Here is a 144,179-nt window from a genome sequence, read left to right as displayed (position 1 = left end):
AGGCTCTTAGAAGGTGGGATATATCTACTCAAAATAAAACATAGCTTGCTTAAAAGTAAAATGTTCACCAATGTGAAATGTTACAAATTTTTAAAAAGAATTTGTTAAGTAAGCCCCTATGTAGCCTTAGCAATGTGCTATTTGAGTATTGCAAGAAATGCCAAAGAAGTATCAGACATTGTCCTAAAGGATTTTATAATTTTACTGGTGAAACCAAATAATAATAATCATTGATACAATGCTTTAAGGTGTGCAAAGTGCTATATATCTTTTATCTCATTTTGCCTTCACAACAAACCCTTGGAAGCAGGTGTTATTATTCTCTCCATTTAACATATGAAGAAAGTAAGACAATGGTTAAGTGGCTTGTGTAGGAGGCTGGATTTGAATTCAGGTCTTTCTGACTCCATTTCCAGGGCTCTATCCACTGTACCAGCTAGTTGCCATGTAGATGCAGAGTGTATATGCACATTAAAGTGTTGGTCCTATTATTGTTGTCTAAGTCCCAGCTAAATAGAATAAACAGTTTGGTTGTATCCTTCCTTGATTCTTCTTCCTTTTCTCTAAATTTGGGTGTCCCCCTAATGCTCAGTGCTAAGATTTATGCTCTTCTCACTCTATACTTTCTCCCTCAGAGATGTCACTCACCCTTATAGCTTCACCTACCAAAGTGGAAAACACAAGCACATATGCACACACACAATCTATCTATATACACACATATACATATGTACACATACATATGACATACGTATATATATATATACACATACACATGTGTATATATATACACGCACATCTACATATGTATGTATATTGTTCCACTCCTGATCTCTCCTAAGCTACAACCTCTGTATACCATCAACTGCCTCTTAGGCATGCCCTTAGAATCATAGATACTGAGTTGGAAGAGATCTTAGAAACCATCTAGTCTGACCCTCCTCCATCCCCATTTCACAGACACCGAAACTGAGACAAATAGATGTTGAGACTTGCTTAATGGTCATACAGTGGCAGAACTAGGATTCAAACATAAGTCATATGATTCCAAACTCAACATGTGTCCTGTATACTACACCTGCCTCTGATCTCCAAATGGATTCCTTGTGATCATCTCAAATTTACTATGTTCGAAAGTTAGCTTATCGTCTTCCCCAGACCTTCCCTGCCCCTGACTTTCCTGTTCTTGTCAAAGTTATCAAGATTCCTCCAGTCATCCAATGTAGGGACTCCACACTCATTGTTTAGTTCCTCTTGCATCCATCTAACCCATTAGAGAGACTATATGTGATATACCTTGAAATGGTACTCATTTAGGAGTCAGAAAAACTCTTTTGCATAGTGCCTATTAAGCCCTGAGCATCGTTACTTCTCCTCTCTAGGTCTCAATTTCCTCATCTGTAAAAAAGAGGGATTTGAACTGAACGATCTTTATGGTTCTTTCCAAGTCTTGAATCCTAGGGCCTTCTAGGAGATTCTTCCTTTCCTTCCTCACGACCACCATTTATACTTGAATCATCCCAGACATAAATTATTGCAACAAGTGGCTTCCTTGCTTCACTCCTTATCCTTCTAACTCTAGTCACATTGAGATGGGACAGCTCTGGAACTATGATTTCAACTCCCCACAAAGAAACTCCTTTTACCAATGCAGATGGATAGTTTCTCTGAAATTTATATTTTAAGAGAGTTGCCTGGGGCACGGAGAAGACTTGTTCAGGATCACATAGACAGGGCTTGTCAGAGAAGGAACTTCTCTATCCAATATGTCATGCCGTCTCCCGGACAGATTAATCTTATTAAAATACCATCTTATCCAATTGTTTCACTGTTCAAAAATCATCAGAGCCTCCAAGCAAAGACTTGACATTTTAAAGCTTTTGCAATCTATTGTTCTATATTTCTCAACGCTCATCTGCACAAACCTTTCTCTCCAGTCAAATTCACCAATTCACTGCCCCCCAAATTGGCCTGGAATATATTTATTTCCATGCCTCTGCTCACAAGGTTTACCCTAAGTGAGACGCTTTCTCCTCTCTTCTCTGCCAATCTGAATCCTCCCCATTCTTTAAGACCCAAGTTAAGCCCCAAGTTCACTCTCAATCTTTTCATGCCTCCTACAGCTTACAGTGATCTGGCCCTCTTCTAAATTTTTATAGCACTCGCTGCCAATAAAATTTTTTTGGTCTTGTATTTGGAGTTATCCTTTCAGGTCTATGGCTTGTCTTCCCAACTAGACTATGTAAGTTCTTTATGGGCAAATGCCGAAGTTCATAGTTTTAATTTTTTTCCATAGTATTTTGCACTTAGCAAATGCATGTTCAATAAAGAGCTGGTGTTCATTTACATTATTGGGGAAAGTATTTGATAGGATAGTAGATTTAAAACTGAAAGAGACCTTTGAGGTCACTTAGTCCAATCTCCTCATTTCCCAGACCAGTAAAGCGATTTGCTCAAGGTTACACAGTAAGTGATAGATCCAGGATTTGAAGCCAGGTTCTCTGACTCCAAATCCAGCACTTATTTACCCCATCCCACGATACCCCCATTTCATTTATCTCTGTAGTTTACTTCTTCCAGTGGCTCATTCACTAAATCATCTCTTCCTGCTACTGGATATCAGTTTTTAACTTCTAAAAGCAGTTGGTATATTTTATACATCTTAGAAAATGGGGTCTGGTAAGATTACTAAGATTATCACTCCCCTGTTCAATTACTTCCCCCACTCCTCCAGCCCCACCCCCAATAAAAGCCCTCAAAAACACATTCAAGGGGTAGGTAGGTGGCACAGTGGGCAGAGTATTGGACCTGGAGTCAGGAGGACCTGAGTTCAAATCCAGCCTCAGACACGTACTGGCTTGTGTGACCCTGGGCAAGTCACTTAACCGATTTCCTTCTCCCAAAAAAACCCAAAACCAAAACCCAAAAAGCACATCTACTCAATGAAGCAGACTACCACACAAAACGCACAGAACTCAGAGTCAGGAATCCTGTCTATGCCATTAGGTAGTGGTATGATACCAGGCAAGAGCCAAAATCCTTATTACCTCTGTGGTTGGTGTAACTCATTTGTAAAATGAAGGGGTTCATTCATTTAAAGTTGGAAAGAACCTTAAAGATCACAACCTAAAGCCCTTACTTTACAGAGAAGAGAATGGAGGCCCAAAGAGTTTACATGATGCCTAAAGTCACCCAGCCTCATGAGTAAGAAGCAGAGCTGAGACTGCAGCCCAGGTCCTTTGACTCTCTGGATGGCTATTCTCTTTCTACTGTGCCCTCATGACTACCTCAACCTGTGGAAGGGTGAGCAGATGAACTCTCATGCTTTCGACATGCTGTTCTTTCTAAACGTAGGCTCCCTCTTGGAGGGGTTGCCACAGTCAACCAGGAGTTTGAATGTGATTCAGGGAGAGTTACAATTCCAATGTAGAATTTGTAACAGTGGGGCCCCAAATGCAATACTTGATGTTTGGAAACAAGTTTGCTTTTCATTCCTGAAGTACAGTTTCTGGTCAACATAAACATTTCCACCATTTATTATTGTTTCACAAAGCCAGCTGAGAGCTAAGGAAAATACTCTGGTTATTTTGATACCTCGTATGGACTTAAACAAGCCTTTGAACATGCAACATAAAATCCACCTCATCAGATAATATTGTTCCAGTTGTTGAATTCGTTTTGAATTAGATTCGTATCTTCAATTGTTTCATTTACTCAACTGTGTTATTTTTAAATCTTATTATGTCTTCAATGTTTACATAAAGATACATTTAAGGTATTGCACTCAATTTTACAGGGCTTTTTGCCCCAGAAAGCCTTTACTATAAAATGCCACTTTTCCGGTGCCTTGACTCAGGCTGCTTTTGTATAAAGCTCTCCTTCCTCAGCAAAAGCAGTGGGATTCTCTTTGATGCTCAGCCCTTAAACCTTATAGCTAGGCCTTTCTGGAGGTGAGAAATACCCAGCAAAACCCAACATGGCTAGCCAGGCTAGAAAACAGGTGGGTTTTCAAGGACAGCTAAGAACCCAGGGAATTGACGCATCCACCTAGCATTTGTATAGTGATTGGAATTCCATTATAAGAGACCCCTCGGGTGGAGTCCATGACCAACAACCTTGTAGTTGTATCTCAGCCATCCCACACACCCAATCCATTGCCAAATTTTGTTGCTTCTGTCTTCACAATATCCCTCATGTGTACCCTTTTTTCAATTCACGTGGAAAAAATTCACTGTCGTTCAGGTCCTCATCAGCTTGCCTAGACTATGACAGTCGCCTTATGCAGGACTCTGTGCCTCAAATCTCTTCCTACTCTAATCTAAGGTCCATTCATTTGCCAAAATGATTTCCCTAAACCTAGGCCTGATTGCATCATCCGCCTACTCCAGAAACTCCAGTGGCTCCCTATGACCTCTACAATCAAACAGAAAGTCCTCTGTTCACTATTTCAAGATCTTTAGAGCCTTCATAAACTGGCCACATTCTACCTTTCTAATATTCTTATACTTTATTTCCTTCCATGTACGCTATGACCTATGATCTAGTAATACTGGACTTCTTGCTATTTCATGTATACAATATTTCATTTCCCAACTTCTGCATTGGCTGTCTTCCATGTCTGAAATGTGCTCTCTCCTCACTTTTACTTAGGTTTTGTTTTTTTTTACCTCCTCCAAGATTCAGCTCAAAGACCACCTTCTGCAGGAGGCAGTCCCCTCAGTTGCTAGTGCCTTTACCTTGGAAATTATCTTCCATCTAGAGTTTCTCTCTCTCTTTCTCTCTCTCTCTCCATACATATACATATATATGCATATATATATACATATATATGCATATACACACGTATATATATATATATATGTGCATATTATATAGGTACCTAGTTACACACGTCTCCCCATTAGAGCGTGAGCTCCTTAAGGACAGAGATTATTTTTATCCTTTTTAGTAATAATGATAATTAGTAGTGGTAGTAGTATTACTATATCTAGTATTTACATAGTGTTTTAAAGTTTGAAAAGTGCTGTATGTGTTACGTCATTTGATCCTTACAACCATCCTATAAGCTATTGTTATGCTCATATTACGGATGAGGAAATTGAGGCTGAAAGAGGTTAAGTGACTTGCCCAGAGTCACATAGCTGGTAAGAGTCTGAAATGGGAATCAACCTTGAGTCTTTCTGACTCCAAGTCTAGTGCTCTTACTCATCACACCATGCAGCAATGATTTTTATGTCCCAAGCTCTTAACACAATACCTGGCTCACAGGGAGTGCTTAGTAAATGTTTCTTAACTTGCTGCTTCCACTCTGTACTGAAGAGTGTTCCATTTTATTCATTTGTTCTTTTACTAGTTCCTAATGCCCGCTCTGCGTTGTGGAGAATGCAAAGACCAGTAACAGAATCACAGAGTCCCCACATCAGAAGGGGCCTTGATGGCCACTGGGTCAAACCCAAACCCAAAGAGTCTTCTACAACATACACAAGTGGTTGTCCAGCCTTCACTCCAAGGGCTCCAGGAGACAGGAAATTCACTGACTCCAAAGGCACTTATTGGAGGCTCTAGCTCTTGGGAAGTTTTTCTTCACATCAAGCCAAAGTTGGTCTCTTTTCAATTTCTCCCCATTGCTTCCAAATCTGCCTTTCAAGACCAAACAGAACAAACCAGACCCTTCTTCTAGATGATAGCCTTTTAAACACTTAAAAGACAGCCAGAACGTTCTAACCCTACACCTCCACTGAGGTGTCTCTTCTCTAGGCTAGACACCTTCTATTCTACATGAAGTAATTCATATGGCCGGAACTTGAGGCCCGTCACCATCTCAGCTGCCCTGTTCTCAAGGCTCCCCAGCTCACCGGCATCTTTTGTAAAATGTATTCCCTACACCTTGATCCACAGGATTTGATGCATGGTACAGAAAACTCTTCAAGACCATAAATTGTCTAACAGTTGCTAATCTCCATTAGTTGACAAAGTTTCCTTAGCAAGAATTCAGAACCAGTGAAATCACAGGTCCACACCAGAGGCAGGAAAAAAAAGGAACTCATTCTAGTGTGATTTGTAGGAGATGTACACAAATAAATATTGTGAAAATTGCAGAGCAGATTGTGGTCTTCATAAAGCATGTACTCCTTCCTGAGGTGTCTAATAATTTTTTGTTGTTCACTCATTTCAGCCATATTTGAGTCTCTGTGACCCCATCTGGGGTTTTCTTGGCAAAGATACTGGAGTGGTTTGCCATTTCCTTCTCCAGCTCATTTTACGGATGAGGAAACTGAGGCAAACAGGGTAAAGTGACTTGCCCAGGGTCACACAGCTAGTAAGTGTCTGAGGCCAGATTTGAACTTATAGACATGAGTCTTCTTGACTTCAGGCCTGGCACTTTATCCACTGGACCACCTAGCTACCCATGTCTAATAATAGCTGGTATTCACATAATGCTTACATAAGTTGTCTCATGCAATCCTCACTATAACCCTGTGAGGTAGGTGTTTATATTATCTCCATTTTATAGATGAAACTGAGACCAAGAGAGGTTAAACAATCTAGTCAGCATCTGTGGCAAATTTGAACTCAGGTCTTCCTGACCCCAAGTCTAACTTGCTATCCACTAGACCACCTAATTGCCTCAAGAAGGGTACAAAGTGTTAGAAAATAGAGGTCCATGGTAGGGGCAGGAGAGGTGTCTAGGGAAGGCATGATTATAGGAGTTGGGAGCAAAGGCATGAAAGATGGGACAAATTCCAGAGAATGGTAATTAACCCAGCCTTGATGGAACATGGGGTATATGAAGGGACACTATGTAAAAAATGTAGGAAAAGTGCATTTACTAGATTATAAGGAACACCAAATTTTGTTAGTAAGGATATATTTCTGTGTGTATGTCAAGTAACCTTAGTACTTGAGCTCCCAGAAGGCAAACCTGAAGCCAGCTTTCTATACACTGCACCACATTTCCTCTCCTGTATGTGTGTGTATCTCAATACCTAGCACTTAAAGTAAGCTATTAAAGATATATGTGTATGTATTTTTAGATAAAGTACAAAATTCAAGTAATCTGAAATAAATTCTTCTTTATTTTCACCCTTCTGCAACTCCACATACAATGTCCTGACCTCATCCACCCCCATTTCTAATGTTTTACACTTTGAAACAGATCAAGCAATTCCCCTTCCACCCCTGGGATCCCCATCCCTATCCCACCACTGTAAGAAATAGAAGCCCTTTTATACATGAATCGTTCAACCCTGAATTTAGGGATGAACAGAATGAAGGCTAGCTGATTCAGCCAGAGCAGCTGACCAAACTACCAGCTTCTTCAGTTTTCTCTTTCTCAGAGAGTCTTGAAATGGTCTCGATATTCCTGGGTCAGATGCTAATTAATACACTGGAGGCTAAATGTCTGTCTCTTTATAACATCTACTGCTTCCCACCTCTGAAGCAGAGCTGAGGACACAGTCAGCCTGGATAGGGCCCCCATGTCCCTTTGTAATATGTCACTGTGGCCACATCTTGGAGCTTTCCAAATTCAGATGCCTTCAGAACCCCGACAAAAATTCAGTGCTGATGCTAAAACCTTATGGACGTACTCTCCTCAAGTTATCATCTTGAGCTATGTATGAGGGAAGAGTAGTTGTGCAAGACAAAAGCAGAGCATAGAGCAGCCACTTGATACATATCTGCTGACTTACTGATTAAAAGGTCCCATACACTTTACCCAAAGGATTGCTTACAGCAATGACAGCAGCAGTTTAGAGACTTAAGATTCTGCTTGGGATCCTCCTCCCACTAAAGGAGGGAGGACACCTGGACAGGAGAGAGTGTGGGTACAGAAGTTTTTCCCGAAAAAATCAAGGTGCCCTATGAGACAATGGGGGGTGGGGTGAAGATTAGGGAGTGGTGGAGGGGATGGCAGCTATACAGTGTTGGTATTGTTCAGTCATGTCTGACTCTTTGTGACCCCATTTGGGGTTTTCTTGGCAAAGATACTAGAGTACTTTGCCGTTTCCTTCTCCAGTTTATTTTATAGATGAGGAAACTGAGGCAAATAGGGTTAAGTGACTTGCCTAGGGTCACACAGCTAGTAAAGGTCTGAGGCCAGATTTGAACTCAGGTCTTCTGAGAGGACAGAACTAGAAAACTCAGTGGAACTTGTAAAAATAAATAAATAAAATTAAGCTTGGTGTCAAGAAAATCTGAGAATTAGGGGGCAGCACAGTGAGTAGAGTTCCAGACCTGGAGTCATTGACCTTCCTTCCCTGAATGTCAATAACAGAATCTCTGACTTAACTCGTCCAAAGGTAATTTCATACAAGAGAGTTTAAGGAGCTGGTCTGGATTCAATGAAGGCTATGTAAGCAAAGATGCAGGAAGACATAAATTGAAAAAAAAAACCAAAAAACAAAACCTGAGCTAAATCAGAGTCACAGAATTTCAAGATTCAAATGGACCTCAGAGGCCATGTATAGCCTTTTATATACCTGAGCAAGAATCTCTTCACATCCATCTTAAAATGTGGAACTCAGAACTGAATACAGAACCATAAAATATCAGAAGGGACTTCAGTAGCCATGCAGTCCTATCCACACATGCACAGCAATCTATGACAAAAATCTCAGGCATATGAGGACAGAAAGGCTCCTGTGGGAGAAAAATACTGATTTGGACTAAAAGCCTTTATTTCATACTGAGGGATAAAGCATAATTTGGAATTCATTTTATCTCATGGGCAAAAAAGTGAGAAAAGCATTGCCAATATCCTTTGATGTTCCATGTGCCTAATAGAGATTGTATTTTTATGGTTTGTTTTTTTTTAATGTGTTGTTCGTTTGAAAACCAGGCCTAAAAGAGAAATATCCATTTTCTCAGAACACTGTTCAGAAGAAGTTTAATGGGTATGCAATGTTGATCCCACGTCTCAGAAAAAGGAACAGATTCTACCCAGGGAAAACAACATGGATTATTTAGAAGAGTGTTCTCTGTAATAAAGAACTTAATCTTCTATTTCCACATATTTAGTAACTGATATAGCTCCAGGAAGTGAGTTACACCCACTATATTTCCTAATTGAAAGATACCATGAGCATGCTGGGAGTGGTTTCTTCTTATCGGTATTGCTTTTGGTGAACACAATGGCTTCTAGGTAATGCCAACTAAGGGGAGATCAACAGAATTTCCCCCACATTTCTCTCAGTGAAAATGGGTTAATCCATTGAAGGGGTCCTGGTATCTTTGCCAAGAAAACCCCAGATGGAATCACAAAGAGTCAGACACAATTGAAAATGACTGAACAACAATTTTACAGATGAGGCAACTGACACTCAGAAAGGCTACTTCTGGAGCTTCTGGAGATCATGTAGATAGTGAATGCCCAAGAGATTTGACTTTCTGATTATCCACCCAGTCTTGTCCCTCCTTGGCCTGGTTGAGAAGCAGAATTTAGGAATTTGCAATTTAACCTGAGGGGAAATTGAGTAACAGTATTCAGGTTCTTAGGAACCTGAGGAAGGGTTCTTAGATAGCAGTTCTCCAACTCCTAAGAGGTCAAGAAGAGTTGGATAGGACTAAAAAAAGATTGAACAACAACAAACCTCCAAAGAGAACAAAACAATAGAAAGGGGGCTTAAAATCAGTCCGGAGGAAGTTAGGTAAGCTATCAGGAAGACATATCAGAGCCTAAATTGGTCCCTATTATATTGCGTTACTAAAAAAGAGTTAAGGAATTCCTGAACATGCTTAAGAAAGTAAATTCCAATGATGTACATGGGATACTTTAGATGCAGCCCTACCCAGACCCGATGACCTCAGAGGTCTCTTCCAGACCCAAGATTCCACAATAATTTAACACACAAGGTTATAGAAGTGAATAATCTACCCGGTCTTTAGCAATGTTGGCAAATTCCAGATGCAAGTAGGGTTAACAGTGAGAGCAGATTTTACAAGCGCGATTTACAACCAATCAGTACCTACTGGAATGGAATGAATATCGACTTATTCTTCATATGGAACATGACTGGACATGATTTAAAAGAGAGCCAAAGGTCAGTACAATTAAAAGAAAAGGGGAGGAAAGTGACCAAATGGCCAAAGAGAGGAACAATAAGAATATGGATTGGTGTGAGAGTACCCAACTCACGAAGGAGAATTCCACCTAACTTGTTCAGCCAGAGGCACACCCAATACTAGGGAACTGTGCGGGTAAGCCACTTCCTGAAGGGAAATAAGTATGACTGCATCTGCAGGGCCAACTTCAATATTTATGAGGCCCAAGGGAAGATTGCCCCAGACATCTCATACAGGGAGAGAGGCATGGGCTATGAGAGAGCGATTTAGACCACCTCTACTGCCGTCACTAAGGACGGGAACAACGGTCAATGGAATGGGACGAGAATGGAAAGATTGAGTGGGCAGGCAAAGAAAGATCCATTTTCTCTTTTCCTGGATCCTTCAATGTCTACCGCCATTTTGAGTGGATCCTTATGGAGTTATCCCATCTTGGTATTGAAAGAGATTTTAGAATTCATCTTTAACCACATTAGATAATCATGGCTAAGAGAGGAGGAGGAGGAAGTTCTTTCAAGAGCCGGTGAGGAGTGGGCCCAGGAGCCTGGAGAGTAACCTCATTCTCAAGAGCTCCAGAAATTGGGTAGACAATCTAGCTGAAGGGCAGCCTGATCTGTAGGGCCTGAGCCATTTGTCTCAATTTAACCTTCCCCAAAGCCAGGCTCTGATTGCGTAGTTCACGGTAGCAAAACCTCCTACTATCTCTCCAGGTGAGTGCTCCCCGTAGGGATAACAACACCAGTTCATTTAGAAAAAGATCAGAGCGATCCGCCTTAACTGCAGGCCTTCCAAACAGCTTTTGACGTTTCAAGCAATGACGTTTTTAAAAAACCCACACTCATTTTGAGTTCTGAGCCATGAAACTTTTTAAGACAGTTAATCAGAAAACTGTGGCCCTATCACCCTGCCAGGTAAGTGCCAGTCAACACCTGGAACACCCTAGAGTTGTTCCTATACGAGTCCACTGTCTAGTCTCCTCTCTTCTACTATATTACCTTCTTGTTTCTATTGCCCCTTTTTCCTATCTCAGGGAGCACCAGAAGAAAAGCTCACTATGGTGCCCCTCCATATTTATAGCCATATATAGCAACACAGTTGGCAGAGAAGCCAAAGCTATCCAATGATGAAATTAGGAAAGAGGCCATTTATTATCTGTATAGTCTTAAGAAAGTCATTTAATTTCTCTGAACTGTAAAAGATCAATAGCACCAGAGGTTTCTGGTAAGGCCCCAATCAAGAAGCTAAAGTAAGTAAAGCCCTTTGCAAAAGAGATAGGGAATGATGTCACCATTATTGTAATCACCATCAGATCCAGACCTGTGCTTTCATCCCTGTGGGCATCTCCCGGTGTGGAAATTCCCTCTACTGAGGCCAGCAGCTGGACAATTCATCTGTAACTCATAATCTCAGAAAGTTGCCTCGGGCAACAAGAGGTTAAGTGACTTGCCTTTGGCTATATGGGTTAGTGTCCATCAAGAGCAGGACTTAAGTACCAGCCTTACTGATTCTAGAGATGGTCTTCTAGCTACTATATCATACTGCCTATTGGTACCTTTTCTCTTTATTGCTGCTGTTGTTAATGGATAACAATAAAACTCATGTTTTGTGAAAGAAAAAACAATGCTAGCTAATGACCCGCACAAAGCAAACAGAAGTCTTTCCATTCCAGATTGGCAAGAGAGGTGTGGTCGAAGTTCTGCAGAGCAATTGAAAAACCTAAGAACCTTAGACCCAGGAATTCATTCTATCTTTAATTCAACTTGTCACAGAATGGGAGCTATATCCTCACCCCGTGTTATACTTTAATCTAGAGCACCACGAAGCAAGTTAACTGCAGGACTCAAACTCATCTTGTTCCTTGAAATGCAACCCCACTACTATTGCCATGTGTCAATTATGCTTCCAGGAAACTCAACTTATATAATATTGACATTTGGACAACATTTTACCAGCACCTGAATGGAGCAACAGAACCCCAGATCTGGGTAAAAACAAACAAAAAAGGAGAGAATATTTGGGTGTGAATGTGTATAATCTAAAAATCTCACAAAATTGGAAACACCGGGAGTCAATAAAATTGCTTTCAAACCACCTTTCCTTAACCCTGGAAAGCATTTTATGAGACAATGAAAACCTCCAACATTGAGTGATTAAGAAATAAAGAGCCAGATTTTTTTTTCTTCCTATGTAACTCCATGGGGTGCTTCCCACAGAGCCAGAGAGGTATTTTTAAAGAATTAAATGCTTGATGGTGTAATACCAGATTACAGGTGTTCATTAAAGGAGGTCCCACTGAGATTTTCCCCACAGAAAACAACAGAGAACTTTCCTTACTTACACTCTAATGGGCTGGTAGTAAGCCTTACCCCCTCTGAAGGCTGCCATCCATTTAGAACCTGAATGGATTGTCTCAATCCCAAGTGCCCTGGAAAAACCAGCTGCCACACTTGAATCGTGATTTGCAAATTAATATCTTGGTGAAGGAGCATTCATGAAGAGCCCAAAACTCTTACTCAAAATGTTTTCACTTCATAAATGGATTGTAAAAGTTGAGTGTAATCTCTACAGTGGCTCAGCCCAAGACAGATGCATTGGTGACCCGAATTCTCTGAGGAAGTAGACCTTGAAATAGAACAATTGTGTTTCTTCTGAGGTTTAATCTTATCAATGCCTTTCCATCTGGAGGAATGGTTTTAGCACACATTGGATTGACATTGGCTTTTACACTGCAGGTTCCTTTAATAAGTAGGTTAATCCATTCAATAAATCAAAAGATCATACCAGGACTTCATCACTTTACACCAAGGGCTCATGGAGCTTTTAGTTATCTGATATTTCTTTAATGGGATTACCCTTATGGGCATAGAACTTCTGGAGACTGTCATTTTAAAAGGTCTGTTCCCGATAGCCTTTATTTATGGGAAGAAGCTTTCTTGGATGTTTCCTACTCCAGCACAGTCCATTCCTAACATTCAAAGACAGATCTTGCATTCTTCCGAATGAATTACATTCTCCTCCCTGAAAACCTCCACATCAATAACCAGACGAGAAACCAAAAACATGTGCTTTTTACTTGTCACCTTTGCAACTGCTGTACTTGGGGAAAACTACCTCAGGAGTGGGAGGGAAAAGGAGCTTTTGATTGCAGTTGAACAAACAACTCCACAGCCTCAAATTCCTTTTCAGATTGACTGTTTTCTGAAGAGCAGGTGATGGGGGTGGGGGAGTGGGGAATCCATACATTATAAACAGGCCAAATCCGCCAAAACTTGTTTGCCTTTCATCTGTGTTTCTCCAAAACAGGAATGAGTCCTGCACCCAGAGGTGAAAGCCAAAATTTGAAATCACTATACCATCTTCCTCTGCTCTGATTTAATATCAGCATTTTTATTCTGGTTACATGCAGTTACTGGTCCGGAGCATTTCCTTCCTTTTGTTTAAATTGCCTCTAGAATAAACATCTATAAACCTAGGATGGCAGCCAAGAGAAGATAATATCTCATGGGGGAAACATCAGAATTGTCTCTATTCCCGTCACTGAGTAGGGGAGCAAAATGACAACTTGCCATTCACTTCCAAGGAAATTAAGCTTTACAGACAAGGTTCTCCATTTTAGGAATGCAGTTATTCCATGAATTCTGTAAGATGAGAAGCAGAATCCAGTGGACCAATGTGGACATGTCTCCCATTAGCGTTAAGTTTGTTTTCTTAAGTTCTCCTGAAATATGAGTATCTCAAATTCTGAAATTAAACAAGACAGAGAAAATTCCATACCTGCTTCCCTGTTGTAAGGGAATGTGTTTATTATCGTTCATGATAAACATGTACACACAGACAGAACCTATCTATAGCTATAGATAGATAGATTGATACATACATATATATGTACATATATATTCACATAACATGTATCTTCTCTTTGTAAGAAAATCTCCAGAGAACTAATATGTTAATTGTCAAGAGATTAATTTAATATTTCACATGAAACTGGAGAAAGTACAAATGACCAGTTGGTGGAATCTACAATTTGCCCTCTCTGGAGTAAAACTTGTTTACTAAAAATACACATCTTTCCTTGGGGATGGATGGCAAATATGAAATTTTTCCACAAGAGTTTTCTACTTCCTCAGGGGATACATTCTCTTCTTAAGGTATGAAGGAAAGAAAGAAAGGAAGGATGGAAGGAAGGAAGGAAGGAAGGAAGGAAGGAAGGAAGGAAGGAAGGAAGGGGGAGCTTTCTTTTCAAGAGAAAGAAAAGGCAGATAATCTATTTCTCCTACAAGACCCAAGTGCAAATTCTACAGAAATAGGCTTTGTTCTGACTCACTTCTAGGACATTTACACATCATGCTGCCTCCACTCTGGCCATAATCCCCATCTCCTCCTCATAGTTACTTTGGATTCTGTCCCTGGACATACACCAGATTCTGATAGGTGAGTTTTTGCCTTATCCTGCACATAACCAGAACTCCACAGCACTTCCTGGCCACCTCCATATCACGCTGCCATGTGCTCCTTGAGGGCAGGGACTGTCTTACTCATTTCTATTTGGATCCCCAATACTTGATACAGTGCCTGGCATATAGTAAATATGTAATAAATGTTGTATCTACCTATCACTATCCAACAATAAATATTGAATGCAAAATATTCAGGAGAAATTATAGATTACAGACAACAATAAAGCAAAATCTTCTTTTATTGGTAATTAGCATCTACTAAAGTAGCTGTGTCTTATCCTGCAAAAATGTGTTAATATTCTTTCTGAATTATCATGTCTCATATAATAGCATCTCATTGAAAAGTACAGCAGTGAAAGCCATTAAAATCATATATAATATCTGGTACTCTGAAACATGGTCCCAGGGAGCATGGGATAGGGGTTTCAGATCAGTCTCCCTTACAGAATTCAGCCTAAGTTGAATCTGAATTATCAAATCATTACAGATTCTTCTAGTGAAGACCAGGAATCAAGGACAACCTTAGTACTCATGGTATGCCTTGGGATGGGGGAAGAAAATGGGGGTATAGGCATGCCATAATAAGTCCCCTCAAAGCCTTTCCAGTGGAGCAACATGTAATCATCCTCCCTGTACCATATCACCCAGGCATAACTGGGAGTATGCCTTAGCTGTGCATATTCACTGAGGAAGCAGTGGCACGGAATGAGAAGGGTGTTTACCCATGGTCATGATCTCACCATCTTGGGAACTGCTTGGAGTTTTGAAGGTAAAAAGGGAGTATAGACATCATCATCATCATCATCATCATCATCATCATCATCATCATCATCGTCACTTATATGGTGCTTGAAGGCTTGCAAAAAACTTTACCTATGTTAATTCATTTGATCCTCAAAACAGCCCTGGGAAGTGCTATTACTATCTTCATTTTACAGAAGGAAACTGAGGCATGGAGAGGTTAAGTGACTTGGCCAGGGTCACACAGCTAATGTGTCTGTGGCAGGATTTGAATTCACTTCTTCTTGACCCTAAGTCTCTTATTCTAGCCACTGTACTGCCTAGCTGCCTCAATGGTGACAAAACCACAGAAATCCTATCTCTTCCCTCCCCCAGAATTAAGTTTATGAATGTCAAATTGTCACCTTGCAGGCAAACCCTGGAGCTAATTACTTACACCTGAAATATTATAGAATCAAATTGAAGCTGAATGGAATTTCAGATTCTTTAGTGAGCCATGTGAACTGAAGGCAGTTGAAGCAGGCTGAAGAGAAGGCATGATATGGCATTGAGATGTCTAACCACAGGCGCTATAACCAAGTAACATCTGAACACCTAGGCTTGCATTTTTCCCCAAGCTTGGAGATGAGAGGGGGAAAAAAGTGCAGATTTTTAGACCCAAAAGGTTCGGGAAAAGACTGGGTCTGGAGAGCAAATACAAGTATGGTATATGCCTACGCCACAGCTGGAGAATGCTTCTTTTGTTACTTTTGATTTAATCCTATTAAACGCTTGTTACTGTATGTCAGTTAGAAAACAGCAAGATCAAGGATGAAGGGAGTTTTCCTGGTGGGAAGAGGGACTTCATAATCTAATTGGCAATCCTCACTAACCTCAAAATCAATGGAAGAAAAGCATTCTCAGCCAAGAAGTCAAGGCTGAAGGAAGGGAGAGGCAGTTCATCCTCTGACTTAGCCTGGAGAGACCTCTCTTTTTGGTGGTGTGAATGACAGCCCAGCTGCTGCATAGGACTGATCATTGCTCTATAGTACCCTTCCTCCTTCTCCATGTTACAAACAAATAGGTAAAAAATACACATAAACATAAGGGAAGATTTCCCAGCATCCAGACACACAGTGCCATTGCACCCTTCCCTGCCACCCCTCCCCCATACCCTTACTTGAGTCACCTCCTCTCTTCAAGAATAATCCAGTTCAGGTCAAAGATAAGACGGTTTTGGCCAGCAAAAGTCATTGCTCTACCATTCCTGAAATACCTACACAAAATACTGTATCAATATACTACCCCCAAAATAGCACAGGTCCTTATCATGCAATTTACCTGAGTTTCATGATCATTGGATTCTTTTATTTACTATGCTGAAATCATGACTAATAACAGAATTTTTTATTAGCTAGAAAGAAGTATAAAGCTCATTTTGTCCAACCCCTTTATTTTACAGTTGTGGTTTGTCCTTCATTCTCAAAGAGGACCATGACATCAGGAAGATGATGCTATGACTTGCAAGTCAATTGAATTTAAGTGAGGGAGAGCTGTACAAAGTCACCAGCCTCACTCTCTCCTCTAGAGCCATCTGGGTCCAGTGGCTAGATATAGATCAGGACAACTGGAGATGGCCCAGCTATTTTACAGTGAGCTATAGCAGAAACAGTGGTATGTGGAGTCAAGAGAACTTAGTTTGAATCCTTTATCATGCTAATTGTATAATGGGTAAGTAAATTGACTTCTCATAGGCTAGGTTTCCTCCTCTGTAAGATGAGGATAATAATGTTTGTACCATCTACTTGGCTATGTTGTAAATCTTAATGCGCCATCTGAACATAAGAATCTATTACTGTTGGAGGGAATACACCTGTTTATTTATGGTCCTGTAGTTTCTAGGTGGTACTTTCCCGGCAACTTCCATTATGGATATAACATCATTACCAAAATAGCCTAGATTGGAAAGATGGATGAAGGATAGAGGAAGTGACAAAAAAAGGCAAGAGCATAGAGCCAAAGTTAAGTTGGGAGATCTGAGAAGGAAGTCATGATGGAGAGGTCAATGGTTATGTGAGGCTAGAATACTCCTCCTGACCATGCCTCTTTTGGCCTTGGCTTAAAGACATTGAGGTTCCTCTTTTCCTTTCTACTCTACATTCTAACAGCACTATGAGGCTTTGCCCTTCCATTTCAAACTGGGAGTGCACCAAGGTGAACTGGAATTTTGAGGACAACAGAATATCAGCCAATAAGACTTCATAAGAGACCCAGTAAACCTTCTGCAATGCATCCCAGTCCCCATACAGTCAACGTGCCATGATCAACTAAGGTATTTTCCTCTTCTGCAATGGTGGAAGACAAAGGGTTTGAGGAAGGCATCAAACATCCCGATTTCCTCCCCTACAGTTCGAGCTACTAGAGAACGAGCAGGAAGATGTAACTCCAAGCTAAGTGGAAGAGATTGCAATTTGCTTCTGTCTGCTGTTACTTGATGTTACCATGCTTTTCCAGATAAAACTGTTTTGATTCGCTATGATAAGAGTTCTAAGTGATTAGTTAACATATGGGTCTAAAATGAGAACCATTTCAGAGGGATGGGACCTAAGCCAAGAGCTGACTAAACTATGAAATAATCAGAAGGAATGGAGGGGAGACTGTAACCCACAAAATTCTGTCACCATCCCTCTTACATTACTACGGATGAGGAAATCAAGGTCTAATCATTCAAATATTCACTATGTCTTCTACAATGCTAAGTGCTAGGGGAGGTATAAAGAGGAACAAGATGTGGTCCCTACCAGGAAGGACAGGCCCAAGGAACAATCCAAACACAACAGTAGCTTTCTTCTGTACAAAGCAGGACATGATAATTATCTTGTGTGCTAAAAGCATTGAGGAGGTCATTAAATCTGGCTGTAATGGTCAGGAAAAGATTCATGAAGGAAGGGACATTTCTATCGTGAAAGATAGTCAGGACTTCAACAGATAGAAGTAAAGATAATTCTAGGTTGAGAGACTAAAAAGATATGTTTGAGGTAAAAAAAACAATCCAATTCGGTTTGAGTACAGACCATGTCAGAAGGGTGGGGGGAGATATGACTAGATTGGCAGTTTTGTGCATGACAGATTTGAGGAGAGAGGATTGGCAGTAAGCAAACCAATTAAAGAACTTGCTAACAGTTACATAATCAATCAATAAACATTTATTAAGTACCTACTATGTGTCAGACTACATGCAGATAATCTAGACCAGAAAACAGGGCTTCTGACTCCCATCCCAGTGCTCTTCCTGATTTACCCTTCTAGCTCACCACTACTTGCTAAGGTTACATTTCCAAGTGCCTTTATCCTTTCATAGGTTCAGTTCCTGCAAGCTTCAAATCTCCTCTTGCCCCCAAAATAGCTGCATATTATGGTAGATTGTCTTAGCGAATGTTTCAAATGTGATTATTGTTACTATCAAATCCAAAAACACTGCAGAGTCTCCTCAGCAAAATATACAAAACCAAAGAGACTGGTCTAACAATCTACATGGAACAACAAAGTGTCTAAGAAATTAATGTTGTCCAGACTATGACTAGAATGGATAAGCAGCTGTTGAATTAGTCCATCAATATGTATCTCTTGGGCAGAAGCTACAGGTGGACAATGAGCTGGGCTTAGAATATAGTAGGAGGACAATATGAGGCTGAATCCCATTTGTACACTATTTTCGGTGATAGAAAATTGCTCAAAATTTTCACAAAATTTTGCCCCAAAGCCCGTCTTTTAACCTCAAAGTTTTCCTATTGGTATTATGTGACTTCAAAGTATGATACACTATTATCCTGGGCAAGGCAAGCATGCATGGGAGGGAGTATAAATATATTCCCACATATTGTTGATGAGGATGGGGATATTAAAAACTGTCTTCAAAACATATATGAATGGAAAAAAGGTAAGCGGGTTATGTAATGAAAACAAGAGAAAATACTGATTCAAATTGGAGTAGTACATTGGTACCTATGAAATACTAAAAGAAAAAGAGAAAGGCCTTTAAGAGAAAGACTTCATAAGAACTTGGATAAATCTTCGGATAAGAAACACACAGAAAAAAGAAGCATGGTTGGGTTGCAATATGCTTCATTGGAGAGCAGGGATGAAATTGGATCTATCAAAGCATCAAAGGTAAATATCTCCTAAAGTCTTCTTTGATGTGAAGAAACAGTACTAAAGATACAGTCCTCAACACTCACAAAATGAGCCCCAGCTTGGGCAGGATCTAAACGCTTTTCTTATAAGGACTTGCAGGCTCAAAAATGGCCAGGCAATACCAGAGAGGTGGGAGATTTTCTCTGGCTCTGAGCAAGACTGTAACCTATCTGCATCTCAGCCTCCCTGCTCTGGAAAGTGAATTTTAGAAATCAGTACTTGTCTTTTCTGTATCACTGAATTAGTGATATAGAAAATGATGGATGTAAGATTGTATGGTACTTTTCAGTCTTTGAAAAAAAACAGAAGCTTGATCTTAAAAGGAAGAAAGACAAAATGCTCATCGTTAGGAGTTATATGAATTTTTCAGGCTACATAGAAACTCAATTTGTAGTTTAGTGATGTCAATTATCTAGGGGCACCCAGAGCCTGAAAGAGTTTATTTGTTACATATTAATGGTATCACCATAAATGTGATTTTGGAGAAAGCAGAAAATGTGTGAGAGAAATCATCTGGTAAGGCAAGTTACTGAACTCTCCAAGTTGCATTTTTAATATACAATCTCAGAGTCTTATTTTCCACGTATAGAAAAATAATCTCTCATAGAAGTCCATATATTTCAATGTGGAAGTTGACTCTAGGGGTTTGTAATAGATTATAGTGACTGTCACCCGTGGGTCACTGGTCTCAATGTGAGTCTGTTCAGAACTGAAGGCAAAGTTGTTACCATCTGTCATCTGTTCAGCAGACTTTGTGAGCAAGACAAAAGTTCCTGCACAGAAAGAAAATAGGTTTACTATTTCGGCAGGGGAACTTCTGGTAAGGCTTTTAGTATTCAATTTCATTGAATTGATCATGGTCACATAACTCTCACCATCTTGGCAAGCTAAAGTGCCATCAGTCGATGCCAGTAAAGACAATGCCAGTCAAAAAGTATAATTCTATATCTAGGCAAGTCTCAGAGTTAACAAGTAAAATGATGAAAATGACAGTACCTTAAGAGGAATTGAATGTAAGGATACAGATGAAAAATATGCTTCGAAACAAAAAGAAAGAAAAGGGAACCAAAAATGGTTATTGTCATAGTTATCTATAAAACATGAGAGGAGTTTAAAAGATATAGGGTTTGGCCTCACTCATGAGAAAGGAAATAAATATAATTCAGTATTTTTTTTGTTTCCACTAAGACATCCATGCATCTATTACACTGCTCAATTAAATATCTTTAAAGTTTTGAGATCATATCATAAAAGAGTCCTTTAAAATGCAAAGTTGGTCAAGATTTCCCTAAAAGTTTGAATACATTCTCAGCAAATCATCTCAAAGCCAAATTATTGTAAGCTGTTTCAAGATTACACAGGTTGAAAGGACTAGTTCTGTGGTCAGTTGTCATAAGAGAAACATGTCTTTAGACATTTAGAATATTCATAGCTTTGGCACCAGTTGCCCTGAAGCATTACTCTCTACTTGTAAAGAAATGTCCATAGTGTGGGAAATCTGCCTGGGCTTCGAGGCCATAGAATAAAGCACCATATGTTCAGCAGTTCATATGCACAATGGTGTTAAGTCAAGGGTGATGCTTTGATTAAGGATCTCTTTACAAACTCTGCATTACAAGAATGTAATGGTTATACTACAATCCCCATCCAAAAGAGTGACCTCTCCTTTGTTTGACAGATAATTATTTTACTAACACAAGAGAAAGACAACAAAGCCGATGAAAATCATAGAGTTGGCTTATCAACTGACAATCTGGAAATAAGAAGGAGAAAGGAAGCTAAAAAATCTCCAGCACTGGGTGCAGCCTTTGTGGTACGCTTTTGGTACCATATTTGCCAGCATGTCTCACCTTGAAGTCAATCAAATCCATGTAGTCAAATTGACCAAGAATTACATATCTCAGAACCAGTAATTCAAAGTATCACCATAATGTCATATATATGACACATATACATACATATACATATATATGTGTGTGTGTATGTGTGTGTGTATGTGTGTGTGTGTGTGTATATATATATGTGTGTGTGTGTATATATATGTGTGTGTGTGTGTGTGTGTGTGTGTGTGTGTGTATGTGTGTGTGTGTGTGTATGTGTGTGTGTGTATATGTATACTTTTTTTTTAACAGAAACATAAGAGGCAGAGCCAGGAAGAATATGCAAGAATATGCCTTCCTGGGTGATTGATTGCCTTCACCATGAGGGGCAAGTTTTCTCCCAGGCAATAAGTATAACGTAACCATAATGGTAATTAAACAAGAAAGAAAGAATGAGGTAGGAGAGACCTGTAACAGGGTAAAATATAAGCTTTTTGAGGTCAGGGACCGCTTCATTTTGGTCTTCCTATCTTCATCACAGAGGCACTGTGGTATAATGAGTAAAGAGCTGACCTCAAAGCCAAGGACATTCGGGTTCAAGTCCTGCTTGGGATACAAACATGCTGTGTGACTTGGCAAATCATTAAACCTCTCAGGGCTCTGACTATAAATTGCAAAGAAGGTGCTGTGAAATATCAGTGAAATCAAATAGGTCTAATCCTTATTTGTCTTGCTATCACCAACACCAGCACACAGTAGGTACTTAAGTACTTATTGAATTCCCTCTCCCTCTCTCTCTCCCTCCCTTCCTCTCTCTCTCTCTCTCTCTCTCTCACTTCCTCCAACTCATCCTCCCCACTACCACCTTCCCTTTCTCTCTCTTTATCTTTGTTTGTCTGCCTGTCCCACTCTCTCTCACTGTCTTTCTATCTGTCACACACACACACACACACACTGGTAAAACTTATCAGCTCCAACATCCATAGAAAGTGGAGAGACTTAACTTCTCAATGATCAGTGAAAAATTTCAATAGATAATCAATTCCTAAGGGTTTCAGCTTCTATGGAGAGATTGTGCATTGTTTCCACCTTGCAGAGAAACCCACTGACTACTGGCTGAAGTCTGCCAAAGTTCTAAGAGTGCCCTCTTGCTTGTGAATAGTCAACGATGATTAACTGAAAAATATTTCTAAGTTAAACATTGATTTGCCTTTGCCTCCTTTTATGCCAGGCTTGGGCGACCTTTCAAACCATTTTCTTTTTTAAACAAAAGAAAGCAGGCACCAGTGGCTTTGCATTTCTCAGTAAAAAGCAAAATTCTTCATTTGCTGGCTCTTGTGGTTTTATCATATAAAAAACTGAGCAGACAATATATTGGGGCAGTCCAAGACTGAATGTTTACTTTTGTCTGGACATGCATGCACATGCATACATGCACACATACACAGATATATATATACACACACAAATACACAGACAAGATATATACGTACACACCTATATATACACACACATGTATGAAGATACACACATCTATAAGTCACACATACATGATACAAACAATGCCCATACGCACATATATGTACTGCCATGTGATAGTCACATATACACATAAACACACATATACATATACTTGCACATATACACACACATACATATATGCACAAAAAATACTTATGGTATGAATTGACTTGTTTTTGCCATGTTAGTTATTTCACTCTAACATTATTTAGAACCTAATTATTTAGAACTCCAATATTATTTAGAACTTCAGAACCACATCCATGAGCTCATTGCCTTTCTCCTCTTCTACACAACTTTTATAAAAGTATCTACATATATTCAGCATGCTGACAAAGAATGGTCTATTGGAAAGAACAGTGCCCTAGGAATCAGAGTACCTCCTGGATTCCAGGCCCAGCTCCATCACTTGGTAGTTGTATGGTTTGGGGTAAATCATAGCCTCTTTGATCTTTGGTTTCTTCATTTATTGAATGGAGATGATAATATCTGTCCTGCTTACCTACATAAGTACTTTATAAACTGTAAAGTATTACATGAATATAAGGTATTTTAATCTTGCCCCTTCCTCTAGATTAGCTCTCTCCTACCAAATACCGCATTCCCATTCACCCCCCCCATATCTAATGTGTTTTCTTATTTCTCCATATAAACATAAACTCTTCTCCATATAAACAAAGGTTTTATTATTTCTCCCTTTGAAATGACTGTAAGATTCACCCTTTCCTCTCTAAAATCACTGTTGCTATCTCAATTGAAGTTAAGGAACTGCTTCCTAATTTCCTCTACCCCTCCATACTTTAGGCAGCTTTTTGTTATTCAGTTGTTTTGGGTCATGTCCAATTCTTCATGACCCCATTTGGGGTTTTCCTGGCAAAGATACTGGAGTGGTTTGCCATTTTCTTCTCCAGCTCATTTTGCAGATGAGGAAACAAAGACAAACAGGGTTAAGTGACTTACCCAGGGTCATGTAGCTAGTAAGTGTCTGAGGCCAGATTTGAGCTCAGGAAGATGAGTCTTCTGGACTCCAGACCTGGCACTCTACCACTGTGCCACCTAGCTGCCCTGTGGGGTGCTTAACTTTCCCCAGTGATTACTTTTTGCTTCCCAAGTCCAAATTCCTCTGCCCAGCTTAGCTTCTAAAGCCCTCCATGACCTTAGCTGGCCCATTCTGTTTATCCAGTCTTATTTCCCACTACCCCTACTATACAGAATTATTGTTACTAAACTCCTCGATGTCATTCCCACATCCTATGTTCATTCTTAACTTTCTGCTTTTGTTATGAGAGATCTCCTTGCCTGGGATATTCTCCCACATATCTAGTTTAAGATTCACTTCCTCCATTCAGGAACAGAGATCTGGGGTAGGAAAGAGCTCAGAGGCTACTTACTCCAACAACCCCCTCATTTTACAGTTGGGCAAACTGAGGCTCAAGAAGGTTGTGATTTGATCAGATTTACACCCACATAAAGTAGCAGAGCAATGATTTCTTTCTTCTTTGAATTTCTACTGAAACCCCACAAGATATCTTGTGGTTTACAGACTAGATTTCTTTCTTAAGGACCAGGCCTTAAACCCAAATCACTCTGACTCTCATTGATTGGCCAATAATAGGTCCCAGGCCAAACCCCACTTGGTCACTGTTTGGGCCCTTATTGGCTCAGAGTGAATGTAAGTAGCTATTGTTTCTGTTTGCGCTGGAAACTCTGAGAGTCTTCCTCTCCCAGAATGATTTTTTTTTGACTAAGTAAAAAAGACCATTCTCTGCCTCATTTCTTACCTAGCCTTAATCACTGAAAAGGTATTGCCTCAGTCAAACTGAGACCTGTTAAAGACCTTAGCTTAAAAAGGCCAAGGTCTCTCACTGTATCCAGGACCATCTCCAGTCATACTAATCTATATCTTGCCACTGGACACAGATGGCTCTGGAGGAGAAAGTGAGGCTGGTGACTTTGCACAGCCCTCCCTCACTCCAATCAAAGTCAACTGAAAGTCATGTTATCATTTCCCTGATGTCACGGTCCTCTTGGAGAACCAAGGACAAATAACTGTGGGACTCTAAATTCATCAATCAATATATGTCCTTCTAGTGACTACTGTTTACAAAACACCATATAATCTGTAGTAGGGAAAGGATAGTCTCTGACCTCAGGGAGATTCCAATCTAGTTGATGAGAGATTCATGGGATGCTTCATAAATAATGAAGTAAGGATTGAATAACAAAGCAAATGATGCCGCAAGACAATACATAATTGATTAGTAAATGACTGCCACAATAAATATGCTCTGTGGGGTCAGATAAAGAAAAAGCCACTATGGTTGGAGAATTTTTTTATGGAGGAAGGACGTGAAGTAAGTCTTGAAAGGTAGCTAAGAGTTACATTGTAGGGAGATCGCCAGTGAGGTAGAGAGGTATAGAAATTCCTCTGTGTGTCAGTGTAATAACTATGTATATCTCTGCTTTCCCATATATTTGTGTGTATATGTGTCTATATGTATATATATATACATATATACACGCATCTATAAGTACATAATATTATATACTTTCTTCAATTTAAAAGGTGCTTTTGATATTATCACCAAGAGGACTTTCTCCACTGATTTCATTTGCAATCCTGCTATGGAGATTGTCTTCAAGGATTGCTTGGCCAAAATATTCATCACCCTTAATGATGAACATTTATGAAATTAGCTGGGCTGGTTCTCAGATCACAGACATAGTCTGCCACCAGGTCAGACTCCTACTCAAAGGCTTTCCTGATTAGTGGGATGGGCCAAAACTGCCGATCCTGCCTGACATAGCCTTTAAGAACTCAGAAGGAGGGAGAGGGGGAGGGGAGGAGAAAGGGAGAGAGAGAGACAGAAAGAAAGACACAAAAGAAACGGGGAGGGAGAAGGAGAGGGAGAGGGAGAGGGAGAGAGAAGAAATGGAAGACAGAGAAACAGACAGAAACAGAGAAAGAGAGGGGAAAGAAGGGAGAAGGAATAAGAGAGAGAGAGAGACAGGGAGAGAGCTGGAGAAAGGAGAGGAAGAAGGGAGAGAAAGGGAGAAAAGAAAAAGAGAGATGAAGAGAGGTGTTTCCTTTAAAGTATTTGCAGATATCAAAAGAATAAGATTCATCCAGTAAGAATCCTCAAATGTAGAACACTGATTATTGTTTGTGTGTGTGTATATTAAACCAGTCATACTATTCCCTCTGAAGGTGACAATGGAACGACGTGTTTGTTTCCAGTCTCCATCTGTGGCTCCTGATACAAGTTAGCAAGCTTTGACAGCCACACGTTCAGTTTGTTCAATTTCATCCATATCCTGTAGCGTGTGTCTCTTCTTAATTCAAATCCATTTCATCTGGTACAAGCCATTGTCTCACAATATTTTTTTCTGAGGAGTAGAATGTGGAGTAAGTCTTGTGTTGATTTTGCACAGCCTGCATTCCTGAAATGTTACTGCTGAGCACAGAATTTGACCTGTAACACAGTGAAGAAAAAGTTCAAATGCATACTCCAAAGATATCTATCCTACAGTATAAATGCCAATAAGCAATTTCCTTTTCCCAGTCTACCATAGATTTTCATCAGATAGGCCATAAGAGACAGAACCCTTGCCAATATTTTATAACCCATAAAATTTCTTCAAGCAAATTGTACAGATTTCAAGCCTTCCTTTGATCAGTCTTTGCAACACTGACCGTAGACCTTTACCTAAGTATGATTCCTAGATCTCGATATATACAATGGAAACGATCTAGCCCACAGAAAGCCCTCTCATTAAAGCCCTAATCTGTTCCACTACATTCTTCCAAGACAGCGATCCAGCCTCAGAGCAGGCCTCACTCAATAGGGAGCCATAATAAGACTGATAGAAACAGCTTAGGTAATTGGATTGCTATATGGTATTGAATGTCTGACAACAAAAGATATCCATCTCTATTCGACCACCAAATCTTTGTTCCAGCAATGAATTCATTTAGTAATGCACTTGGAGGCTCCCAATCCCTGCTGAAGAAATGATAGACTTGGGATACAAAAGCAGGGCCATCTGATGAGCGCAGAATAAGCAGCTCTGCCACTCCAAGAAGTTAATTACAGTGAACAAAAGCAGCAGACTATGACTTGTTGATCATTACCATAATCACATTACTGCACTCTTCTCCTATTCCTGACCATGGACGGCTTCTCCTACTTCTCATTCTGCTCGTGTGTGCCCCGTTCATTTTGCCACCTGCAATCTTCTCTATGCAATGTCTGCCTGCCACTCAGAAAGCCTCGGCAGGGAAGAGCACACCTTCCAAGGTGGGAGGTCTGGGGTCTTAGATCTGCCTTCATGTATTTCCCTAGGAATACAAGGTTTGAAAAATAACAATGCCCCCCATTAAAAACTAGAGTCAATGCGACGTTGAAATAATGTAACATTCCCTTATGACTTCATGTAAGTTTATAGAGGTCGAATCTAGATGAGAATATGAACTTAAGTTTTCCTTTTAGGGTTATTGGCACTATCATCACTATTATTTATTTTGATGAAGATCAATCAATAAACATTTACTAATCTCCTGCTATCTGCCTGGCACTATGCTAGTCATTGGGAATACAAAGACAAAAAAATGAAATAGTCTCTGTCCTCAAGAAGCTTATATTCCAGAGGGAGCACCAAGAAGCAAGATAAATAAGCATATATATGCGTGTATATACATGTATATATATACATACACATATATGTATACACAGAAACATACAAGGTAATTTTCAGGGAGAAAACCTATGATTTCATCAAAGTCTAAAATTCCCTATTCTGGAAGTTTCTTCCACTGATTCAGATAGGCAATTCAAATCAGTCTCATAGCATTATTTTATTTATTTATTTTTTTCCTTCTGAAAAGGAAACTTGACAAGATAAAGTGTGGGCAGAGATGATCTTGTTAGATGAAATAGATTTCCTTTAACCTCTGACATGACTCTGTTCTCTGCAGAGTCTCGATGGGCTAACTCTGTGAGGATCCAGGGAGATTGTCCTCTTAGGAAAGAAGATGATTTCCCTGTTAGTCACTGACAGGGTTGGTATTTACCATTCAAAGACAAAGGCTAAGTAAAATATGCATTGAGCTTTTGCAGTTAATGACTAGATGCACCTTATGTGTTTATCCCACCAACACTGTATTGATACACTGTTCACACTTGTGGGGATTTGGAAGGCCCTCCCAAAAAAATCTTGGCAGGAAATCTACTGCTTTTTCCTTTCCATGTGAAACAAGGGTGACATTTTCACTACATTATTAAGATCACCTGTGTAGTCAGAGCAACTTCTGGTTTTCCACTGTTTTAATTCTCATACTAATGAATTGGTCAGCCATCTTTGCTGAGTATCTACTATGTGCCAGGTATGGTACTAGACACTGTGTGATAGAAGACATGGTCCTTGACCTTAGGAAGCTTATAATTTAATTAGAGCGGTGAGACATAGAGACAGGAAAGGGAACTAATGAATGAGATAGCTGCACGAGTGTTGTGTAGTGGAAAGAATGATGAATTTGGAATCAGAGGACCTGGTTCAGATCCTGACACTGCCACTTACTACTTGTATAATCTTAGATAAGTCATTAATCTCTCTGCGATTCAGTTTCCTTATTTGGAAAATGAGCATTTCGGACTACAGGGCAGCCCTGAAGCTATGAACCTTTGACTAGGTAGCACATACAAGAGTTGGATGAGTGGTACAGACAATAAGTTCTAAATGAACTCACAGAAGAGAGAAAGCATTGCAGGCCGGGAGTGGCCAGAGAGGACTTCATGGACCATTTGGGAATTAACTCTTATTAGAATAATATGACTAAGAATATAACCAGTAAGATAGCCCCAGATTCACTAACACACCAACTGGGAGTTTTCTTAGCCCTTTCTGAGCTAAGAAAGTAGTACAAGCTGTTACTTGGATAGATTTATTGGATTTTGTTCCTATGATGTCATGGTGACTTCTGTCTGGAAGCAGCTGGGAGGACTTACAGAAGGTGGAATTTAAGCTTAAGGAAACCAGTGCAACTAAGAGGTAGAGGTGGGAAGGGAGGAGGGAGATGTTTCTAGGCGAAGGGCACAGCCAGTGTGAAGACACAGAGAGGAGAGATGGAATACTGTTTGTGGAATAGCAAGTAGGCCAAGGTATCTGCATCATAGATTGAATGGAGGGAAATTAAACCTAAGAAGATTGGAAAGGTAGAAATGGGCCAGTTTTTGCAGACTTTTAAATACCAAACAGAGGATTTGCTTTCTCCTAGACATAATAGAGAGTCATTGGAGTTCACTGTGGAGGGGAGTGAAATGGTTATACCTGTCTTTTCAAGATTTGTATCTATTATACTAGCATCTAGCACAATTGTCTGCAAAAAGTAGGTATTTAGTAAATATGTGTTTGCACACCTCTCTATTGAGAGTTTTCGTTTTGGATAAGTCATTTAAACAATGTGGGTCTCAATCTCGCTATCCTGAAGATAAAGTTAGAAAATACTTGCTTATAGGATATACTTACACATCAGGCACTGGGGTAAGTGTTGGGGATATCAAGAAAGGCAAAAAACAGTCCCTGCCCTCTAGGAACTGACAATCTCATGGTAGAAGACAACACATAAAAGAAACTGAAGGGGTGTGTGTGATAAATTAGAATGCCCATGAAAGGGCATAGAGCTTGGAATCTAAGGAAGGCTTGTTATAATGATTATTGCTTATCATTATTACTGTATCTATGGTTACACCATCATTGGGCATATTAGTGTGACAAATATTCTGCTTATTATAAAATTAGATGCCTCTCCTGCTCAGTGACTAGTAATGCCTCCATGCAGATGAAAACGGCCTGGGAAAGCTCAGGGAAGTTAAATGTAAAACTTATTAATACCCTCCTGTGGAGAAAAAAAACCAAGAATCTAGTAGTCAGAGCACCAACGTCCTAGCTATTAGGAAATGCTAACTGGAAACATTTATTTAGATACCCTGAACATAATGGCATTTTCCTCTTTTTTCTGTTATTCTCCCTAAAGAAAGGTAGTGTGCTGTCATGAAGACCTGGGTTTGAATTCCACCTGTGTCGCATAATGGCTGTGAGATCTTGATTAAGTCACGTAACTCCTTGTTGTTGTTGTTCAGCTATTTCAGTATTCGTGACTCTTCATGACCCCTTGTGGGGTTTTCTTGGCAAAGATCCTGGAGTAGTTTGCCATTTCCTTCTCCAGCTCATTTTACAGATGAGGAAACTGAGGCAAACAAGGTTAAGTGACTTGCCTAGACTCACATAGCTAGTGTCAGATGCCAGATTTGAACTCACGAAGATGGGTCTTCCTGACTCCAGCCCTGGCACTCTATACACTGAGCCACCTACCTGCCCTTAGATAGAGATAAAGATAAACTACAGAGATACCTGTGAGTCATCTGCATAGAGGTGATCATTAAATTCATCTGAGATGATGAGGTTACCAAGAGAGTGTAGGGGGAGAAGAGAAAAAGGCCTAGGACAATATTTTGGGGAATACCTACAGTGAGGGGGCATCATGTGAATGATGAGCCAGCAAAGAAGGTGGAGTTATCAGAAAGGTTGCAAGAGAACCAGGAGACAGTAGTGTCATAAAAAGCCAGAGAGGAGACTATGCAGGAAGAGAGGATAGTCAACAGTGTCAAATGCAGAATATAGGTCAAAAAGGAGGAGGAATGAGCAAATATCATCATATTTGGCAATTAGGAGATCACTGGTAACTTCAGAGAGAAAAGGTTCAGTTGAGTAATGAAGTTTGAAAGCCAGATGGCAAAGAGGAGCCAAAGAAAGAAGAAGTGGAACGAGTATAAAGAGCTTTTTTCATGGAGTTTGGCTGAAAAGGGAAGGACAGCTATAGAACTAAAGTTTGAGGGATGATGGAGTCCAGTAAAGATTTTATAAATACGGAGTTAACTTGGTCATGTTTGATAGTAGTAGGGAAAGAACCAATAGATAGGAAGAGATTAAAGATGGGGGGTGGTGATTGGGGATACAATCTTCTGGAAAGGATGGGTAGAATTGTGATCAAATGAACATGTAGTCTTAGCAAAAAGAAATCCCATCTTTGTCAGAGATTGAGGGAAAGGAGGAGAGAGTGAGAGATAATTAGAAGGAGTTGTGAGATAAAGAATCAGAGAAGAGGATGCTCACATAGAATGACCTCAATTTTTAATGTAAAATAAAAGGCAAGGACCTCAAATGAGGTGGGGGAGGAAAGAAGAGAGGTGGGAAGATCAAGGAAAGAAGGGAAGGTTTAGACTAGGTTCTGTGGGGATGAGCCAGACAGTCATTTAGAGGGGAATACAAGGAATGCTGTGCTTCAGTGAGGACCCCAATGAAGCTGGAAAATGTGAATTTGCAATATTCCCAATCAGCACAATTGTAAGACTTCCTCTGGCTGTGGTTTGTGGTTTGTGTGTAGGAGCAGAAGAGGCTGATGATGGGAATGATGCAGGGTTTGAGATCTGGCAAGAGATGAATGACAATAGGACAAAGTGTCAAGGGATTCAAGAACAGAGAACAAGGTAGAGTTCAAATGTGTAAATATTGGGGTTGAAATGAGAGAGAACAGAAAGTGAAGTCAGAGCTGGGTGAATGGCCTGAGAAAGTACTAAGGACTGGAGGCATTTGAGGTTTCAGTGAGGGTGAAGAAAAGGTTTAGGAGGAGTAAGGTAATAGAGAGGAGTAGAATGGTAGGTGAAATGATAAAATAAAGTCAGAGTTTCTACATGGGGAAGAAGAGCACTTGTGGGTGATGGTGAGATCACAATGTGATCATTCCTATGTCACTTAACTCTTATGGGCCTTAATTTTTTCAACTGTAAAATGAGGGAGTTGGGCTAAATGGCCTCTGAGGTCACTTCGAGCTCTGAGTCTATGATCCTATGATCCTATGATGTCTGCCTGATTCCTGCAACCTGACCCATATTTCTATCATCATGAATTTTAAGACTCCTTTATAAATGAGTAGAGTCTGAACTGGTAACTAACATCATGTTCTGCTTTGCTAATTTGGCTCTGCAGAAGCAGGTCTTGGAGGCTGTCAGGACAGCATAACTACACGGAAGGGCCAGACTCTGACTGATCAAAGCTACTGTGTCAGTCATCAATAGGATTAGGACCACTGAACTTCCAGCTTGGGGAAGATAGGAAGACACCATAATTATTATTATTATTATTATTTGTGCCTTTTGTTTTTATAGCAAAGTTCTTTCCCTTCCTCCCCTAATTCAACCTTCCTGTGCCAAAGAAAAACAATTAAACAAAACATACCCTACAATCATCACATGTGATAATAGAAACAATATTTGGATCCCAGAATCTCCTGGCTTTTTGCTGAGTGGGAGACATGTTTCATTATATATTCTCTGGGACTTTCATTGATTTTTCAATTACTCTTACTTTGCTTTTATTGATATTTTTACTTATATTATTGTCTTTATTGTATATATGGTATTCTTATTCCATTTCACTCTGCCATGAGTTCATATAAGTCTTCCCATGTTTCTCTGGATATTTGCCATTACTTGCTATACAATCATTATATTACATTCATATACTTCAGTTTTTTCAGTCATTCTCCAGTGGTACCACTCCTTGCTCCCCATCCCAGTTCTTTGCTGCCATAAAGGATGCTACCATGAATATTTTGATCTTTGTTTGCCCTTTGTTTTTGTCTTTGACTTCCTTTGGGACATGTGCTAAGTAGTGGATTTAATGAGACAACTTGGTTATTTTTTATGCATAATTCCAAATTGATGTCTAGAATAGTTGGACTACTTCACAGTTTTACCAACAATGCCTCAAAGTGCCTGTCTTCCCAAACACCCTCCAACACTGACCTTTCCAAATCTTTGCCATCTTTGTCAATTTATACAATATAAGGAGAAACCTCAAAGTGGTTTAAATTTTCACCGGTGTGACCTTGGGCAAATCACCTGATATCAATATCTCTGGGCTTCAACTATATCATCTATAAAACAAAGGGCACCTTCTCAAGTCTAGATGCCCTCTAAAGGCCCTTCCAGCTTTATATATGCAAACTGTGATTTAATACAGGCATTGATCATTTGAAATTTTTCATTTGAAAACTATTCATATCCTTTGGCCACTGACTAATGGAGGGCATCACCAGCAATTCGGACTTTTTAGAGATTATAGTGTTCCATGATTCAGTCATGTAGCATCCACCAGGAGGATGCTGGTGTTAAAACTATGGGGTTTTGTGTGTGTGTCATTGACAGTGACTGACTATATAGCTAGCACTAAGAATGATTAAGAAATGAAGATAGGTTATACATAATGATACACATGTGGCCTATGTTGAATTGCTTGACTTCTTAGGGAGGGTGGGTGGGTAGGGAAGAGGGGAGAGAATTTGGAACTCAAAGTTTTAAAAACAGATGTTCAAAAAAAACAAAACAAAAAAAAAGTTTTTTTGCATGCAACTAGAAAATAAGATTCACAGGCAATGGGACATAGAAATTTATCTTGTCCTACAAGAAAGGAAGGAAAAAGGGGATGGGAGGGGAGTGGGGTGATAGAGGGGAGGGCTGACTGGGGAACAGGGCAACCAGAATATATGCCATCTTGGAGTGGGGGGAGGGTAGAAATGGGGAGAAAATTTGTAATTCAAACTCTTGTGAAAATCAATGCTGAAAACTAAGTATGTTAAATAAATAAATTTAAATTAAAAAAGAAAAAAAAAAGATAAAAAAAAAAGAAATGAAGATAGGACTGTGTTTTAGTGCATCCAATGGGGCACTAAGATTCTAGTTAGGCAACCCAACAGATGGTCTACCCACTACATCCAGGTCTCACAAGACTAGAAAATTTCAGTCAAGCTAGATCGCACTAGAGAAGAGAGTCTGAATTTGGAGTCATAGGACCTAGGTTGGATAAGTCTCTTCACATCCCTCAGCCTCAGTTTCCTTAGCACTAAAATAAGGAGTTGGATTAGGAGACCTAGTCCATCTATCCCTCATTCTATCCTAACTCTGTCCTGTTATTGGACCTAAGACCATCAGCTGGCAGTCTGAGTGCTCCGAGTAGTCATGCTTCCACCTTAGAGTAGGCTTTATCTTATAGAACATTATTGCCTGGGCTGTTCTGTTTTGTTTGGTTGGGTTTTTAAAAATAAAATCAGCTATAGGCTAAGTTGCTTTTTATATGGCATTTCTGATTTAAATCAGACATTTCTGCTGTCTTACAACTTGGAAACTAATGCTTTTCAAAGGAGAGGCTGATTTATCGTAATTATTTTGTCCTCCTTGAGCCTTAATTGCCACTAAATTAAGACACTTGAGCGCCAGCCCCAGAAGAGTCATGGTCCTGGGAAAATTCAGTATTCCCCAAAGCTAATTCCAAATCAGAAAGGGGAGAGAAAGAATGTCCCCTACTCAGGGGGCATTGAATAACCGCTCCCACTACTAATACATCTGTACTTTTTTGACTCTAGTTCTTTCCTGCCCTCAACTCTCTCTTATCAGTGAAATTAAGGTTCCCAAGAATGATGATGGAACAGGTTGATTATTTGAAATAATCACAGTTTGGTTTTACGTGAGAAAATAGTCACAGGGATAAAAAAAAAATCCTGAGGGTCTAATTATCAGTCTCTGTGACTTTGCACTGGCTGTCCCCCATGCCTGCTTTGTACCCCTCCTCACCTATGTCTCATAAAACCCCTTGTTTCCTCAAAGGCTCGGGTCAAGTGACACTTTCTACATGAAGCCTTTCCTAATCCTTCCTAGGATTTCCTAATAATTCCTATCTGCTAGTTCCTTCCCTGAAAAATTACTTTACATCTATTTTCAATATTCCTGCATGTGTACATATTCTCTCCTAAGGCTAGATTGTTAATTCCTTGAGGGTGTCATTAATTTTATTTTTGTCTTGAATCTCCAGAACCTAGCGCATGTGGTACCTGGCATACAGCTGGTGCTTTATAAATCCATGTTGATTGATTAACTGATTGATTCCAGCTTAAAGTCACAGAAATTTCTGTCAAATGAAGGTAGGACTAAAAGTCCTTTATAGAAATGTAAACATCTAATGCAGGGATTTGCATTATTATTACCATTATCATTATTATTATTAGCAGCAGCAGGGCGGCGGTGGTGGTAGTGGTGGTCGTGGTGGTGTTGGTGGTGGTAGCGATAGGAGGAAGAGGAGGAGGAATATCTTTGATTTTTATAGCATTTTTAGGTTTGCAAAGCATTTTACATATCTTATTTCATTCGATCCCCACAACAACCCTGTGAGGGAAGTGATATTATTATTTTCACTTAGCTGAAGGAATTAAGACTGAGAGAAGTTACATAACTTACCCAAAGTCAGTGTTTGAAACAGAATTTGAACTCAGGTCTTCTTAACTCCAACCCTCGATCCACTATTCCACCTAGTTGTTTGGCCATTCTTAGCCAAAACTGTGCCTAAGACAAACGGAGGAAGTAGAAGTAAGTGTGGCAAGACAGAATATATCTATTATGGGGCTGGCCACGCTGGAAAGTGGTGGCTATTCCCTTGTCTCAGGAGGAGCTGAAGACGGGGAACAGGCCCTGAGAGAGGAGTGATATCATATGCGGGTTAGAAAATCAGGAGTCACTGTACCCTGGTCCACTGAACCAGGAGAGGCACAAGGATGGCAGTTATCATGAAAAGAAACCACACCCCCTACATGGCAGTGCCCTGAGGCAAAGCTCTATTTACTCTGGGCTAGTTATGTCTGGGCATATGTAACTCATCAGACTGAATGCTATCTTAAAGAATTCAGAGAGCTTATAGGTTTAAGAAGCCCAGATTGCAAATAAGAGGAAACTAGAAGGTAATTATGCTTTCCAGAAGAATCACCAAATTTATAAGAATAAAAGCAAAGATGTTTCACTTTTACCAAATTGATAGATAGGTACATGGATAGAGATATATACACATGCATGTATACATATATGTATCCATTTATATGTATAAATATATTTATATGCCTAATTATATCTATCTATATATAAAACATATACACTCAAACCAGAAGCAGTGTGGAACAATAGATGGAAAGCTAGCCAATGAAACATGGAGACAAACAGATAGGCAGGTAGAGAGATATATGGACACATGTATATTATTATATTTACTATATATATACATTTATTATATTATACTAATATAATATGTATATTATTATATTATACCATGTACATTACATATTACATATGGAAGGCAGGTTCAATAAAATATATAGACTGTAGGGAGATGGTTAGTTACATAGCTACATGTATATATTATATTGTATTACATTATAATCATATTTATGTATATATGGAAGATGGGTTCAATAAAATATATAATCAGATAGACATGCTTTTTGCGCATACTATATATATGCATATACATACGTGTATATGTACATGTGGAAGATGGGTTTAATAAAACAGAAAAAAGAGGAATAGATTGTGTGTTGCAGTGTTTGGTTCAGCAATAACTCTGGTACTATGATGAAGAATGGAGGCCCCCAAATTTGGTTTCTCCTCCTTATTTCCAATTTTTCTTATTATCAGCTTGAGTTCTTATACCCCCATGAATTTTATCACAACACTCAATAAATATAAGCCAGTTTTCCTACATATATCGTTCCTGTTGCTTTCACCACCAACTGAGGTTCCCTGGAATGAGCCATATTCTCTCTAGCTTGTCTATAGTGCCTAAACATTCTAAACTCCAACAAGGGAAAAGGTTCCTAAAAATTCATTCCCAATGAAAATACCCTAGCAGACAGTGCCTCAAAAACCAGAAGCTTTTCTGTGTAAATTGTACCTAGAAATTCCCTGCATATCAATGAATTCTGTTACCACTGAAGTGAAGTCTGGTATGGATTTACCAACTGCCACTCCTCTGGTTCCATCAAGATTTGCTTAAATTGAATTATTGAAAGTTGATTTCATTTAAAAAGAATTTCCATTTTTTAAAAAAGGCAATATCTCAAATTTATCTAGGAGCTTGAACTCAGAATCCAGTATAGAAACCCATTTAAAAGAAGTGAATTCCACTTAAATTAGGTGAAATTGGATATAGGAAGGAACCCTTAGCTAAACATACAAATAGGATGGACAATCAAAAAGTCCTTTTTCCATGGCTTTGGGATGGGCCATCTTCCTACCCCATTTGCCATTTGGGGCTTCACGTAACACTTTGGATCTCGTTTGTACACATCACATATTATAGATACTATAAATTATAAATATTGAAATACATCCATGTCATTGTGTTTTATTAGACTGTCATTTCCATGAAGGGTTGGATAAGGGTGTCTTGTATAAACTTTATCTCTCCCCAGGACTTTGTACTACGCTTCACCACATAACTGGTGCTTAATAATATTTGTTGAATCATTGAATCAAGAGCAGATTGCTGTCATAGCATTATCTTTATGTTAAATTCCTCACATAGATCACGTCATGGCCTGTAGACTTAATTCTCAGTCCTGATACATGTCTAGAAAGACTCTTTTTCCCGAAGAATGTTTCTCATATTCACCAAAAAGAAACCTCTCATGCCTCATTAGGAGAAGCATGCTAGCTTCCCTCCTTTATTTTTCAATCAGCCAAGACATTTCCACACATGGATAACTCCAGCCCCAGCTCTCTGCAGGCAAACTCTGCATGGTGATTTGTTAATTGTGGAACAGTGAGCCATGGCGTGGTGCCAACTCTAACTGTAAAATACTTTAGGACAACATATATAATGTAATAATATCTCCACCGGAGGAATGGCAATGCCGTGCTATAAAACAGGCAAAAGGACATACACAGCCTAATTAAAAACGTAATTTAAGAACCTTGTTGTCTCATAACTTTTTCTCAAAAGAACATCACTGGGAAATTTCTTTCGGCTAAGGCTAGTGGAAAGTAAAGGGCCTGCTGCATTTTTTCTTTGTCTCCCTAATGCCTGATACAATGCCTTAAACATAGGCAGCTTTGTATGCCCAGTACATTTAATAGTGTTTCTAAATTGAAGTCTTTAAGAAATAGATGTTATAGCTAAAGATTAAATGCTGCCTAGGGTCTAGAAAAACCACTGGGATCATTGCTTTAAAGCTGGAAGGGCATTCAGTGGTCAGGTACTCTACTCCCTTCATTCTATAGATGACGATGTTGAGATCTGGAGAGGTGACAGGATTTGCCCAATGTTGTTCAGGTAATAAGTGGCAAAATTGAGATTCTAATTCAAGTCTTCTGACTACCAGGGCATTCTTTCTACTCTGCCACATTGTTCGTTAATTATTCTTACCTTTAAACTTTGGTTTCGAAGACTTTGTTGATTTATGTTATTATTTATGCTCTAATCAATGGTATTCCCATATATAGACATTCACTGAGTTTAGTTCCCTGATAGAAAATTCAAGATTTATGAATTCAAATATGCTTTTAAAATCTAAATGTACTTTTATTTAGTTATCATGAGTATGAACCTATGATTTCATTCATTAGATATTAAGAACCTACTGTGTAATATACTGGTAACAATCTAAAGGTAAATAAGATATGTCATTGTCCTCAAGTAGTTAACAATCTAGTAAGAAGAGATAAGGCATGTATACACATATATGTAATACAAATCAGAAGGTCAGAAATGTATAAGAAGAATATAAAGGTCAGATGAGAAAGAAATCACTTCTAAATGGGAAGATAAGGAAAACTACATGGAGGAGGTAGTGCGTGAGTTCTATACTATCCATTAGATAAGTAATTAAACTTACATAAAGTGCAAATGGGAACTGGTTAAGGAATTTGCTAATTATTCTTTTCTGTCAAAGACATTTATCTAAGTTGGAGGCAGTTTGTGGTTTGTTTTCAGAGAGGATCAATGACATCAGGAAGGTGATATCTTGACTTGCAAGTGAACTGGATTTAAGTGAGGCAGGGCTGTGGAAAGTCACCTGCCTCCTTCCTTCCTCCAGAGTCATCTGAGTCCAGTGGCAAGACATAGATCTGGACGTCTGGAGACAGCCAGTTGGAGGCAGGGACTTACATAGTAGAGGAAGATCAGCTGAGATGGTGGCGTAGGAGAAAACAGTGCAGCCCAGATCCCCTAGAATTATTTCAACAAAGATCTAAGAATTGATCTAGATTGAGGAATGATCAGAAAACTAAGGAAAACCCATAATGGGCCATTTTTCCAGCATAAGATCCCAAATTTGACCCAAAACAAGTAATGAGCAGGAACTGTTGCATGGAGGTAGACAAGGATCATGGAGACAGATCCTGAGAGCAAAACAAGGCCTCAGTCCTCTTGCACCCATCTGAGCAGTAAGACACTAGATAAGACAAGTCAGGACCATACAAGACCATAACAGTCCCACCAGAAGTACGGAACCTAGATATAATACAAAGTCTGAATCCTGAAAGTAACACTTCAATAATGAGTAAATAAAAACAACAATGGCGAAAAAGATGAAGAACTCTTATGATGCCAGGGATGCTCAAGACATAAACTCAGAGGAGGAGAATGACTCTAAAACACCTACAAGCAAGGGCTCAAAGTAAAATATAGCTTGATCACAAGATAAACTAGAATTCCTAGAAGAAATGAAGCAAAAGGTTTTCTTTTTTATATTTAATAGTTTTAAATTATTACTATAAATGAAATCAAAACACTAAAGGAAATTAAATTAAACTGAGGAGAGACTTGGAAAGATAATTAGTAGCTTAGCAGAAGAGGTATAAAATCTTACCCAAATAATAGATTCTCTGAAAATTAGAATAGACTAATCAATCAATAAATATTTGTCAATATTTATTAATTAGTACTAGATATGGTAGTAAATACTGGGGATACAAATGGAGGCAAAACACAATCCCTCCTCTCAAGGAGCTTGTGATCTAATAGAAGTTAATGATTCCATGAGACAATAAGAAATATTAACACAAAAATCAAAAGATTTTTAAAAACAGAAGAAAATGTAGGCCATCTCACATCAAAAACATATATAGTAAAAGCCTTCTGAGTATATCAAGCTTCCAGCTGCATGTCTGGAATGTAAGAAAGCCTAAGGCAACAGGGAAAAGAGGATTTTATTTTTACTGATTTCTAAGGTTTAGCTGAATGGTCTGTCTCTTTGGGATTAGCACAAATAGAAGGATTTTGCTGATACCTCCTATTACATTATTGTTTGTAGGACATGGCCATAAGAAACATTATAAATCCTCTGCTAAATTAAATAATTAGGCTGGTATCCTTAGAAATATGGCAGACATTGGGGACAAAGTTGATTATCAACCTGGACATGAGGGGGCCATAATGCTATCTTACAGCAGGCTCAAGATTATATGATTCTCTTAATTGATGTAGCTACTGCTCAACAATGCTCTTCATGCCAATCAGAATTCTGACCTTTCAGAGATCATTATAGTATAACCTTACAAGATTCTTAACCAATGTGCATTTAGGATAATGAGCAAATTAATTATATTGGCCCCCTTCCTCTATTTCAGGGCAGGAGATTTGCCCTCACTATAGTTTGGACTGTATTCAGGATAAGGAATCATAGTGCCAGTTATATATGCCACCATGAAAGTCACCACCAAAGCTTCATAGAATACATACTTCTTCCTCACAGGCTCACCTGTACAACTGTTTCTGATCTAGGAATTCCTCTTAAGACTAGGAAAGTCTGAGATTAGGCCTATCACCATCATATTTACTATTTTCTATCGTCCATACCACCCTTGAAAAGCTGGTTATATTAAATGCTGGAAAGAAGTTTTAAAACAGCTTTATCATCATACCTCTAATTATTAATCAGAGTTAAGTATCTCACCTCCCAGAGCTTGTGTCTTTGATAAATAAGAACTACTCCCAAAAAGGAGGAAGATTCTCTGATCCAACAGTTTTGTAGATCAGACTTTCGGAAAGGATAGATTACTTTTAGACACAGTCCCAATTAACCCTCCCTGCCCCCAACTCTTGTTGCATCCTATGTGCAGAGTTGCACTGGCCATGAGCTACCTACTGTCTCAGAAGATTCTATAGAACCTAGGAAAATGGCTCAGTTCCCCTTGATTGGCGGAGTTTCTTTCCCTCGTAATGGTTCAAACAACTCTTCCCTTGAAAGGGTGTTAGAAACCAAGGGACAAAATTATTGGGAGAGGCTTTGATTTTTTTGTTATATTGGAAAGGTAAAATTGTCTTAATCATGGCAAATGAAAATTTGTCAGTAAGAAAAGAGATACTTTGGTTGGTTTGTGGTAGTCTTATGTCTTTGGATGAAGAAGATAGGGACAAATCTCTGCAGAAGAAGGGGGTTAATCCCTCAGCAGAGGCTTCTATAGGGGCCAAAATTTAGTATCATTAACATTATGCGACTTCCAGAGAAAGAGAAGTTTTGACTGGTGGGCTGAAGAATACTGAATGAGTGATGGTATGGAATGAGTCTTGATATCACTTTAGGACCCATGACAGATTGTATTCTAGGAGCATTTGACCTCTTTACCTTTTTGATATAGATAATGCGAACCTGTGATGGGAAGGGAAAATATATTGCAGGATTCGATGTTTTTAGTGCTACTCCTGGTCACTGTGGTAGTTTTTACATCTTGAGACCTACTCTAAATTGCCACTGCTAGTACCCCCGCTGCAGATTATACTTGTTTTAAATTTTGTACAATTTTTATATTGACATTATTTAATTTAAAATCCTATTTCAGCATTACTTATAAAATCAGAGGTTTGGGGTTATTTTAAAGACTATTTTAGTGGTGGAAGTTTCCCTAGAAAATATCTGGGACCTTGCCACCGAAGTGTAGGTTATATTAGGAGCAGGATTCCTTTTTACGTATGCTGGCCTGGACCTTTAACCGGGTGGGAAAGTTGTTTGATTTTCTTACGACCTGAGATATAAAGGGCTCCGCCTATGGAGAGTTGGTGTCGTAAGGTATAGCACAGTTTCCATTACCCTGTTGAATCGCCTTTCTGATCTAGCATTACCAATTACCATGGGGAACTCAGAGGCAGAGAGAAGTAGTGTTTTATTTGAATTTAACCAGGAATTGTACCCTTTTAAATCTTAGTATCAGTCAAGTTATTTTTATTGCATTATGTGGTCCATGAGGTATTATTGCATTCTAATTACCATCCTGAATCACTGTGCTACCTTGAATTATGCCTGACTAGAGCAAAGAGATTAGCCATATCTGAGGCTAGGATGCCAAGTTGCCTTAGTATAAAGCTCCTTTCATTATACCTGATGCTATGCATCTGTACTCACTCTTTCTCAGCCCTATATCCTCTGCTTCTGTGAATTAATAACTTTTTAGATGGACTTTTGAACAGCTACCTTGAACTAGGCCTTTGATCCTGCCAATCTCTCTGTTTTTGACCATTAAAACAAACCTGGGGACTGGCGACTGTTGTTGCTCGCTAGTATCCTCCCTCTGTGTCTTCTTGACTTCCATCACCGGCTCTGCTCACTCACGTGACCCACCATGACACTCAGTGACCACTGGCAAAGCCACTCCTTGGTGTGGACAATTTCCTATCCTGTAGAAGATAATTGACAATACTGAGTGAGCTTTCCCTTAGAACATTTGGGGTGATCTAGTATGACTGCTACGTACCTCACAAATAGAAAGAATTAACAACAACAAAGATAGAGCTAACCTATGGCCAGTCGCTGCCTTTTGACTTTTTATTTCCGTTGGGTTGACATGGCAAAATACACGGGGGCAGATTTGAAGCTGAAACATCTGACGTGTAAAGGTTCTTTCAAACACCACTCACCACGCTCTCCTTTGGTATATCATTTAGAACTAACAACTACTTGAATCACCCCCCTCTCTAAGATCTTCAGGCTTTCAAAATGCCAAGAGCACATCTACAGCACCATTCCTAAATGAAACAGCATGTTTGAAATCACAGCCCAGGGAAACTGTCAACACTTGTTTCCCTTCTTAATGTTTCAGTAAATGGTTTAGAACCTGAAAAACAATGAGTATAAATAAAACATTTTTAAATGAATGATATAGCCACCTCCCCCTCTCCTCCCCCACTTATTTAAAAACAAATGAGCATCTAACTCATTAACTTCGGGTTTGTTTGGTGCTATAATCTCCAAGAGATCTTACAGTTGTCCCAGTACAAACACTCCCTTTGCTGAAGGATGTCCTTTGTCTGGGAAACTGATATGCAGAGTGCCTTGGCCTGTCAGTTTGCTAGCTCACACCGAGGGAGTGCCTAGAGACAGCAGGAGGCAAACTTTCACTGGGAGATGTGTACGGTGAAGGGATGATCTTTTCTTTTCTTTTCTTTTCTTTTCTTTTTTGACAGATTGGAGGGTGGGAGACGAGCAGGGTGGGGTGTGAAAGGGAAGGGGGGAGTAGGATCAGAGTTCCTTGGGAGGACCTCCATATACACCAGGGTCCCAACTACAATGAAATTCAGTAGCACTTATTCTAATAAGATAAAGCACAGTGAACCTAAGCAGAAACACATGAATTGAAAAGCAGCAGAATAGTATTCCTTTTCCTTCTTATCTTTCCAGGACACAAAGTTTCCAAAAGAGACAATATATTCCTTGAGTTTTCATGGGATTGGTATGATTCTGACGGGCATGCATTATTCTAACTCTAAATAACCTCTTTTGGCATACACACACACACACACACACACACACACACACACACACACACACACACTGTATTTGCATCCTCCTCTGGAAGTTAACAGCAACACTTTTAGTCCATTCCTGCTTCAGTTACTATCACCTCACCCACCTATCACTCTCTTGACAGAATCACAAACCAAGAATCAAGATAGAGCCTTCATTCTTCCCCACTCCAGCCTCCTATTGAGTCCCAAAAGAGCTCTGCAGGAAAAGAGAGTGAGTGGCACAGAGGGGGATAATCTACAAATCTTTGAAGTACAATTAGAAATAATATGTATGTTGAGAAAGAAAGTAACTTCCTAAAAGTTAAAAGTTTTGAAGAATGGGGAGAATATTCTCTCATGAGAGTCAATGAGAATCAGTAGAGAAAACCTGCGAAATTTTACATTAAATATAAAACAATCTCTTTCTTTCATTCATTCTTTCTTTTTTCTTTCTTCTCTCTTTCCTTCCTTCCTTTCTTTTCTTCTTTTCTTTTCTTTCTCCTTCTTTCTTTCTTTGTCTCTGTCTCTTGGTTCTGTCTCTCTCCCACTGCTCTCCCTCCCTCTCTTTTCTTTCCTCCCTTTTCCTCTCTTCATCCCTTCTCTCTGTCTCTGTCTCTCTCTCTCCCTCTCTCTCTCTCTCTCTCTCCCTCTCTCTCTCTCTCTCTCTCTCTCTCTCTCTCTCTCTCTCTCTCTCACACACACACACACACACACACACCGCAAAATCAGATACACTTATAAAATGAATCTACCATAGGGCTCAGAAACAAAAGTGTCTAGGGCCTATAGGGTAAGGCAACAAGTATTTATTAAGTATTTACTATGTTCCAGGTGCTGTGCTAAGGGCTGGCATGTATAAAATACAAACAAAAAGAAAAACAACCTCTGCCTTAAAGACTATTAAATTCTAATGGAAGAAGAAGAGATCCAAAAAAGGGAGCTGAAAAGCAGGGGGTGGGGGCAAAGGACAGGAAGAAGGTATTTGCACAGAAGGTCATGGTGTAAAAGTCTTGAAATTCAGCAGCAGAGTGGGGAATGAGTATGAAGGTTGACTGGCCTTAGCCCATCTCCAAAACGAAGGATCCTTGAGAAACTCACTAATGGGAGGAGGGACTAACACAGCAGAGGGATGTTCCAGGGTGAGAAGGCCATGGAAGCAGATGGATCTTCCCAGATGAGGAGGCTCCAAATTTTGAGGTAAGTTCCAGGGTGAGATAGCAGCAAAGTCCTGAAACTTAGAAGCAGAAATCAGAAAGGCCTTCCTCTTTTCCACAGATTATCACAGCAAACTAAAGTGGGTAATGGGAGTGGGGGAGAAGGGGAGTGTTGTGCAAAGCACACACACAAGGCCCAAGCTATATGCTGGAGATGAGCTATACTCTCACAGACATAATAGCAACACAACATAGCAAGCCAAGACCTATATATACCACTTGCTGTACTGCTTCTGCATAGAAATCTGAGAACGCCATCTCAGATGGGATGTTACACTCCCCTTCCTGCCTCTACATCCTTCCTGTAAATGGCTGAACACAAGTTATATGTCTTTACCATGACAACTCAGCTGTGAGCCAGGTCACTTAACGTAAGACTCTGTGTACAATCACAGAGGATAAAGGTGTTAGGTATGGATCCATTCCAAAGTAGTCTACCATATGGCTAGCCATGACAGAGCCATAACTAGGAGTTTTGGTACCCAGGCCACATACCACAAATCTAACTGGGGCAGATGGCATGAAGTGTGTTCTCCATTGGGGGCAAGGAGGAGGAAAGGTAATGGTGAGCTAGAGACACTGGGAAGCTGTGCCCTGGGAAAGAGGTAGCTATAGCTAGATTAAATATTTGCTCTTCCTAACTAAGGGGCTGAAGGACACAAGTACTGTTAGCACCCTCTAAATTGAGTGATCTTGGACAAAGTTTCAGATTGCCATCCCTTAGCTATGGCCCTAACCTCTGAGACGTGTGCCTAAACTAAGAATAAAGCCAGGAAGCCCAAAGTTCTCCTACAGAGCCTTCCAACTCCACAGCAATTCTAGAGTTTATCACTAATATTCCCACTTCCCATGATTTCCCAATACCAACTTTGTAACAGAAGACATTCTGACAAATGTGATTCCATTCTTTCCATGCCCATGCCTTTTCATAGCTACTAAAGTAGCCAAAATATCTTTGAGAGTTATTTACCACTTGCATGGACTTTTGAAAATGATTTTTAACTACAGATCCCATTCATTTCTCATTTTTGGAATAGGTTATTTCCAGGGGAAGGGAGGGGAACACTTCTGCCTAACTTCTCTAGACTAATGACCATGCAAACAAACCAAGTGAACTCTATAACAGTATCTCTGATCCTATGCTACTCACAAATAGGACAATAGAACAATCGGGACCCCCCTTCTACCCCAGAAGGGTCCTATTACAGCAATACCAACAACTCACCCATGTCCCAAAACCACATTCTTATAAAAACTATGGCTCTCACACCATAATCCTGACCTAGTAGTCAAAATACCTGTGTTCCAAGCACAGCTTCACCGCTTATTAACTGTGTGGCTTTGGGTAAGTCAATCATCCTCTCTGAGTCCATTATCTTATGCATAAAATGTTATGTGTAAAATATTTGTACCATCTCTCAAAATCTGAATGTGAGTTATTTTTGTCCTTATTAGTCAGGACTGGTGGTTTTGTCAATGTGAGAAGCTCCCTTTGTTGATAATCCCTGTACCAATGCAGACTGGCAAATGTTTAGCAATTTATGGTTTTAGAGAGTTGCATGGGGACACTAAGAAGTTAAGAGATTTGCCCTTGTTCGCAAAATCAGTTATGAAATCAGAGGCAGGGACTTAAACTCTAACTCCAAGGCATCTGATTCTCTATCCATTATTCCATGCTGGTTTTCCATTATTCTTATCATTCCTACAAAATTAAGGACTAATGAGTCCTATTACTAATAAGGCAACCTAACTCCATGCATAAATTCTATTCTACTGCCTTAAATCATAGTAGCAATTATAAAAGTAGTGTTGTTGCAACAATCCAGCTAGCAGCTGCTGTGGGGGTGAAAAACCAACAAGAACCAGCTCACAGAACACTGCAAGCCCAGGTTCTTTTGATCTGCTTTACTAAGGAAAGCAACGTTAAGGGGTTAGCAATCTTACTTTAATCCAATATACAAATATCATTCACTTAGTTCAGGGGAAAAAGGCAGCATCCTGAACTTCAGAGCAGATACAAACAAATTACAAACATCAACAGACAGACCTTGTCTGATTCAAATCTCAATGTATAGTTACCAGAGTTTAACAAAGTCCAAACATCCGAGTTCACAAGCTGGAGGGCTCTTAACTACAGCTGCCTGGAGTTTCCATATCAGTGCACTGCCAAGAGTGAGAGCCCTAAGCAAATAGCTCTGTCTTCTCTTTTTATGCACTCTTTAGCCATCATCAAATGTCATCTGAGCAACCAGAACTTAAGCTCTTACTACTGGCTCTGGAGTTAGCACCACCCCCTAGGACCTTCAGGGCTTCACGCCCACATCGACTTAGCACCTAATAGTTAGGGGTTTGGGGCCTACTTGGGATCGAAGATATAATCAGACCCCCCTTCATGGGCCCCACCTTAGTTACCTAATTTAATCAAGGAGATAAAGGGCAAAACTCTCCAACGGCACTTGGTTGAATAAGTGCTAAGAGCCCATCTTGAATGCCAATACAAGTGTGAACCCAAAAAATTCAGAGTATGATCAGATATAGGTCCTAACACTTATCAAAAGACCTAATACAATGATTCCAATAGCAGTTGTTCTAACATAACCTTGATGAAAGTGCAATACTTTCAATAGGGTTCTTAACTTTTGGCCCAGCATTGCAGGTGCATTTTAAATTTGGTTCATCATTTTTATGACTAAAGACAAAAAATTCAATCTATCTTATAAAATTAATATTTGAAATAAAGGATGTTAAAGATATCTAATGGAAATTCAAAAAAAGAAGTCAATCTGCATTCTAGAACATTTTTGGCTTAAGCCAGATTTGGTCACTCCTAGACCAAGACTCTGGTTCTTCTCAGGAGTTTGCCACTTATTCCAAGGACTCAGATAAAAACACTTGTTCATCCTCTTAGGAACATGAATTTTGCTCCACATAACTGTAAACATGGTAAGTTCCCCCCAATACACTCATTGATATTTTATTAGTAAATTACAAAGAAGACAGAGACAAGTATGTGCAATTACTGGATCATTATGTTTCTGTTTTGCAAGCAGAGAGCTAGGAGAGCATTCAAGGTGTACTGGTAAATGTTTAACAACAGCACATTTTTAAGTTTAATCTACACAACTGACATCTTCTCCATCACTTTCTTAAGCTTAGACAATCAACAAAACAACAAATCAAGCCCTGATTTGAAGCATTTGTCAATTTCTCAAATGTTAATGTTCACATTGAAAATTTAATAGTCAACATAAGAGCTGGCTCCAGCACACCCCAAGGACATTTCATAGAAACCAGAACTAAATCCCAGAAGATGTTTTGGAAGTCCATTGATTTTTCTGGTCTGAAAACTCCTCCCTAGGCATAAATAATGGGACAGCAAATGATATCTTAATAATCTGAGAGAGTTAAAGGTACCAGAGAAGTCAAGAGTAATTTTTGAGTTGGGAGAACCTGGCAAACATTTACAAGACACTTTCAGGGCATAGAACTTTTAGAGATTGCTGAGACCTTAAAAATCACTCAGTGGAGGAATGGAGAACCTGAGGCCATATAAAGCCTTCCCTGGCCCTGAGGAAGGACATTTGCATTTCACCTAATTAGACACAAACTATCTAGGAAGAAATTTTGGTGACACTGAGTGTAGAGACTTATGTGATTATCAGAGTTAGAACTGGAACAGAAGTTCTGATTTTTTAGTGATGTTATAAACAACTTTTCTTTTGCTATTACTATTATCTCTTCCACTAAGATGTTCTTTTGGTGTTTTGTCACAGGGCAAATGTGTCTTTGGGCTCTCAAAGGCTTTGCCAGCAAAGTCCAAACGTGATAGTAAAGACCTTGAGTGTTGGCCTCTCTATGAATAGACTGTGTATATGTTGTCCAAGGCTAGGCTTTGCTAATTATAAGAGACTCATCAGCAGGTCCACCCTAGAGTATCATATTTTTTAGCCATGATAATTCTCAAGGATCATCTGCTAAGCAACAGAGGGTTTGTGGTATTTGCTGACAAAAGAAGTACTCACAGTTGTGAAATCACAGATTCTTCAAGTATGGAGGTAAGAAACATAGACATGTCTGTAGGGATGGTGCACTCCATTCCACACCCCCACAAATCTGCTTCACTGTTTCAAGTATGTCTTGTGTACTATGAAAATCCTACAGTGAATTAGTATTTAAATAAAGTTCAATTCAATTTGGTTTAACACTTAGAGCTATCCTAAATGGTTAAGGGCTTCCCCAGGAATCCTGTGTGTTCCCCCTTCTTGAAGGTCTTTGAAAAAAGGCTGGATGACCACATATTGGGTATGTTGAAGGACTTGGAGTCAGGAAGACCTGACTTCAGATCCTGCCAGACTTCAGATAAGTAAGCCACCTACTACCTGTGTGACCCTAGGCAAATCACTGAATCTCTCTGTGCTTTGGTTTCCATATCCATAATAATAGCACCTCCCTCACAGAATTGTGAGGATCAAATAAGTTAACATATATAAAGCACTTTGCTAACATTAAATGGCTATATAAATGCTAGCTATTATTAGCTAGCTATAACCGGCATGGATTAAACTAAAGCAAAAATTCTTAACCTTTTTCTGTGTCATAGACTCCTTTGAGTGAAGCCTATGGATTCTTTCTTTGAGCCCATCTGTCAAGATGGTTTACTGGGATGTGGACACTGTCCATGCTACAGCTTTTTGGAGCCACAGTTGAGAGTTGGTGAAGGTGGACACCAAAGGTCCTAACACCAGAGGAGTTAGTCCTCCCTGAACACCCCATAGAAGAAGATGGGGTAACCAACATGCCTCAAAACTGTTGGTGAGTTAGGAGGATGTCCACCTGAAGCATGTGAAAGCTTACCCCTGGGGAATAGATGGATGAGAGCAATTTGCTCCAAAGGCCATGATGGCAGCTGAAGCAGGTTCTGTGGAGTGCTTAGAGCATGGTCAGACATACAAGAAGCCAAGGTTATCCACTGCCATCTGGATCATCACCAGTTATCTTGACTTTTGTCCTGCCACCAGACTTCAATGACTCAAGAAGAGAGAGCTAGGCTGAGGACGTTGCACAACATGGCCTCATTTAAATCCAATTTATGGGCAAGTCAAGTGATATTATTGGTCCGCTTTAAAAATGAAGGATGAACAACAGCAATGGATTCTTTCTAAACATTATGTATTTGCACAATTGAAGGATAAGATAAATTTCAGTTGAAGATCAATGAAAAATAAAAGTGTAATTTTTCCCCCATCCAGGTACAAAGACCCCCTTGAAATCTATCCACACACCCCTTAGGAACCACATGCCCCTAGACTAAATGCTGGCTGAGGCCCCTTCCCACTCAGAAAGTCTTTGATTCTGCAGTTCTGGCTCAACAACATATATTAGCTGCCTACTTTGTATGAAGCACTGAGCTTAGTGGTAGATGAAAAATCACATAGCCCCTGGCTGCAAGAAAAAAAAAATCACAGACTCTCAGAATTAAAAGGGACTTCAGAGGCTGCCCAGGGAGATCTGCACCTGAAGTGAAATACCCTCTCCAAAATATGTGACAAGCAGTCATTAATCCTCTGATTGCAGATCATGATTGAAAACTTCCAGTGATGGGGACCCTGCTAAAAGCTATGAGGGCCATTCCACCAGATGGATCCTCTCCAAACAGGTCAATCTGAGTCCTAAAGACTGATTCTGTGATACCCTATCTCTTGCATTATTATCACTTTTAAAGTGAACGATATACACTCAATTGCCTATTGACAAAGAAAAATGCAATAACTTTTCCTTTACATTTTTGTTAGAGCATTTATCTTATAAATGTACATAATTGCTATACTTTCTGAAGTTCAAAGGGTGACTACAATATTTAATGCTATTATTATATGAATCGACTGCAACCATTCTTGTCCTGCCATATTTGAAAAATGTCCATTTTGAATGTAGGCACCAGATTTAGGAATATCTCTCTTTCTCAGATATTTTTATTTTCAGGAATTTTTGTTATATTTTCTAGCTTTCCTTTTGGATCTTCTACAACCTGAAAAGTATTGGGGTGGCCAATGAAAATAACAGAACTAACGAACATAAGAAGCAGGCCCAGCACATTAAATACTTAAATATATACTTCTTGATTAAATGACATTGCGGTTATGACTAAAAATTGGTCTAAAAGTTGTAACATGACTAAAAGTAAAATGACTAAAAGTCGATTAGTTGATCTGGCTCTTAAACCTTAACATCCAACTTGGATTATTCTGGTTGTGGTATATAGAATGTACACAAATAAGTTGAGTACAAAATATAATGTGGTAAGGGAAAGACCCCGAAGAAATAGCTAGTAGGGAAATTCAACGAAGAAGAAACCATTTTTTGGACTGGGTATCAGAGAAAGCATCATGGAAAAGGGAGCACGTAAGATGGTCTTTGAAGGAAGAGGACTATTTCAACAGGTGGGCTTATGGAGGAACTACATCCTAGGCATGGGGCATACTGCTTGCTTGAATACACAGAAGAGAAGAGATGAAATCAGGAAATGTCAATTTCCAGTTTGGCTGAAATGAAAAGTACATGGGAGGAATTGATGATGGTGATGGTGGTGCTGGTGGTGGTGATGATGATGATGATCATGATGGAAAGGTAGATTGGAGACTGACTATAGGGAACCTCAGATACTTGGCTTTTTTATTTTATGCTATACTCCAGTGATCTCTACACTTTTTTGATTGTGTACCTTACTGATTAAAATATTTTGAGCACACACCCTACTATGTGCATATTTACTATTTACAATAGTTTAAGTAAACATTTTAAATAAATAGGGTATCAACTGTCATTTAAGTCAACAGTGAAGAGAACGGAAAACGAGGCTAATTGAGGTGTAAGTAGAGAAGAGAGGGCAGATTTGAGGTAGCTGATGATCTCAACATTCTCCTGTTTAGCTTTGTCAGCTTCAAGCATTTATGTGACTTTATTAGTAAACTCAGTTTCACTTTCACATTGGCAACCACCCACATTTGCAGCTACATGAAGTTAGAGAAAGAAATGATTGTGCCACTCACAGTTTCCAAGTTTGAAGGGTGGCTTGGCATAATTGACCAGCTGGCTAGAGACACCCTGATCCCATCATCCATTGTAGCCTCATCTCTGCTGTGCTCCCATACTCTAAGACCCCTTAAGGATCTCAAATGCTCATGAAGAAGATGTCAGTCACTGACAGATTATTTCAAACTGGTGTGTCCTTCATGACCTCCACTGCCATCCACCAGCCATGAAGGACAGCGCATTGGGGGCATGATCCAATTTCACGGTGCCTACCCAAATCTACTTTCAAACAAAAAAAAGTTCACTGTCTGTATTAATTTTTCATTATGCCAATAATGGTAAATTAAATTCCCACCTCACCTATGAGTCCCATTAATTATAACCTAGTTGTCAAAAATGAGAAGGCCAAGTAGAATCACAGCAGTTTAAAGACCACTGAAATTCAGCCTCGATTTCACAGTAAAAGTATAGGAATTATTCTGTCCATTTGATCCAAGGAAAGAGAGGACTAGAAAGTCTATTGCAAAAGGGAAACTAGGCAGAGTTTTTCTTTTGTCTGTTCCTTTTAGTTCCTCCAACCTGACCTACTAAAGGTGGACAACCCCCCTCCCCATCCATGAAAAAGGAAAAAAAAAACCATAGCTTTGTACTCCCAACTAGTGTATCTTCCCTTGCAATCTTGCATTCAATTTCGGTGTAATATGAATAGACCTATCCTTTTACAAAAGCTCCCCTCTTCCCACCAGACTTGTTTGTTATTTTATGTGTTTCTGCATCATTTGCAGAGTCTGCTTTGATCTACATTCCTCCTGGATGTGTGGTTTCCTTTTCGGCTACCAAAAGGAAAACTGTTTTGTTTGAAAATCTGCTTATTTTGAAACTTTGCTGGCTTAAAGCACCTATCTTTATAGAGATGAGCAGGGCCAAGTTTTTGCAACTAAAATGCCAGCCCCCGCCCCTCAGGAAGGGGCAATGTTGAAAATGGTGCAAGTTGCCCTGTTGAAGTTAGAATAGTCTCTGAAAGAGAATTCAGGAGAAACTAAAGATTCAGTGTAAAGTTGGAGGAAAGTGATATACAGTGGTGTTTGCATGTCTAACCACTGGTGGATTTTGCAATAAAAGGCCAAATAGGTAATGATCCCTTTTAAAAAAATCAACAGATACAGCAAAAGGCTTACCACTAGAAATATAAAACGGGGACAATAACAGCACCTACCTTTCAGGGTAGCTGTAAGGATCAGATGAGATAATATTTGTGAAGCCCTTAACAGAGTGCTTGGCACATGGTAGGCACTATGTAAATGTTAATTATTATTATTATTAATATTAGAAATGCCATTAAATCATGTGCAAAGAATATTCTCTTGGGAGAATTGTGTATGTGTGTGTATATATATATATAATATATATATACATACATACATACATATATGATAGGTTTAGATAAAAGTCAGGCATTTCCAACCCCCCCCCCCCATTATTTCTACTGCAATCCCTTTTGGTGTTGTGGAAAGAGTAGGAGATTTGGATTCTGAAGAAGTGAGGGGAAGGGGGTCTTGCCAGCTGCATAACCACAGACAAAGTCAGTACTACTAGATTTGGAGTTAGATGACCTGGGTTCAAATCCTACCTCTGCCACTTCCTACCTGTGTCACATTTAGCTAGTCAGTTAATCTTTCTGGCCGTCGTTTTCCTCATCTGTAAAATGAAGGAGTTGGGTATGAGCCATTTAAAGCTTCTTTCAGCTCTAAATGCTATCCTGAAAGTTACCTCTCTGAATCTTAATTTCTTCACGTGTAAAGTGGGGATAGATACTCCTTACCTCTCACAGGAGGCAGCTAGGTAATGTAGTGGATAAAGTGCTGGGCCTAGAGTCAGGAAGTCTCATCTTCCTGAGTTCAAATCAGACACTTACTAGCAGTGTGACCCTGAGCAGGTCACTTACCCCTATTTGCCTCAGTTTCCTCATCTGTAAAATGAGCTGGAGAAGAAAATGGCAAACCACTCTAATATCCTTCCCAAGAAAAGCCTAAAAGACAAAGAGTCAGACATAACTGAAAATGACTGAACAACAACAAACTTCTCACAGGGTTGTTTTAGAGATTAAATGGAAAAGAATATGTAAAATGCAGAGTTAAGGGGAACATGACCATTGGCATAAAATATTTTCAGGATTGCCCTATTGATGAGGGATGACATTTGATCTGCTTGGCCCAGAAGTCAGAACTAGAAGAAGGGGTGGAAATTGCAAATAAGCAAATTTTGTCAAAACATCAGGGAAACCTTTCAAATGATTACAGCATTTCAAAGGTGAAATAGGTTGCTTCTGGAGGTTGTAGGCCCTTCCTCATTGGAAGTCTTCGAAGTAAAGGCTGGATGGTCACTTGTATGGTACATATGGTATAGAGGGAATTCTCTTTTTTTCAGGTATAGATTGGACCAGATGGCCGCTCAGCTACATTTCAAACTCTTAGCTTCTGTGATCATCTTAACAACTCAGTGTGCCCTTATGAATCACAACAGTTTAGGTTTCGAAATGAATAATTAGCATCTCCACCTTTCTGATTATTAAAAAACATGAATCATAAGATTTTAGCAAATTATAAAGAAAATGAAGCTTGTTTTCTAGGCCCTCCACTAAATCTCTGGGTCCATTCTCCCTCTCCGTGTGCCCAGGACTCCAATGATAATTCTTATTTTTCCTATCATCAGAAAGTATTGGTTTTGAAAAAAAAAATACAAAAGCACAGAAAGCATTCGTTTTAAGATGCTAACAACGTGACGTTAGCCTTCTTAGGATTAAAAACTATCTCAGTGATGCAATACTTAACACCTAAGAATAACTCCTAATGTTGAAATTCTAAGCATATGGGGAGAGACTTTTTTTTTGCCTGTTTTGCTTGGGCCTGGGAGAAAATATCTTTTGCCCTTCACATCCTACCTTACAGTCAATTGTCTACTGTTTCCACGTAAGGACAAACGACCCTAATCTTTACACCCAACAAACAACAATTTTCAACAATCCTGGAGCTACCCACAGACAAAACACAGTTCATAAATAAAGAACATCTGAATGGCGATAGACAGGAGACATTCAGCAACGTCCTTAGAATTAGTCTTTGAGTGGGAAACAGGATACATGCTATAAGGACCTTTCATGACTGTCATCTCAGGGGATAACAGAAGACTGGACCTCTTTTGGCGGGTTAGGCAGCAGGAGTCAACCTGGGAAATCAAAATAAGCTTAGGAAAACAATAAGCAGAATTGGCAAAGAATGGTAATGATTTGCCTGTTTTTAATAGAATTCTGCCTTCCAGTTGCAGTTTTACTCTAGGAAAAAAAAATCAGTTTTCTTTCAAGTTACACATGAACAGATCCTGGCTTCAAAAGAGAAGTGGAGATCACAATCAAGACCAGCCAGTACAGAAGAATCATCTGTCTTGCAAGTACAGTGGGGTCCTGTCCCTGGGGCCCCTGGGAGGGGGACCATTTTGTAGATGAGCTTGATCTATAATGAGGTTTTTCCAGTATCTCTTACTATGACGTTGCAAGCTCCTTGAGCAAAGGGGAAGTATCTTATTTACCAATATATCCCTCCTTAGCACCTAGCACCTGAATCCATGGTGAGTAACTCGCTCAATATTGGTGCACTTTAGTTGAATTCTGGCAACCAAACCCAGGAAGAGAGGCTAAAAAGGATATGCATTGTGCTTTATTCTGTTTTGTGATGAGCCTTTAATTAATTCTCCTCTTAGTAATATCATACCAAGTATTACTGTCCCAAAGAGACAGTGACCTCAGACTCTGAAATGTCTACCTTGGTCAACAAGATCACCTACCACGGTTTGCAGAGAATCAGGAAAATTAGTGGAACCAAAAGGTCCTCCCTTCCAAAGAACAAATAGATACAGCTCTGTTCCCAGGGACAATATTTGTAATGCACAAAAATTTTATTTAATGTTGAAATCTGATCTTTCCTGGAAAGACATATATAGGGATTGGATTTCATTGTTATAGAGAACTTCCAGATGGGGAAACTTCTTCCACCAATGAGAGTCAGCACCCTCTCTGAAATTTAGCTTTAAAGAATTACGCACAATACTGAGATGTTAATTGACTTGCTTAGGGTCACACAGCCAGGATGTTAGAGGCAGACTTTGAACTGAGGCCTTCCAGACCGTGAAGCTGGCTCTTTGTCCATTGCTCCACATTGCCTGCATAAATTACATTTAAAGCCTTCTTTTTAAAGTTCAGCTCAAATGACAGAACCTCCATGAAGTCTTCCATGATTCCCTCAAGCAATAATGACCTTCGCCCCTCCTTACACCTCACCTGATATTTTATTTGTACTTCTCTTACATAATCATCTCATCTTTTTAAACATCAATACTCTCCTGATGGTGCGATATGGCTGCAAATCATTTAACATCACTATCTTAAAAAAATTAAAAATGACCCAATGGAATGGATGATAGGTATAAAAAGGATGCGCCATGGTACCAATGTTTTACATGCAGGAGGTGGCATGAAAGATATCAGAAAAGATATGCATGACAAGAAAAGGAGGTGGGCTAATGAATACTGAGAGTGAAGGTTAACAAATGGATAGTTTGAGTATTGGTCATCATCCCCTAAAAAGAATCTTCATAAGCTCTAACATCATCTTTTGGGGTAGCTTTAAATATTTTATAGATTCATAGCTACAAAAATATTTAAAGTGCTAGAGAAAAAGCTTCCAATATGTACAGTTGATACTCTACTGTATACTGAGAGGCACAAGGATAAGAACACCCCAGGTATAGATGAGATCACACCTGTGTCAGATATGATAAAAACAGATGGATCTCTTTGGAATAATAATAAATGTTCACAATTCTGCAATATTTTAAACAATTGGGGGGTGGAGCCAAGATGGCAGAGTAAAAGCAGGGACTTACCTGAGCTCTCCCCCAAACCCTTCCAAATATCTGTAAGAATGATTCTAAACAATTCTAGAGCTACGAACCCACAAAACGACAGAGAGATCTATTGCAACAAGCTGGGGGAGGAACGTAGTCCAGCATGGGCCACATTGATACAGACAGGGCTGGAGCAGGCCTCAGGGGACTGAATCACTAGCAATTGTGGTGGTTTCCAGACTGCTCAACCCATAAAAGCCAAAAACAACTTAGAAGGTCAGTGGGAAAGGTCTGTTGGACCTGGGTGAGAGAGAATCAAGATCTGGCCCTAGCTCCAGAGCAGCCACAGCGGCGGAAGCAGCAGTGGCTGTTTCTTGAGCTCTTGGCCCACAGATGGTGGGAGGATCGAGCTGCTGATGAGAGGAGGATTTCAGGGATCTCTTTGCTGGCGCTGAGGCAGGATTTTCTTGCTTTACCTGTGCTTCGATCTGGGTTGCAGTCCTGTGTGGCAGACCTGGGGTGAGGAGGAGCACTAGCATGGTGGAGCTTGTGGTGGCAGGGGAGAGGGAGTCCACACAGTTCCAAGGCAGAAAAGAGTGCTTGCGGTCACTCACAGATTAGAGGCCAGCCAGGAGAGGAGTAAATACCTCTTCTTTGATCATACCACCTTGGAAGAACTGAAAATTTTCAGGTCCCTAGAGGTATCTCTGAAAATAGTTGCACAAAACCCCTGAAGCTTGGGACAGTACACCTTCCACACTGGAAGCAGAGTCCTACCTTAACAAAGAGTTTAAAAAGTCAAGTAATTGACTGGGGAAATGAGCAAACAGTGAGGAAAAAATTAGAATATAGAATCTTACTTTGGCGACATGGAAGATCAAAACATACAACCAGAAGAAGACAACAAAGTCAAAGCTCCTACATCCAAAGCCTCCAAGAAAAATACGAATTGGTCACAGGCCATGGAAGGGCTCAGAAAGGATTTTGAAAATCAAGTAAGAGAAGTAGAGGAAGAATTAGGAAGAGAAATAAGAGTGATGCAAGAAAATCATGAAAAACAAGTCAATAGTTTGCTAACGGAGACCCCCCCCCCAAATGCTGAAGAAAATAATACCTTAAAAAATAGATTAACCCAAATGGCAAAAGAAGTTCAAAAAGCCAATGAGGAAAAGAATGCCTTAAAAAGCAGAATTGGCCAGATGGAAAAGGAGGTAAGAAAGCTCCCTGAAGAAAATAATTCCTTAAAAATTAGAATGGAGCAAATGGAAGCTAATGACTTTATGAGAAATTAAGTAATGATAAAACAAAACCAAAAGAATGAAAAAACAGAAGACAATGTGAAATATCTTATTGGAAAAACAACTGACCTGGAAAATAGATCCAGGAGAGATGATTTAAAAATTATTGGACTACCTGAAAGCCATGATCAAAAAAAGAGCCTAGACCTCATCCTTCAAGAAAGTATTGAGGAAAACAGTCCTGATATTCTAGAACCAGAGGGGAAAATAGAAATTGAAAAAATCCACCAATAACCTCCTGAAAGAGATCCCCAAAGGAAAACTCCTAGGAATATTATACCCAAATTCCAGAGTTCCCAGGTCAAGGAGAAAATATTGCAAGCGGCCAGAAAGAAACAACTCAAGTATTGTGGAAACACAATCAGGATAACACAAGATTTAGCAGCTTCTGTATTAAGGGACCAGAGGGCTTGGAATATGATATTCCAGAGATCAAAGGAGCTAAGATTAAAACCAAGAATCACCGACCCAGGAAAACTGAGTATAATATTTCAGGAGAAAAAATGGACATTCAGTGAAATAGAGGACTTTCAAGCATTCTTGATGAAAAGACCAGAGCTGAATAGAAAATCTGACTTTCAAATACAAGAATCAAGAGAAGTATGAAAAGGTAAACAGGAAGGGACTTATTAAAGCTGAACTGTTTACATTCCTACATGGAATGATGATATTCATAATTAAAGAGACCTTTCTCAGTATTAGGGAAGTTGGAGGATAAATGTGTGTGTGTGTGTGTGTGTACACATGTATATGTATATATGTGTGTATATATGTGTATACATGTATGTATGTGTATGTATATGTGTGTATGTGTTTGTGTATACACACATACACACACACACACACACACACACACACACATATATATAGACAGAGGGCACAGGCTGAGTTGAATATGAAGGGATGATATCTAAAAAATAAAATTAACGGGTGAGAGAGAAATGTCCTGGGAGAAAGAGAAAGGGAGAGGTAGAATGGGGTAAATTATCTCACATAAAAAGGCAAGAAAAGCTTTTACAGTGGAGGGGAAGAAGTGGGAGGTGACAGGGAATGAGTGAACCTTATTCTGATCATATTTAGCTTAAGGAGGGAAAAACATACACACTCAATCTATCTTACCCTATAGAAAAGTAGCGGGGAAGGGGATAAGGGGCAAGGGGAATGATAGAAAGGAGGGCAAATGGGAGGAGGGAGTCATCAGAAGCAAACACTTTTGAGGAAGGACAGGGTCAAAGGAGAGACTAGAATAAAAGGGGGGTGGGATAGGATGGAGGGAAATATAGTTAGTCTTTCACAACATGATTGTTATGGAAGTGTTTTGCATGACTACACATGTACAACCTATATCAAATTGTTTGCCTTCTCAATGAGGGTGGGTGAGGAGGGAGGAAGGGAGAGAATGTGGAACTCAAAGTTTTAAAAATGAATGTTAAAAATTGTTTTTACATGCAACTGGAAAATAAGATATACGGGCAATGAGGTATAGAAATCTATCTCATCCTACAGGAAAATAGAAGGGAAGGGGATAAGAGAAGGGGGCAAGGTGGTGATAGAAGGGAGGGCAGATTGGAGGAAAGGGTAATCAGAATGCGCATTGTCTTGGGGTGGGAGGGAGTAGAGAGATGGGGAGAAAATTTGGAACTCAAAATCTTGTGGAAGTGAATGTTGAAAACTAAAAGTAAATTAATTAATAGAAGAAAAGAATTAAAAATCAAGGTGATGCCCACCAATTGGGTAATGGCTGAACAAGTTGTGGTATGTGATTATGATAGAATACTATTGTACTATAAGAAATGATGAGCAGGATGCTCTCAGAAAAACCTGAAAAGACTTGCATGGGCTGATGCAAAGTGAAATGTACTCTTTTCAAAGTAACAGCAATGTTGTAAGATGATCAGTTCTGAATGACTTGGCTACTCTCAGCAATACAAACATCCAAGACAACTCTGGAGGACAGGATGAAAAATGCTATCCATCCCCAGAGAAAGAACTGATGGTCTCTTAATACAGATCAAAACATAAAAAGAGAGCTCAATGTTGGTTGCTCAAGATGACATTTTACATATTTTCTTTCATTTCATTATGTTGCACTTAATAACCTTATATCCTCTTGTGCTCTATTAAATAACTTTCCTGTGTTTGAATTCTTGGACTCTTCATAGAGTGTTCCAGCTTAGGCATTAAATACAGCTTGTTTTTTGATTTAAAAAAAAAACCATTTTAAACAACCACCATGTGAGGTAGATAAAAAAGGGATTCATTTTACAGATGAAGAAACTGAGGCTCAGAACAGTTAACAAGTCTCAAAACTGAGGTGAAAAATTGAGTCTTTCCTGACTGCAAGTACCGCCTTCTTTCCACTATACTACATGACCTCCAGAGCTACCATATCATAATTTTGTTTTAATACAGTTTTTCCCCTACAAAATGACAAACTAATCTTGAATTTAACTCTCAAGGTTAGGCTGCCAAGATATTAGATTTCAATTGGTGGAGATGAGGAACTGGAAGCTAGGAGGAAGGATGGTGTTCCAGAAATAGGGTACAGCATGAGCAAAGGCAAAGAGGTAGACGAGGACATGACACATTCTAGAGGATGTTGACAAGACCAATTTCGTTGGATTATATATTTCATGAGGGGGAGTAGTGAGTCAGCCAAGAAGCATTTATTAAGTGCCTACTATGTGCCAGTGGCCAGTGCCATTGGAAATAAAAAGAAAAGCAAAATAGTATTCTTGCTCTCAAGGAACTCACAGTTTATTCAGGGAGATAACATGTAAACAACTGTGTACAAATAAGATCTCTACCAGATAAATCGGACATATTCAACAAAGAGAAGTAATTCATTTCTCTCACAATGTTGCTCCCTATACTAAATTATGTCAATAATAATTATGGAGTATACATGATTTCAAATCATTTTCCAGCCATTGTTATGATGTTGGGCTTTTTTAGATCTGTTTCTTTGACTGTAAAATGAAGGGGTTGGAATGTATCATCTCAAAGCTTCCTTCCAATCCTAATACTGTGGGATTCTATAACATTGTCATATACTCTAGAATCTTTGATTCTCAGCAATGATTATAAGACCATGAAACAAAGAATCTCTAAAAGGGAATAATTAGATAGTATCAGTTACCCTCATGTAGCCCTCTATACAAGATTCAGTCAGATAGCCTTTTCTTGATCTCTTCTTTCTTGGGATTAAAGCAATATTCCCTAAAGTGACATTTCATTTAGGTATGGGTTTTTCAAAAACAGAAGAAAATCTGGAATGAAAATTTCTCTGATTATAAAAGGTTTCAGGAGGCTCAAAGATAAGCTTCTTTTTAGCTCATATTGTAGCTGTCATTTTCCTGAAGCACATTTCCAACTAAAATGGCTCATATGGGAGAAAAAAGGGAAGAGGGGGGCCTTCTAGAAACTCTAATTTAGTAAAAGAGAATCTCTTTCCTAATATTCTGCTGCCAGGTGGTGCTTAGGTGCTTACTATATGTTTGTTAGATAAATGAATGAAATCAGATGATAACTGGATGAAAAAGTCACCAAATTCATCTCCAAATTTCCAGTCTGTTTAAATTGATGATTAATATAAAAAATCCCACATATAAATTTTCAAAAAAAGGAGAGAGGGGGCAAAATTAATAAATCAAGGTGCTGGAGAAAGCAAATGAAGATGGGATCAAGGGTATACACACACATGCATACATACACAAACATATATATGAATGCACTCAACCTTGGAAAAAAAGATAGAATACTTACTCCCAAACAAGAGAGAAGTCAAAAAGGGTCCAGGAAGATTTAAGGAAATGTGAGATTTAAAGGAAAGTTGAAGGAGTGCATTTCCAGCATCTTTTATCTCTGTAGGAAGACAGAAGGCAATATCATCTGGCAAAACATGACAAAGTGACATTGAGGGCTTGTAAATAGGTTAAATAGTTTGAAATGGCCATTGTGAAGAATGTGATATTGTCTTATGTGTATATATTAGAAAGGCCTGGGTTCAAGGCCTATATTTAAACATACACTGTTTGGCTCAAGGCAAATTGCTCAACCTCTCACTGCCCTAGAGTTTAGACAACTCTAAAACCAGGAGTTGCTGAACAGTTGCAAGTCTCTATTATTAAAATGAGTTTCTTCACCAGTTATTCTCTGTATCAATTAAATCATGGATACAGACCTACCCCAAAATGCCAGGGGTGGGTGGGTGGGGAAGTGGGGCACTGGCATTCAAAGTAATGATTTGCTTTGAGTTTCTTAGTGTCTGTTACTTTCTGAGTTCCCATAAGCTGCATTCTGGAGTGATTTATAATCAATAACATTCAATCAATCATGTTGAAGGTCTGCTGGCCTTTGCCTGTTTATTTGTTAATTCCCATTTTGGTGACTAAGGTAGAGTTCAAGTCAAGCTAGACAAATGCTAGCTATCTAGAATCTACTACTCTGAAGTATTCCAGTAAAAAGTATGGCTTCCTTATGAGAAGATTGCTGTTCCTCATTGCAATTGTACCACTGAATCATTCATTCATACCAAGACACTTATGGCATTAAAACAGCCCCCTACCAGAAACTGTCAACTGAAAGGAACTTACCAAGTGGAAGCTCTTATTGCAACTGGATCAGGTCACTGGACAAATTCACCTGAAGGCTAAAGTTGCAATTTTAGCTTTAAAGGGGAAAAAAAAAAAACTGAAGACAAACTTGAGCAGCTAATCCAACATAGTGTTTCTGAACCATTTACGTATGTTCAGTGGGATATGCCAAAAGTCTAGTACTAAAGTTAAGGTTTTATTAATACTACAAATGTGCTGTCAATAAGGCACCTGTAGTCAATCAGCAGCTTGCGATTCTTACTAAAGAGAAGGCCTTTGTGAAACTCGATCTTGAGCAAGTTTATCAACAACTAATCATCAGCAATGCTACAGCAGATGCCCAAACAATTCTCATTTGCTGATGCATTCTGAGTTTGATGCCAAAGGTTCTGAGTTTCTGTCTTCCTGGAACTTTCCAGTGCTTTCCAGAGACTCTACTATCTAGGATCCCAGGTTTGGTACCCTGGGGATTTTTTTTTGGTGGGGGGAGCTGCTTTTTTGTTTTTGTATCCCCAAAGAACAGTACAGTGCCTGACAGATCACTGACAATAAATGCTTGGTAAATTGAATTGAATTTGTGGAAAAATTTCAGAAGTCCTATATCATTTTGGTCCATCAGATATCTATGTGATAAAAGAGAAATATGAACCTATAACTTTGGGGGCAGCCATATCAACACTACTGGCATATCTGCCATCCAAGGTAAAAGTCAGTCCATGTTCATGGGATCTAGGGAGCTGGGAGAGGGACTCACAGTCAATAATAAAAGGGCTTAGGGATGAGAAGAGGGAGGTGAGAAGCTGAGGAACTGAAAGTCAAAATGAGGGTGAAGTATAAATTTAGTAGGAGTAAGGAAGTGGGGTAGATTTAGTAGGAGTAAGACAGGACAGACACTTGTGGTCAGAGAGGGGAACTCCAGACTACTAGTTCTTGAAGATGGAGAAGAAGCTCTGAGTAATGAAAGGGTCCAAATTGGGACTATGTTTGTGAAATGTTCCACCTACCTCCTTGCTTTCACTGAAACCTGGCTTCCTCTTGTCGATTTCATTTCCCTGACAACCTTTTCCATTCTTCTCACTACCCCTGACTCATGGATCAAGCAGGAAGGATGAGCATACTTCTGGTCCTCACTTAGACCACAATTCCACTACTACTTCACAACAATCTCTTCTATTTCGAAGTCTATTACATACACTTAGAAAACACCACACTTGGTCATCCTTGTTGCTATCATCTGGTGATTTCCTGGATAACTCCCACATTATTCAATGACTTCAGCATCTGGCTTACAACTTCCTTCTCATCTCCATGCCCTCCCCTCATTTTCACTGACTGCAAACTCTGTGCTGATGATCTTTCCAACAGACTAGTTCCTCTAATATGATGACTTTTATCCTATCCAGTTTAACAAACATTTATTTAGTGCCTACTGTGCGCAGAGCACATCTCTAAGCTCTGGGTGAGATAAAAATTTAGATAAGACATATTTCCTGCTCTCATGGAACAAAGTCTAGTAAGCTATCTAACCCCAAAGAACATGTTTTCCCACCTCTTTGTCTCCATTTGCATTGTTCCTTCTTGCTAGGATGATCTTTCTCCCTATTTGACCTGTCCAAATCCTGTCTATCCTCCAAGGTCCAGCTCAAATGTCACCTCTTACATAAGACCTTCTCTAAGTCCTCCAACTAAAAGTATTTCTTTTTCCTTTCTGAATTTCCATATCATTTTGGTTTTTACTTTGTTTTTGGTCACTTATCATATTATGCTTAGTTATTCGAATAAATGTTTTCTGCCCACCTAAAGTTAAAGCTTTTAAAATTAATTTCAGTATTTATTAATTACCTAGTATGTCTAAGGGTCTATGCTAGGGGCTAGTAATGCAGAAACAAAAATGAGAATCCCTATCCCAAGGAATTCACATTATACCGTCAGAGATAAAGACATACTCAACTTTGTCTTCACAGGCCGTAGCATATTCAACAAGTGCTTATTGAGTGAATGAAAAAACTTGGTATTGTCAGCTAAGGTGGCAAGTTAGCAAAAGTGGATAAAGTGCCAGATTTAGACCCAGGAAGACCTAAAGTGAAATACTACCTTAGACTTTTACTAGCTGTGTGATCCTGAGCAGGTCATCTAATCTGTCAAAGTCCCAGTTTACATCTGGAAATCACACACCTGCCTCCCAGGGTTGTTGTGAGGACCAAATGATTTAATATTAGTAAAGCACTTTGCAAACCTTAAAGTGCTATATGAGTGCTGGCCTTTATCATCAGTAAGAGTGATTGCATTTATTGCAATTGCGCTCTAAGATTCTCAAAGTACTCTATGTGTTATTTTATTTGATCCTTAGAATAATCCTATGAGGTAGGAGCTATTATTATCCCCATGGTGGCGTAGTGGATAGAGCACTGAACTTGGAATCAGAAAGACTCATCTAACCTGAATTCAAATCCAGCCTCAGACAATTACCGGCTGTGTGATCCTGGGCAAGTCACTTAACCTCTGTTTGCTTCAGTTTTCTCACCTGGAAAATGAGCTGGAAAAGGAACTGGCAAACCACTATAGTCTTTGATAAGAAAACCCCAAATGGGGTCACCAAAAGTCAAACAAGGTTGAAAGGATTGAACCACAAAGCACAGATAAGGAAACTGAGACAGACGGAGGTTAAATGACTTGTCCAGGGTCACACAGCTAGTAAGTATCTAAGGGCAGATTTGAACTTGGCTCATTTTGACTCTAGATCCAATGAGTGGATCCTATCCAGTGACCCCCCACCACCACCACCAGATGCCTACTTGATATCATGATCACCATTGTAATAGCTACACCAAAGAACAAATGGATCTAAGATCTATGAATACTGCCTTTTTAAATTTTAAAGGTTGTCATTTTTGTGTACAAACACAAACCTACTGGGTGCTTTTTTTTTAATTCAAAAGAATGTTAGTGCCTCTTGTATGAAAACTACTCTTCTGATTCACTGGGAGGTATAACAAATATGACAGACATGACCTCTAAACTTGATTTTACAGTGTAGGAAGAAAATCAACCCCTAATTCAACTAGAGAACTACAAATCAATCTGCTTCCTATTTATGAATCACTTTACAGCTTTCCTCACAACCTTCCAGGAGGTTGGTAGCATGGGTATTATTATCCCCAATTTGCTGGTGAGAAGACAGATTCAAAGAGATAAGTCCCTTGCCCACAATCACATGGTTAATAAATATCAGAGTTAGGCTTTGGACCTGTGGCTGCTGTGTCCAAGTCCAGTGTTCTCTCAGACCATCTCTCATGTGAGCAACAGCAAGATAACATGGTATTAACCGCATGCGTAAGAACTAAGGAGACATGGAGTAATCAAGGTGATTAAAATAGAACAGGATTAGGTGGGAAAGCCAAAAAATTAACTGAGCCCTGCACCCCCCACCAAAACAGTGTATCCCATAGAACTACCCTTGATCAGCCTTTGAAAAATGGTTCAATGCCATTTAACCATTAAATCAAAAGATGCCATTAAATTAAAATTGGTTGTTGTTGGATTTTAAAAACAAAGTAGTTGGGATCATTTTAAAGATGCTGCCCACCCGACGACGTGATGTTACCCCGGCACATAGTTTCATCATTCTGGTTGTACCCTGCTCTGGGGAAGGTGAACACAAATAAGAAATTGTCCTTGCAAGGATTTGAGGCCTTCAGAGGAGAATAACTGAGCTCCCATTGCCACTGTCTCATTGCCATTTATAAATAGAAAGAGATCTTGAAGAGATACTACATAGTCCTAGCCACTCTTATTACCACTGGTCAGGTAAGAATTTCTGAAAAACTCTGGCATAAGCTAAGCTAGCAAGATCTCAATGATACACTGGATGTCCCAAAAATCTGAATGCAGTTTCAACCTACAAAAGCTTGAAAGTGCACTCAGACTTTTGGGACACCTTGTAGAACTGTTTTCTGTTTCTAGCATAGTCATAGCTTCTCTTCAATTCTGCTTCCCGTTCTTCTTCTCTCCGGGCTCATGGTTAGAAAAGTCAGGGCTCCTTTCTGATTTTTGTGTTAAGCAAAGCTTAAAAATCAATTAGCTATCAACTTGAAAAGTTAACCAGTTTCCCAACAAGGAAGAATCATGGCCCATTTTTTGGAATTCTGTGATAGGATACAACAACGTCAGGGAGCTATCCCAACCCTACCAGCTGTCTTGGAGACGAGCACCTTAGCTGCTCTAGTAAAAGGGAATAATCCATTGAAACATTGGGAAAGGCCAAATGGGAGCAAAATTTTGACAAGTCCTTTGAGACTTTCACATAAAAGGTACTGTTATGTATTAGTAATTGCCATCCTAGGCCTTCAGCTGCTCTCATAGAAAGCAATTATAGCAGTGTTCATTAACCTTGGTCTTTGATGGGATAGTGGGTCTCAGCTGTCTGGGCTATGCATCTGTCTTAACCCCTTCCTGTCATCCTCACATCACTTCCTTTCCCACCAAGAAAATAAAGCTTCTAAGCAAGCCTGAACAGAAAGAGAGGGTGTCAGAGCACCTGAAGACTCTTAGCACTCAGGGAAATAGAGATTCCTCAGTCACCCTTTGTGTGACCTCATCATGTCCTCATCTTCCTCCCCCTTTGTAATCAGTGCTCTTCTTTTGGATAGCTTTTCACTTGAACACTCAACTCTATCACTCTCTGATCTGTGGTCATTCTCATTTTCTGACCACTCAACATCCCTACCTTATCCCTTGTTTATATCTCAATCCTCACATTCATTTCCAACTGCATTCACACAAACAGGTCTTTGCTGTTCTCAAAAGTCATTCCCTCAAATTCATCTGCTTTTCACCTAACTATCCACTCTCCCTTCTCCTCATATCCAAGTGTGTTGAATAGTTGGATTTGACCTTATTATCTCTCATTCTTCTTCAACTCTTAGCTCAATTCAGGACTTACTCAGCACCAACTACATGTACCATTCTTTCCATGATGCTGTGGTGGAAACACCCTTCTTTAATAAAAATGACTCAGCAAAAGTTATCAGTGAAAGGCTATATGGTATAATGAAATAAACACTGGGTTTTATTAGGAATCAGGAGACTTAAATTCTCATTCCAGCTCTGCCTCTGTGTGACAATGGACAACCATTTAATCCTGCTGGGCCTCAGTTTCTTTATTTGTAAAATGAGAGTGATTAAATTAGATGATCTCTCCTCGTTCTAAAATTTTATAAAATCTTTTTGTAGTTAATTCCTGTGGCTTCTATTTCCTCCTCATTCTTTCCTCAGAGTTCAATGTCGTCCACGACCTTTTCTTTCTGGATAGTTTTCTCTAGACTTTGTCAGTCTAGGATACTTTTCTTTCGGTTCTCCTTCCTCAACAATTATTTCTTCAACATAAATTTCACTGATGCTTCTCATTCCCTTGATCTGGAGCTCCTGGTTTTGGTCTTTTCTAGAATCTCTCCAATTTTCTGGACACTCAATGACCTATCTCCAAACCTTTGCTCTGGCAGTCCACCATATCTGGGATGTGCTCTCTCGTTACCTTGAGATTTTTGGAAATCCCTAGTTTCCTTCAGGAATCAGTTCAAACGACACCTCTAAAGAGTTAGGGCTTTCCTATTCAAAATTACCTTGGGCCCACCTCATATGTGTCTTGTATATACCTAGGTATGTACAACACGTCTCTCCTATTAGAATGTAAATTTCTTGAAGGCAAGGATTGTTTTGCTCTTGTTTCCATATCACCAGCACGTAGCACAAGACCTGTCACATATGAAGCATTTAATAAACATTTGTCGAGTTGATTCTTCTATCACATTCATGATTTCCTAATCCAAAGTGTTGCTTTGATCACTCTTCTTTTATATTTCCCTGACTTTTCCCTCTGTTCAACTATTTTTCCTATAACCATCACATACAATGTTGTATATATAATGATCCTTGTATTTTCCCCATTTCCCAATTTTCTCTATAGCCTGTCTTCTCATCTCTTAATTGGATCCAGTCAATCAGGCAGTAAAACATTTGTCCAAAAGGGCCCTTTCGTAAAATTTCTTTTCAAAATCACAATATCTTGTAACAAAATCGAACTCATCATGAATAATGTCTGAATGGACCCTTTTGGGGAGTAAAAGAGCTTTGGCCCAGAAAAGAAAATTAGAAATCTCATGATAACCTCATATTCAACATATTCAAAACTAACTTTATCATTATACTTCCCCACCACCACCTCTTACCTCCCCATTTGTGTCAGAGAATGATCTATCATGATTTTCCCATTGACCAAGGTTTGAAAATTTGGCCATCTTTAACTCTTCCAGGCTCCATAACATAACCAATCATTAATCCTGGTGCTCATCTGTTCTTGGGTTTGCAGATCTTTCCATCTCCACTTTTCCCTCTTCCCAACTATATACATATAAACTGAATGGCTATGAATAATGGAGACCCTGCCCAGCACAGGAAATGGTATGACTACCTGCGTATGTTGTAGAGGGGACACTTGGTCAGGTGGGATGAGATGATCTGATATCCATTCCAATTCTGAGTTCCCGTGATTTTTTTTTCATTGATTCCAGTATCTCTTTGACTCCTCTATCAAGTAGTTTTCCATTTATATGGAGGCTTCGATTGTGAATGTTCACCCATTCCTTTTCCATGTGGTGATGCTTCTCCACATGGCTCCCCAATGCCAACCAAGGTTTTAAGTTTCTCCAGACCTTCAGCGGCTCTTGTTTCTCTGGCAGTGCTGATAGGAATGTTCTTCATATAGCCGGAACTTAATAAATGTTTTACCATAGGCTGAAATCTCTGTGTGAAACCTAGACTTCTTAACAGCAGAGGGGCCACTCGAGCATAATTTCTCCTAAAGGTATTTCATCCCACTAGTCCTATTGCACTAAATAGCCACTGTACTGATTCCTACCCTCCAGCCTCTGAATGAGTGGGCATGGGGGAGGGAAGGGAACAAGCATTTATTAAGCACCTACTATGTGCCAGGCACAGTGCTCATTGATTTACAGATATTATTTAATTCTCATAATAACTCCAGGAGATAAACACTGCTATTATCTCCATTCTATAGTTGAGAAAACTGAGGCAGATAGGTTAAGTGAGAAAAGCTAAATTCACTATTCTAAAAATTTATTTCACTAAAACTATAGTGCCCCTAAAACCATTTGCTCTATCATTGCTGCTGCTTTGCTGTTTTCAGTCCCATCCAATTCTTCACGGTCCCTTTTTATCAGAGATCTATAGGAAGACTGTTAACCCAACCCAAGAGATCTGGGATGGGTTAGATGATTCTGGAATAAAAAAAAAATTTAGGTCTATGCTTACACTGGATGGATCTTCACAGAATTTTAGATCCAATATTTTCATTTATATTTATTACTTCACAGTTCAGGTGGTAGAAGAAGGACTGGGAAATATTATAATCTGGCTTGGCATGACTGGCTTCCTGAAAGAAGCCTTTCCAGGTCTCTCCCCATGCCCACCCCGATTATTTTCCATTTATCCTTTTATATCTTGAAGGTGTGTAGTTGTTTGCAACATTAACTCCCCCATAAGAATGTGAGCTCCTTGGGGGCAGGGACTATGTTTTTGCTTTTCTTTGTATCTCCTGTGTTTAGCATAATAAACGCTTAATAAATTCTTATTGATGGCATGATAAATAAAATGGTGAATTTTGAATCTTTTTGTCTCATCATCAAAGTTGTGAGTAAAGCACTAGGAATTGATTGTTATTTAAAGCTCAAGAAGCTGGAAAAGGGTGAGGAACCTTCAGCCTTAAGGCTACATAGGGCCTTCTAGGTCCTAAAGTGGGCCTATTTGTTCTGTAAAATTTGGATTCAGTCAAAAGGCTGCACTTAAGGACCTATTTGTTCTGTAAAATTTGGGTTCAGTCAAAAGGCTGCACTTAAGGACCTAGAAGGTTCCTCACTCCTGAGTTAGAGGTTCAAGAATTCTTGTCTCTTATTCCTACACAAAAAACTTCCCTCTCCCTCCCCCTGCCCCATTCTAATGATTGAGACTCATGTCTTTGTCAAGGGGAAAATGTCACTTTCCAATGTGTGGTTTTTTGTTTTTTTGTTTTAAACATCCTATGAGTTCACAGAGTTGTATTTAAAGTTTTCCAACTGGGGTTGCAAGTCTAAGCTTATAGATTGATGAAGAGAAGATTCCCTGCGTCTATGGACCTTCCTCCCCCTCCCGGAGCAGCCCTGTAATTTCAGTAGCCATTAAGCCATGTGAACAGTTTGAATCGAGTTTTCAAAGTATAAATTAAGCTCAAGCTCACCTCAACCCCATCTCACCTCAAGTGTAAAGTGGGGGGGGGGGTCGGTGCAAGAGGGAGTGTGTGCCTCAGCGAGAGAGGGAGAGAGAGGATTTTCAACTGGATTAAATGATCTGAATAGCTTACAGGTTTGCAGTGGGGGCTGAGCTGGGGTGGCTGTGGCAGCTGCCCAGAGGAGAGAATAAAGGATTTGCTAGAGCTTTGTGACTCTGTGTGTCTGCTGTGGATTGATCTGAGAGCCTTTTTATCCTCCTTTTTGGGAAGGGGGGCAAGGCTTTCTTTTCAGAGTCACATTATCTTTCAACAAAGGCTGACCCAGGACGAGTGGTATCTAGGGAACTGTGCACTTGCTGGAAGAGGTGGGCTGCAGCCTGTTGCAAGGAGTAGGCAGGCAGGACTCAACAGATGGGTCTAGGGCCTAGGATGGGGTGTGGGTGGGTGAACTCCGGCCTCTCAGGCTTCTCCCACCCCTTCAGCCCCAAATCTTCTCCCAGGTGGTTTGTGCTCATTAGCATGTCAGCATCATTCAGATCCCCTTCAGAGAAGGACCAGTCTGTGTATGGTTAAAGACATGTGGAGCGTGTGGCTTCCATAGGTCAGGAAAGGAGAAGAAATAGTGAAGATCCCTGACTATGATGACAGGCAAGCTTTCAAGTGTAGAGACCTGTGAAGAAGAGATTTTAAGTAGGTTCCATTCTTCCGATTGTTTACCACTCTAATTTTATCTTCCCTTTCTCCTTCCATAGAAAGAAGGAAGCTAGAGTGGGTGACCTGAGAGCCCCATCATCTTTCCTTGCAGTTTGTACTTAGGGTGAGTCTGCCCCACTCCTTAACTGTCTCCATGTATATTGAGGAAATTGCTGTAGAGAAAAGACAACGGATTCTCTTCTTCTGAAAGTTCAATTCTATTCTCTTCTACAAAACTACTCTATAAGGATCTGTAATATAAGGGATGGAAATAGTAAAACCAAAAACCTCTCCTTTATTCCCCAAGGATCATACATTCAACAGGGGACACAGATAATGTTTACAAAGACTGTCATACAGTAAGGGCTTAATAATTGCTTATTGATTGATTGAAGTAAGTGCACCATAGTTTGATAAGGGAAAGAGTATTATATTCCTTCACCTTAGTTCATTCCTGACTCTCAAATAGCATTTTCTCATCCTCAGTGATTTATTCCTTCAAAATAAATTCCACCTGCACCCTCTGATACCCCCTCTCTTTTTTCCTGATAAAATGAAGTCTATCGTATTGTGTGTATTATGTGATTAATTAGATAATGTATGTAAAGGACTTTGTCACACCAGAACACTAGTGGTGTCAGTTAATTATTGCTGTCACTGCTTCAAAAGATCCACAAGTCCATGATAAGGGCGCTCCCACAGGCACAGAAACCCTCAGCACCTTAATAACTGGTAACTTGAATTGCTGTGGCCAGCATTTCCATCACCTGGTGGGCAATCTATGGATGATGACCTCGTTAAACTTAGCCAGGCAGGTGATCCTCAGGTCACAGTCCTTTCCAAATTGGTAGGAACTGTCACTACCTGACTCACCTTCTGTCGGCATAGCTTCCAGAACTTAGGGTCACTTAAATATCATGATGAGATGCTTAAGTGGGACTTGAGTGGATAAATACAAGTCATATAAAAACTCTAGGTTCCTTCCAAACCCTATCTATGATATTAACAAGGCTCAGATTTTTCACCTGAATATGACAAGCATTCATCAGCTTTCTCTTCACTCATTTGGGTGTTCTTGGAAATTAATTGAAACTCAAAAACAGATGGGATATGGGAAGACATATAAACATTAGGAAAGAGTCAATGCATTAAAAAATCATTCATGAAGCACCTACTACAGGTTTAATGTGAACATAATAATGTACCTGCACTGTGCATTGTATAAAAAAAAAAAGAACAGAGCCTTGCCCTTAGGGAGCTCATGCTCTAATGGGTCCCTGGAAGTGGTTGCTTTTTAAGGGGAAACCCACCTCACAAGTGTGTGGTTAGATAAAGCTAACAGACCAGTTTTGTTACCAAGATCTCGATCATTCTTGTAATCACTCAGAGGAAAAACCATGTTATTCAGGCATAACCCACACAATGTTGTACAAACCAAAGCTTTTTATGTCAGTAATACATTATCAACATACCCTACCTTACATAAGCTTCATGAAACTCCATTGTATCACTCTTCCAGATGGTGATCATCTCCCTAACCTTTCACCAAGAATTATGCCACCACCACCCCCAGCACATACACCCTTTTCCCATAGTTCTCAGTTTATAGGTGTCATTGACACTTAACGGGGAGGGACAGGAAACAGAAAGGGAAGACAAGCACTGTAAAACCCTTTCTCTTGAGAGCTGGGTAAAAGCAAAGATAGGAACAGGTCTCAAGACTGAATGTGAGTGGCAAAGATGAAGAGAACTAGAAGGACCTAAGGATGTGGGGACATAAAATGGCTATGGGGGTCCCAGCACAGGACCTCATGATATCATCCCACCCCAACCTCCAGGGGTACCACACACATGGATGGATGAGTAGAAGGTAGCTCCACGCACCCTCCCCTCCCCTACTCTCTGATATTCATTTAAGAAATCCTTTGTTTTCTTAGGAAAGGGAAATTACAAAGAATTTGAAGATAGAAAGTTTACATAGTCTCAGGTCTCCGTAAAAATCTATTTTAAGTTCTTATGATCTTCATTTTTGCTGACCAGGAAAGTAGTTCTCATTTATAACATTGTTCTTATAGAACTAACTGCTCCCCTCCCCCCCCCCCAAATCACTTTCACCTGATGAACTTTCACAAAATCAATTAACAACTCTGATGGTTTTTAGGCCCTTCACCATCCTGATTACCTTCCTTTGAACCCATCGTACTTTGTCAATACCCTTCTTTTGATATGGTATCAAAAGCAATCAGAATCAGCTAAAGAAGTTCTGAGCATTGCCTAGTATAGTGAGACTTGCTTCTAGGAATGTGGCCTAGGTTTTTGCTATTTCACAAGAACCACTTGTTGCCAACCCATCTCTTTCTCATCCTCTATGAGATCAGCTTTCCTTCCTAATATAATCCAGTTAGGGAAAGGGTTCTCTGCAATGACATCTATGTTTTGAGGGATTTGTTTTGGGATCTCTATGCTTCCTAGATTTTCCACCAGCCAATAAATCTCATCTGAAACCACACTAGAGAATTCTTAACATTGCCTCAATTTCAGGAAAATCAAGTTGTTTGAAACATTGATGCTTGTAAAAGTCCATGTTTGTGACTAATGCACAATGATGTGTTTTTTTTTAAAGAATAAATTGTACCTGTAGTAACAAAATATTTGTTTCATTTCACTATTTGAATGGGAGAAAAACACTGGATTTGGAAATTAAGATTCCCCAGGCGAGAATCCTGACCCTGTTTCTTACTACTACTGCTAGCTGCATTTACATAGTGGCTTTAAAGTTTGCAAAGTACTTTACACAAGTTGAGTTAGAAACCTATTTGATCTCGTGCAAGTCCCCTAACCTGGCTAGTGCTGTTTCCTTATCTGTAAAATGAGGAGGGTTAGACTAGAAGCACTCTCAGGTCCTTCCCAGTTAGAAATCCCATCCCCCTCTTTGTTCTTGGCGCATTAAAACAACAACAAAAATGAGAATCCCCAATAATTAACTTTCTATTGAAAAAAGTAAACATTAGCACAAGTTATCACATTACTGGGTTTAACCTACTTTGATGTGCTAACAGCCCTTAATGAAGAATGGAAATTGTCAGCTAAATAAATAAATCATCAGATTGAGAACAGATATGTCAACAGAGACACAATCTGATAATTGGCTGATTATTGTTGACTCTTAACTCCAAAACACAAATACTGTCACCTTCAGTTTTGTTTCTCTGTTGTTGCTTTCGCGTGCATTGTGATGTTCCCCTCTCCCCACACCCCAAGTATGACTGAGCTTTCTTAAAGTGCCAATTTACTATCTATCCAAAATGAAATCTTTTACTTTTATTATGCTTGCAACGGAGATGAAGAGATACCATGACACAGTAATTGTGCACTGGTTTCTAAATTCTAACTAGCTCTGGAAGTGTAATTTCCAGTCTTTTAGGCGATGAAAAGTCTTGCAAGAATTCAGTCACACTTAGTAATTATAGAAAAGCACTGGCTACGTTTAGATCAGTCAGCTGTGTCAAAGGACTCATTCGGTAGAAGATGCATGCAGCTCAAGTATAACCATCAACGAGACCCTGAATCATACAGATAATATTTTTTTTTTAACATCTCCGAATTGTCATTGGACTCTGAATCATCCAACTGTTGATGAGGGGATGAAGGGATAAGGGTCAGTCAACAGCATAAGACTGAAGCAAAACAAACTTGGAAGGAATTTGGGGAAGAGTACATAGCAATTTCGAGAAATGGTGTGATGATGGAGAGAGCAATCGACTTCTGGAGACTGGGGTTCCACGCTCTGACACTAGTTATGTGAATCTGAGAAAGTAATTTACCCTGAGTCTCAGTTACCTTATCTTTTAAATGGGGATAATCATAATGCATAATCATTGTTCCGTGGAAAGGATGCTGGCACTGGAGTTAGAGGACCTATCGCTTCCTACTTAGGTGACTTTTAGCTAGTCATTTAGATTCTTAGCCTCAGTTTGTTCATCTGTAAAGTAAGGGAACTAGCTGACTCCTTAGGTTCTTCACAGCTCTGAATTTATGACTCCATGACAAAATTGGCAGGGTCATCGTAAGGAAAGGACACTGTAAGCCTTAAACTACTATGGAAGCAAGAATTATCACTGCAAGCCCAAGGCTAAAAGATATGTATTTTTTTCCACCGAGACTATTTTTTGATAAGACAGACAGATTTCATTTTAGCCTGAAGAACTGTTGAGAAATTGAGACTCTTTTTTGGTTTTAATCAAGGACAGAGGGCTATCCAAGGGAGAATGATCATTTTATCCCAGAGGCTCCTCCTGATCATTGCTCACTGGAGCCTAGTTCTTTGAGACATTTTCTGTGAAAGTTTTACCTGTCAGGATAAAAATATATGAATCTATTATCCTCCTCCCCCGAAAAAACGCAAAGTTGCCCTAAGCTACACATAACTATATTGAAATGGAGACTCAATCATAAATAACTGAACTCAACGCAAAACCCAAATAATTTGTTTTAAACAGGTTAATGCCAAATTATCATTGAAAATTCAGGAAATTCAGAGTTCTGGTTTCCAAGGAAAATTAATTCAGTCCTCCTGTGTGCATGAAAGAATTTTTTTTTCAGTACTGAATCTACTAAACTTGTGCTTTAATGTATAAATGTATAAATTTGTGGCCTACTTATGGTTGCCGTGGGAGCTATTACTTTGAAGGTCTTGATTTTTTATGTTTAATTTCTTGGCCATAGATTTTCCTGCTGAATTTCTTGAGATGAGGAGAGAGAAAAAAAAAAAGGAAACAAGGGGTTGGTAAAACTGCACCTTCAAATCCTACTTTTCCCATGATGAGCTTTGCCCCATTATAGCACCTGGAACTGCCCACCCAAAGATGTCTCCTTGGGCAAAAATGGGAAAGGCTGAAGAGCTGACAGGTCTGTCAGGACTTCCTTCTCTGGTTCCATCACTGCTGTTGTTTGACTGTTCTGCAAAGGCATAGCTGATCCATGATCTGCATTTTCCTCAAACTTCGATGATATCTAAAACCAAATGAGGATGTTTCCTCTGTTATTCTGACCCCATCTTCCTTAATCGATTACTATCCGCGTGACCCTGGGGGAAAAAATTTACTTAACCTTTGCCTATTTCCTCATCTATAAAATAGTTATTTGTGTTGCCTCTCAACTTCAAAGGGGTTGTCAGGAAAATTCTTTGTAGACCTTACAAAAATAAATATGAACTATTATTATAAAAATAAAGGAACTAGATATGAAGAGATTCCTGAGGTATGTGAACTTGAATATATATAATATGTATTACACACACATATGTATAACTTTGTTTCAATATAAATTCTTTTGTGATCATTTGTATTTTGTGCGTTTAAAAACTTTATTCTGAGAAGGGAGTCCATGGGCTTCACCAGACCACCAATGGGTACAGGACACACAAAAGGTTTTAACCTGAACTAGCAGCAGTGATGGAGATGGACCAGAGGGTGGGGTACCTTTGGTCTCAAGGCCGCATGTGGCCCTCTAAGTCCTTAAGTGCAGCCTTTAACTTAATCCAAACTTCACAGAACAAATCCCCTTAATAAAAGGATTTGTTCTGTAAACTTGGACTCAGTCAAAAGGCTGCACCCATGGACCTAGAAGGTCACATGTGGCCTAGAGGCCAAAGGTCCCCCTCCCCCACCCCAGTAGTACTCTCAGGATAGAGTAAGTCCTTATCAGACAGTGGCTCCCCATTCTTCAGCACTGGAGGAACAGAATTTACCTCACCGTTCAAGGTAGGAGGGAGGGAACAAAGTTCTTGAGCAACTGTAAATATTTTTCCATTCATGATCTGTCATGGTAAAAAAAAAAATGAATGGCTTCTTCTGGGAGTACCAGTTTAAATTTCATTTAAGGGGAGGGTGGGACAGAAAGCAAAATTTCCTCCACCCCACCACTGACTGCCCTTCTATACAGTCTAGGGATTCCTTTTCTTCTTGGGCTCTGGGAACACTGCTTGGGAGGGACACGGTATCTTTGGAAATCTGAGGGCTTCTTAAGGATTTTGAGTTTTACCTTTGACACCTAGCACCCAACTTGGTTAGCTTCTCTTGGGTAGTTTCAACCCTTCCAGAAGTCGATGTTCTGTTATAGTACTGGTCAGAAGAACTAAACTCAGTGACTAGAAACCAGTTTGGGCTTGTAGCAAAACCTGCCAGAGGGATCCCCTGCCAGCCATGCATAGGCAACTCTCTTCCAGCCAGTGAGATGTTGGGTATTCAGCTGAAAGGCCAACTCTGTGGGTACCACCCTGAGGTGTGTAAGGTGACAGGCCCAGGCAGGGCATTCTGACATGCTAGAGGGCATGAAATTTGAATCTGGGGTGTGTGTGGAATCTCAATTGAACATGTGTCTTAATAGCGACACAAAGAGATCACTTTAACCCTAGCTGAAACTCAGTAATGATGGAAAAAAAGTCTTGCTCTTTTCCCAAAGGTGGCAAACATGAACACACACACACACACACACACACACACAATGGGGGAAAGTGGATGTTCAGTTGCTTATTAGGAAGCATCTCTTATATCCAAACAAAATGTATGAATGAAAAAAATCCACAGTGTATTTACCCCAATATTGGAAAGTTAGGGGGAAGAAAGGGGAGCATGGTTTATGTAATATTAGTAAGAAAGCTGTAAATGAGATTATGGAATACAAATGGATACATTGCAACTGAGCATAAAAGTAGTTTCTATAAACTGCTCATGGTCGCCATGCCTTGGTTCTGAGAAACATTGAGAATAAGTTAGCTTGCCTAAGGAATACTTAACTCTCAAATGCTAACCTGCCTGGAAACAGTCTGGGAAAATAAAGGGCAGTTACTCAGGTCTGGAAGTGGAGGTCTGGAAGTCTTCTCTCTCTCCCAGGAGAACTGTTGAAGTTTCTCAACATAACTCTCAAATGCCAATTAGGAGGTACTGTTAATTGATTTCAAATTCATCCATATTTAATTGTCCTCTCTAAAGTTAAGGTTTAATTTTCTCTCCAATACCCAACATAATAGGATAGGATATGTGTGTATGGGAGTATGGGAGTAGAGGGAGGGGGGAGAGGAAGAGAGAGAGAGAGAGAGAGAGAGAGAGAGAGAGAGAGAGAGAGAGAGAGAGAGAGAGAGAATGAATATACTTTGGGATAACATATAAAGCACTCCAAAAAACTTAAAAGTGCCAAGAAATGCAAGTCATTATTTATTCTCATAGTGGCTTTCTTATTGACGAACCCCAAGTTATTCTTAAATTACAAGTTGCTATAATTCTTAACCTGCCTTTCGATCTCCTGGGATCATGGAAGGAGATGACCGACAGGTAGCTAGCTAGCTATTCGTGTGATGAGATGTGAAAGTGAATTTTCTTTCTGGATGTTTTAAGCTCTACACAAAAATTAACTACATTGACCTCCCTGTCATACAACAAACTATCACTTTTAGAAGTCTGGGGGTTGGAGGTTATTTCCTCTTGTCCTACCAAACGCTTCCTATACCTAATTCAGCAACAGTGAAGCTACGCCGAGAAGGCAAAGCAGAATTAGTCTTAAGATGTCACTTTTGAACGTCCTCCTCCCCTCCAAAATGGCCCAAACCCTATACTTCTTGCCTTTGCAGCAATGAGCCATGACTTGCACCCGCCAGCAGAGCTTCTCAGAAGTTTAAAAAGAAAAGAATAATTTTATTTTAAAAAACCCCTCTAAACTCCTGGGGGAAGGAAAGGACTATCCCCTTTCAGACCTATCTCCTTGCTTTCACAGAGAAATGAAAACCAGTCACACAACCTTCCCTTAAATGCTGGATGAGACTGCTTTTATTGACCATATTGTGGAGAAATACGTAAAAAATTAAAACCCTTTCATTCAACCACGAATCACAACAAAGCCCTAGCGGCCAGCCCGACCGCTAGTTCTGGGTGGGTGGGTCAGACCCTTCCCTTGGGGCTTCTAGCGACTTTCCATCTGTAGGATCTGCCACCTCCTGAATAGTTTGGAGGCCGCCTACAGGTGCGATACCCACATTGCTGAAATAAAGCTGCCCGCCTTCCTGGGCAGCGGAGCCGGTCTCCGGGAGGGGAAGGACTGGAAGGGAAAGCCCAGGAAGCGACGTCTAAGAATAGTCTAACCCACTCGCCCTTCTCTGGTCGCCCCCACGATCTCAGCAGAGGGGGAGGGGAGGCACTGGGTCTCCTTCACTTAGGTCTCCACCTCCCCGCCACACCCCCTAGCGCTTCAGCTGGGCTGTTTGGGAGGGAGGGAACCAGCGAGCAAGAGAGGCTTTTGCAAACTCTGATCCCATTTGCTGGGAAGACGGGGCGGAGGAGGAGAGACAGACGGTAGGATCAGAACTCCCACCCCGAAATCGCAGGCACTCGGGTAACGTTTTTCCAAAACTGCAGGCAGAGGGGACTGCCCAGGTGGTGTCGGCCGGCCGCCCCAGCCTCTCTGCGGATCGCGGGAAGCCCGTGCCGGTGCACGGAGCTCTGGTTCCGCGGCTCGCTCCGAGGGAGCGCGCGGGGCTAATTGGAGGTCCCTTCTTCTCCTCCTCCCGGAGAGAAGCCGCAATTGACGCACGAAGGGGGAGGGAGAGGGAGAGAAGGAGGAAGCTTTCCAGCTCCGGCCGTGTGAAGCCCGGCGGGACAGACAGGGCTCTTCCCACCAGCCCGGCGTCACCACGGGGGAAAAACCGAAATGCCAGCCCAACCAGCGCCGGGGCTCTAGACACACACGCATCCCTCTTCTCCCTTCTTCTTCTCCTGCTTTACACACCTGAGGCGCCACGTGCCCCCCCACCTCGGCTCACTTTACCCGCCCCTATAAGCTAGTTCCAAGCTCTAGCCCACGCGTGGGATCACATGTCACGCCTCTTCCACCACGCGGATCCTAAGGGAAGCGCTTGCCAAGGCCAAGTGGAGGGACGAACGCGAAGGCATCCACATATACGCGTATATACACATTCCTAATTAGTCCACTCACTCCCTCTCTCCCCTCCCCCCCTCCAATTCCAACAGTAACCCCTCCCCATCTTTTCCACCAAGATTCTCCTGTTGGCTTATTCTCGCTCCATTTAGGTGTGTCTCGACCCACCCGCACCTCTCCAGGCTCTTTCCCTCCCCTCTTGCCCCTACTAAGGCTGCTGGGGCGGCTGCAGCCCCTCCTTCCTTCCCAGCCTGGGAGAAAGGGAGGAGGGGGAGTGGGCGTGCCCGGGAGGTCTCAGGAGGGACACGCCTCCTCATGAATATTAATAAGGGACGCATGCGCCTTCTTCCTGCGGTCGGATAGAGTTAGAAGCCGCCTCCCAGACGGGCTCTCAGGGTTCTTCTCTGTGTGAGCCAGGCTGGAGGGCGAGCGTGGTGCGGGCGCGTGTTATTGTGTTACCTGTGAGGAAGCGGTGGCTTTTTTTTTCCCTTCCTTCCCTCCCTCCCTCCCCCCTTTTCCCTGCAGCTGATCTGAAAGGGAATAAAAGGCTGCGAATAATCATAATAATAAAAGAGAGCAGCCAGAGAGGAGGAAGAGGAGGAGGAGGAGGGGGAGGGAGAGAGCAAGAAAAAAAAAAACGAAGAAGAAATCAGAATAATAAAAGGAGGCTGGGCTCTTTTGCATTCAGGACCCGGACGCTTTTGAAAAGGCTTTTGAAAAGTGGGGTTGTTTTCCAGCCGTGCATGCTACAATCCGTGGCGTATATTAGCCGGGACGCGGCGGCCCCAACAGAAGCGTTTAGTGTCTCCGCGACCGGCAGCAGAGGTTACAGGAAAAGGCGATGCTTTTACCACGGGCACCCGTCCGGACTGAGTACTCTTTAGGTCTGATCATCGCTCTGCTATGTTTGCGAGTAAAGGTACGTTACACTCCCGCTGTCCTATACTAGAATGTTAGGAGTTTGTGTGTATATATGTGAGTGTGATGGCCTTCTTTTTCCTTGGTGAACCGGCGTTCTTTTCTTCCTTGCTTTCTTCCCTTCCCCCTCTTCCCCCCCCCCCCCGCCCCGTTAGTCACTTTCTCAAGAGTGGGTAATAAAACTGTTTGCCCCTTGGACTTCTATGACTGCTGCTTCTCCCCCTTTCAGGAACATACACACATTTTATTGGTTTTTTTAAAAACATGCGTAAATACATATACCTGGATATTTAAGCTGTTCTCCCCTTTGGGTGGTTTCTTTTACTACAGACGTGGTTCCCGTGCACTGGGGGCTTAACCTGGTTTTATCTCAGTCGACTCCGGCGGCACCTCAGCTCTGCCCTCCCTCTTACTCAAGATTTTGTTTCTATGCTTGTGTTCTGTTAAAGCCTTCTTGGTTTGACGTTTATCTAGCGCTAACAAATCCCTGCCCTTCTAATTTTTTTTCCCCCGTCTCCAGGCTGGGGAAAACAATCACTTTAAATTTGATTTCTTAGTTGTCTGTGTTGTTGTTGTGTGTATTTTTTTTCATAGAGCATTCAATTCCTTAATCCTTAAAAAAAAAAAGTGGGAAACGTATTTTCACAGTTGTCACTATGAATTTCACTGTTGCATGTCTTGTCAATGGGATGGGATTTCTATCTCCTCCGTCTCTTCTCTTCCCCCTCCCCGCATTAAAAAAAATAATAGCCCAAGATAACTTTTTCGGAACTCTTTCTCTGGGGGGGACTTAACAGGTGTCCTCAGCATCCGGACAGTTCGAATTGGAGATCTTATCTATGCAAAACCTGAAGGGGGAACTGCAGAATGGGCACTGCTGTCAAGGCTCCCGAAATCTAGAGGGCAGACAATGCACCAGAGACGAGTGTGCTACTTACTTTAAAGTTTGCCTGAAGGAGTATCAGTCCCGGGTCACTGCTGGGGGGCCATGCAGCTTCGGATCGGGATCTACTCCTGTCATCGGAGGGAATACTTTTAATTTGAAAGCGAATCGGAATAGCGAAAGATACCGGATTGTTCTCCCTTTCAGTTTCGCCTGGCCGGTGAGTCCCAAGTTCTTTCTTGCTGTTTGCGTTTCCCTAGCGAGCGGCATTTAAAGGTCTCTGTCCCTGAGCGTGTGTTCTCTTTAAACTCCCCGTGGGGAAGTGGGGGTGGTGAAATCTTTGCTGAACGACTCGCGGAAATCCCCACGGGAGTTATTGAAAGCTCCAAATCCCTGCAGAACAAGGCGACGAGCTGAGGGGGCTGCTGGCTAGGGGTTTGGAAAGGAGATTTATAACCGTGCAACTGTCTTGCTTTCTTCCTGAGTGTGCAGAGTTGGAAAAACTTAGCTGGTTTGCCCTGTGATCTTTGAACAAAATGAAAAATCTGCATCAGTTGTGCAGAAGGAATCGTTTTAAAATGTTGTGCACTTAAGAGTCTGCTGGAATTAGGTCTTGGTCCCGCGCTATTAATCCTTTCTCTCTCCCCTCCCTTCGCCCCCGCCCCAGAGGAAATAAGAGGTCAGGAGTTCATTATAAATGTGTGGGTTTTTTTTTTTAACCATTTAAATCTAGTGTACCAGAGAAGGGAAAATGCAGTTATCCCAAGTGAACGCGATCCAAATTGGCACCCTCCCCTTTTCCGTGAGCGGGTGGGGTGTGTCCTTACTGGAGGAGAAGCGGGTAGGAGGAGAAGGGAATAGAGAGGTAGCCTTTTTTCCCGCTTCGAAAGAGGGAGAAGACTTCCCTGCAAGGACGAGGTTGTCACATCTCGGCCTGGGGCGCGGGCATCGTCGTCACCCCTTCTAAGCTACTTTGCAGCTGCCTGGTCCTGCTTTTGCCGTAGCCAGGGCGGGGGAGACCCCTGAGCTTTTTGTTTGCTTTGGGAAAGGGGGCAGGGAGGATGTGCATTTTTCCCACCCTCCTCCCGTGCTCCCTTCTCTCCTTTCTCCGCGGTGTGGCTTCGTTTTCAGCGGTTCTCTGGCTCCTCGGAACAGCTGTGTTTTGCAAACTTCCCTGCTAAGTGCAGACCGCAGAGAGGAGGAGGTGGAGCCTGCAACCATGTGCTCTGGGAGGCACCGGGAGGAACCGCCAAGAGAACCTCCACCTTCTTCCATCCTCTGGAGACCCGGCTCCCAGGGAAGTGACCTGGCCTAGGAAGGGTCTGCCTCACTAACCAATTTTATTTTTTTTTTTATGGTGGGCAGGAAGGGGCTCCCGTTTTCTCTTTTTAAAATAAAGGCCTCCTCAAGGGACTTGCTTATCGCCCACTTCTATAGGGGGATCGATGTTATATTTTCTGCCCCCCAGTGCAAATGTGCACAGTAAAATGACAGTCTTGCAATTGCCTCCCTTCTCCCAAAAGGATGTAATCGAAATGGTCTCTCCTACAAAAGGAAGACTTGGACAAAATTATTGTGATACATCTTATATCAGGTGCATGCCGAAATCTCCAGAAACTGCAGTGAAGTGGAGAACTTTGGGTTTTAAAGCTGGAGGGGGAGGGGGTGTCAGGGGCTGGGACAGACCCGGCACCAATGGGAGGGCTGCAAAGGTTTGGGTCTGCCCCACTGGGTGGTGGGTGGATTCAGTTACTGGGAAGAATGCATTCAGCCATGTGCTCTAGAATTGTGCCCTCTGCTGCCGCCTACCTGTGGTCCTTGAGAGTCTCAGGCTGTGATTTTGCCGAACTATCGGGCATTGTAGAGGGTGGTGTACTTCCGCCTCTGGAAAGTGGTTGGGAAGGAATAAAGTCCACATTTTCGGGAGATAGCATTACATAGTGAAGCTAACAAAAGTGTTCTCTGTTGGGACTATAATCAGGCTCCCTCATTTATGTGTGTGCTTGAAATGAGATAAAACTGTTATCAAATATACCATCAAACGGATAGGAGTTTTATAAAAAATCTGTGGTATTTGAAGTTCTGCCAAAGTCTTCAGTGCTGCTACTGCTGTGGGATTTGACATTTCTGAAAGGCAGGTTCGTCTAGATGTCCTTTTTTCCTCCTTTGGAAAAAGAAAAATCTCTGAGCAGAACTCAACTTAAAACTAACTTTCCACTGCTCAGGAGTTCAGAATGGCTTGAACAGAACTGTATTGCCTGCTAAGAGGACCTTCTTTGAATCAAAGGGACTGTTAAAAGCCTGCCTCTGACTTATAGCAGGGTGTGTGACCTTGGACAAGTCACTTAGTCCTTGAGCCTCATCTGGGGTGGATTAGATGACCTCTTCCCCATCCTGATCCTGTGACTTTGAATACAGCTACGTGGGGGTTGGGGATGGAACAGGTGGGCTTTGGGGACTGACACGGAATTTGGCAAAAAGACATTTCTATTTATGTTCCCTATTTAAACAAAATTATAAACTAAGACTGAAGGAAAGCTAAAGTTATAGCTATGAGGTTTGTTTGAGAAGGTGGTAATGCCTTCGTGGTTGGTATAGAGGGCCTAACTTCATTGTACAGCTTATCTATTAAAGTTTGGGAATAGTAAACTGGGGGAGATAACTCTAGTTCTTGAAAGAAATGGGAAAACTAGAAATAAAACGTACTAGGGGTAGGGAAATGATTCATTTTTATTCCAGGAGCTCATAACCTGTGCGTTCCTGTTTCTCACTTGCCATCTCCCTCTACCCCATCCCCGCAAAGTTGTTCTCTAACACATTCCTAAAATTATTCAGGAAGTGTAGGTAAGTTTCATGCTTATTCCCTTGATTGATGTTTGAAATGGGAAAGTTGAGGATTATTTTTCTTAAAGCATAATTTGAAAGTGTAAAGTTTGGTAGTTTCCTTTGAATCTCCAAATGTGGTTAGGAACATATTTATATTAGTATTGAAACAAAAGGTGCTTCATCATTCTCCCAACCTGGTGATTCAATAATCATAAAAGAGGCTTTAGATTTGAAGGATGGCCTTCATTTCTTGAAAGTGCTGGGCTAAACTGACCTGTTCAGGGTAGGAAATAGGAACTTTGAAAATCTGGGAAGAAATTTGACTTGGTTGCCACAATAGTGGAACAAGTTCTGTTAAGTAAAGGAATTTCATTTTGATAATGACCTCGATCAAACAAGGGTTTTCCAGCGCTGGAGAGGAAGAAGTGGAAGTGATTTAGCAAGATGTGAAATATAAAACACATTCCAGTGTTAATATATTAAGCCCACTAAAAGTTTGGACTAGCTGCTCTAAGTATTTTGTTACATCCGTTTGGCTTAGATTACTTTGACCCTATTTTCATAGTTTTATTTGTTTTTTAAGTTATTAGAAGATTTATACTTTGAGATCCGTGCAAACTTTTTTTTTTTTTTTGAGAACTAGCCTGGTTTATGATTTCGGAAATGGGAGATTACGTCTCACAATAATATCGTTTATTCAATTAAACAATAAGATGGGGAATCATTTTGTAACCAATAAATCTTATTATTAAACTGTGCCCCCAAAATGATGTTGATCCCCAGTTAGTGGTTGCTTATTAAAAATGTGTTGGGAAAGCGATATGGTGCATTGGAACAGATGGCAAAATTTGGAATCAGAAGACTGATTCAATTTCAAATTCTAGCAGTGCCATTTACAACCTTCCTAGCTGCAAAACTAGAGGGTGGGTTGGATTAGATGGTCTTTCAGGTCCCTTGCAGTGCTAAACCTGTGATCTTATAATTGCCTCTACCAGTCCTAAAAACTTCTTTTGGATCTCCAGAAGGAAGACATCCAGCTAATTAGGGTTGTACTTACTTGGCCCGAGGAAGAGGTACAGATCAGAAATTTAGAATTATTTTTATTTAAATTTTACAAAGGTGCACTTTTGTTTTCTTGCCTGACTGAACACCTTATGAGATACTGATAACATTGACCCAGCATTTAAAACAATTGCAAAAATCAACTAAATTGTTAAGGATAAATCATTTGAAATATGAGCTTTCTGTACCAATGAGGCTGCCAACTTTGACCTGCTCTATGCTTATTTCATGAATGAATGACCCAACTACTACACTCTGGAGACCTTTATGTAGAAACACAGACTGCCAAAATTTTAATCTTAAAGTAATTTTACCCTCTTTCCACACCTTGATCTATTCCTCAGATGTTCTTTCTGTAACTTGGGTGCACATAAACTTGACGTTTCTGAACCAATCCTTTTAGATTTCAGCTAGCATCTCCCCAGAAACAGGTCAAGTGTTTCATGGGGATGTAGTCAAACAAATACAATGCATACAAACATGGGGCATGTGCATGCTCCGGGCAAGTTGCTTTACATGCATAGAGATGTTAAACATACTTTGCCCAAACAAGCTACCTTTAAAAACACAAGAGTGAACAAGTAGGTGGTTTTTTTGCATTGAAAACAGCCATAGGCGAGAGGGAAATCATGCAAAAGAAAGTTACTGATTGTCCTTCTCGAGATGACTGAGCTGAGGTGTCTAGAGAAGGACTTGTCAAATCCATTCATTTTTAAGGCAATTAAGTTTACTATGTTTCTTTTCTTGCTAGCTCAGGTGCTGGTTTCCCTGTTCACTTTTCCTTCTTGTCGGTCTGTTGCCCTGTTTCCTAGCAACTTATTCAAACCTCTAATCAATTAAATGAATTTACAACCCACCACCACACACCCATTATTCACCAGGGAATTTTTTTTTTTAAATCTACGAACTGAAGAGTGCAAAGAATATCTACATAAAGGACCAACCAGTGATAGCTACTTAAATGCACAAACTGCAGAAAGATCAGATTAGCTAGAAGCATTTAAATGTATCCAGTGCTGGAAAGCTTTATACCCAATGGTAATGTCTTCAAGACCTTCCCCAACCGAAGGGCAAAGGGAAAGAGTTTAGCATGGGAAAAAAAAAAGTTATCAAAAAAGTAGCCAAGGCAACAAGAGCCTGTGTCTCTCCCGCCTCCCCTTTTCTGATTCTAAAGCAGGAATGCAAACAGAGGCCTGAGAATGCATGTGCAATGCTAGTGCTAGACGTTTATTGGACAGTCGTGGTATGTCCAGAATTTGATTATGTCTAAGCTTTAAAGATTAGTCTCAATTTAGGAGAAAGTATAACTGATCTAATGATCCACTTAATCCCCTGGATGTGCATAAAATCAATTTGGGAAGACTTAGTTTTGTGAATTGCCTTCTTAAGACTGCTTGCTACCTTATTTGACTTTACCAGGTTATCTCGGCTTCAAAATCTATGAAATGACATTACTTGGAAATATGGATCAAGCTTAAGTACAGCCCATATATAGGACTAATGTCAGTTCTCTGGAAATGCAAATACCAGTGCATCTGAAAGAACAGTCCTGTGATCGCTGCCCTTACACATTCCTCTCTGGAGGTAGGAGACAATTATAGGAAAGTTAGGATTCAGAAATAACCTACCTTGGCCTTTAGTTAGGGCCAGAAAAGCTTTGCTGTTGGTTTCCAATTAGAAACCCTGTGGTCCTTGTTTTTACAATGTAAATTACATTCATTACTGGTATGGTGTATATAGAAGAAATTTAAAAATGTGGCTAGAAGTGGTTAAAGTGGTTTGTAAATAGTCAAACATTCCTAGTCCTCTACCAGCTCAACCCAGTTTTTATGCACTTTTGGTAAATGAGTAGAAGGGCTTCTTGTCCGGGCTTGCTCTATGTGAACCTGAGTGTTGTGCTTGGCTGGCTTCTAGGTATTCTATCTATTAACCTTGCCACCCCTTTGTAACTGGTGCATTTAATTATCAGTGGGATGCTTTTTAAACAGGTAGGGCTAATGATAGAAACAAGAACAGTAATTTTTTCTTTTTAGAGCCTATAGGATTGGATGGCTTTGGGGGTCTGCTGTGGTGGGATTTCATGAGAAAATAACTTTGTGACCAGATAAAGTTCGATGGAGATGTCCGGCACACCGCAGCTGAAATCACTTTTTAACCACAAAAGCCTATTTAAAATTTGAGATGGATGCTATAGGTTAAAATAAGAAAAAAAATGGATTTGAAATCTTTGAGGCATTGTTGGGTTAATGCGTGCTAGGCCACCCAGACAGAAGCAGTGCTGGCTAATATTAACCAAGAACAATAGCATGGTCGTATTGACTGCAGGGAGGATTACAGAACATAATGGGGCCCATCCAAAAATAATGCTCATACAGGACAAGCAACAGGAAGCAGCAGTAGACTCAGCAGAGCCCAGCTCCCAGACAAGCCGTGGACTGACTTCACACAATGCCAGCTTCAACCCATTAGGTATTCACAGGATGCTCATTATTCTAACAGGCTTGCCAGATCAGAGCTGGGCCTGGTTTTATTGGCTACAGCAAGCCCACAGTTCGGATATCAGTACGTTTCATGTCCATCGTTTTGGCAAGGGGTGGGGGATGGGGTGGGGGGGCAGCGGTGTTAAAAGTTCTCGACTATAGCTTTGTTTTGTCTGTGGCTGGCCAGAGGAAACGACTCCTAACTTCACTTAATACAATTACTTTTTTTTTTAATGCCCCTCTCCCCTAAAGTGTCAGTGAAGTGCTTATCCCTACCAATGCCAAGAAACTGTAACTTTGTGACGTCTAAATGTACCCAGACTATAATTCCATGCCCACTATCAGAGAGGGCTGTACCACAGAGGAATGACTTGGTTGGTCCGAGGATTGTAGTTGGTCACTGGGCAGGCTTTGCTTTGATAAGGGCTAGTCTCTTAGTGATACTTCTCAATCTGTTTTGGAGGTCTGGAAAAGCTGGGCTTTGCTCTTTTCTCTGAGACTGCGCCAAGTGCTAGGGACCTTCATGTTAATTTGTCACCGGTTTCTTGGGAGTTTGGAGGAGAAGGGGGAATTCCCTCAAACAGAACTCTGCCCTCAAGCAACTGCTTCTGTACTTCAGAGGTACTTAACTAATGTTTCTGCAATCTTGGTGTTATAAAAGGAATCCTGAAAAAACTCACTTCACTACACTAGAGGTGATAACCATTCACTTTGCAAACCTATTAAGAAATTGTAAAAGACCCTAACTTGCCTCTAGGCTATTGTTTCTAGATAATGGGGAGAACCCCACTCTATAGCCCTTGGGTGGATTTGGAGGTAAGGTGGAGGAAATCCTTGTAAGAGAGAGCCATAGTTGCAAGTTTGAGCCCCTGCCCCAGCCCAATCTGGCTCTAGGGGAATGGGGAAAAAGTTGCTGTTTAGAAGGGTTCTCTCCCTGATGGCAGTATAATTACTGTGTTTTAGGAGGTGGAGGGGTTCTAAAATTCCTAAGTATTATGAGAATGGCCCCTCAAACTGTTGAACTTCACATTCTACTGCAAGTAATGCTCCTTTATTTTCATAGCTTTAATGTGAAGTATTTAAGAGTAGGGTGGGTTCCCCTTCCCCTGGGGTATTTATTAAACTACTAAGGTTTGAACATTTACATACTACTTGTTGGATGTTTCTTTTAAAATCTGCTTTGGTCTCCTAGAATCTGCTTTCTGGTCAAGATCAAATTTACAGTGGCTAATTGGGTGTGACTTTATCATAGTTCACTGCAGATTTGTGGCCCAGTACTTTGCTTTGATGGAATAAGGTAGTTGATCTGGAATTTCTGTGTCCGAACGTATATTTGGGGATGGGCAGAGGTCAGGGTTGGGCATGGGAAAAATTAAACTTCCTTGGCCTTAGTAGTCATTCCTAAGATAACTTAGTTGTTGATCGAGAGAGAGGGGGCGGGGAGGGAGAGATGAAGAGGGAGTGTGAGAAGCCCTCCTATACCCCTGAAGTGCATAGATTACTCAAAGCTTATGGACTTTGGGAGAGAAACATACCTTTCTAACAGGCACATTCTATGATAATAGTAACCTGAGATAATAATTTTGTTTTGTCTCGATATGTGTATTGTGATCAGTCCAACAAATGCCTACTATGTTCCAGGCTCTGTGCTAGAAGGTGGGGATACAAAAATGAAAACCCTTGGTTTTCCTTGATTGGGCAGCAGGTGGGGAAACATTTTCACCGATAAGACATGATAAAACATATTTAAGTGATTTGGAGAGGGGAGAGCACCGACAACTGGTGAGAGAGGGGGACGGGCAGATCAGGAAAATCCTAGGATAAGAGGTGACACATGAGCTGAGCCTTAAAGGAACTAGGGATTCTTGGCATCTTCCCAGCCTGGGGAGGTGGGGAGGGGGGTGCAGTCTGTGCGAAAGCATAGAGATGGGTGATGGAATATTGTGCATAAGAAGCAAGAAATGAGCCAATTTGGCTGGAATTAGCATTAGTTAGAGGAGTGATGTGAAATCAGTCTGGGAAGATAAGTTGGAGATGGATTTCGAAGGACTTTAAAATACCGAACAAGTTTGTATTTCTTCTAGGAAGCTTCTTGAGTAGGAGTGTGGTATGGTTAGCCCTATGAAGGTAGGGAGGCCAGTGAGGAGGCTATTGCTGTAGTCGAGGTGACAGACATTGAAGGTCTGAACTGAACTAAGGTAAGGGGGGGAATGGGGGAAAGGAGGTGGAAAAACAAAACCCCCAGGACCCTTTCTTTCAAATTCTGGGGTTCCTCGAGTCCCAAATTTAACTGGAGCCATTACATGGCAGCGAAATAGGGGTAGGATAAAAATTTATTTTCATTGTGAAAATGGAGAAAAAGATTTTCACACACAAAAGCAAAACTTAGGCACTTGTTTGAAAAATTCTTATGTCTGGTACGTGAGGATGTTACTGCCATCCCTTTTCCTTAGGGTGGGGAGGTGTTGGTAAACAACTCTTAAGAACTGAGTCCTGGAACTGGGGAAAGCTAGGTAGATTTCGAACTTGATCTTCCAAGTGCTTATTATGCAAGACCTAAAGGAAAACAACTTTGAATATTAATAGCTGCAAAGTGAGCCTACTACATCAACCAATTCTTGTCTATCTTTTTGGCTTAAAAAATATTGGTAAAGATATTACTTTTAAAGCTTGTGCAAGTCTGTCAAAACTTTTAGTATCATTTTCTTTAATCAAAAGATTAATTACATCCACATTGTTAAGGGGAAGGTGAAGGGCACAGGTAGCAAGCCACACTGCCAGCAGATGGAGGGCTTAATTATAGCACTAGAAGATGTAGTTTAGTACCTTAATTTTAGTTTTCAGACTTGGACCTTTTCCTCAGTTGACTATTGAAATCGCAAATTGTTACTGCCCTGAGAAAGAGTTCTGTGATCTTGTAGGAAATCCTGAGAAATTTTAAGAGGCTTTAAATAAGGTGTAACTTTCACTAATAAAATATTAACAACAACAACAAACAGTCTTGACTGATAGCCACTCCATAAGAGGTGAGGCCATGCCTCAGCACGCCTAGCTTTGCTTACTTTTCTAAGCATTTTCCCACAGTTATCAGTGAAGGAAATGGAATCCCAGTCATCTTTGAATATGAAACATATTTAGGCCATATTCCAAGGCAATGCCTATCACTAAATAGATTTCCATTCAAAAGACTACATGCTGTGTCATGTCGTGAGAAATAAGGCTTGCTTTAAATCTTAAAGTTAGCTTTCTGCCTACACCTTCCAGGTGTTTACTTTTCCTACTTAAATCATTGTTTGTTTCTAGTAAAATAATATTTCACTGATGTATTCCACTATCACAAATGGTTGATATCTAACTGGAGCAGAGCAAGTATGTGTTACGTAAATAAACTAGTACCTATGATTCAGAGAATTTAAAATTCTCTGCTCTGCCCCTCCAAATACACACACTTCCCTAGTACCAAAATAGAAGAAAGTTTATTTAAGCCTGGAGTTGTGTGACTCTGACCTTACAGTGGAGTCACAAGTAAAGATTTAACCAGATTGAAGTCAAGGTGGGAATTTGCTAATGGATTGGGGTTTAGGGATCTCTCTCTCTCTCTCTCTCTCTCTGTCTCTCACACTGCTGCTTTCTTTCTTCCTTCCTTTTCTTCTGTTTTAGAGCTAGAGATAAAAGGTGCCTTCCACATAATAGTTGGCACATTTCCAGTTTCCAAGGAGTCTGTCTAGTTGGTGGATGCTCATGATTATTATTAGGATGTTAGATTCCATTGACAGATAGTTTCATCTATTAATGTGACCCATAGGTTTACAGTTTTCTTCCCCCCCCCCCCCCCACCATATTCACCTCTCCCCTTCCCCCCACCCCACCCCCATTGCAGGCTTTGTTTCACAAAGTCTCTCTTTTCCACCAACCCCTCCCCTCTTAGTTCCAAGATTCATCAGTCCTTTCCTTTAGTTACCTGATACTTGTGGGAGCAGTGATGGTCTAGCACAGACACAGCTTTCAAAGGGGTGCTGAAAAGGAAAAAAGGTCTCTAGAGATTGCCCAGCCAGGGTTCAGTGTGTAATCTTAGCAATGCCCCTTACTTCTCACTGTGTGGGGATTTTTTTTTCTCTCTGGGCAAATACCTGGTTAGCTTAGAATAAATTCATTGTCTGCTTTTCTTATGTGCTGCGGTTAGAGCCCAGTACATTTGGGAAAACTATATACCAAGTGTCAGTCTATAGCAAGGTGGCATTTCCTGATTAAGCCCATGAGATGCATTAGTGATGACAATAATGAGCTCAGGAAGGTGAAAGGTCCTGTTTATCATTCTGGATAAGGTAGCTTAAGGGGTTAGGAGAGTTTGTCTTTGGGAAAAATCTGTTGCTTAGTTTAAATTTAAAACAGGCACAATCTAAACTGATTATAAATGCCGTTTTCAGGTGGGCTTTCTGCTTATGATTGGCATTTGTGGGAAAGAGGCACTTAGGAATATTATGAAACTCAGTCATACATTCCCAACCACTGGGGTCACTACATTAATTTTTTTTGTCTGTTTTACAGAGATCCTACACCCTGCTTGTGGAAGCTTGGGATTACAGCAATGACACCAATAGTAAGTATTATGTGACTAGACGTCAGCTCTTAAAAGCTCTCCCCAAACTCACTTACAAAAACCTGATCATTTCACTGATTCCGTCATCTAAGGCCATATTTGCCACTCGCCATCTTCCCTCACCCTCAGGTGGAATCTTTCTCTTTCCGTCTGACCCAGTCACTCTCTGTACCCGTGTTTCTCTTGGATGACATTGTAGCAGGGGTGGTCTTTCCAGGTCAAAAGGCTTCTTGTAACTCTAAGTATTCAAATTAGCCTGTCTTTGTGGAAAGAATCTTAAGTTTTACACTTTGACATTCTTTTATTTTTTAATGATCAAATTAGTGAAGGGTGGGTCAAGTATCACTTTTCATGGGGATTATTACTTGGACCTTTAATTGTGATAAACCTATTTGTCCTACCCCATGCTACCTAAGGGATGTTACACTGTCTTTTATCAACATGGCCTTGAATGACTTCTCATCCGTTCTCAGAAGGAGAGTGTTCAGGAGAACTCATTTGTAAAGCACCAAATAAAGTAGATTTGGGAGACAAGTGTTTCCAGAGTTATCTCAGCGTGTAGCAAGATTCCTTACTAAAGTGACATCTACATGGCAAAAACATCTCTCTGAAGCTGAATCTCCACAGTCTCTCCTTTATTTTTTGAGAGAGTTCCTAATTATCTCTCTCTTCATGAATCGTTGATCAATCCAAGAATGCTTGTCAAAGCAGGTGGAGTGAGTTTTTCTATCTTGGGCCAAAAGTGGTAGGACCTTTCAGTTACAACATCCTCTTTCTAAGTGTACTGAAATATTACTTGCTTTCTTGGACCTCTTCTTACACGGTGTTAAGTGAGCTCTATTTTGCCACTAAAAATCCCTGAGCTAAGTAAAACTTTAAGGATAAAGGTATGTCTTATGTAGTTAGAATAAGTTTCTTGGCGCGTTATTGTATTTCCTGGCAAGTCCTCTAATATTTTGGAGCTTTAGCTTTTTTATCTATAAAATGGGGATTAATAATTAATTAATAATAAGACACCTTATTCTAACTTCCTTGAAAATCAATTGGTAATAGATTGTGTTTTCTTATTCCTGTGCTTCTCCAGATAGCTAGTTCTTTGTTTGAAGCCTTCCAGTCCTCTATGTTGTCACTAGCACTGCCTTCAGTCTTTTCGCTTTGCCTTGTTCCCTTCTCTCCTGAGTAAAATACGCTAGTAATCAGGAACTTCTGCTTTGCGCAGCCTACCTGGATTCTGGGATGATATGGGACCTTGTTTTGGAGAACTCTATGTTAACTACTGATGGAATAATAGTACGTAGCTGGCTAAAGTTCTCACAGGATAGTTATTGCTCATCTGGCCTGGATAACTTCAGAGTCAATCATTTATGCAGGGTGGCAAGCTTTTACTTTTGTCGAACAATGAAAGGATAATATTACAGAGTATATCTTCTCTCTGTCCCTCTCTGTCTCCTGCCTTGTCAGATATTATGCTGACAGGTAGGACTGGGGAAAGATTGAAGGAGAGGACCAGGGAGAAAATGCCTCATGTAGTTATGGCATTTTTTGTTTTTACTATAGTTGCTAACTTATGCGTACCTGTCAGTTCTACTCACTTTCTCCTCTCTACCATTGGAACCAGGTTTAACAATTTTACATTGACCTATTTTAGAAAAGTTTTCCCTTCCTACCCTGCCCCATTTCTTCCCCCTCACCTACTGCTTTTTTTTTTTTTTTAAAACTGACCTGTGATTTCATTGATACAGGAAACTCTTCAAGAGTAAACTCTCTTTTCCAATATGGATTGGTACCTGCTCTTCAATCGATAGCCTTAAAGAGATCCTGAGGCACTGAGAAATTTGTTGGCTTGTCCTAGATTTCAAAGGCAGGATTTCAACTTCTGACTTGATGGCCATCTGTTTATCCACTATTTCACTCTTTCTCTCTCATCTAACCATTATGACTATTTAAAAAAAATTCTAATTAAAATCTCTGCATTCATGCTTACCTTTCATCCTCCCAAAATTTTTGAAACCACTAACATGTTAAACGCAAGAGGAGACATTTATGTTGCAACTTTCAAAGTTTGCAAAGTTCTGTACATCCATTTTTAAAAATCTTCATAACCATCTTTTAGTAGTTACTTCGCAGGCATCATTATTCCCATTTTCCAGAAGAAGACAGTGAGGCTCAGACTGTGTCTTATTCGTTACACCGTGTCAGAGGCAATCCTTGGACTTGAGGCTTTCCTCTCCCCTAGAACAGTACTCTTTCCGTAATACCATACTGCTACCTCATAGTCTGTTGTAGTTCTAGGCATCCGAAAGTTGATCTTTGGCATTAATGACCAAAAGGCCATTTATTGTTTACTTTATAGCATGGTAGCAGACCAGCAGCTAGGGGAATCCATCTACCAAATGGGTCAGATAGACGGTGCATGTATGAATATGGCATTTGGTAAACTAGTCACTTAAAAAAAATAAAAGCACAGTGCCAGGCACTGTGCGAAGCACTTTAGAAACATTATGTTATTTGATCTTTATGGCAATTCTAAAGAGGTACAGTTATTCAACCCATTGTGCAGGTGAGGAAAGTGAGGCAGACAGCTTTGCCCTGGGACACATAGCTAAGAAGCATCTGAGGCTGGATTTGAACTCAGGTCTTCCTGGCTCCAGGGCCAGCTGCACCACCTACCTGCCTCACTGGTCTCCAGTGAAGTCAGAAGTATGTAATTCTGTATGCCCTAAATTCTGACAAAAGTTACTTACCACTATTACTTCTGCATGCTTGGTTCTGAAATCTTTTGATAAGAGTCCCCCAAAGTAAGAGGGGGATATGAGGATAAGAAGAAAATCCTACATTAAGACTTGTAGTTATAAAAGATAAGTGCCATTATTTCCATATGAGTGTTTGTAACTTAAACTCTGCTCTTCAACCCTGTGGAGTGAGGTTGGGGTTTTTTTTTCCTTTTTATCCATTTTAACTTTTTTAAAAAAATTACTATCAATTTAATAGTCTGTCTTGATTGAGTCAGCCACCTTCAGAGCAGGCCAACTCTCTGTGTCTATGGATCTAAATTGACAAGGACTGCAATATTAAAATAATTGTTCTAGAGCATCAGCATTCCCCCAGCCCCTGGTTCTGGAATGAACATGTCACCATAAGAGCCTGGTCCAAGGGAAATAAAGTGTTTACATGAACTCTTTTTAGAGAGAAGGTTCTGAGGCTAGTTTCTTGTCATCAATCCCATTACAGTGTTTTTATTAGATTACAACACTGCTTTGTTTAAGGTTCCACGTTTTTATTTCAGGGAGAGTACATGGTTTCAATTCCATTGTAATTCTTAATAAATATGTAAATGTAGAACCCAAGACAGTTTTTTCTTTAAAGCTTGCCCTTTTTGGCAAAGGCTCTTATCGTGTGCCAATACCCCCTTACCCTCCCTCCCCCCCTTTCCGTTGGTCCTGGGATTGTACTTTGTAAAACTGAACAGATTTTTACTTCACTGACTATTCCTTCCTCCTTGGGCTGCAGGGATATATTTTGGATGTTTTATGATAAATCTTCCCTCTGCAGTCAAGGGCTACCAGCAGGTCAGAGACAGCAGTGTCAGATCCTTTTCAGTCACAAGGCTTGGACTGCAAAGTGAAATACCCCAGATATATACAGTGTTCTGAACTGACACAAACTATTATTTCAGGCCATCACTTAGAAATGTTTAGGTAAGTTTCAAGCCTGCAGACAACTTCTGCACCTAATAGCTCAGCTACTAGAGGGCATGTCCCTTGCAGTGAGAGCTTCTTGCATGTTCTATATCACAAAGAAAACATTAATCATGCAGGTATAAAGTTATTTTTATAGACCTTCTCGCTTACTAAAGATCCATTAAGGATTCTAAAGTGATACCTTGCACAGTATGTCTTGGCCAGAATGGAGTAAAGTCAACTGAAAACTAAATGTCACTAAATTCACTCTTCCATACTGTTACAGCTCCTGATGGGCAGGTATAAACAAAACACTGTAAGACTTTTTTGGCCATGTCTCCAGAGATTATATGTGTTCCCTTATTAGGATGTTGAAGGGCCTGAGGCCCATCGCACTCACTAATTGAACCTGCGGAGCAAAAACAGCTTAATAAACCGACATTTTTGCCGTTCTTTCAGCTGTGTTTGTTTGCAAAATTTGAGTTAAGCTAGTAAAAATTTATCTTCAAGCTGTTCTGTTTATGGACACTTTAATGAGGGTGTGAGTATATCCAAAGGCCTCATTGGAGAGCAGTATCCTGTGTATGTGCTCCAGCTAATGAAAACCCAGAGGGCAAGGTAGGGCCAGGTGGGGTAGTAGATAGAGTCTAGCTAGAAGTGGGAAGCCTCCGATGCTCTAAGCTGCTGTCTAATCATGGTCGCCTGGCCCACTGCCTACCCAGGTGTGCAAATGAGCGCAAACCCTGGGCCTGAAAATAGCAGTCATGTAGGTGGGTAAGAATCATATTAAGGAAATGGAGAGTAGACGTCAAAGGATTGTGTTTGAAGTGTGATGACTTGGAAACTGACAAGCCTGTGAAAAGCTGGTAGGTTAAAAAAATAAAAAGCAAACACAGCCCCAGTCTAGGAAAATGACCTAGTGTGCTGTTGGTTTTGACACATCCCTCCTCTGACCTATTATAGCTCTGTGTTTGCTTTGTCCTTATGTCATTTAGCAGCTTACTGCCTTATATCCTAGATCTCTGTGTTTGTGACTTCCTCCCTTCATTGATTATAAGCCCTCTGAGAGTAGGGAACTTGTGTAACTCCATATGTTGGAAGGAACCCAGCACAGCGCTAGGCATAGAGCACATATTCAATAAATATTTGAATGAATGTTGACAGACCCTGATTCATCTGAACTCCCATTTGCCTATCTCTAAATTGAGGTAAATATTTTTTGTTTAAAATCTGTTTAGATTGTAAACTTAACATCTATTTAGATTTTAAACTTATTTAAAATTTTACTTGTTCAAGTATTTTTACTGGTTAAGACTGAAAAGGGAACTATTTTAAAGATGAGAATGCTACAAATATTAGTTGTCTTTTTCATTTTACAGTTACTTTTTATTTTTAATATAGAAAGCCACCAGGGATGTAGTAACCCCCATCATCTACTTCCTTGGAGCTCTCTCTTGGCTTTAAAACAGAAGGTTCTGTTTGCTAGTGACTAGCATTCAAATATCCTAATGTTGCTTTATCATTTGTCTCCTAGATCCTGACAGCATTATTGAGAAAGCCTCCCATTCAGGTATGATTAATCCCAGCCGGCAGTGGCAGACCCTTAAGCAGAACACTGGCATCGCCCATTTTGAGTATCAGATTCGAGTCACCTGTGATGAACATTACTATGGTTTTGGCTGCAACAAGTTTTGTCGTCCCCGGGATGACTTCTTTGGACACTACGCTTGTGACCAGAATGGCAACAAAACCTGCATGGAAGGCTGGATGGGACCCGAATGTAATAAAGGTATATAGTTTTGATGGGTTGTCCAATTTAGAATGATGGTGGCTTCCTTCCCCACAGAGTCCCTCAGCCCCCTGACTTTGGGGCTCTGTTTCCAGGCCTCCTTACGTCACCGTCCATTTGGCATCTTTGTGTCATGGCACATCCTTGAACGGACTGAGCAGTCCATCCAAGAATCGTCCTCCCTTGGTTTTGAGGTGGCTTTTAAGGCAGCCAGAGATTATTATTGAATAGTGTTAGGTTGAGACCTGGAAGTCACCTTAGAAATAATATCTGCTTTGTAATTTCACAGATGAGGAAACTGAGGCCCAGCATGTAGCAAAGTTGGGTTTTGAATCTAAGCCTCTGATCTTAGAATCAGCCTGGTTTTCTGCATCACAGAATACTAGAAAGGGACCTAAGAGATACTCTAGTCCCCCTCCCTAATGTTATAGACGAGGCAACTGAGACTTGGAGAAATAAAATCACTTGGGCAGAATCACACGGCTGGTTACTTTCATCAGAACTAGGATTTGAACACAGGTTTCCTGACTCTGTTCAGTGATTAGTTTGTTTGTTTTTTCCCCCCATATCATAATTTCAAGCCAGGTAGATTTTTTTTTAATTAAAAATAATTTTTTTCTGTCCACTGACTACAGTAGGCAAAAAAGATGTCACTCTTTGTTGCTTTCAGTTTGGTATGATTTTTTTTTTTTTTGAGAATGCTGGGTTTGTGGAGGTGAGTGCATGGTGTGTTAGCCTTCACGTCAATATTTGCTTAATCCTGAAATCATTAACAGTATTACACCTTTATGGATATGTTCCCTAATTTGTAGCAGGTTTGAGTGGGTAACTGTTTTACTCATCCATATAAATGCTCCCACATAAACCTTAATAGAGCCTGGCTCTTACAGCATAATACTCCCATATATGGAGGATTTGGATACTCCTTTCACTGACACAAATGGGGCTTTAGTAGATACTTCTAGGACTTGGTTTTTATCCAGCCTTCTGATGTTGAGCCGAGACTTGGAAGATGGATATGGTCCTCCTTTGGACCTATGCTTGCTAGCATTTTGCAAAGCACTTTAGATGTGTTATCTCACTTGATACTCTCCGCATTATAAGGTAGTGGTTCTTATCTCCATTTCACAGATGAGGCCACTGAGATTGAGTGACTTGCTCAGAGAATCACCCTTCTAGTAAATGTCTGATGCAAGAGTTGAACTCAGATCTTCTTGACAAGTCCAGCCCTCTGTCCACTGAGCCACTTTTGTTTCCAATTTGTTAGGACCTGCTGGTGCGGCCTGAGAAACCCAGGGTTTTGTCAGCACCATGAGGAAGCGCTGGGTCAGCTTTAGTGGAAATCTAAACACTAATTAGATGAAATTGTGTTTCAAGGAGAATTGATATGTTTCAAGAGGTGCTCAGGGAAGAAATAGTCTATTCTTTGATCCAGCCACAGTAAAAAGAGCTAGGCTTTACGAATAATAGTGGAATTGGTCCTTTTCAAAGACTCTGGGTAAAAGACACAGCTGCTTTGTGTGGCCGGGTGGTTTGACAGCAGCAGGTCAGGAGAAAGAGGAGAAATTTAGTACCACTGGTTAGAGTGAAAAGATCACTTAACTGGAAGACTGCAGACCTGGTTTCCAGACTCTGTTCTTACCTAATTTTAGGCTTTGTGACCTTCACCAAGTTGCTTTATTTTTTCTCACTTGTAAATAAAGGAATAGGAATAGATTTCTTAAAAAAAAAAAAATCTCATCTGACCCCAAACACCCTAAAATGCTAGTTGATACTAATGTGTTACGGGATGATGCTACATTACATGTAGTAGAAACATCATTAGAGATGACCCATTCAAGTAAACTTGTAATATAAATAAAAAGAAGGATCTGATACATGAATTGTTACTGAGAGCTGGCTTTTACTGGTTAATAAGAAATTTAAGTGCCCATTTATGTACCTCTTTCAGAAAGTAGGATGTAATATTGTTTTGTTACATTGTAACATGTTATAAACTTCGAAGGTAGGATTTATTTGGACCAATGATCTTTGCTGCAGTATTGGACCTCATTGGGCTCCACCCTTGAAACTAAGCGTTCCTTGGTGACTTTTTTTTTCAAGGGATTGTAGAAGAAAAGAGGAAGATTTGGAGCCAGGCATGGGCTGTTGTTGATACTCTGCAATGTGGAGGGATTTATTTTAGGGAAGGGGAGAGTGTGAAAAGGGATGATGTGACCCTTGCCTTTTGTCTTCCCATGCCATATATTGCTTATTTTAGAAAATATGTCAAAGCCCCGTACTCCTGTCATCTTTGCCTGCAGATTATCAAAAAGCATGCTTATATGTTTGGGGATAGACGGTAACATGTGTTTGCAGTTTTAAAGCTAAAGATATTAGCTGAATTGCTGGATTTGCTGTTGTGGGGCACCTCCTACCTTATTCTCTTTCCAGTAGACTTGATATTAGAGACCTTTTAAATCGTGGATTTTGTGGGATTACAGTGCTAGTCAGAGATTTAAAAACATTCCCACGATTGTGTGGATGCTAGAAACTGGCAGCATGCTGGACATATATGAGTGTACACTTTAAAAAAAGAATTCTTAACTATTTCCACAGCTATTTGTCGTCAGGGCTGTAGCCCTAAACATGGTTCCTGTAAGATCCCGGGAGAGTGCAGGTAATATTTATATTTATATCTATATCTATAGCTATGTATCAAGCAGTTTTGTTTTAAGCTTCATTTAGCATGATATCTCTCCCTATTGTTCTGTGGAAGACTGGGAAAACTTACTCAAAAATGTGTATCTTAAGTGCTTATTAAATCATACCAGCTGTGTGATGAAACACAAACACTCCTTTGCTTTCTTGCAAAACTGGAAAAACTGTATGAGAGGGCAAATTCAGGCACTTCATGCGTTGACTGTTGACCAATTCCACCTCTAAATTGGGAGCAGATTTTTGTAATCTTTTAAGGCCACGCTGCCATTCTGCCTCTTTCTTTAGCTTGTCTTCCACCAGAGTGTTTATTTTCTTCCTCACCCTCCTTAGTTTCTTCTTTTTCTCCTAGATTGCCCTTCCCTTCCCCCACTTTTCCCATCAATAGGCAAAAGTCAAGCATTCTTTAGAATGGGATTAGTAAAATCTCTTGGTTCCTTTGCAGTGGAGAGCCAGGCTCCAAGTGCTGAGAGGTTAATAACAGGGATGGAATCTTGTCAGGAGAGACTGATGAATGCAGAATTTTGTTTCTCTGCTTTGAAGTCTGCTCCATTCTGGCCGAGTAACAATACAACCCAAAAGCTGGGACATACCCAAACAATTTAACAATTAAATTTTGGAGCTCCTTTGAATTATACTCTATATTGTTATTTGACATTTCAGAAGGCACTTAAAAAAACTTTCTTACTGGTGTGCTTTGTAAAAATTTAGACAAAAATTAAAATCCACAATAACTGAGAATTTTATATCATTAGTGCTTTGAGATTGGTTTTTGTTTTTTTTTTTTTTAACTTTGTTTTGCCTTTTTTTTTTTTAAGAGGGGAACCAATCAACAGAGGGATCCCAACAGAAACGATAACTAACTGAATTGTATCTGACCAAACAAAGGAAGTTTTGCAGAGCTGGTTTATTTGAGTGCTAAGCTTTATTTAGAGCCCAATGATCTGATAGGTTGCCAGGCCTAGTGGGCTTCTTCCCCATGGAAGCTACTCTGGTTTTGATCAAAGGAGGTTTGTAGCCATCCTCCAGAGGGCCCTGAGGAAACCAGACTGACCTGAAGACTCTTTTCTGTTTTAGAACAGGTGTAGAAAACTTGGTCTGCTGTAGGGAATAGTGATGACTCAGGACCAGGCTAGAAGCATCCAGTTTCCAGAGTTGTGGTACATCACTCCCTTAGTTTCATTCATTCTATCCTTTGTAGTCCCACGTTTGTATTTTACAAGGCTTCTATTTACAAGAGGAAAATTGGGAAGTGACAGTGGCATGTCAATATTATGGTATTTAAAGTGGTTGAGAGCCAATAGAGGAAGATACTTAGCCCTCTCCCCTTTTTTTAATTAGAGAAATTTTCATCTGATAACAGCCCCTTATCCTATACTTGAGTAAGATTCTGTTTTTCTGGTAAACTAAAGGAGTAATTGCCCTGGTCATTCTAATATTTAACTGTACTGGTATTGGATGATTCTAATGTTTAACCTCATTGCTGTCAACTGTTTAGCTGAAATACACCTACATAAACTTTTTCTAATTAATAGGCTTCTAGAGTAAATCAGACTTGAAGTATCATTAGTGCATCTGAACTGGGCCAGATGCTTAGATGTCTATCAGCTGAGTCTAACAAAGATTTGTGCTACTGTCATCAGAATAAACATGCCTTATAGGGGGTGCTGTCTCCCAGCCAGAACAACAGGCTTTGTTTCCAGGTTTTAGGCCTTTCTCTTTCTAAGGCTCACCTCCCACTCACTGCCCAGACATGCACTGGTGCCCTTATTTACTTAAGGTGCAACTTTCCCACACTTCATTTGCATAGGGAAAAAAAAAATTCTGTCTTCCTGACTTTAAAAGAAGGAAGGAAAATTTCTTACACAGTCTTTCTTCTGCATCCACTTCAGAAATATTTTTTAACGTCCACCTTCTTTAACTTTCATTCGGATTATATATACTGAACATCTCTTTCACGTGTGAGGATTTATTAGCTATGTGTTTACAGTTGTTCCCAAACAGACTTAAAATAAGTTTTTTTCCTTGGTGCAAGTGATTACTTTCTTTATTGCGAGTCTGCCAATAATATCAAACTTAATTATGAATCATCATCATAAGCAAAGGAACTTCATTTTCTCATGAGAAACTTAATCATATGTATTATTAAACTGGCCTAACTTTGTAGATTCCTGTTTTAGGTTCAGTATTTTTATTTGTTTTCTTTTGAAGTCATCCATAACCTCTCCTGGCCACCTTTGTTGTACTTAAGGGTAGAACCCTCATTAATTAAAAAATGAAGTCAGGTCCTCGGCTGCCCTTTTTATTGTATTTATTAGCCAACGTGAGGGTGTATAGGGACTTTAGTTCTTTAATTTATAAGAAAGTGAGGACTGCAAAATGCTGATGTTTCACAATCAGCTTGCTGCTCTGATTGGTCATTGAGGGAATCATTGTCTTTCTCCCACCAGCTTTGGTCCCCAAGTGGTCTTTGACTTAATTTTTATTTTCCTGACTTTTGAATTTTCATTTGTTGTTGAGACTGGCAAAATGCTTTGACTTCCATTAATTTTGAATTATTGGTGCTCATGGTGGCGTTTTTTGGGGGGGGCGGGGGGGGTGGGGAAGAGCATGGTATGGGTTGGGTTTTTTGTTTTGGATTTAATCAGTGGGAAGTGGTTAGTCAATCAAGATTCTCAGAGGGTTAAATTTATCTCTAGCTGTGGGTGATTAGCTATTAGCTAGATCCCTATAGTTTTCCCATGACAAGGATTTACTGGTCCGAGCACAGCTTTCTGAAAGCCTAAATGACTTCTATACAAGGGTTTATTTTCATAACTTAGTGACAGCTTAAAGGGTAATTGCTGCTGATCACTTATTCCCATGTCTCATGAACAAAATATTTTAGTAGAGCCTGTTTCTCCTTTGACCATGTGGTCTTGCCTTCCCATCTTACTGTTATAGCATTTTTTTCTTTTTTTTTTTCCTCTCAGAAAAAATCCTTGGTTTCCTTGATTTTTGAGAAGACTGGTTAAGGTTTCAAATGCACTGAAACTTGAGGGGGGAGAAGAGTTTAAGACCCTTCCCCTCCCCTCCTATCCCAAGTGTGGGTTTGTGTTTTGTGTTTTTGTTTGGGGATCAAAGAAACCATTTGGCCTAGATAGATTCAAATTAACAATGCACTTATAGGAAACTGAACTCCATTCCTCAACGTTAGATAAACCCAGCTGACCTCTTTTGGCAAAGGGATAAGTAAGCATTCCTAGGTACCAGCAATTAACATAAACATTAACTGTCATGGGTCAGACACCATCCCTTGAATTGATTCCACCAAGAACTGGTTCTGGATATTTTTTTTCCCTCCTTCCTTGCCCCCCTCTTCTTTCCCAAAAGGAACTACCCACATTCTTTACGAAAGGAGAGGTGGGGGTGAGGGAGACATAGACAGAATTAGGATAACCAAGTAGAGTGATTAAAGTTTCCCTTACTGGCTGTAGTACTTCTGTCCTTTCTTGCATTTGTGTGTGTCGGGTCATGACTTACTGTTGACACACAAAGCATGGAGACAAAATGCTGCGAATCTTGCATTCATGAAAATTTTTCACATGACCATTGTTTTCAGTAACTGCCCCCACCCCCCTTTATAGTCCATTCTGACACAGTTCAGAGATTGATTTATCCTGCACACCCACCCTCTCTGTCTCGTTTGTGTGTGCCTGAGAATAGAGTTGTATTGTGTTCCATGGCACCACACTGGGCTCTCCCAGAACAGTTATCCTTTTGTAAGTAGTCTGGCTTTAAGAGACCTTGGCCAAACTGTTAAAAATGTTTGTTTATAAGGAATCACCAATCAAACCTTAAATGTTACCTTTCCCTACTCCCCTTATGTCCCTTTCCCTCTCTGCTTTGTTTGATACTTAAAGCCTTGGGCCTTCTTCAATCATCTTCGCTTTAATTCTAGGACTTTTAAAAAAAATCGTACTTTGTTTTGTCTTAAGGTGTCAGTATGGATGGCAAGGCCAGTACTGTGATAAGTGCATTCCGCACCCAGGATGTGTCCATGGCACTTGCATTGAACCGTGGCAATGCCTCTGTGAAACCAACTGGGGTGGTCAGCTCTGTGACAAAGGTATGCTAATCTTCTAGATAGCCAAGTGTAAATTTTGAATTTTAATGCATGGTATGTGTATGGGGTTGATTGCAGAGGGAGTCCCAGGTATTGTGGCAGGAGGCATTTATTAGAGGTAGTTAGGCATGGGTTCTAAATACATTGAATTTGTGTTAACTTGTGTTTTAACTAAACCATGCCTTGAGGGACTTTTTTTTCAAAGGTAAGTGAAGGTAGAAACAAAGATGATAAGCTGCATAAAGTTTCCTAAAGCTTTTTTTTTTTTTTACTGGTACTTTTTTTTGTAGATCTTAATTATTGTGGGACTCATCAGCCTTGTCTGAATGGTGGTACTTGTAGTAACACAGGTCCTGACAAATATCAGTGTTCCTGCCCAGAGGGGTATTCTGGAGCAAACTGTGAAATCGGTAAGTGTCTGAACATCCTTTTTTTTTTTTTTTAAATCATCATTGACTTTTTTGCTCTTAATGACAGGTTTTTTAAAATATATTTTTTCTTAATGTAAAAATTTACAACTAAGCACCGAAGGCATCTGTCAAAAATCTAAGTTCTCTGTGAAAATTAAAAACCAGAACAATTGAAACCCTTCTAGAATCTGCAAAGTTGTTTCCTTGTTGCTGATAAGTGTGAGAGGTTGTATAGGTTTTATGAGATCCTAACTTAGAGATGTCCTGGATTGTTGATTGTGTCAACTTAGCATGAAAGATGGTTTCCTATCCCCTTGATACAACAGTGTGAATGTATCATAAACTGCTAAAAGAAAGAAGACAAGGAAATATTCAGGCCATAGCCAAGGGGTGGATGATGATGATAGAGTGTGTGTGTGTGTGTGTGTGTGTGTGTGTGTGTGTTTTGGAAGGGAGAGGAGGAGGGGGAAGGAAGTTAAGTGTGTTGGTAGTGGATTAGAAAGCAGAAAGGGCATTTTCTTTTTTTGTTTTGTTTCAGTTTTTTGAGGTATTTCTTGGGGCCATTACTAGGAACCACTATACTGACCTATTCTATTTAATTCTGTTTAGCGGAACATGCTTGTCTTTCTGATCCCTGTCACAATGGAGGAAGCTGTCTGGAAACATCTATGGGATTTGAATGTGGATGTCTTCCAGGATGGACTGGGCCAACATGTACCACAAGTAAGTATATGTTTGGGTTCCCATCTTTACAGAATGATTAGCATTCCTTGAAATAGGGGAGGAAACAAGGCAGAACATAAGAGTTGGTTACTGCCTTACTCACCAGGCTGCCTTTGACTTATGGCAATCATTTCTGTCATCCTCATTTGTGTTTATGGTGGTGTTTGGCTAATAATTCCTATTAATATGTTTGGTAGCTCCCTTGACTTTACCTAGAAGTGTTGACATTGATTATTTATCTCATTGTAATTATTTCTTGGTGAAACCCTTTATCCGAGGTCTCAGCCCTGTGAGGGAGCCCTGTCCAGACAGAATCCTGCTCATTTTTCATTCTAACCTTGGAATGTTGCAGTGAGGTGACTGAAATGGTAGTCAGTGCAGATTCATTAGTGGTGCTCCGCTTAATTGGGGGTGGGGGCATTGGTGAACTGTTATCTGCAGCTCGTGCAGCTCATTCAGGTGGCAGGGTCACCTAAGTAACAGGAAAGTAGGATTTAGGATTTGGGCTAATTGGCAGAATAACTGTCATCTTGGAAAGGCCATTCTTCCTCTCTGCCTTGGTCTTCTCATCTGTGAAATAGTCATAATTCTTTTCAGCTGTCTACTAGGGATGGGAATTTTTTATTTTAAGGGAACACAGAATGAATTTTTAAAAAACTAATTTTTAAAAGTTAACCTAAAACCGGTGCTATAATTGTGTTTCTGGGGTCTCCTGCTGGAGTGGTAGGCTATCAAGATAAACATTAATAGCAGAGTAGTCGATTCCCTTTATACTTCTGACATATTATTTATTTTTACCAAATGACCGCTTAGTAGGATTTACTATAATTGACTGGGACCTTCGAGATCCAGTAGTATGATCTTTTCATTTTATACCTGAGGAACCTGAGGCCTAGAAAAGTGAATTTATTTGCCCAGGGTCATACAGCTAATAAGAGCAAAGCTGAGATTCAAACCCAAGTCCACTGACTTTGCCACTGTATCATACTGCCTGCTACGTGTATGAGCTACGGTTATTTATCTTGCCTCTTTTTAGCTAAAGAGGTACACTAAGTTCCTTTGATTTTGCTCTTTCCCACCCCTCACTCTTTGGGGGACAGATATTGATGACTGTTCTCCAAATCACTGCGGTCATGGGGGTACGTGCCAGGATCTAGTGAACGGATTTAGGTGTATTTGTCCTCCGCAGTGGACTGGCAAAACATGTCAAATAGGTAAGAAAAAGGAAAGTTTGTAATTTTAATACTTTAAAAATGCTTACTTAGTGATACTAAGACTATCAAGTATGAGAAAGTTTTAATAAAACAAGTGGAAAACAAAAATACCCAACTTGCAAAATAATATAATTTGTTATCAATTCCATAGGATACCTTGTGTGGGTATGTAAATTGAAAATGGACCAGCCAGCTTTCTTGTGCCCTATGGGAAAGTGATGAGAGTCTCTTGAAGCATGTTAGCTCCCCCAGACCAAGGAGTTTACAGCTGGGCTCCAAAATGTGGGTGATCTCATGAAGAATGAGCTTGTCTGCATTCTTCCCGCCTATTTAAATCCCAACAATTACACTATAGTGCTTTCCAAATGGCTGATGGCCTCTTTTACTATTTAGTTCCTTGGGGGAGTTATTAATTAGTGACTGGATGGTTATCAATTATATCATCTCGCACCTTGTAATTAAAGAAGTGAAGGTGGTGATAGACTGTAAAGTGGAGGCACTTTGGAGACTAAAGCTCAACATGGAATAAAGCAGTAGGTTTAATAATCCAGTTGGCCAGAATTTGGATATGTTAAAGGAATTATCATATCTTGGGTGAAACTAGAAAGCCTGTTTTTTTTCTTTTTGGTTTTTTTTTTTTGCACTTTAAGATTTTGTTTTATCTTAAAGGAGGGGAGGGATGTAAGAAGACATCCAATTTCTCTTACTAACCCTTTCCATCCCCTTTTAGATGCAAATGAATGTGAGGCAAAACCTTGTGTAAATGCCAATTCCTGTAGAAACCTGATTGGGAGTTACTATTGCGACTGCATTCCCGGTTGGACGGGTCAGAACTGTGATCTAAGTAAGAGAGTTACACTTTCTTGATCTTTTTTATTTGGTTTTAAGGATGGGGTTGCTAAAAGGAACTGAACTATCAGTATATGCCTGGCTTGGTAATGGGAAAGCCCAAGCATGATGTTTTCAGAAAGGGAGGAGTCGGTCTGGAATTAAAATACACCATTTTATCAAGCTCATTAGTGGGTAACAGGGTCATATTCTGATAAGATGGCTTAAAACAATGATGTGAAGTTTCATTAACTCTGCTGGAGGATTTGGTTAAGGGTTCCCACCCATTATAATAGCCTTATCTAAAGGAAAGCATACAGGAAATCTGACAACAACTTTATCTGTCCTTAGCTGTAGAAACCTTTTAAACTGCACCTAATTTCAATGTAAAATGCCCTTTAATGATCTGCTGACTTATTTCTTGTTTTTTAGATATTAACGATTGCCTCGGCCAGTGTCAAAATGATGCTTCCTGTAGGGTACGTAAATTTCAGCTCTTAAATCAAAACTCTGGCAGTTAATAGCTATCCCTGGTCTGAATGTCGGTGGTTAAGCATTTGTTCTTAACTGCAAAGACCAAAACCTAGGAATGTTTGGTCTGTACAAAATTCTAAAGTTCATAGGAAAAGTAAATCTTTATAAATGAACCAGGCTTGTGTTACCCTGGCCTATTGGCAGTCATTTTGAAAGAATGCAAATATAAACTCCTCCTTCTGCAAACGTTGATAAGCTTAGTATTTAACGAAAAATTTCAGGGACTTTGCGGCATTAGAGCAATAGTGGGTCTATGCAGTGGCCTGGCGTAATGAAAATGTGTTAGGTTTGATTTGTTTTATTCTTTCTGTCTCTCCCAGGATTTGGTTAATGGTTATCGCTGTATCTGCCCACCTGGCTATGCAGGAGATCACTGTGAGAAAGACATCAATGAATGCGCAAGCAACCCTTGTTTGAATGGGGGTCACTGTCAGGATGAAATCAATAGATTCCAATGTCTGTGTCCCACTGGTTTCTCGGGAAACCTCTGTCAGGTGAGCATCAGTGAAATGCAAACCCAGATAACTTGGGTTCCTACCAGCAAAGGCTTTTCTTCCCTCTTTTCACTCTTGGGACTTTTTACACCAAATACCTCAGTCTCACTGAACCATATAAAGGCCCTACTTCAGGCTCTCTGTCCCACAAGTGCCCGTAGAAAAACTCAGTGGCTTTTGGAAAAGTGTTTTAATTTAAAGACTGACAGTGTCTGTGTATCTAGACAGTTGAATGTTCACTGTGGCCCTCTGGGGCCTTTTTCATATCCTTCCCTTGTCTACAAAAGAAAAAAACCTACTGCATGTATAATTGGACATATTATGCACCATGTACAATTAATAGATAAAAAGGTCAGATTCCACCGTGTCAGCTGCCCAGAGCAGAGCAAGGAGTAATAATGAAATCCTTGTTACTTAAGCTTAAAAAAAAATACCTTCCTTTTTTTTCTCTTCTCTCTCTCCCCGACCCAGTTGGACATCGATTATTGTGAGCCCAACCCATGCCAGAATGGAGCCCAGTGCTATAATCGTGCCAGTGACTATTTTTGCAAGTGCCCCGAGGATTATGAGGGAAAGAACTGCTCACACCTGAAAGATCACTGTCGTACGACACCGTGTGAAGGTACCTATCCCAAAGCTTGGCTCTGCCCTTCCCTTGGCCCTTTGTCCTCTGGAGGTCCTTATAGATACCAGCAGATATAGTGTTTGTGTCTAGGACTCCCTTTGGGTAAACTTTTCATCCTAAAATGGCTTGGGGAAACCAATTTATAAGAGAATGGGTTCTTGTTGCCTGATATTTTCCTTTTTTTTTTTATTTTTTGGACCAGACTTATGATTACAGTGGTAGAGAACACATGCCCTGATAGGGACCTGTAACTTCTAGTCTTAAAGTTGCATGGGGACAGAGAGGTCAGGTGACTTGCCCCCGGGCACCCCGCTAGAATGGGTCAGAGCCAGGACTTTGTGTCTCCAAGGCTGACCCCTTTATTCCTTACACTATGCAAATAGTTACCCTTCCCAACAGAATGTGCAATGCATTGTGGTACCTGAGCTGCTCGCATTTCTAATTAATGTATAGTAGAACCAATGTGCCATATTGTAAAGAATGCTAGAAGGGCTGGGAGGCAGGTGGTCTGGGTTTGAGTCCTGTCTCTGAGCCTTGCTGTGTAACCATGGGAATGCTGTTTAATGTCTTGAACCCTGTTTCCTTATCTTTAGAATGGTCATAGTAATAATACTTGTAGAACCCACCCCAGATAGGGTTGTTGTGGAGATCAGATGAGATTTATTTATACATATGCAAATGTGTGCATGTGTGTTTATAATATGTATGGTACCCCCACCCCCCCACTTCCCCTGCGTAGCTATCTACAAAGCATCTTTTGTTCATTTATAGATCTGTAGGCATCTTCTAGTTCAGCCTCCTCATCTAAAACAGCTTGTACAAGGCCACAAAAGGCAGCATTAGAAGACTCCAAGCCTTAAAAGCCAAAAGAAACCCTAATATTTTAGTCAGCCACAGATGTTTTCCTCTTCACCACCACCCCCCCCCAAAAAGTTAGGTAGTCTTAACAGATTCTTGAGAATTATATTAATTTAGAAGGGTAAAGGTGATAGACAATCATTCTTTTATTACTGAGAGTAAAGCTTGTCTTTCTAGAGAGGGAAGCACTGCCCAAGAGTATCGGATGTTTTAGTTGAGCTCTCCTTTAATACTTTTGAATGATGATTACAATAAGAGCTAGTGTTCATGTAGCAAAGTGCTTTAAATATGTCCTCTTCTTTGATCCTTACAACCACCCCATCAAGTATTATCCTCATTTTACAGATGAAGAAACTGAGGCAGAGGGGAGTTGAGTGGCTTGCTCAGGGCCACATAGCTAGTAGTTTCTGAGGCAGAATTTGAACTCTAGTCTTCCTGATTCCCAAATCCAGCAGTCTGTCCACCATAGCACCTACACTCTTCCTCATCCTCGGAGGTGAAGTTGCCAAGAAGTATATGATAAGTAACTGTGGATGTCTTTAGCCAATTTCACCCAAATTTAATAGAGGCACAAAGTAAGTATTCAGCAAGGTCAAAGAGTTTTATAATTAGGTGGTATGTTGGATGGAGCCATTAGGCTTAGAGTCAAGAAGACCAGAGTTCGAATCCTAATTCAGACACACACTAGAGTCATAATGTCTGGACTTGTTAACATCATCATCCCATTAGCTGAAAGGTATTAAGTCTATTAGGAAGAGAATGGTTTTGGTTTGTGTGCTTAGTTGCTCTGTGTTTTGCTAGTGAGAATGCCCTGATCCTGAGTCTGTGTATTTCATTCAGTGATTGACAGCTGTACTGTTGCAATGGCTTCCAATGACACACCAGAAGGAGTGCGATACATTTCTTCAAATGTTTGTGGGCCCCATGGAAAGTGCAGGAGCCAATCGGGAGGCAAATTCACCTGTGAATGCAACAAAGGTTTCACTGGGACATACTGCCATGAAAGTAAGCCCCCAAAGGTTTATGAGTTGTATATGTGGACCTGTGTTCAGAACTGCTGGGTTTCCTGAGAAGTTTGATTTTGATTTTTCTTAGGGAGGTATAAGTAGTGGGTGCTCAGTCACCAAGAGGTGGGCGGTCTGCTCTGGCATTTAATGTATTATTACATTGGCTTCTCAGTGTCCATAAATATATTTTAAAATGTTTTTGGATCCTACTTCTTTACTGGGTGGTCTGTCCCTTTGGGATGAGAAAACTTTGATTTTTATTTTCTGTGTAGCTTATCTTGTCTTTAAATTGATTCAATCGCATGATAGCATTTTTTAAAAAAAATTATGCTTTTTTTTCTTAAAAGGCAATATAATGTAGCTATCTAGTTCTTTTGTAAAAAGCCAGTTTCCTTCTCTTTCTCTGAAGAGTTGGTCTTGGCAGGTGTTTTGTATTTTGAGCTCGTTTGGGTAAGAATCCCAAAGTTGGTGTGTTGGGATAGTTTCTGAGGGAGGCAGCCACAGGCTTCTGCTGTAGTAATGGTAGAGCTGTGCAATGAACGTGGTCCAGTGTGTACTCTCCCTTGCTTCTCTGAAATGGTGCTTTCTTTGCCCCTTCTGCAGATATTAATGATTGTGAAAGCAACCCCTGTAAAAACGGTGGGACTTGTATCGACGGTGTTAACTCATACAAATGTATCTGTGGTGACGGCTGGGAGGGGACGTACTGTGAAACCAGTAAGTAATCTGTCCTCCTTGTGCTGCAGCTCTGGGGAGGGGACATGAGGCAAAGGGAAGTCAGTTTGGACTAAGGTAGCCTCTGACGCATTCATGGAGATCTCTAAAACCGTTTGAGTTGTTGTTTGTGTACTGAAACAGCATCCCTGGTCTGTTTACATTCATTTATGCTGACAACAGCAGGAGGAGAGACTCTCAGCTGCATGTTGTGGGACTGAAGACCGTGTAATTAGGATAATAAATAGCCCCGCTTGCTTCCAAAGAAGCAAACATTTTTCCGTCAGGGTTTTTTTTTTTTCTTAAATTTTAATTCCATTGACACTACAGAGAAATGTTTGCTGACTGACTTGTTGAATTAGAGGTAAAGATGATAGGGGAATGTTGGACAGAAGAGTATATAGCCAGGGCTAGCTGGCATTCAAGTCTTGGGGAAGTTAATCCACTTCACAGATCTGAGGTCAGTCTGAGTTCTAATGTGCATTTAGATAAGACCATATTGGCCTTTAAATCTTACTATTGGGGGCAAACATCTTTCAGCTTGATTTCTCCTCTTTATTTTTAGATATTAATGACTGCAGTAAAAATCCTTGTCATAATGGAGGTACATGCCGAGACTTGGTCAATGACTTTTACTGTGAATGCAAAAATGGGTGGAAAGGAAAGACCTGCCACTCCCGTAAGTTGAAGCTTACCCCCAAACAAGTTGAACCTCCTGTAGGGAATTATTTGAGCTTGCTAAATCCTACGAAGAAGGCTGTGGGGTAGGTCTCATTCTGAACTGCTTCTTTCTAGGTGACAGCCAGTGTGATGAAGCAACCTGTAATAATGGTGGGACATGCTATGATGAAGTGGATACTTTCAAGTGCATGTGTCCTGCAGGCTGGGAAGGGGCCACATGTAACATAGGTAACTTCCTACCAATGGGCAAGTGGTCTTGCAAGGAGCGGCATCTGTGTGTCTCTCCTCCCCTTGTTTGGATCCACTTTACAGCACAGTGGTATTTTTTCTTTTTTTTCTTACAGCTAGGAACAGTAGCTGTTTGCCCAACCCTTGTCACAATGGTGGTACCTGTGTGGTCAACGGAGACTCCTTTACTTGCGTTTGCAAAGAAGGCTGGGAAGGACCCATTTGTACTCAAAGTGAGTCTTTTCCCTTGAACTCGCCTAAGTGTTGCCTGATGAGAACATTGGCTCATCCTGTCACCCCCTGAGAGTCTAAATTGAAACCAGAAGGGAGAGCTATTTGAAGTCTGCTTTAGTATCACCTGAATCTCTTTGTTTTAATGACTTTCTATGATATAGTCTTGACCTGGGCATGAGAAAGTTACAAATGAGATAAGTGGAGACAGATGTAGTCTGTCCTTTTCCGGCATTCTTTGTATGCCAGCGGCTGTCTGCTTCCATTCACTTCTTCCCAGTCCTTTCTTTACAAGATTCTCTTCCTGTGTTCAAGTGTCCCACGGTAAATTCAACAAAATGTTAGAGGGGAGACCTGGATTTAATTTAGTAGAAGACTGAAGCCTATTTTGTTAATGTTAACTAAGTATAGCGTGTCAGTTGGGTGTAACAGAAATAAATCTCTGTTCTTTCCCAGTGATAGACGAGTGGTCTTATCACTGACTGCTATATTAAAGAGTGACTTTTTCTTTTTCTAGATACTAATGACTGCAGTCCTCATCCTTGGTAAGCATACAAAATGATATATTTTTATTTTCCCCCAAAAAAACTGTCATATATGTCAGTTACGTGGCATTGTATGCTGTATACAGCCAGATAATCTTGCCACGACCAGATACGGTTATTGGTTTGTGTGATTTGAAATTGAGAGGCATCTTTGCTTTCTTCTTAGTTATAACAGTGGAACTTGTGTGGATGGAGACAACTGGTACCGATGTGAATGTGCTCCAGGGTTCGCTGGGCCGGACTGTAGGATAAGTAAGTAACAATTCCTGGTGACTTTGCTGAGAGAGAGAGCGTTGAGTGTGTGTCCGTCCTTCTCCTTCATTCTTTCTTCCCCTCTCCTCCCTCAGTGAGAATTTTCCTCTCCATACGTCAAGAAAAGTGAAGGCCGAGGTTCTCTTCAAATTAACATTGACATACATAATCATGTATATAATGACCTCCTGCCTCCAGCTGGGATTAACGTGCCCTTCAACCTGATCCTCTTCCCAGTTAACATTAGTTTCGTGTGCTGCTTGGTATTCAGGGGGAGAGAATGCCAGCTGAACTATTTTGGTCAATTAATCCACATTGAGACCCTGAGGTAGTGTGTGTACTCCCCTCTAATTAATGTGAACTTATAGCTGAAAGGATAGTGACTTTAATAATGACTATGAAAATGGAATTTTGGCTCCTAGCATTAAGAACTTTGGAATGGCATTAAAGATGAATCGTATTTGTTTTAACTTGGATAAGGTGTATAGCTAGACAGTATTAGCAATCTTTTTTTTTCAAACATAAGCCAACATGGTGGTGGTGTAATATGTGAGACTAAATATATAACCCCCACCCCAAATTCTCTTAGATATCAATGAATGTCAGTCTTCGCCTTGTGCTTTTGGAGCTACGTGTGTAGATGAAATCAACGGCTATCGGTGTGTCTGCCCACCTGGTCACAGTGGCCCCAAATGCCAAGAAGGTATGCTTGTTCATCATACTCCACTTTATATACACAGTTTGCATGTAGAAAGGAGGGTACTGCCAATCAGTAAGCATTTATTAAGGGGCTATTATGTGCTAAGCTTTACAGATACAAAGACAAAAGTAAAAATAGTACCTGCCCTGCAGAAGCATGCTTCCTATAGGGAATGACATCCTGTGCACATATAAGTAAATAGAAAGTAAAGGAATGGTACTTGGGGGATGGGGCAGGCACTAGCAACAAAGATGCTAGAATGAAAAGGGAGTGCCTTCTGCTGTGCCGTGCAAAGTCACAGAGGTGGGAGAGTGAATGTGAGTGTGAGGAATAGTCTAAAAGATCGGTAGAACATGTGAGAGAATAACATATGCTATGGCTGGAAAGGTTGGTTGGACTCATATTCTTTAAATACCAAATAGGGGAGATTTGTATTTGATCCTTGAATAATAGGGGGCCTCTGGAATACTGTTGCAGCCATTTACCAATTAGTTTGCATTCAGCTGTGAGTGAGAGGCTACGTAGGGAGACTGAAGGAGGAAGATTGGGATGCTAAAAATACACTGTGGCTCTGACTGCTTACAATTATGGAACTGTAATTTGCTCTAACACTTTTTTCCACCTTTTTAGTTACAGGAAGACCTTGTATTACCACTGGGAGAGTGATGCCAGATGGTGCTAAATGGGATGATGATTGTAATGCCTGTCAGTGTCTAAATGGAAAGGTTGCCTGCTCGAAGGTATGAGGAAGAACCATGATTTGCATTTTCTGTGCCATCAGTAGGGAGGATATGTTTCATAAGTAATCTTTTGTTCTGTTACTTTAGGTCTGGTGTGGCCCTAGACCTTGTCTGATACATGGCAAAGGTCACAACGAATGCCCTGCTGGGCAAAGCTGTGTCCCCATCCAGGATGACCAGTGCTTCGTACGACCCTGTACCGGAGTGGGTGAATGCCGGTCTTCAAATCCTCAGCCGGTGAAAACTAAATGTACCTCTGACTCCTATTACCAGGACAACTGTGCTAACATCACGTTCACCTTTAACAAAGAGATGATGTCACCAGTAAGTACTTAGATTTGTTTTAGTCTGTGAGTGTTGCTCATTTGTTTTTTTCAGACTGGGCTCCCTATCTTATTGAGGGTGGAAGTGTAATGACCGCTGCCAACTGGCCCAGAAACTTTGGCCTGCTCTGTTTCCTAACTGGACTGGTTCTACTCCCCTTTAGGCAGGCTGATGGTGTGTTCCCCCCAGCCCCACCTCTCAGGGTGCTGATATCTGATCAGCTTAAGCCCTACTGTAGCTCAGAACCCCTGAGCTCATGGCAGAGATTACAGGCATGCTCCTAACCACCAGCCCACAGCCACCATCAAAACAATTCAATAACCCAAAGGTCTGTACAGTAAGAAGACAATCTGATTTCTGCCATTGACATTCGTAAGTGGAGATGTGGACCCTGGAGGTTTTGTGTCATGTAGATAAACAGCCCAGCAATTTAGTGGGTTCAGTGAAGAATTGGTCATTTGACTGAAAATTCCAGTCAAAGCTGTTGACCGGTTGCCCCATGAGGACACCAGTTGAACTGGTATACATCCAAACAAACATCTATCACTTGGTGGGATAGCTCTTCAGAACTGGGATTTCAAAAAAGACCTCGATTGAGAAAGAGACTAACTGAATCTCCTGTGGTTTCAGCCTCTCGGATTCCCTCCCTTCCCCTCCCTACCAGACATGATCTCTGTAGACCACTGCCTCACAGAGTAGTCTTGAAAAGTTATAAACACTATCTCATAGAAGTGATGCTGCTAGGAGCTTGAGAAAGATCTATTCCCCAAGACAGGTGTGTAAATCAGATACTCATTCTGTCAATAGCAAAAAATATAGGGGAGAGTCAATAGTTCAGGTTGCTTCAGGTTTTGTATGGACATTCTATGTCATGTACCTATGATGTCCACTTAATAATATGTTCTTCTTCCTGGATCTACTTAAATAGCCACTTGAAGTTTCTGCAATGGAAAGCATCAACATGTTTCTGAAATAAAATATTTGAAAGACTTCAATCCTTAAAAAAAAAAAAAAAGAGAGAGATTGCAGGCATGCATTTATTCTTAAACTCAACTTAGACAAGTTTAAATAGTGGTCTGACATGTAACTTCCATTCTTGTGGCAAAACAAGCCTGGAGAGTGCAAACTTGGTTTAAAGATAATGTAGCCATCCTTATGGTCCATGAGTCATAAGACTTTTCCTTTTTGTTCTGAATTATTTTAGGGTCTTACCACTGAACATATTTGCAGTGAACTGAGAAATTTGAATATTTTGAAAAATGTTTCAGCTGAATATTCTATCTACATAGCCTGTGAGCCGTCGCCGTCTGCAAACAACGAAATCCATGTTGCCATTGTAAGTACTGGGTGGCATTGATTATCCCTAAATCATTTGATTTAATTATTTGGAACTTCATGATCTAATTTGAAAACTAATTCCAAATTATTATATAGGCCTCTGTGCTTGATTTTTTTTGAACATTTCTGCACATAGCATTCTGGCTAGGAGGATTTCAATATTCAATATTTCAGTAACACCTGGGTCTGACCTTATGTCTTTTTTTCCAGTCTGCTGAAGATACCCGGGAGGATGGGAACCCTATCAAAGAAATAACAGACAAAATCATAGATCTTGTTAGTAAGCGTGATGGAAACAGTACTCTCATCGCGGCAGTCGCAGAAGTCAGAGTCCAAAGACGACCCATGAAAAGCAAAACAGGTGGGTGAGAGTAAAATGCTAAAATACTGGTTAAGACCCTGGAGTCGAAGAGCAGTAGAACGGTAAGGGCCTTTAGGAACCAGAGAGCCAACTTTTCTATGGTTGCTCTTGAGGTCAAAAGGGCTCACCTCATGGCCAAGCCAGGTCTAGAGCTGGGGCCTCCTGCCTTCATTGTTTCTCCACCATACTGCTGTGGGCTTGTTAATAAATATACTTCCATTTCACTGTTGCAAGTCATCGTTCCTCTTTAGGTAGACAGGCAAACAGGCGGCTCACGGAATTTTTATGGTATCGATTGAAAATGACAGTAAGCATTTTTATACATTTGGTCCCCTGGCACCTCTCGTCAGAGTGGGGCAGTTTTGCCATTGCTGTTTGGAGGCACCCTTGCCATTCTCTTAAGATTGTTTTCCTTTGAATCTAATCAAACCAGAATGTATTAAATACCTGCTATGCATAAGAAATTATGGCCACAAAGACTTCTGTGGCCTCCAGGAGCTTGCTTGTCTTTGCGAGAGATGTGATGGGACATACTTCTTTGGAGAAGCCACACTATGTGTACTTAGTGCTATAGCCCTGAATTTAATTTCTGTAAATCAGTGGTATTAAATAGAAGTGGGGTGGGGGGGCTCACTAAACCTATGTGAGCATCCCTTTCAGGCTGCATATTGAGTTACAAAAGTACCCATATGTATATTTCTTGTTTTTTTTTTTTTGTTTTTTTTTTAATTAATCCCTCAACACAGAATCAGATAGGAACTACATTTTAATCTGGTTCAGGCTGCACTCTGGAGTGTTGTGGACCATGTATCTGACACCTGCTATAGACCACACACTTCTGCTAGAGGAGGGTCTTTTTGTTGGAGGTAGAAGGGATTCTTTTGTTCTATTGGTCTAGTTTTAGGATCTCCTCTGTGTCATACTGCTAAGGACCAAAGTAACCATGCTTAAGAAGGCTTGGGATTGAGGGATCCAAACTATGGTTTGTCCCTGCCAGACAGATCTTTGGACTCCTAATAGGACTTATTGAGAGAGCAGCATGAGGAAGCATGTATGGCTGCTGCCCATCTTGGCCCTCTCCTGGGAACAGAAACTCTACAGTTTCCAAGGCTCTCAATCTAGCACCTGTTTAACAAGCAGTGAATTGGCTTAATTTGCAATTGTGAAAAAGAAAAGAGACCCATCCCTATGGCTTTCATTTTAGGTACTGTGTGTATGGGAAAACTAACTAAGCACTTTTTAACTGTTATTATTTGGAGGCTAATTGGTTTTGTGCCTGTCTTGCAGATTTCCTGGTTCCATTACTGAGCTCTGTCTTAACTGTGGCTTGGATCTGTTGCTTGGTAACTGCCTTTTACTGGTGCTTCCGGAAACGCCGAAAGCCAAGCAGCCACACACACACAGCCTCCGATGACAACACCACCAATAACGTGCGGGAGCAGCTGAACCAAATCAAAAACCCCATTGAGAAGCACGGAGCCAACACAGTCCCCATCAAAGATTATGAAAACAAAAACTCCAAAATTGCCAAAATAAGGACACACAACTCTGAAGTAGAAGAGGACGACATGGACAAACACCAGCAGAAGGCCCGGTTTGCCAAGCAACCAGCTTACACACTGGTAGACAGAGATGAAAAACCACCCAACAGCACACCAACAAAACACCCAAACTGGACAAACAAACAAGACAACAGAGACTTAGAAAGTGCCCAGAGCCTAAATCGGATGGAATACATCGTATAGCAGACAGTGGGTGCTGCCACTCGGGGGGCTGCCTTTAAGTATCATTAAGGGCACGCTTGAGTTTGTAGGTCTTTAAACTGTTGTGTAATATTTGAGTCTAAGGCTGTTATTTACTTAGAATCCCTGTGTTAATTTAAGTTTTGACAAGCTGGCTTACACTGGCAATGATAGTTGCTGTGGTTGGCTGAAATACCAAATGTGGCTGCATTTCACATCTATGCAAAACTAGTCAAAAAATGCCCGAATGTAAATTCCACTGCAGCTGATCCATCACAGAAAAGGTTTCCTCAGATATCGCATAGCCTTGTTAGCTGTCCTAGCTGTCCTTTAGCTTCCATTTTTGCCAGGTGTCCCAACTTTATTGCGGTCTTAGACAAATACATTTTATTTATATTTATTGAATCTTTTTTGAGTTTTTTTGTATATTGGTTTTATGGTGACGTACAACTAGTTCTGTATTTGAAAGTGCCTTTGCAGCTCAGAACCACAGCAACTATCACAAATGTTTATTATTTATTTTTTTTATTGTATTTTTGTTGGGGGAGGGGGGAAAATCGATGTCAGCAGTTGCTGGTAAAATGAAGAATTTAAAGAGGAAAATGTGTCAAAAGTAGAAGTTTGTATAGTTATGTAAATAATTCTTTTTTATTAATCACTGTGTATATTTGATTTATTAACTTAATAATCAAGAGCCTTAATATCATTCCTTTTTATTTATATGTATGTGTTTAGAGTTTGAAGGTTTTTGATAGCTTTGTAAGTATAATGGCTTTATTATTTTTTGAGCTTATTTACTTGTTACATGTTGCCTATAAGCCAAAATTAAGGTGTTCTAAAAATAGTTTATTTTAAACAATAGGATGGGCTCTCTCATGCCCTGATGCTGGGTTTGGTTTTTTTTTTGTTTTGTTTTGTTTTGTTTTTTGTACAATGTCAAATGTTTGAAACACCTATAGTATCACTTTAAGACTCTTGTAAGTACTGACTGAGGCAGTTTAGAGAATTAGACTAGAACAGGTTTGTGTTTCATTGTGTTTTGTTTGCTGCTTTAGACTTGAAAAGAAAAGAGGCAAGTAATCTGCTCCAAAGCAGTTCAAGGGAACAAAGTGAGAGCTATGGCGGCCCATAGCTGAAATGTGAGTGGTTGAATATAACAAAAAAAATCAAATTAGCATGAAGTTGGAAGCACAGCAATCTTATTTTGTAAATTCTGATTTTTTTTTCACCATGAATATGTAATACTGAACCACTTGTAGATTTGATTTTTTTTTTGTAATCTACTGCATTTAGGGAGTATTCGAATAAGCTAGTTGAATACTTGAACAGTAGAATGTCCAGTAAGATCACTGTTTAGATTTGCCATAGATTACACTGCCCGCCTTAACAAGTGAGGAGATCAAAGTGCTATTACAACGTGGAAGATCGAAAAGGCTTATAAACAGAGTAATCTCATTGGTTAACCAATGAGATCATGAAGATACCTTGTATTGTGCTATGAGTGTTATATGAACATGAAAATGCATCTTTGATGTGTTGTTCCTGGCAATAAATTTTGAAAAAGTAATATTTATTAAATTTTTTGTATGAAAACATGGAACGGTGTGGAGTTTGAACTTCCTGATGCTCAATACCCAATCTTCCGTGGGCGTTGGCCATCCCCTGTAGAATCTCTTCTGGTCACTTGCTTGAAGTAGCCTGGCACCTTTGGCAGAAAGGAAGTAAGTGCTCCATTGCAAGTAAATTAATTTTTTCCCTGGTATTTTGAAAAGACTCAACTACACACGCTTAAGCTCATTTGTTTTGGAAGCATGAAACTTGACAACATTTTAGGCTGGACTTCAAGGAGATCCATTTATGATCCTCTCTGCCGTCTTCCCTCAAGGCAGGTGGGACCATAGATTTAGAGTTGAGAAGACCCTTTGAGGTCACCGAGTTCAACCTCTTCAATTTTGCAAATGAAGAGACTTGGCCCAGAAGCTTAAAGTTTGAGTGGCAGAGCTGGGATTCAAATACCCAAATCTTAACACTCTTTCTGTTGATGCCCCTATAAAACTAAAATGGATTAATTTGGTAACAAGTGTGAACAATTCCAGAATAATCTCTACTGGGTTATTTGCTTAGACCATCCTAGTGAGTTACTTGTTTGGCTTTGTGAGACATGTTTGCTACAGCAAAAAAAAGTTTCAAAGCAAGCTGGATTGGTGAAGTTGGTGGGGTGGGGTAGGGGGAAATTTTAATTCACTTCTAGTTTCTTGGATTAATATTAATGCTATTTTATTATAGACCACACCTTAGTAAATGTTTCCAACTTGATGGGGCTAAAGCCTCCAGGGATATTTCCTCACCACAGAGGAAATAGTTGTTACAAGCTTCTGTAATACCCAGCCAATCTACTTGCCTTGTCCCAAGAAGTGAATAGGCACTTCTTGTGGCATCTTTGCAAAGCCTCTAGCATTCATCAGGCTTGGAGTTGTGGTAATTTGGCTTCTGGCCCATGATGTGGCCCAGAGGTCACAGTGGTTTCCACTTGCTAGGAGAAAGCTGCCCAGAATGGATTATGCCGCTCCTTCCCTGGGCCAGAAGCCAAAAGACATGCTAGAAGGAAACTGCCCCTGCTATCCACAGAATGAGGGGAGAGCTGTTGGCATCGTCCCCCAGTCTGTGGTCAGAGACAGGAGCGAAAGGAGATGAGCTGAGATGTCAAGATACAGGCCTGTAGATGGTTTCTGGACATCCTCCCAACGGTAGTCCTCAACAAAGGTAAGTCACTTCACTCTTGTGCCCAGACACTCTCATTGGCTATGGAAATATGAAAGCCTGAAGTGAATGAGTTTCTCTGCCGCCCTCTCTGCTGTTGGCCTTTTGCTTGTGTTGAACTAAATTTTTTAAGATGCTTATTTGAGGGAAATTAGCATCTCTTTTGAATTTCTATACCACCTTCCTCCATTTAGATCACTACTTTGCACATGAGGACAAACCCTTAGCATCAAACAAGCATTTATTTAGTGCCTACGATGTGCCAGGCAGTGGAGACATAAATACAAAAAAATGGAACAAGTCCAGCCTTTTGGGGAATATCCTTCTTTCTCTTTCAGCAAAATAATTGCATTTGATGTGAAAAGAGCAAAGTAGCTAAGTAAATGTTCTAGGCTTGCCCAGAGTCATACCTAGCATTTTCTTGGGATCAGTGTGGGGCTTAAAAGTTAGAAGGACGGTGTTAAAAATGACAAGATGTGTTTCAGCTTGTAAGGATGGCAAACATGTGCAGCGAGGAGTAGACATATTCATATGCGATCTCCCTGCCTTAATGAAGCAATATAGATTTGTCATTTTGCTTTCCATTCAGACAGCTGGGTTTCTGGAAGGTGGGGTCTGGTAGGAGGGAACTTGTTTTCCCACTGTCGAAGCACACCTAATGAGGGAGAAAGTCTGGTTGTGCAGTGACAAATGTTTCTTGGGCAGTTGCCAGTGCTTAAACCCCCAAAAAACTATTTTGCTTAATGAGCCACAATGATTCCTTATTGCCACATTCGAAAAAGCAAAATTGTTCCTTGAAGGAAATGGCTTTCTGAAATTTACATAGGCTGACTTACCAAGTAAGTTAAAGAACTATCTTTTCTGAATTTCTTTGGAGCTTTCTATAAGGTGTAAATCAAGCAAATTTCTAAGCTCCTATACAGCACCCTGATTTCAGCCTTCCTCCCCTTTTTTTCCTGAGAAGTTCACAGAAAAGGGATTAGGAAATATGCCCCTGGCTGTTCTCTAGAGTTGGAATAGAGAGTGGTTAAGAAGCAATGTGGTAGCTTTTTTGTTCACCTTTAAAAAAAAACAGAACGTATCTTCATTATGTGGGAGTGTCCTAGCAGAGATTTCTGAGGCTTATGAACTTGTTTTTATAAATATACACATTTTGATAACTTTTAATATGATTGTTTTCCTTGGAAATCCTGTGTATTTTATTTTATGCATGGAAAACCTTATTCTGAGAAGGGATCTATGGGTTTCACCACATTGATAAAGGGATCAATGCCACAAAACAGTTGAGAACTCCTGATTTAGATAGATAGGTTCGATAACTCTATAATACCAGAAGATAAGGGGATTTCTGGAAAGGCTTTGAGAAAAGATAGTTTTGAGCAGTGAACTGATACAAATAAATACATACATTTGCATATATTTATGTGGGAGAGGGAGGGATTGGGACAGGTTGTTATCCCTGTTTAAAAACTTTCAGTCATAGGTTACCTGAAAGCCAGGTGTTGATAGGATTAGCATAGGTGGCAAAATCCTTTTAAATTCACAGCACCATATTAAAACAAAACAAAATTGGTCATCTAAACTGCACCAGGATGACCCGTCTGAAAGACTGGCAGAGTTTTGTCATTTTCAAGTGTAGGAAGCATGAATTCCAAGCTAAGGGTTGATTTGAAACAGGGTAAAGGCGATGAAGAGCAGCCCATTCCAGTTTCCTCAGTCCTGAGAATGTGAAAGTTCACAAGGAAAAAAAGTATTGGTTACTAGAGGACTTGGGGTTTGTGGTTGTCCTTTGAGTTTAGAGATTGCTGAGCATGGTGCATTGGATTTGGCATCGGCCTGGATTTGAAATCCAGATCTGTCATTCACTCTCTGTGACCTCTGCTAAGTCATGTAACCATTCCATTTATCCATTTGCAAAGTGAGAACGTTGAAGCAGATGCCCTCTATGGTCCCTTCCAGGTCTAATTCCTATCATTTAGCAACGTAAGAGTGCTGCCAGCAGATATGTGTTTCAGTGTGTTTGTGTGAGACCCTAACGGATAAGGAAATATTTCATAAATGAGATTACTATAAAGAGCACAGCGTTCTAAACCAAATTCCCATCTTTCGTATGAGGGAGAATTTTGGAGTACCTTAAAGCTTAAAAAGTCTTTTAGAGATCAATGAATTATTAAAGAGACGGTTAGTGAATATTTACAAAAAGCAGCCATAAATCACGGATTCGCCAAGAGCAGTCTATTAGACTGAATTCAAATCCTTTTTGGACAAACTCAGTAAGACTAGTAGATTGGGGAATTCAGTAGATTGTTTGCTTCGATGTCATCAAAGCGCTTGACAGTTAGTCATGCTGTTGGGCAACTAGGTGGTGCAGTGGATAGAGTGCCAGGAAGACTCATCTTCATGAGTTCAAATCCAGCCTCAGACACTTACCAGCTGTGTGACCCTGGGTGAGTCACTTAACCCGTTTTTCCTTCAGTTTTCTCATCTGTAAAATGAGCTGAAGAAGGAGATGGCAAATCATGCCAGTATTTTTGCCAAGAAAACCCCCAATGGGGTCACAAAGAGTCAGACAGGACTGAAAAGACTCAACAACAACAACGTGCTGTTCTCGTGGATGAGACAGTTTTGGCTAAAGCAGCTAGTATCATTAGGTGGATTTGGAACTGGTTGAATGGTTGAACCCGAAAGAAGAGTCTTTCATTGCTTTATTTCAATGTGCAAAGTCTCTTGTGGAGTGTCCTTCGCTACTTCACATTTTTATCAATCACATGGGTTACATAATAGATGATACCCTGATATTCACAGATGAAACAAAATCAGGAAATACCATTAAAAATCTGGGTGACAGGATCCTGGAGAGACCTGCAATCTAAAATGTTAGGCTTGATCTAAGAAGATGAAATTTAATTAGCAGAAAGGTGAAGTCTTTCACCTGAATTTTAGAAATCAACATCCAAGTACAAGACAAGGTAAGGATGGTGCGGTAGTAGTTTTTCTGAAAACAGATCTTGAGGTTTTAGGAGGCTCGAGCTCATTTGGGTCACCAATATGATATAGCAGCCCAAAAACTAGTATAATTTTAGGCTTCCTTGAGAAGTATTGAGCGAAGCTCCAGGAAAGAGATAACACTGTACTCTAGCCACACCTGGAACACTGTGTTCAGATCTGAGCATTACATTTTTGGAAGGAGATTTGTAGAGTAACAGAGCATCCACGGGAAGGCAACCAAGATGTGGTGAGTGGCTTCGAGTCCATGCTACGTGAGGACTAATTAAGGAACCAAAGAAGTTTAAGTTGGAGAAGATTCAAGTATCTGAAAATCTGTTGTGTGGAAAAAAGTATGATGCTTGTTTCACTTGTCTGGAGAGGATTGAACTAGGAGTAATGGGTTGCAGGGAGGAAGTTTTAGGTCTGGTTTAAGGGAAAACTTCCCAACATGGCTGTTCTAGTGGGAAATGGACTGGCAGGCTTCCTCTGTAACTGCAGGTCTTTGGTACACTAGTAAAGGCTAGAGTGACCAGGTTTATTATGTTAGAGAGGAGATTCTCAATTGGGAGGACTCTGAGGTTGCTCTAAATTCTGACACTCTGTGATCCAATCCAAATAATTCATTTCCTAAAAGAGGAAGCTAAAACCAAGAGACTGTAACTAGATCAGGGTCACTCAACTAAGGAAGAAACAGTCAGAAACAGAGCTCGTGACTGCCAATTGCTCAAGTTCACCTGCCCTTTCCAACACACTGCCCTTCTTCCTTTCTCAGGAAGTTTGTCAAGTTAAAATACCTACCTTTCCCTCTCTTCATATTGTCTTTACAGGGATACTGAGAAGGTGAATTTCAGATACTGAACCTGCTGTTGGACTCGAGAGCAGAGTGCCTGTCTGTAGGTAGTTACTTTTCTTTCTTTATACCTATTGTGCACCTATAACATTCTTAAAGTTTTTTTCCAGCTACTTTATTTTATACTTTTTTTCAGTTACATGTAACAGAAATTAACATTTGGTTTTTTTAAATTTTGAGTTCCAAATTCACCTTCTATTCCCTTCTTCCTCCCCCTCCTCGAGAAGGCAAGCAATTTGCTTTATTATACATGTATAGATTATACATGTGTAGTCACACAAAATGAAGTTTTAATTTTGGGGGAAAAAAGATTCCTAGAACCATGAATGAACCTCCAAAACATGAACCCCTTCTCTCCCAGGGTCTAAATGGACTATTTAAAATGCTTCGAGCTATTTGGAGTCAGTCAGTGAATAAATTTGGAGGATCATGGGAGGCTTTGTGTAGGGAAGGAGCAGAAAGAATAATTAAGCTCAATGATCCACTTTCCCCATGATTTAGAAGCAAATGCTCTTTAAATAGGTGACTTTGTGGTAATTCAGCAGCCATACCAGAAAAATGAAAGACAGCTTATGCCCAAAACTTACATATGAAAGTCAGAGTTATTGAAAGTTGTTTGTTTGTTTAAATTTCATCCCAGTAAGGCCCCAGGGGCCTGAAATGTAGGGTGCGGCAGGTTCTTTTCTGGGACATCTGCATCTTGCTTCATGTCTGTAGATTGGGTCACTTCATGGGAAGTAGCCACATAAAAATGGCTTATTTCTTTTCATTTTATACTGTATATAGGCAAAGTTCCATCTCTGATGTATGTCAATGATGCTTGGACAGTTTTTCTTGCTTCCCAGGGGTTCCAGGGTAGTGATTAATGGGCAGACATGGGAGAAACTTCTGTTTACCAATTTATGCTTTGAGATCTCTTAGCATTATATTATTTATTATTATTATTATTATTATGTATGACCCAGAGGACAAAGGAGGGGAAAAAGGAAGGGGAGAATCTAACTTACTTCATAGCTGACATAAAAATTTATTGTTCGCTACGTAAGAAATAGGGGCTTGCTCTCATGGCCTTGGGTGAGGTGAATTGTTTTCCCAGAGTATAGGAATCCAGGAGTTCACTCCTTCACATTGATGCTCATTAACTGTGGAGCTATAGCCAGTATGAGTTTGGGTAAGAAGCTTTATGCTTCAGAGAATGCCTGTGTAAGTGTACCTGTTTTGCCCTGATATAATGATTAGGTAAGAGTGTCTCTTTGGGTTACAGAATCAGTCAGTCAAACGGGTAAACTAAGTTTGAACAATTCCTAGACACTTCTACTGAATCAAGGGCAGCTAGGTGGCTCAGGGGATAGAGCCCAGAGATTGGAGTTGGGAAGGTCCAAGTTCAAATCCAGCCTCAAATGTGTACTAGTTGTGTGACCCTGGTCAAGTCACTTAACCTCTGTCTGCCTCAGTTTCCTCCTCTATAAAATGGGGATAATAGTAGCACCTACCTCAAAGAGTTTTTGGGAGAGCTGAATGAGATATTACTTGTAAAGCCCTTAGCACCATTCCGGGTATTTAGAAGGTGCTTAAAAAATGCTTGTTCCCTCCCCTCCAACAATCAAAGGGATAATCTAGGTACAGAAAAGTCCTTAATTTGGAAATAGTGAAATGCTTTCCTAGCCACTAAGGAAGTGCAATGATGGAAATGTTTAAAATTGGTTGTAGAAAATCAGTCACAAGAACCCAATATTCTAATAACTCTCGATCTTTGGAGCTGAGTAGGGGCTGTACACATAAGGAGAACTTCCTGAGAGTTTCACAAAGGAAGAAAAGGACTTCCATCCAATCAGAAACTGAAAGATACCCCTTTGCCATATGTGCTCACTAAGCTAGAGCCCACATTCTCTTTAATACTAGATCTACTTGTGCATCCTAGACTTTGGGAGAAAATATTTTGTACCAAGTAATTCTTTCTATACCACCTTAGCATGTTATGTATGTATGTGCCACAAACAAGCCAATATTCAACTCGGGGCAAATGGCCAGTGTTTCGTTTATTGAGGTGTCTTACAGTCATAAAAAGGATCAATTGATCAATTCAGGGGGCTGGATAGGCCGCTAGAGCCATCAGCAAGTCAGTTCAACAAATGTTTATGAAGACACTGGGGATACAAAGGCAAACCAAACCATTCCTACCCTCTAGGAATTTTCATTCCATTAATGGGACACAACATGACACAGTCAGGAAATAAGTGGAAAATTGAGAAAGAAGAGAGCATTATCAACTGATGGGGTTGGGGTTCAGTAAAGGCTTTTCAAAGGTTGGCTCGGAGTTCAGCTTCGAAGAGAAGTGTTCTAAGAAAGGTGTTCAATCCAGGCATGCGGGATGACCTGTACCAATGCCTGGATGTGGGAGACTTTGTGTGGAGGCTGGGGAAAACCTAACAGTCCCATTTGGCTAGGGTGAAGAGTTTATGAAGAAGAATGGAATAAACAAAGCTGGAAGGGTGCCATTACATAAACGAGACTATAGAAATGGGATGTTGTCAAGTTAGTTAAAAAAGAAAATTCAAGGAGTTTTCAATTGTGTTGATTCTAGGGCACATTTGGAGGAAGGTGTCGTAAAGAAACACGTACATCCAATAAGCCTTAAGCGCGGCATTCCTAACTGCCTGGCATTTTTGGAGTAGGAGAACTTGTGTTTAAATTCTGGTTCTGTCCCTACTTAGTGTACTAGAGAAAGCCATTTCACTTCTCTAGGCCTCATTTTCCTTATTTGTAAAAGAAAGGGATTGAGCTAGAGGAGCCAAGTTCTTTTTGAGATTCAAATAAGAGATCCTGTGAATAAAGCAGTTTAGTTCACATTCATGCTTCACATTTTCTAAAGTGCACGTTATCCTGAGTTCTTTCTGTTTGATAAAGTCTGGTTAAAATACCTCACAAGATAGATTCCATGGGGCTGCATGGCCATCTGATTTGACTTCAGCAAAACAGACCACTCCCTGCTCAATGGTCAGTGTATCTAATTGTTTTGGAATGTTTATTAGCCAAAAGAAATGGTCAGGTGATCCAAATTTCACATCTGAATGCAGCAGATTGTTTTCTTTAAGCATCTTTTCTCTCCCTGAATCCTTCTGATATATTCTAAGTTGTTTGTACTTTGGAATTTCTGGAGTTTCAAAACTTATTCTATCTATCTCTCCTAAGGTGGTGTGGTATGACTTGGGTATCTGTTTCAGTATGGCTGGTTAAAAAAAAAATCCAGTTAAGTACAGAGTTCAATGTGTCTTACAGTTTTACAGTGGTGTGAGACATGTAGTGACAAAATCACATTTTTTTTTTCAGAGATTTGGATCCATTCTGTTGACCCTACTGGGAAAGAGAACTTTAAGAGTTCAGAGGTTACTGGTCTGGGAAGACTTACAAGCAAGTTGGTTATGGGAAGCCTCCTACTGCTAATGTGTATTTATACTTTGTAAACTCTGATTCATCCAAGAATTGGAACAGAAATCTGCTTCCTGAGGTTGTGTTTTTAAATAGATAGTTTGCAAAAACAACAAAATTATTTTCCTTTACTTTTTTTTCCACACCACAATAGGCTAAACATCCCAGACCAGATTTTGTAAGGCTTCAACAAGGCAACAGGCAAACTAGTTCTCTCTAGTAAGAAAGGGACTCCTGATGTCTTATAGATGGGCATTTGATCATTCTGTGGCCCAGAAACCTAAAAACAAAGTTAAGAAACCATTAAGGTAGCTGCATTGCATCATCTCAAATCCCCAAGGTATTCCTGTGTCTATTAAAAATAACGAACTTCCTTTTGTGAGCAATTGCCTCTAAATGATTATTACAGAAAAGTAAAAGCCAGGAGTAGGTGATGCTTATAAATTAGTAGCAATACTGTTGCCTAGTAGCCAGAGAAAGAATATATGGAGCTTAAGGCCTAAGAGACTGAATGGGCAACCCTCTCTGAAATCCTGTACAAATGGGTGAGGCTAACTTTGCTTTTGATATACATTAAACCAGTCTTGCTTGCTCTTGCATGCAGGGCACAACTTTTCTGGCTAGCAGTGTCTTTCTTTCAAGTCCAAGGGAGCTTTTACAAGTCTCAAATTATGTATTATTATGGATGGGTCCAGTGTCAACCTGTGGTATTCAAGTCAGGGAAATTAACTGTTGGGAACATAGGCTTTAAAGTCCAACCTCAACCTTGTGTTGAGGCTCTTCTCCCACCTTCCCAATCCATACCAGAGTGTTTAGAATGTTTTGTTCTCCACAAAGACAACACAGAGAGATTCCATCAACATCCAAGTAACAGCTTTGTTGGAAGAGATACCCACCTGTCAAGACCATGGGTTGGTTACCTCACCCAAATCCTACATGGCAAATGTAGTTTTGCGACTAGTTTGCTTAATGACTTTATTGGAGCACCAACATAATTCTAGTCTTTCCATACTCCTCATCTGATGAATAAAAAGGGGCAATTTCTAATCCCTGGGCACTGTACAGTTGGAAAGCCTTCAGTTTAGGATGGTTGACTGTTAGAACTGAATGGAAACTAAGAAATCCCTTCTTTTACAGAAGAGAAAACTGAAACCCAGAGAGCTTATTTTCAGGGCCCCAGTTAGAGCCCTAGTCTCTCGGTGCTCAGGCTAGGGCTTTTCTCACTTACCATTTTGCCTGGGAATTTGCCAGCTTTGGGTTGAGTCCTTCTTGGCAATGTTTTCAAAGGCCTTTAAACTAGGAGGCACCAGTTAGGATTCATAATCAATGGAAAGCTGTCTATAAGTATTCAAAGAAGTCAATCACTCAGAACTTCATGCAAATCATTTACTCTGTGTGTTGGGGAAGTGGGGAGGAGGTTTTAGCCTTGATATTTCCCAAGGTAACCAACCTCTGACTCTGAAATTCTGTTGACTACCTGGGACACCTTCCCAGTGGTAGACAGATTTTTATTCAGCCTTCTAAAATTCCCTGTTTTGCATGGGGAGCACCAAGTTGCAGGCTTTCTACCTTTCAGGGATTACCCAACAGCCACACTACTTACCGGTCTTAGGAAGGTAGTGGGGGAAGAGGGAAAGAAGGTATTTTCCAGACCTGAAGTAGGCTAAGCCTTTGCCCTTTGTATAGTTTCCCCTTGTTCTCTTGTTTCATATTGCCTATTAGTTACATTTTCACAGAGGTATAAACTGAATTGCAGGAAGAAGAAATAAAAAGTCCCCCACTTCTTCCTCTAGCCACACTGCTCCATTAGGTAGGACTGCTCCTTATGGAAAGACAGAGATATGGTGATGGGCTTTCCCATGTTTTCAGGTGACCTCCAATATAATTAGGCATAATCTCATACTCCCTAGGCACTCTGGCTTCCCCCTTTGAGCAGGTTACTAGCAGGTTATCACTGGTGGATCAACCAAGCATTTAAAAGTACTAAAAATTAAATTGCTTGAATGTGATCCACGTAAACCACTTCCAGGATGAATGCTCCACACCCTTGGTGGCAATCAGAGAAGCTCCATAATTGCAGGTTTACTGGAGGGCTGCCTCCCCTGTGCAATTCCCCCCTGCTCTCACACTTGACACTGCTGGAGCAGAAATATATCACAGACAACATCTTTAACCAGTTATCACATCAGAGAAGTCTGGATTTAAATGTTAGGCAAAAGCTTTTTGTGTACAGAGGCACCAATGCCGAATGACTAAGAACATCCCTGTATCATAGAAGGGAAAATGATAGTTCCTTAAACTTTAGGACGTTTCCAATCAGATGTTTTTCTGGGGGTTCCGTTTGGATTTTCAGTGTTGCTTTCAAAAGTCCTTTTGAAATCATCCAAGGCATAAAGCACTGTCAAAGGCTGGAAATGAGAAACAGAATAGATGGCTGGGGGTTGGGAGTGGGGGAGGTGGCGATGCTCTGGCAGAGGAAGGAAAATGTGACTGGAACAAGGAAAACGGAGTTGAGGGAGCCAGAGCAAAAGCTTAAACCTTCTCCATGGGCACTTTCCATGGTTACTCTCACAGATTTAAGCAGCTGTTGTAGTTAGATTTAACTGAAGAATGCCTGGAGTTGCTATATGTCATTTTAAAAAAAGTCCCACTTCACATTCCCTGGGGTATGTTTTGCTAGGGAACAGATTTTACTTTCTCTTTCCACACTTTCACTCATAGACAATTGGCGTTAGAAGGGACCTTACAGACCATCAGATGCAACTCTTTTATTTTACAGAAAAGGAAAAGCCCAGAGAAGTTGTGTCTTGCTCATGGTTGCACAGGTAATAAGGAATAGAGCCTGGATTTGAATCCAGGTCTTCTCACTCTGAAGTTCAGTGCTCCTTTTGTTATACCATGATGGAACAGGGGATAAAGAAAGGCAAGGTGAGAATTCTCCTAAGCATGCTTTGATTAAATATGCGGACCAAAAGAGAAGGAGTTGGGGATCATATGATGATAGGTTAGATTTCAATGTAAATGGCCATTCCAGCTATCAAAATGGACTTAAATGGACCTTAAAAGAGACATCCTGTTGGCTAAGTGAGGAAAAATATATTTTGAAATGAAGGTGATATAAAACACGATACACACACATATAAAACACCTGTTGTTCTCATAAGAAACAAAGACAATTTAGCTTCTTCTGAAAAAACAAACAAACAAAAAAAACCCAACAACCCAGCCAGGCATAGTTATTATATGTTGATTTAGAAATAAAAAAGGTTTGGTTAACTTGGGCATCAGGTTAGCAACTTATAAGCAGTATGATATTCATTTGAAGAAAATTCAAGACCTGGAATGAAGTATTAGGGTCTCAAAAACGTCACTGATAATTTGTACTCCCAACCAAATTCACCGACCCTAAATAGGTTATACTGTGACACAAAATAATTAAAATTAAATAAAGACCTTTTGTTTCCTACCACTATTAAGGTGATCTCAGTGGTTTTTTTTTTCTGATCTTATACCATCCCACTGAAGATTTATGCATAAGGTATATATAAGCCTTCAGCCCAATTTTCTCTCTATAAAACATAGGTGATAACTGATTTCTGATTAACTGAAAATATTTTGTGATATTCAACAATATAATGATGAAGAAATTCCCTGAGATTCTCAGATGAAAGCATTACTTACATGCAGACATCTTTGCTCACTGATTAAGCAGGATGCTTCTTTTCCTCACTGTTTCTAGTAATAATAATTTTTAAACAATCCATGTAGAAGAAGCTGTTCACTGGGCCCAGATAATTCAAGTGCTCCCTGATTCACAAGGGCAATTCTAAGGATTTTTAGCATCTTAGTGTAATAGTTATAGAACTTTATAAATAGGTGAGATGTTAGAGATCATCTAATCTAACACTTTCATTTTACAGGTGAAGAAACTGAAGTCTAGACCTAGACCACTCTCTCATGGTCAAGTCCTGATCTCTGAGAGTATTTGAGAGGCCTAGGCAATTCTCCTGGGAAGCCACATCCAGCTTGCAACAGGTGGGTAGTATTTCTCTCAAGTCCGTGTTGTTGGTACAACACATTATAATGTCCAATTTGAATCACCAATAAACATAAAATATAGAAACCAAAATTAGGAGTTCAGAGTCCAGGAAATCCTGAGGCAAAAAAACCAATGGTACAAGGTATGATTTTGCTAGGCTAAAAAATATCAATATAGAAAAATGAAGTCGATTTTGTTCTTAGAAAATTCACAGGTATATTAAATAGCGAGTCATCATTTTCATCTAAAACCTTTGGGTCTAACCAAGCAGGTTCTTCCAGCCTGAGTGTGCCACTATCCTCAAAATATATTTTCTGTAATCTTTAAAGATCTACCTCTGTAGAATTCCCTCCCCAGTTTGAAGGGGGGGGGCACTTTTCCCTAGGGAAGAGTTTGAGAATACTTTTCCAGCTGTCATAGGCTCCTTCTTCCCAGAGGAATCTTTGGGCTATACTTTTTCTCTTTATAGTCACTGTGTTGATGAGAATGACACTGGAGAAAGCATTGCCAGGGAAGAATTTTAAAGCGTCCACACAAGCCAAGTACTCCCCATTCACCACCTCCCTACCCCCCACCTCCCACTTAACAAGCCCTGATGCACTCCAGCTTCATTAGAGAGAAGGTTTTCTTGGTCTCTCCTACTGGGAACATTCACAGTAGCCAGGGCATGGTTTCCCACATTCTGACTGGAGGTCATCCTAATATACAATGGCACCTTCTCCCTCTGACAACAGGAATGGATGGGCTTGGTATTAATCCACCCAAGTATTAATAGTGGATTTGGAAGAGTTCCCATAGTTACTCCCACCACTTACAAGTTGTAAGAAAGAACTAAAAAGTCCTAGGTCCAGGGAAAATCTAAGTTATCCTTCTCCCCCACTCCCACAACCTAGTTTATGCCAGTCTTCCTAAGTGCCAGTGGCAGATAAAGATAAAGTGTGTGAGAGAAGAGGAAAGCTGGTGAATATATGTTAGAGCAGAAACTGGACTGGTTTGGAGTAGCCAGTCAGAGAGCGTGGGAGACTGAAAACTCATTTACAAAAGCTCTTCTGCCCTCAAGCAAGTCAAACTCCCTGCTGGGGAGCTGCTTTTTTTTTCCTCCCTTTTTAGTCCTGTGCGCTGCACTGACCTTTCCCCTGGATAGGTCAGCCCTCTGTTCGCCCAGGGTACACATGGCCTTGTGGGGTTTGAACGCCTCAGAAGCCTGCAGAGATTTTCTTCTGGGCTAATTCCTGAGAGGAAAACCTGAAGCAAATGTCATGTCAGCTAATAACCTGGCCAATTTTTGAAGACACTTATACAGATTATGTTTAGTAACAAGATAAAATGGAGCCAAATATATATTGGTTGTAAGTGTAAAGACTCACAAACCAATTTAAAAATAAGGGGTCAGAATTTCTTCCTAGGTAATTCCTGTGGGAATGCTGAGTTCTCCTGGTTTTCCCAAAGAGTCACTTATGATGAGAATCCCAAGCCAAAATATTTTAAAAGCATTACTTCCTTTCAGTCTCTTGCCAGCAACTTAGTTTGAAATTCACATGTACTCTAAGATATTCTATTAATGATATTAATGATTGTGGATCAAAGGCAAACCACAGAAGGTTATGTAAAAATTCCAGATAATTACTTACGTGCTTAAAAAAAAACCTTATTCATGAGTATCAAGCTCCTCCATGTCAGGGGGTGGGTTCAGTTAAAATTCTTTACCAAAAGACCAGATACATCAGGTCTTTTGCAGTACACAGAATCTGGAAGACAGCACTTAGGAGGAAAATGGGGGAAAAAATTCTACCTAATTAAAATGTTATTCTAAATGAACCTTTCCTCCTTACCTCCCCCTTCCTTTCAAAAAGATCTTTACACTTCAGGTCATTTAAAAAAAAAGAGCCTTTGATTTGCACAGTTCCTTTCTTCTCAAGCACTAGCAGCATGGGCTTGTAAATGCCTTGTTTTCATCTTAATTTCACAAATGGAGAATGAGAGAAGAGGAATAATTACCTTGAGCAGGATTTTATGGAATCCAAGGGTGGAGTTTAGAATTATAGACTGCTAGAGCTGGAAAGTGATTGTAGAGGTCATCTAGTCCAATACCAACATTTTACAACTGAAGAAACTGAGATCCAGAGAAAGGTGAATTTATTTGCCCCAGGTGACCACAGTAGTTAGCAGCAGAGTAAAAGGTAGAATCCAATTCTCTTGACTCCCAACACAATTTTTTCATAAAATCTGTAGAATCCCCTTCAATATGCTAAGCTGGTACTTCTCAATTTCTAAGCCAGGTGGTTTCTGTGAAAGAGCCCTCATACAAAACAAGCAAATATGAAACTATTTTAAAAATAGCATTCCTCCTCTAAATATAGAGGCAGCAATTAATGGAGGGATTACTTCCTTCACATCTCTGCAATGTCACTATTCGGTGGTATAGTGGAAAGAGGGCTAGGTCTGGGGTCAGAGGTCTTAACTTCGAATAAGTCCCTGTTTGGCTACTTACTACCTATGTGACCTTGGGCAGTTATTTCATCTCTGGGTGTCAGGTTCCTCATCTATAAACTGAAAGTGGGGGCAAATTAGATCAGCAGTTCTTAATCTTTTAGTGTGTCATGGACCCCTTTGGCAAGTCTGATGAAGCCTAAGGCCCTCTTCTCAAGAATGATGTTCTTCAGTGAATAAAACAGAATTACAAAAGTAACCAATTATATTGAAATAGTTTTATCTATTTAGAAATTAATGGATCAAGGGATAAAAATACACGGACATGCTATCTAAATCTATGATATCATATATGCATAGGACTTGAGGGGAAATGTATTTACAAATGACTGAAGTCAAGTTTTATTTAATGTGGAAAGAAGCAACATGAGGTGGGATTGAGATGTAGCTTAAGGCTTTGATGATGGAGGGCTAATGCCGGAGGGGTTCGAGTGGGAAATGTTTATTCTCTAGAATGGGATACTTTAGACAAGGCCACATAGACATAGATATTTGCTTTATCGAATTATACCAGGTATTTTAGATAACCCTGAGGATGCATTAGTAAATGGATCTGCATTTCAAGAAGAACTGATGCTTTGTGAGTCTATTGAGTCACAATCTGAAATCCTTTCTTCTAAAACACATCAGCTATGGTTTAAATCTAAAGATCTTGCAATTATTTTGGTCAAGGAAATACTCAACATTTCCATCACTGCTTAAAGAAAAAAAAGAATGATTAGACAAAAATGCAGAATTTTTATTTGCAAATAGTACATTCAGAAAAAATACTTTTCCCCTACAGCCTAACTCAATTTTAATTTACTTTTGAGCATTTGAACATAACAATTCACCGTTTTAATTTTAAATCAATTTGAGTTTTTATTCATAAAGCAAGATCATTTCCTACATGATAGTTCAGCTTCCTGAGCAGGCACAGACTCCTTTTGTTTTTAGACTGGTGTTTTCTTTTTCTTTTAAGAACTTAAAAAAAAAACAACCCTACACTTTTCAGTTTAAAAAATCCACCCTCCCCCCCATAATAAGGTCAACCTCAAGCAGAAGTTTTGGCAATCTCTATTGCACTGTTTGACTTTATAATTTGATTGAGAAGTTAAAATAAGACATTGGGGATATGCGACAGACATAACAATATCACCTTTAGACCTCTTGCCATCTGCTCTCTGGCCAACAATTATTTTACTGATTATCGTTTAAGTAGAAGTTAGAATGTTATCAAAAGGAAATTAATCTGTAGACGTAAGGTGGGACGTGACAGTATCATACAGAACAAGGTTATGGATCTGAATGTGGCTGAGTTTTAGTACTTAGTGATTCTACACTATTAGGTAATTTAATTTATTCATTTCCCTCCCAAACCCCCCTACGTTAAACTATGGATTGACATTTATTTGTAAATGCTTCCTGTCTCATTAAAATTAAGATATAGAATAAATTAGTGGGGGTGTCCAGCAGATATCTCAAAAATTTAATTATATCCTTGAATCATAATATTCAATGATACATGTGTTCAAATTTCTGGTGCTTAATAATTGGTAGAATTCCGTTCTAGAACTTTTAATCATTTTGTATGAATGAAGAACTTAAAACATTTAAGGAAATGAAATAATCTCAAACTTGGTTCTCCACTTGCTCAAACATGCTAAGAGTCTTGGTAATGAAATGAGTATCTTGTCCTGACAAATCAAACAGACATCTCACAAAAGTGGAAAAAAGAAATTAAAATGATTATCAAATCAAGTCAGTACATGTTGAATAAAAGATATACCAGCCTGGAAAAGCTGCCCACATACTTGGAAATAGTGCTGCATGCATGGGGATACTGCAGTGGAACCCACTGAGAAAGAATTAAGCATCCCTACCCAGAGAAAACAGAAAAGTCAGACTCAGAATATAGTCTTCTAACATTCTGAAGAGAATGTTTCCTTTATCTTTTGCCCTATTAAGCCAAGTAAGACATGTATGCATGCGTGCTACATAAACATATATGTATACATGCATGTAAGTGTGTGTATACATGCATACGTAAATAATCTTTTTTTCCTCTCTCTTCTGCTGAAATTACCTAATAAAATTCTTTCTAAAACTGTTTCAGGTTTTAGGGTTTGTTCTTGGCGTACAGTATATGTATCATAACTCTTGAAGTTACTAAAAAGTGAGATTTTTTAAGTGCTATTTTTTATTCAGGGATAAGCAGTACTGAACTAGGAAATGTGTAATGATTTTTAGTCATCTTGGACTTTTGGGGGGAAGAGGGAGGGAATCATAAACAAATTTTCTAAATGCCTTTTGATTCTAAAATGAATTAAAAATATAAGTGAAAAATATTCAGTACTTGGGGGAACGTCAGATTCTCTACAATTTACAATGTTGATACATATTTGGATGATATTTTGTATCACAGAAATATTTGAGGAAATGATGTAAATACTATTTAGAAATTTGTAATTTATGGCCATAAAAGCCAAAAGAAAGCTTTTACAATCGCCACATAAAATAATTGTTTGGTGAAGCCTTCCCCAACCCCTCTTAATTCCAGTGCCTTCCCTCTGTTTAATTATTTCCTATTTATCCTGTACATAGCTAGCTTTGTATATATTTGTTTACATTTTGTCTCCCCGTTAGATTGTAAGCTTCTAGAGGGTAGGGACTGTCTTTTGCATCTTTTTGTGTCCCTAGCACTTAGGACAGTACCTGGCATATCAGTGGGTGCCTAATAAATGTTTACTGATTGTTTGTTACTTTCCTATCACCTGTGGCATTAAAAAAAAAATTCAAGTATTTCAAAGTTTCAAACATTAACAATTTATTGAGAATTCTTTCTTATTGACTGAACATGATGACAGGTTCTTAGCAATTGCTTGCATCAGATTCTGAGATGCTAATATATTAATATCTTGCATCGGTTCTTCACAGTTTTAAATTTGAAACTGACATATAACTCACACATAGAAAACACCTTGCAAGTATTTTTTCGTTTTTGTATTACAGAAAGATCACATAACCACTCACTACTTTTAAAGGAATCCGTATGGATCCGTATGTATTTCAGACATCTGGAGAAAGAATGCTTAAAGGCAAAATTCCTTAAACACGTGTGATAGTACAATAGTCAAAAACAATTATCTACATTTACTTCATGTTTTAGTTCATGATACATAAGTGGTGAGAAAGCATATTTAATTCATTACCTAAGATTCAGTGTCAATATTCCAATTATGTTTTTTACAGTAAGTATTAACTATGTAATTTCTAAAATTATACCAAAAAATTAAGAGATTACAAAGCTTTTTTTCAAAGCTATCATAGAAATTAGGAAACTTGTTTTTTAATTTCCAAACCTAGGTTTTTGATGAGTGATTTTTGAAAAACTATTTACTCCTTTCTTTTCCCTTTTCTGAAATTAAAAAAAAAAGTTTCTTTTCTGGTTCTTGATCAAGAATTTTCTTATGTTGAAGGTAAATTAGCAACATTGGTATAGTTTTCTCTCTTCTTTTAGAATCACTTGAAGATGATTTATTTTCTCATATCTGGGATCACGCTTTCAGGAGTAATCTAATAAAAAGGCTTTAGAATATCCTGATTTGGTCAGGTCTCCTTCATGGTTGAGATAACAGATTTCAAATAGTAAATAAAATATAAAAGGTAAAATGTCTTGGCTTTCATTTATACCCTTATATTTCAGATCATTTCAAACACCCACCGTTATCAGCTTGTGATTGGTGATATTCCTTTATTCTGTCTGAATGTCAGAGGGACTTGGATTCCTATTCCCCTCTGTTTGAGGTGACAGAGAGCAGTAAGAAAGCATTCCACCCTCCACTTGGCTCTTCAATGACCTTCTGTTCTACTCTTTTTTCCTTCCATGTTAGCATATAGTTGAAGCGATGGCTGCCAACATGATATTCCTAATGTACTGGTCTGACCATGTCACTCCTTTGCTCAAATGATCCTCCTCGAATTTCCTCTAGGATTAAATACAAACTATGGTGTTCAGTGTTTAAGGCATTTCACAATGTGCCTCCCACCTACCTTTTTAGACTTATTCCCTATTCACCTGCTCTACACTTTGGCCAAACTGGGATTCTTGCTGTTCCTCACACTCAACACTTATCTCCATGCATCTGTGCTACGTGTTTCACATACCTGGAATATATTCTCGCCTAATTAGGGTGGCATGTTGGATGGAGTGCTGCACCTGGAGTCAGGAAGACTTGAGTTCAAATTAAACCTCATGCATTTACTAGCTCATTTAACTTCTTTTTGTCTCAGTTTCCTCAACTATAAAATGGAAATCAAAATAGAACCTATCTCTGTTGTGAGGGTAAAATGAGATATTATTTGTAAAATGCTTAGCATAGTGCCTAGCATATAATAGGTGCTTAATAAACACTTGTTTCCTTCCTTCTTCATGACCACCCTTTAGAATCCTTGGCCTCTTTCAAAGTTCACCTAGAGTCCCTCCTTAAAGGAGGGCTTTCCCTATTACTTCAGCTGCTAGTGTCTCCCCTCTCTCCATTACCTACTAATTTACTTTTTATCTACTAATACATGTACATGTTGTTTTCCCTGATTGAATCTGCTTCTTGAGGTCAAGGGTTCTTTTTGTCTTTGTAGTCCCACCACCCAGTATAGTGCCCGCCACACAGGAGGAGTGTAATATGTGGCTTGTTACTGATTAAGATTGTCACATAAGAGAGACAGGGCAGAGGAGAAGCTGGGAGCTCGACTAGGGAAAGGACTATCCAGTCAGTTGTTGCAACAAGCACCCTGGCACACCCAGGATGGCCTGCTAGCACAGGTTCTTTGATCTGCTTTTCTGAAAGGAAAGGCAACTTTAAGCGAGTCAACAATCTTACTTTACTCAAACATAAATAAATCATTCACTAGTTCAGGGGAAAAGTCAGTACCCTGAATGTGGAGAAAATACAAGCAGAGAAATGAGCACAGAGATTCAATAGACAGGGCTCCAACTGTCTGAACAAAGTAATACAACCACCTACATATACCACCAGATCAGGGGAGCATTTACATGTGAGTAGTAGTGGGGGGAGTAGAGGGGGGCTCTTAAGAAAATGGCTACTCAGAGTCCTGTCCAGGGAATCAAAAGGTCCTTTTCATTAGCAAGCCCCCAAAGCAAAATCTCACCTCAGAATATATGTGTGTATACATATATTTGTATATATATATATGTATATATGTGTGTATATATATATATATGTGTGTATACACACACACACACACTTTTGGCTAATAGGCTCAGAGCCAGAAGGCATCACAACCCTCCTGACTCAGTGCCTAATTAGCTTAGTACCAAAAGGTGTGAATGCCTTCCTGGAAGTAAGCCTCCCCCTCAGCAAGCCTCCCCCTAAGCAAGCTCTTTCCTAATGGGTTCTATGTGACTCAGGATGTATCACAGCTGTGATTGAACACATATGGTCACATTGGCCAATTAATGGATGGGGAAGATCTTCCTATTCCATTAACATTATACTAAACAATTCCTGACCATAGAGCATGGACTGTCATGTGTGAGCTGAGGCCAAGGGAGCTTAAGTGATTATCCATGTTCACACAGGCATTAATTCTCAGAATTAAGTAGATTTTGAACCTAGGACCTCTAACTCCAGAACTAATGCTTTTTTATCTCATTTTGCCTCCCTTAGCTTGAGATTGTATTTCTAGTCAGGTAGTAGAACATTTAAGCATTGGTAGTAGCACCTATGACTAAGATTGGGCTAAAAATGATAACCTGATATGGAAGTTGGCCCTTAGAGGCACCCTTAGACTTGGTATGTTACCTCTTCTAGAGGAGTGAAAAATCATTATGGTTACTACTGGACAGAACCCACTAGAGAAGTTTGTTATCATGGCTCCTCATTTCTCCCCTTTTCCTATTCCTAAACCATAATAATAAATAAAAATCTAGAGGGTTTTTTTGGGGGGGGGGTGGCAGAAATCGGTGGGGGCAAAGAGTGGTTAATGATTTCCTTTGGAATTGCAGCAACTACTTCACACGAGTTGGAAGATTGTGGAGGTCTCTGCCCATGCTCCAGTTTTGTTTTGTTTTTATTTTTTTTTGTGATTTCAGCTTTGCAGGGAATTCTAAGATGGAAGCTAAGGACTGAGACTAGCAATTGTTCTGCAGATTATTGCGTTAAAGACTCGCCTGGGGCACCGAGAGGCTAAGAGATGGATCCAAGAGCCCGTGGTCAGTATGGGTCCAGTAGGGATTCTAAGGTCAAGGCATTGTCCCCTATGTCATAAAGCCTCTCATACAATTCCACTATACCTATGATATGTATATGTCCAATGCCCTAATCTGTTATTAAATACACATAGCATGTGTTTGGTTTAGTCAGTCAGTCAACAAGCACACAGTAAACACTGGGAATGTTAAAAAAGGTAAATATACAGCCCCTTCCCTCATCAAGGAGCTCCATTTGAATGAAGGAGACAACGCACAAACAACGACATACTGTTAATGACATACTGGTAGGCACTTAATAAAAGTTTATTTTATTAAATTGGTTATTGAATAGAAGACACACACTGCCGAATAGTAACACCAATAAGTATTATTGGAAAGACAGACTGTTGCTTTCACGGAAGGTAGGAGGTCGATAAAAGAGCTCTGCAATTTCACAAAAGCACTCCAGCCCCCTCCCTTTCACCTTTTCAACCTCGGACCTGGCTTGTGGTACATCTTCACCGTCTGTTCCAGACATACCTATTGTTATAACCAAGAATCAAGTCCCTTTTAGCAGGCACTTAGCAGCTAAGTAGCATAGTAGGTAAAGCACTAGGCCCAATGCCTTTTCTCAGTCCTCATTCTCCTTGGCTTCTCTGCAGCCTTTGACGGTGGTGATCGCTTTTCCCTCTGAGATGCTCTCTTCTCTCCCGGTTTTCCTATTACCTGATGTTTCAACAATCCGGCTAGCAGCTGTTGTGGGGGTGTAAGACCAACCCAAGCCCAACAACAAGAATGCTACCGGCACACTACAAAAGCACAGGTTCTTTTGATCTGCTTAACTAAGGAAAGCTACGTTAAGGGGTTGACAAGCTTACTTTAATTCAGCATACAAATATCATTCACTTAGTTCAGGGGAAGAGACCAGCACCCTGAACTTCAGAGCAAAATACAAACAAATTACAAACATCAACAGACAGACCCAATACAATTCATAGTTACCAACATCTAGGTTCAGCCTGGGAGCTCATAACGCGGGCTGGCCCAGAGTCACTCGTGCCACCACTGCTGTGGGAATGGGCTCCAAAGAAGAGGAAGCCAACCCCTGGTTTTATATCTTTTTCAGTGTCAGGGGTGAGTCACACATGGGACTCACCCACGTGACCTAAAATCGTCACAAAGAGGCGACTTAAACCCACGTGATCTAAGAGCCTCTGATGTCTCAAACCTATCACCCAAACTCAAGTATAAACTAGGCCCTCCCCTGAGTCAGCCCCACCTTGGGCCCCACCTTAGTTACCAATCCACACCCACGTAGGTTTTACACCTAACAGGGGTTTGGGCCTGGGGCTTAGTACCTAGTAAGGCTCAATGAAATACACTGAATTACTCAAAGGAAACAAAAGCCAACTAAGTGCTAAGAGCCCATTTTGCTTACCAACACACCTGACTGCTCCTTCTCTGCCTTCTTT

The 144,179-nt window shown here is 40.1% G+C and overlaps 1 protein-coding gene across 1 annotated transcript; it reads left to right on the top strand.

Annotated features, from left to right (window-relative positions):
* Positions 1-80,742: 80,742 nt before the first annotated feature.
* JAG1 (jagged canonical Notch ligand 1) lies at positions 80,743-121,558 on the top strand. The gene is made up of 26 exons (XM_036751529.1): positions 80,743-81,291; positions 82,088-82,393; positions 93,090-93,141; positions 98,356-98,610; positions 101,209-101,269; positions 105,285-105,415; positions 105,703-105,822; positions 106,432-106,545; positions 107,646-107,759; positions 108,490-108,603; positions 109,020-109,066; positions 109,442-109,615; positions 110,087-110,237; positions 111,939-112,103; positions 112,709-112,822; positions 113,385-113,498; positions 113,615-113,728; positions 113,845-113,961; positions 114,477-114,504; positions 114,671-114,756; positions 115,346-115,459; positions 116,087-116,196; positions 116,284-116,520; positions 117,725-117,856; positions 118,069-118,219; positions 119,507-121,558. Exons 1-26 carry the CDS (start codon positions 81,214-81,216, stop codon positions 119,962-119,964), a joined length of 3,657 nt encoding a protein of 1,218 aa, XP_036607424.1. The 5' UTR covers positions 80,743-81,213; the 3' UTR covers positions 119,965-121,558.
* Positions 121,559-144,179: the final 22,621 nt, after the last annotated feature.

Source organism: Trichosurus vulpecula, chromosome 3 (assembly GCF_011100635.1).
Source record: "Trichosurus vulpecula isolate mTriVul1 chromosome 3, mTriVul1.pri, whole genome shotgun sequence".
Taxonomy (NCBI): domain Eukaryota; kingdom Metazoa; phylum Chordata; class Mammalia; order Diprotodontia; family Phalangeridae; genus Trichosurus; species Trichosurus vulpecula.
Note: the sequence above shows the minus strand (reverse complement) of the source record. Positions and strands in the feature narration are given on the sequence as shown.

What these genes read in the sequence shown, in the direction of transcription:
- JAG1 (XM_036751529.1), top strand. Translation starts at nt 81,214, where the DNA reads ATGCTTTTACCACGGGCACCCGTCCGGACTGAGTACTCTTTAGGTCTG. An exon ending in GGGTCAGAACTGTGATCTAA is followed by an intron (nt 108,604 to 109,019) that starts GTAAGAGAGTTA and finishes CTTGTTTTTTAG; the next exon opens with ATATTAACGATTGCCTCGGC. An exon ending in TCTCGGGAAACCTCTGTCAG is followed by an intron (nt 109,616 to 110,086) that starts GTGAGCATCAGT and finishes TCCCCGACCCAG; the next exon opens with TTGGACATCGATTATTGTGA.